General features: G+C 28.4%; 4 protein-coding genes and 1 long non-coding RNA gene across 6 annotated transcripts in view; 2 read left to right on the top strand and 3 right to left on the bottom strand.

The window, feature by feature from the left end:
• Positions 1-4,596: 4,596 nt before the first annotated feature.
• LOC111618531 lies at positions 4,597-7,365 on the bottom strand. Its single transcript, XM_023360082.1, has 2 exons — positions 7,135-7,365; positions 4,597-5,666 (listed from the first exon to the last, which is right to left on the bottom strand). The coding sequence occupies exons 1-2, from the start codon at positions 7,312-7,314 to the stop codon at positions 4,866-4,868; spliced, it is 981 nt and encodes a 326-aa protein (XP_023215850.1). The 5' UTR covers positions 7,315-7,365; the 3' UTR covers positions 4,597-4,865.
• Positions 7,366-18,110: 10,745 nt separating this feature from the next.
• Positions 18,111-46,536, bottom strand: LOC111618867 (DENN domain-containing protein 1B-like). Its single transcript, XM_023360485.1, has 12 exons — positions 46,456-46,536; positions 46,332-46,385; positions 46,122-46,183; positions 44,741-44,839; positions 44,418-44,468; positions 33,789-33,834; positions 31,232-31,333; positions 25,400-25,627; positions 21,924-22,064; positions 21,414-21,452; positions 19,509-19,577; positions 18,111-18,408 (listed from the first exon to the last, which is right to left on the bottom strand). The coding sequence occupies exons 3-12, from the start codon at positions 46,139-46,141 to the stop codon at positions 18,259-18,261; spliced, it is 945 nt and encodes a 314-aa protein (XP_023216253.1). The 5' UTR covers positions 46,142-46,183; positions 46,332-46,385; positions 46,456-46,536; the 3' UTR covers positions 18,111-18,258.
• A 34,230-nt stretch (positions 46,537-80,766) lies between these two features.
• Positions 80,767-87,370, top strand: LOC111618862 (eukaryotic translation initiation factor 4E-like). Its single transcript, XM_023360473.1, has 7 exons — positions 80,767-80,919; positions 81,543-81,685; positions 83,426-83,489; positions 83,558-83,671; positions 84,108-84,247; positions 86,588-86,639; positions 87,166-87,370. The coding sequence occupies exons 1-7, from the start codon at positions 80,899-80,901 to the stop codon at positions 87,223-87,225; spliced, it is 594 nt and encodes a 197-aa protein (XP_023216241.1). The 5' UTR covers positions 80,767-80,898; the 3' UTR covers positions 87,226-87,370.
• Positions 87,371-95,133: 7,763 nt separating this feature from the next.
• On the bottom strand, positions 95,134-117,139 carry LOC111618854 (52 kDa repressor of the inhibitor of the protein kinase-like). The gene is made up of 7 exons (XM_023360460.1): positions 116,834-117,139; positions 110,467-110,577; positions 107,633-107,892; positions 103,365-103,469; positions 102,543-102,663; positions 99,880-100,108; positions 95,134-95,210 (listed from the first exon to the last, which is right to left on the bottom strand). Exons 1-6 carry the CDS (start codon positions 117,016-117,018, stop codon positions 99,916-99,918), a joined length of 975 nt encoding a protein of 324 aa, XP_023216228.1. The 5' UTR covers positions 117,019-117,139; the 3' UTR covers positions 95,134-95,210; positions 99,880-99,915.
• An 8,668-nt stretch (positions 117,140-125,807) lies between these two features.
• Positions 125,808-137,381, top strand: part of LOC111618843 — a 15,495-nt gene continuing 3,921 nt past the window's right edge. Inside the window, exons 1-2 of one of the 2 annotated variants that reach the window (XR_002755648.1) lie at positions 125,808-126,108; positions 133,620-133,828. This is a non-coding gene — a long non-coding RNA (uncharacterized LOC111618843). Of the gene's footprint in view, positions 126,109-133,590; positions 133,829-137,381 lie in introns of both variants that reach the window. The other variant, XR_002755646.1, reaches the window with a different exon arrangement.

The raw sequence follows: 137,381 nt of genomic DNA, 5'->3' as shown, positions 1-137,381 counted from the left end.
AGTGTAACAGTGCAACGTATGTCTGTGTATAATGAACTACCAGCGTTCATAACATGTTTGCAACACTAGTACAGTTGCCAGATGCGTGAAAACAGAGTAACACATGCTTAAAGCGGCGTAGGCTAAGGCAAAACTCAAGTTATAACTAGGGTAGTCAGTAATGTTGTTGATCATATCCGTATTTCGAATTTTTATTGGAATATTCTATTTTTTTCCTAGACAGTTTAATTGATCCTCTTTGGTATTAATCGACCCCCTTTCGACACTCGTGTATTAATCGACCTCTGGAGAACTCTTATCGACCCCAAGGGGTCGATATCGACCACTTTGGGGACCCCTACTTTAGAGTAAAATATGTTATCGGTGATGATTTTAGTAATAAAATAAATTATATATAAAAGGATCTAATTCTTCAGGAATGATTTACTTCCATTATTCGGGATTCTACTCCCATATTATACATCACTACAATACATTTACACACAAAGGATTAAATTCTACACTTGGTTATGTCGTTCGGATTTCCAAGTAGAGGATAGTGGAGTGGGGCCACCCCCTAAAATATTATTAAAATGCATTGGAGTTAGGCATGTCCTAAAGGTTTCCACCTTTTACCTTAACTGGAAGTGGATGAAATTTGAGTTGCGTTGGTTGAGACCACTATACAAAGCAAGTTAAATAAGGCGTTTAAAAATATGAAAACTCACTTTATTTTTCATGTTATGATTACGGCTATTCAATATTTAACTTGTGAAAATATAATTTTCGCCCATACAACCCGGTACTTCATCGTTAAACCCTGTCCTCCATTGTTATGTCTTGAAGCTAGGTCGTTACTCATGAGATCACAGGAATAAAGACACTGTTTATTATATAACTGTTGTACAGTATATGAAAAGTTTTATAAAATATTCTTAATATATTCTAAATATAAAAAATAATATTGTATAAAGTGATAAGTCTATTTTTTACTTAAGGCATAATTTAAAATATAAATTACAACTTTCTAAATAATAATAATAATAATAATAAAAATTTCAGCAAAATCTAAACATTTCATTTTAATATTTTGAAGGTATTTCTCTCTAAATTGAATAATTAAAATAAAATGTAATTTCATATAAAATAATCAATTCGTGNAAATCCCAAACTATTGTACACATCTGGAATTAAAAAAAAATTTAATAGCCCAGGAGAATGTCAAATTCATATATTTATCATACCGTGACAGACAGACGGACATTTTTTTTTATAATTTTACACTTATGTGATTATTAAATGCAATTAAAATATAGAAATCTGGTATTTATTAAGTATCACTTGTCAAAAATATTCTATTTACGAGTTTGTTGACCGGTCATACGATAGCGAGTAAGAGACTTATTTGCCATCACGTTGAACACTGACCCATATCTATAAAAAGAATTAATTCTTCCATTAAGAAGAAAACAGACATTTTCCTGTAAAAGTATCGTTTACCAGATACGTTGAAATTATACAATGACGTTGACATAGAAAAAAAAAATTGTGTCATCCTCGTGAAAAAAATTCATTAATCATAATTCGAGATAACTTATCTTGCTTTGTATTTAAAGAGTATTAACATATTTTAATTAATCTTAATATAATTAGCCTTATATTATACACCTTTTGTTAAATCTTATCTATTTTTTTATATTGCAGATAAGGCTTGGTAATGCTTGCGCTTTGTTATTCTTATAATTGTGATCAGATACGTAAAGAAACATATCAGGCTATATGCCTGATATAGGCTTATATATATATATATAAGCCTATTAGATGTGTGTGTATATATATATATATATATCCATCTAATATGCTTCTCATATACAAGCTTGATGTCACAGTGTAGTCCCAAATCGCAATGTTTATAAAGATATAGATGTAACTGCCCCATAACACTAATTGATGTTGTTGGCTGGAAACTTGCCTAGCCATTTTTGCTTCTCCTATTTACCCAGTGTATTTCCTATTCTTATACATGTGCTCTTACATGTTTACAGACACGCTTAATGTGTCTTCTTGTACTTATAAACGTGTATAGTGTACTTTTACATATTCCCCCATTGTTACTGTCCTCCATAACAGTAATTGATATTGTTAGTTGGAAACTTGCCTGGACATTTTTGCTTCTCCTATTTACCCAGTGTATTTCCTATTCTTATACATGTGCCTAATGTGCTTTACATACTCATAGTTTCGCTTAATGTGTCTGTTAACACATAGAACGAATGCTAAAATCACAGTAACTGAGCTCGTATTCTTTTATATCAAACAGAAATCAAAACACATATTTATAAATTAGATTTATGAGATATTTAATTTCCATTTTCTTAACTTTCTACGTCGCCCTCTTTGCTTATTCGTCCATAAACAAACTTCAAACTTGGGTTAGTATAAAGATAACGTTTTTAAATTCTAATCTTTTTGATACATCTGATGTTTACTTAAACGTTTCACTTCCTACACATACACACAACTACAACTATTTAAAAATGTTAAATACAGCGTAATTGCTATTCTTCGGTTACTTAATAAAAAGAAATTGCCCTAAAAATTTATCTTTGAAAAATATAAAGAAATAGAAAAGGCATTGATCTCATTCTCTCCGTTCTGATGAATACAATTTAATTTTTTTTAATCATTAAAAAATATATATAGAAATTGACAAAAGGATAACAAAGAAAAACAGCAGCATTTTTAGAGATGATATTTCAGCAAAATCTAAACATTTCATTTTAATATTTTGAAGGTATTTCTCTCTAAATTGAATAATTAAAATAAAATGTAATTTCATATAAAATAATCAATTCGTGGGTATGTAAATTCAAAATTCAATAAGAGAAAGCGTAGTAGGATACAAAAATCCAATGATCCGTAAAAGGTTAAGTAGTATTTTAAAACGAGGTGTTGTGTAGTATAACAAACTCTCAACCGATTGTATTCTAAATACAGGTATGAAAGCCGAAAGATGTAATGACATCAAATAAAATGACATTCAATCGAGTTTGTATCATTTTCCTTATACTGTAAATATTTCCTCGTAATTATAGGAGAGAGAGGAAATGGGTTATGTGGTCAGAACGTTAAACTATATTTAAAATTAGGAACCAGAACGAATAGCAGAGTTTTCATTTTTTTTTTAAATAATAACTTTTGATTTTGATAGTTCTAAAATATGTTTTTAAAAAAATATAAGTTTATAATTTTGATAAACATCTTAAGTAGGATTTTTTTAAAGAAATTGTACGGAAAAGAATCATTAAAACAATATTTAGGGGATGAATATGGCATTGTTCTAGTGAAATCTCACATTTCTGATAAATTTTTTTGGGTTTATTTAACTTTCTAATAAAAATTTATGGTTAATTTTGGAAATAGGTCACCTTTAAAAGGAAATGCCAGCCTTTCTAAATAATTACTTTTCAACTTGAAAATCATCAGCTTAACAATTAAACATTTTACAAAAATACTTTTTTTCTTGAAAAATATCAAAAATTAAAAACTTTCCTCAAAATAAATGTTGAAACATGTTCGCGTTAAGGCCAAAAACATAAATTTTCTTCCCTAGATTAATACACATTTCAAGTAAAGACAAATAAATAATGTATTGGTGTCCATTTTTAATATAATTTCCAATTTAATGAAATGAATATCGGCATAATTCTTTACTATATTACAGAAATAAAAATGGAATTTCAATATACAAATTATCATCATTTTATTTTGAACATTCGAATCTTATTAACTACAAAAGACATAACATATTTTAAATGCAACTATACAAAATGTAAACATTCCAATATGATACTTGATGTTTCCAGTATGCGGCTAATATTTAAAAAAAAAAAAAAAAACCAAAACATTGTAACTTTATATATACACTTCTATGAAAATTACATACTCACAGTTCTTTTCATAATACTACTTTACATAAACTTTGACAGGTCTTGGAAATAGGTAGCTAATAGTTATACCAAGGTAGCAAATTTTAAACTGCACCCGTAATTTAAGATATTCATAATAATAATATAGAGTAAAAGCTGCTTTGCGGTTGCACTGTAAAAAAAAAAAAAATAGTTCAAGCATTAAACTTCCAATATTAAAAATACATTCTTGAAATATTACATCCTACAAGCAACCAGCAAAATATTAATTCATAAATATCGAGTGTTTTTATAAATACTTATTATAAAAATTTGTTGTACAAGTACTTTAAAGTATTTTCACAATTATCGTATGAATTCTACACGAGACAAATTACAAAATTGCATGTCATACTAAAGGAAAAACAAAAAAAAAAAAATTGTGAAAGTACTTCCTTGTATAAACAAAATTGTACTAGTGTCTCATTTTGTGACAATATTTACAAAAAGCCTTTAAAAAGCATTCCAAAAATAGCAAATTTTTCAATCAATATTTATATAAGGCACTATATTGAATTAAATTTTGGCATTTCAAAATATTTTAACTTTTTGAAATTTCTGTAAGTGCAATTAATTTTAATAAACTGTATTCAGAATATCTAAGCGATTATTATAAAAAAAATTTTTTTTTAACATTTACAATAATCCTTAAATTTGATTTTTTTTTTAATGGTGATATCTTAATAAAATAAATCAACAATTATACAATTATAATGTCGACTTTCATCTTTGATGAATAATTTTAACAATATGTAAAATGATTTTCTATGGTTCCTATAATACACAAATATCCTTAAAGTTCTTTCTGCTGGGCAAAAGCAAACTCCTAATTTTTGAGTCACTTTCCAAAAAAAAACTGGATTACATAAGACAAATTTTCAGCAAATTTCTTTCATTAAAATATTCTAATTTTTATGATTATTGAAAGGTTTCCCATGATTTCATTTGTAAACGTTTACTATTTTCCGAAAAACTATTATCTTTCCAATTAACTAATGAATCGAACAGATCTTGTTTCCCGTCTACACTTGACGATTTACTTAATTGTGAATACTGTAATGGAGGAGGAGGAGGAGATGAAAATGAAGAAGCTGTTGATAAAACTGCAGGTGATGAAGCTTTTCTTGACAATGGAAGGTTTTTTGGAGGAAATGAAGTTTTACTGTAAATATGAGAATTTGATTCCCTGGCATTTTCATGGAATGTATATATTGGAGAAGTGGACTTTGTTGAAGAAGTACTCAAATTTTCAGTTTTTTGAAAATGAGTTGCATTTACTTTGTTGTCCTTCAACCATTTGTCGGATGTTATAAATGGATTTGATTTTAATGAAGAATTAGTTTTTGGTGCAATGTTATTGCCTAAGTCAGATGATTTCCTGGGAGGTACACATGGTGCATAGTAAATTGGATTTGTCTGCTGTAATTTTTCTGTATTTGAATCTTGACTAGATATATTGTTGAATGCATCCTGTAATTCAATTAAGGTATCGTTTATAGTTTTGTGATTCTCATTAGGGAAAACACTATCTTCTTCAACAGAATCCAATTTTATCAATGGAGACTGACAACTATTTTGATTAGACATTTGTGAAGCACCATCCGAAGCAGTTCTGCGTTTGTTTCTAGGAGGAGGTCTTGGTGCAGGTGGAGGAAGACTAGAAATTCTCTTGCTATTCATTGAAGAGATATTCAATGTTGAAGCCTTCTTTTGATTTACCTGTAAAGATATTTTGATTATAAATACAATATCATTGTATAGTTATATATTCTCAATAATATATTTATATAAGAACATGATAAAAAATATAATATAATAGCTATATTAGACAAGAATAGAAACCATATGCTCTTCATCAGGGGTCCCCAAACTTTTTTGACTGTCAACCCCCTTCAAGAATTCCACAATTTTTTATCTATCCCCTCTTCATTTGCTAATGCACTTTAAATAAATAAATCTGGTATGAATCAATATTTATCCACACACCATTTCATAGAAAAAAAATCTACTTAAAATATTCAAATTTACAACATCCTACTCTGTCATATATATAATTCATCAAACTAATAATTTTAAATAAACCATTTTTCAATCGACCCTACTAATTTTCAACTCCTAAGAGTCAATATTGATTTCTTTGGGGGCATTTGCTTTAAATAGTAGATGATAACATAATTCATAATGATATGTCCTGATAAATTTGATTTCATTATATCTTGTGATTATATATAATATTTTTACTGAAACAGAATGAAGATTTTTTTATACAAGTTATCAATGCACAACAAGTATATGTTTTCAGATTATAATTTAATAAAAAAATCTGAAAACACATACTTGTGCATTGAAAATTTGTATAAAAAATACACAGATATATGAGCTTAGTCAAAATAGTAAACAGATGAAGAGCCAGCTGTGATAAAATCATGATGATCTAAATCTAATTAAAATCTTGTAATAAGAAATTATCTTATTGAAGACAGAATCCCCAAACTGCACACTATTTGAGTTAGCTGATACTTTTATTGAAATGGAATACTTTTGAGTTTATAATAATGTTGATCAAGAACAAACAACAAATCCAATTCTGTAAGTTTTCTAATTTGTAACACAAATACATATAATTCTCCAAATAATTATCAATTTTAAATTGTTGACATCAATAGTAAGTATCACTTCAGTTTTACAATGCAGAAATCTTTATAAAACTTAGTTTTATAATATTTCTGTACAATTATGATGTTTCTTATTACACTGCTCTTCTCAGAAAAATACTATTAAAAAAGTATTTCTCTGCATCCTACAGATCTATCAATACTATAACTTACAAGATTTTCATTTGTAATTAAATGAAAAGTATAAGATTTCAGTGCACAGGTAACATTTTGAGCATAACATTTCCATTAATAAAGCAAAAATTTTCAGAGATACAACAAAAATTTTTCTCATTATTTTCACATGGAGTAAGCATATTTGTATACAAATGCACCATGTTAATAGTAAATATAATTTTATTGAATTAGTGCCTATATAAGCATAAAATCTTTATGCCATTACATTAATTTTTAAACAGGCTTTATATTAAAAGACCATATTCTACAAACATACCTATTTTCTATATTGAATTTAACAATTATTTTAAATTATTAAAACTGATATAAATAATTATTAGGAAACTTTTCCTTACCAACTCATCATTAAGAGATTTATTTGCAGGAAGAGTTTTGCCTGGTGAAGTTTTTAACAAAGAACCAGAATAATTAAATATCACATCGTGTAAATCACTCATGAGATCAGTATCAACTATAGGAGAAGGAAAAGTGGGTCCATCCACATCAGATAATGATCCATCCGAACTATTTCTCATAAGACTTTCTCTTTGAAGTATTTCATATTGCCTGGAATTATACAAATTATTGTAATAATACTTATTATGAAAGAAATTAATCCCTTATTTAATATTTAAATATGTTATATTGCATATCATTATACTACAGAAATTTTATTAAATTATGAAAGTAACCCAAAAGTTATGCAACAAATTTTATTTTCATTCATAGCATAATCTCCTTTCAAATCTATAAATATCTACATCATCAAGATGTGAAAACTTGTATGCCTCTATGGTATCACTCTGCAGTTCTTGGTCATGTCCATTTTTTCACTTCAGAAAAGACCTCCTTCTCAACCTCAAATTTCTAGCCACAAACTGCAGAAAACATTTAGACAATATGTATGACTTCATGTTGTCAGACAACATAAATGCATTTTTGTGAGAACAAATACATTTGGAAGGTTTCTTCAGTTTCTTTTATTGCTCTCTGTTTAGAATGCATGTCATTTATACATACATTTTGAAAGATCACTACTTCAGTGTTATTTAATAATGCAATTATGCATATGAACATGAAAGACTTGAAAGTTGCGGCATGCAAATGGTTACTTTTAAAAATTAAATTTACCCTAGGAACTAATGCTGAATTGCTCTCTGGATATGATTCATACTACATATTGGGTGTTATAACTTACATTTCACAGATGTTAAAAAAGATATTTTCTATTATTTGCTAAAAAAATATTAGTAGTTAAATATTCAATTAACTTCAATTTTGGAAAATGTTTAATACTTAGAAATTAATACCATACACTTTTACTAATCTGAACCTGTACTATCCAAACTTCATTTAATCAAAATCAATTTTGTCATTTTTTCACTAAATATTTCAGCCAAAAACAAATATAAATTAATCCAGCTAATCGAAACTTCTCACTAATCTGAAACAACAATTAGTTCAAATTAACAAGAATGCTTTTCTACATATTAATTAAGAAATATGCATACTACAGTTTAAATAGTTCAGAACTGCACTTGAATATGAGAGAGGAAAACCAACAGAAATGCTTTTATTTCAAAAACAGAATATTGTTTTTCAAATAAAAGCATTCAAATAAAGAATTATTGACAGAACAGAAGTGATTGTTTTGAATGTTAACAAAGACTTTTAGCATGATTAAATGGCAAGTGTGCAAAAACTTAGCTACTATTTTTTATTTCTGTTTCTTAAACATTAACATGTTATCATCAAGAACTGAAATTCTTTACAACTGAAGTTTTGATATAAAAATTACATATACTAACTCATAAATTTACTAATTCAGTGCAGTCCTATGAATAAGATAGTTTTACAAATATCAAATCATCAGATGGTTTAAAACTTCTTTGAGGCTTCTATATGTGTCCTCTTTTATATGATCCAATTCAGTATTAATTTGTAAAGTGATATAAACTGTAGGAAAAAGTACATAATTTGAAATTGAAAGTTCATATTTATTCAATCTTTTATTGGCATACAAGTTCTATTCACAGATATTTAAATGTTTGCCAGTACTTATTTATTTATTGTTGCTTTAATATGGATTAAATTTAAATATTTTCTACTGTAATGCTCAGCAATATATCATCCATAGGTCTATTGCCATTTTTACTGTTTTGTAGATTTTAATTCATTAAGTAAATTTGATGGATTATTTTAAACAAGTGAATNTGTTACTATATTATAAATATAACTGCTAAATTCATAAATCAAAGTTTATTTATAAGAATTAGAATACAGTTACAGTCGACTTCTGAAGAATTGATTCTGGGAATTCTCCATTACAGGAATAATATATTTTTAAACTCTCATTAAAACTCCATCTCCTGTTCTTTAATCTCTTTATTATACAAATATATAGTCTATTGACTAAAAGTTTGGCTATCATCTTGAGTAAAAATTGAAATAATAGGCCTCAATTCGAAAATGTTTCAAATTTTTACTAAATTTCTGAAGTTTCCTGGCGAATACGAAAGAATTGACAATTCTAGTTATAGAGAACAAATGGAAATTTGTATTCTTTGTCTTCGATTGCATTGATTACAATGGGTTTATAATGGAAAAGATGAGGAAATCCAAGCAAAATTTGGTATAATACATTCAAAGATAACGTCCGAAATAATTATATTAAATGGAAAGGTGTAAATCCTGTTGCAGAAAGATCGTAGGAGATCGAAAACTCTTGCTTCCCAATGCGTATAGTAGCACAGGTTGAATCTAACTACAATAGAACACAGGATCGGAATTACACAAGCTACAGAGCTTAGGATTTCAAGCTACGAGAACACAGTTTAGGCGTCATTCTTTTAAATTTATTTGGTGGAAGAAGAGCATCTTAATGGGGTTATGTTAGTAATTAATTACTTCATTATATATTATTATGCAGTAAATGATGTAATTATACTACACCTATCAATAGTACAGTATATGATTTAAGTGATTCAAAAGCTCGGGTATTAATTTAAGGGCTGGTAAAGGTGGGCCAATGAACATTTTTTATCAGTGTCGGGAGCATGTCCTTATCCTGATAAGTGATATTTAATTCAGGACACGCAACAAACACATCACTCTACCGAATACAGCTGTCGTCTACCCACCCTGTGTGCAGCTATGGGTTTCGAAGTGTTGACCTGTATACAGAGCACTGTCGAACTGTCTCAAAGACCCGATATAATAGTGTCAGCTGCACCGAAAATACCGTTCTCATATGCCCAACATAACAGATGAGAAGTGGTTCCTACATTTAAACTTTATTGTATATCGATATAATACAGGGTTTACACACACTGCTACACTATACAACAAAGTCTATTTGGTTTAATCTATAACAAACAGGATCCGCTTATTGCTGATGTACAGCACAATTAACAAGGTTTACTTATTACCAGAGCTGGGAATTTTCCTTGGATCCAATGAAATATTTGAATTTCTTTTTTTTATATATTTATACACATTCACTTTCACTATAGAAAGGGGCATGTTTTTATTATAATATATATATAGGAAATATTAAAAGGAAATTTTTTACATTGTGGGTATGATCTTTTCTTTAAATTTAGTGTAATCATTAGTTCACTGACTGACACAAATATCATACAGCAACTGTCAACTTGTTAAAATTTAATATAAAATAAACTACAGCAGGATAATAATAATATGTAATTAATCGCTTTGATCCCCACGAATTACTACTATCATTTTCTTGTCCCCTCTAATAATGGTTAACGGTTTTGTGTATTATCCTGTCAGGAAATTGATCCTGAATACAATTATCCTGCCTTGATTTAGGAAGAAGACATCTTGAATATGAAACCAGACAGATGAAATTATCATTTCATTATATTATATTGAATGTGTTGAGCTTCTTATCTATTTATATTCATATAAAAAAAACTGTAAAATGATAAGAATTACGTTCTCGGTCAGCTACCTTCAATCAAAAAACAAGAAATTTTTCCTATTTCCTGACTAAAAAGTATTTAACCAATACGAAAGGAAGATAGAAATGTTTCTATTATAAATTTTCTTTCTTTTTTTTTTTTGTAGTTTTATCAATGATAGATTATTACAATTCTATTTATTATTATCCTAACTTAAAAATTACTGTTTAATGTTATTATGAATACAATAAAAGTCGACTGAACTTTATTAAATTTTAAATTTAATTTGAAATAAAAGTGAAAATAATATGCAAATTTCATTAAGGAAGTTTAAAAATATACCTTGTATTATTTTTTCATACAGGTAAGATTTCTGTTATATATAAACAGCGATTTCCTTAAAGGATTTACTATTGAATTTGGTTGCTTGTAATATTCTTACGTTATTATTTTATTAATTNAGTATCAATTGAATTTCAGCAGTACAGTAAACTCATGGTTTTACAACCTGATTAGTTCCTATAAAAACTATCATTAAGCGAGTCATTATAAATCAAACTGTAATGTCTGAAAGAATAAACTTTGGAATAACTAATGTACATAAAAGGGAAAAAATTATTTAAACATTGCATTTCATGCAATCATAATAGATAATTTATATCAGCTGTAAAAGCAATGATTGAAAAGTAAGTGGTCACAGAGCAGGATCTATGTAAATTATAGTATAAGTAAATTCCATTTTGAAAACTAAATCTTCAAGCTTAAATATATTCAATTATACTTACAAAGGGACAAGCTTGATGATTCTCTTTAGTAAGCTATGAAGCTTTTTAAATACTTCAGCATCTTCACTTGTGATGAAAGGTTTTTCAACTGCATTCTTGCCTTAAAATATATCAAAGATATTTGAATTTTATTTTATTTTTAAAATACATACATACATAACAAATAATGGCATAATAAAATTTAATAATTTTATGAATTTTTGTATTTAATGTAATTTCAGATAATTATTAATTAAATGTTATGTTTCATTTCTTATTTTTTTTAAATACTAATTACATAATAAAGATTCATATAATAATCATCAAATTTCCAAATACCTGTAATATCAAATCTATGTAACTTACTTTCATACTTGTTAGCCATTCTTTATATTGTGTTTTTAATCTACTACTAGCTTTTCCTTCATATGCTGTAAGTTCAAATTCAAATTCATCAGTAAAGCAACCTTTACCAGTATTTAACATATGCAATCTGCTCTCTATAAACTAGTAAAAGAAATATAAAAATGTTTAAATATTACAATAATATTTTTTGTAATATAATAATAAAACAATACATATATTAATTCCTTACAAATTAACAAAAATAAAAAAAATTTTCTTTGCAATTCTTATTATANCTGTTAATGTTATTGGGTAGATTTTATAAAATATGGAAACTATAAATTCTTTTGTTGGGTTGTTATGCAGTATGTTATCGCTTAACATTAAAAACGCAAAATAGACTTAATGTTTTTGTTAAATACTTAATCTGGGGGTCGATAAGAAGGCAAAAATATTCTATAAAGGGTCGACGGGATAAAAAGTTTGGGGACCCCTACTCTAAAGTCTTGCAGATGCCATCGAGTTTGAATCCTGGTCAAGTATACAAGTTTAAACAGATCTGGAGAGCTCTCAGAAATTACGTCAATCTCCCTGGAATTGTGATGTAATTTTTACTACATTATTCTTTTATATGTATATACACAATTGATTACCTAAAAGTTGACTGAAGGTAGGCTTTAAGACATTTTACAATTTCTTATTTCTTCCTGTAAATATTGAGAATTTTACTATGATAGAAAATGAATATAAAAGTATGTTGTGTTTCGAAATAGTGTCATAAAATTAAGCTATTTTTGAATGTATATCTCCATTAAATGTTCATTTCTTTACCACTATATCTCCACATATATATATATATATTATATATAAAATTTATATAAAAACATGGTGCAAATCTGAGGATAGAGTATAATATAAATGATGTTTTATCATCAATTTGCACCATACTTTTCTGTACAGTACAATATTCTATACTTTTATATGGTATATTTGAAAATATATTTCATTATATGACAATTAAAAACAAGCAAAAATTCCAATTACTACATAAAACATGGAGTCTTCTATTGTATGGCGATTGTATATGACTTAAAAAGAGAACTAGAAAAGTCATCTTATCATAATTAATTCAACTTAACCGCTATTAAAATAAATTTATTATAACAAAAATACTACTGCTTTATAAAAAAAGAGCAGGAGGGACATTTGCCCCTCATCGTGGGGTACCTTGTGATACTTTACGGGCTCCGAATCCTTTGTACTCAAGTAATTTATATCCATTGCTTCCTTATCGACTGTAACACATATATAAATTATGGAAGAACCAGGTCAATAAGATGGAGTGTAATACGAGTCATTAAATAGTTCGTGAGGTACCTTTAGTAAATGAATAACTAGAATTAGCAACATTCATTCTACTTTTGCCTTGACAGTGAATGATATTTTCTTTTCTTACAATTAATCAATTTTTTTATATTCGTAAATATTTTATAAAAATGTTATTTATGATTTAAAGACGTTAAATTTCATAAAATTCTTCAAAAATTTCAATAAAATCGAGTAGTAAAATATCATTTAAATTGATCATTTTTATATTTAGTAAATAAAAAAAAAAGTAGTAGTTAATATAATGTTAAATATATGTAAAAAGAAACTGCAATTAATTATTTTAATATAAAAATTAATTTCTGCTTACGTCATATAAAAATAATAATAATATTTAACATTACAGTTGACCCCCCTCTAACACTTGATAATTCCGTTTTATATGAATTCCATGTTGTACGAGTCACTTAGATTTTACAAATACGTGAGCCGTTCACAGCCCGGCACACGTATTTGTAAAATCTAAGTGACTCGTACAACATGGAATTCATATAAAACGGAATTATCAAGTGTTAGAGGGGGGTCAACTGTAATGTTAAATATTATTATTATTTTTATATGACGTAAGCAGAAATTAATTTTTATATTAAAATAATTAATTGCAGTTTCTTTTTACATATATTTAACATTATATTAACTACTACTTTTTTTTTTATTTACTAAATATAAAAATGATCAATTTAAATGATATTTTACTACTCGATTTTATTGAAATTTTTGAAGAATTTTATGAAATTTAACGTCTTTAAATCATAAATAACATTTTTATAAAATATTTACGAATATAAAAAAATTGATTAATTGTAAGAAAAGAAAATATCATTCACTGTCAAGGCAAAAGTAGAATGAATGTTGCTAATTCTAGTTATTCATTTACTAAAGGTACCTCACGAACTATTTAATGACTCGTATTACACTCCATCTTATTGACCTGGTTCTTCCATAATTTATATATGTGTTACAGTCGATAAGGAAGCAATGGATATAAATTACTTGAGTACAAAGGATTCGGAGCCCGTAAAGTATCACAAGGTACCCCACGATGAGGGGCAAATGTCCCTCCTGCTCTTTTTTTATAAAGCAGTAGTATTTTTGTTATAATAAATTTATTTTAATAGCGGTTAAGTTGAATTAATTATGATAAGATGACTTTTCTAGTTCTCTTTTTAAGTCATATACAATCGCCATACAATAGAAGACTCCATGTTTTATGTAGTAATTGGAATTTTTGCTTGTTTTTAATTGTCATATAATGAAATATATTTTCAAATATACCATATAAAAGTATAGAATATTGTACTGTACAGAAAAGTATGGTGCAAATTGATGATAAAACATCATTTATATTATACTCTATCCTCAGATTTGCACCATGTTTTTNATATGCAATCTGCTCTCTATAAACTAGTAAAAGAAATATAAAAATGTTTAAATATTACAAGAATATTTTTTGTAATATAATAATAAAACAATACATATATTAATTCCTTACAAATTAACAAAAATAAAAAAAATTTTCTTTGCAATTCTTATTATAGTTAGATCAATTCATTTTAGTTAATTATTATTTTACAAATGATTAAATCAATAAAAATTTTCTGAACAATAAAATATAACATTACATAAACCTTTAAAGCATTCAATTTACTTTAATTAATTACAATACAAAAATTTAACTTCATAAACTGAATAAAGTATGACATAAATTAATGACAATTATTTAAGAGATTACTTAATTTTATACTTTTAATGAAAATATAAGAAATGTTTAAGGTAGTTTAAATTATAATTTTATTAATGTTGTTAACTGTACGGGGTGTGGCGTAAAGAGTGGATATTCCATTACCTGCAGACATCACGACTGTTCAGAAAATTAAACATCGTGTTTAGTAAAAGTGTCATAGTTTTCGAGTTATTGGACATTTTCTATTTAAGGACAAAGTGTACAAAAAGCCCATGACCTCAACCGAGCAGCTTCGGGAGCGAATCGAAAGGGCTGCACAAAAAATCAGTGAAGCAGGTACTGCGGGAAAAATTAAGCGATCATTTATTAGAAGATGTAGGGCATGTGTCAGAGCCCATGGTGGTTACTTTGAACACTTATTGTAAATTTACAATAATAAATGTAGTAACCCAACTGATCATTTTGTTTTATTCTGTCATTTTAATTAGATTCATTGGATTTCCGATTAATTATTTAGGAGCCCAATTCATTCATGAGATTTTAAAAATTTTTCTTGATCTTTCTCGGTAGGAATATTCATTGAATTGAAAGCTACAAATGCCATTTATGCTATTTTAAATCTCAGTACAATAGGCAAATTATTAGTTAGTTTGTCATGCAGGTTACAGTACTTTTTTTTACACTGAAAAAAAAAATGAAACAAAAATTTTGAATTATTTTTTGTTCTAAAAAAACCAATTCTATGACACTAAAATGGCAGTTTACGTTTGATAGAACATGTATCCAATACTAATATTCAAAAACAGACTGGAAAAAAATCCTTGATTTGTGACCATGACATTGAAAAATGTGAACGAAGGAGTCCATTTTCCAAAAAAATAGAAAATGTCCAATAACTCGAAAACTATGATACTTTTACTAAACATAATGTTTAATTTTCTGAACAGTCATGATGTCCCCTATCCGCAGGTAATGGATTAGCCACTCTTTACACCACACCCTATATGTTGTTATGTCTCAAATCTTTGACACATTAACTACATAACTTTATTAAGAATATAAATGCATTTTAATATGATTTTGTGAGATTCTGAAGAGATATTGATACTTTAATAAAATTTNGTTACCTAAAAGACCAAATTACAATTAAATACATTTTTTAAACATTTTAATTAAAAATGTAGTTATATAAATATCATTACATAAATGTTTTTATTTTAATAATTCTCTGATTATTAACTAACTGAATGAATTTATATAGAACTAGAAATTTTTGATATTACATTAACTACATTTAAATTGAGTTAAAGTACAAAAAGTTAAACTAAATTTTCTTTTGCTGATCTTGAAATCTCTCATAAATAATAATATATTTGTACATACAATTTACAAAAAATATCTAGGTACATTAAATAAATTAAATTAAAAATATTATGTTAACGATATAAAAAGTAAATCAAATACATTTGAATGAAATATCTGACTCCTTTTCTAATCATACTAATAAACAGGGCCAGGATTTATGCTACAACATGTTTTTCTTACTAATGTGTAGGAAAGTCAGACTTCAATATTTGACTGTGCTATTGATTTCTGAAGCAAATTACACTAATTTTATAATACATTTTTTCCACATTTTTTCACGTTTGCCATACAGTATTTCTCCGTGTTTTTCATTATTTCTAGCATGTCAACTGCATTAGGGTGACTGCTTATCAGTTATTAATTGTTAGACAGATTTAAAAAGTTAACCTAAATTCAAATAATTAGAGTTTGAGATTAGGCTAACTTTTTAAATCTGTTAATTTAAGTATTCCTTCACATCTGAATTTTTAACAGTTTAATGATTATTATACATTCATTTACTTAGGTCAAGGTCTTTTCAAAATTTTTTATATATATAGCAGCTGTCATACTTTTTTTATAATGCACAGTTTAGGCAGTTTATTTGGTGCCCTTTTAGTTTGAATATAATGCCAAATGATTCCTTTTCATGTAAGTTAATCCAAATTTAATTTAAAAAATTTGACTTCAAGCCTGGATAGTCCACTTCTTGCCAATTTCAAAGTTGAAAATATCATCATTTGATAGAGCAAAGCCTGATTTACTTATCAAAAATTTTCAGGATTTTTACCAAAACTTGCTTCTCTTCACTTTAAAAGGGGTGCAGGGATAGTCTGTGTCACTCTGTATATGGAGTAGATTTAACTATCAATTTATCTATCAATGGAGATTTAAAATTAAATAAAATACAATTTCTGATAATTTGTCAGTCCTTACATTTTTTTATTAAAATCTTTTATGTATTTATTTAAACTTTAATTCAGTAAATTTTCACAAAAATATAGAATAGTGTGAGAAACACTCAGAATTAGAAAGTGATAGTAATATTGATGTTTTTATATGTATTATTATTTATTCTGCCAGAAGTTTTCAGTATTATTGCACCAAAATTTTACCATTAGTTTAAAATAAATTAAGTAAAATTCAAATTATACAGTCTCAAAATAATTATAATAATAATAATCTAAACATTATTAAAATTAATTGGTATATAGTACAACAGAACTATATGCAAAGGATCAATGTGTAGTGATTGTTGTTGAATGCGAAAGGAGAAAAACCAGTGGACATTACTCGCAGAATGTGAAAGTGTATGCTGATTCATCTACAGCCTGTCTGTTTTCAACCACACTGGATGTGGATGGCCTCCCTAATCAACTCGCATCTTGCATTGTTTTGTGACCACCATGGAACTTTAAGCATCATTCTACAATGATGGTTTTGGACACACATGAATCACCATACATTTTCACCATTCTGCAATGAATGTCCACCAGTTTTTCTCCTTCTGCAGCCAAAAAAAAAAAAATCACCACACATTGATCCTGTTTGTCCACATTTGGTAACAATGCTTCCATCAATTTGTGTTTGTTGTATTCTACACATAATGCTGAAGTCAATGAATTTTTGTAATATATAAATTAGACCTTCCTTACTGATAGATTACGTCCATCAGAACAAAATATTTTAAAATTCAAATAAATCTGTCTTAGCTAAAAGATTAAAAAATATATATAGAAATTGACAAAAGGATAACAAAGAAAAACAGCAGCATTTTTAGAGATGATATTGTAATAAGCTTCAGAAAATAATCTTTTAAGCTTTTATGCATTTTGCCCACATTAAATAATAATAGATAGTAGTAGTATATGATGATGGAACATGCAAAGAATGACAATCTAACAACTAGATGGAAAAATAAAATATTGAAAAGTGCATATGTAAAATGAATGCAAAATACAAGATAGAAAGGAAAGCATATTTTTTCAAAAGTGGAATAGAGGGAGAATGGTTGTAAAACTAGCAACAGTAGCTTCAGAGACATTCATAAATAAAAACATTCAATACTAAAATTAACTGTAAAAAGCTTACCTTCTGACTTGATTTATGAGAAAATGAAGGACTTGAGGGGGCACTTCTTGGTTGTGAGTGATGATACAAATTTGGCATATCATTGTGTGTTAACTATTTTAAAAATAATTATAATTATATTTTTTATCCAGAAATTAACAAAATATACAATTTAACATTAAGAAATTTGTACAATATAAAATTAAAAAAATTCAATACAATAAGTAAAAATATCTACTGTAGAACATTAATTATTATAAATAAATTTAATAAATATTTTTAAAATGATAAAATTACATATTAATCACAGTGTAATTTCCCATCTTTCATTAAAAATATATATTGATTTTGTATCAATTAAAACATATTTTAAGCTAATTTGACATATCTACACAAAAAAGTCTTAGCATGCTCTTCCATAATCCTGTACGTAATACCTAAAACTGAAATCCAGACAGATGAAATACATTTTTCATCACAGAGATAAAACATATCTCTTATACAATGATAATTCTTTAACATATTTTATTACATCACCAGATTTTTTCAAAATATTCGTTATTATTAAAATGATGTAAATCTTCAAAGTATAGAACATTAATTAATTTCAAATTTGATGTACTTCTGTTTATTGGAGTGTATTTTTCCTAACTTATCATAACAATCACAAATGAATTAAAATGACTGTTTTCTCGTGATTTATGATTTTTTCATAATATTTAAATGATGAGAAATTTTTATTAAATTTTTAAGTTGGTAATCTCATTCTTAATGGTATTGAAACCAACTGAAGAAGAATGAGTAATACATGCAAAATTCATGACGGAATAAATACATAGGAATAAAATAAAATGAAAAAACAGTCACTTTATGTCATTTGTGGCCATTATAATATAATAAGTTTGGGAAAATGCACTCTAACAGCTGGATGTACATCAACGTTATTAAAACTGAACAAGAAGCAAATTATACTACAGAATTTCAAATCTGTTTCTCAATCTAAATAATTTATGACATTATTATCCATATTTTAACAAAATAATAAACACTTATAGCACTTCAGTATTTTCAACAGAAAAAGAAAATGCAACAAAAACTTTTAAACTGTAAATTTCATGCATTCAAGTATAGTATGCAAAAAGTTACGCAGCTTTAAATATTTTAATAAATATTTTATGAGAATTTATAATAATAAAATAATAGTATATTTTAACCTTTTGATGCTGAATATCTTGAAACCTGGACCTGATATCCTTATATGCTCTTTTACTTGTGTCTCTCACCTACAATACAGAAAACATTTTTTTAGCATTAAAATAAGAAAAAAAAACTATAGTTTATTTTCTAATAATAAATTATTTACAGTAGAAACAACCATGCAAATAATTTCTCAAAGAAAAAACAAAAAATAACCACCACTGACAAACAACATTCCTATTAAATTACTGTTTACCTAAATTCTCTCAGTGCACATTCAGTCATATTTTGTTATATATATTCTGATTGTTAACAAGGACTGAAAAAATTTTATGATAATACTATCAATCATTAGATGAAATNATTTACTGATTTTCTTTAAATGAAGTTGTTTAAAGTTTTTATTAATGATTATTTTGTTTTAAATAATAATTTTTATTTTAAGTGTTAAAAAAAATTGATAATATTTTCATATGATATGTTTTTATGATTAATGTGTTCTAATTATTGTTATAGAAAGAAGGTGGTGCTTTTCTGAAATCTATGAAAGTTAAGGTTAGTAGTGTTTGGTTTTATATTTAAAAAAATTTCTTGTATTTAATTTTTATAGTTTTTTCTCTCAATTATGACCATCAGTTAAAACTTTTTCTAGTATATATAATTTGATTTTTTCAAATATATTTCTATTAAAAATACTTTTTCTCCTCTATTAATTATTATTAATACAGTATAGTGATTTTTTTTACTGTAGATATCATGTTTTAAAAAATTATTTATAAAATTTACGACACTCGTTCAGTAACTGATTTCCAAAATTTTAAAAAGTAACATGAGAAATGTATCTTATTTAAAATATATGAAAAATATATCTTCACAAATCCTATTTTTGATCACCTGATAAAAAAGGATTTATGAAGAGTTTTGAAAAGTTTCAGATATTATCTCTTGAGCTTATAGTAAACAAATGTTCAAGATTTAGGTGTATTTTGCAATATGTAGCAGGACAGTAACAAGCACAAACAAAATCTTCTTGCAAATTATCTTTTTCATTTTAATTACTAGGTATTTAATAAATGGTAAATAGTTAAAATGCTATGAACAAAAGAGTAATGAAATAATAATAATAAGCTCTGGTATTTTTGAAACTGTCCAGTAATTTTTAGTAATTTGAACACAAATCAATTATTGTATTTATTCAGACACTTGGCAAATCTCATCATTAAATTTTATTCAGTTGATTCAACTGAATAAAATTTAATGATGAGATTTGCCAAGTGTCTGAATAAATACAATAATTGATTTGTGTTCAAATTACTAAAAATTACTGGACAGTTTCAAAAATACCAGAGCTTATTATTATTATTTCATTACTCTTTTGTTCATAGCATTTTAACTATTTACCATTTATTAAATATCTAGTAATTAAAATGAAAAAGATAATTTGCAAGAAGATTTTGTTTGTGCTTGTTACTGTCCTGCTACATATTGCAAAATACACCTAAATCTTGAACATTTGTTTACTATAAGCTCAAGAGATAATATCTGAAACTTTTCAAAACTCTTCATAAATCCTTTTTTATCAGGTGATCAAAAATAGGATTTGTGAAGATATATTTTTCATATATTTTAAATAAGATACATTTCTCATGTTACTTTTTAAAATTTTGGAAATCAGTTACTGAACGAGTGTCGTAAATTTTATAAATAATTTTTTAAAACATGATATCTACAGTAAAAAAAATCACTATACTGTATTAATAATAATTAATAGAGGAGAAAAAGTATTTTTAATAGAAATATATTTGAAAAAATCAAATTATATATACTAGAAAAAGTTTTAACTGATGGTCATAATTGAGAGAAAAAACTATAAAAATTAAATACAAGAAATTTTTTTAAATATAAAACCAAACACTACTAACCTTAACTTTCATAGATTTCAGAAAAGCACCACCTTCTTTCTATAACAATAATTAGAACACATTAATCATAAAAACATATCATATGAAAATATTATCAATTTTTTTTAACACTTAAAATAAAAATTATTATTTAAAACAAAATAATCATTAATAAAAACTTTAAACAACTTCATTTAAAGAAAATCAGTAAATAAAACTATTACTAATTTTCTCTCTTTCCTCAAAATAAAATGTGACATCAACAAAAGTTTATAAATTATAAGCTTATAAATAACCGCATTGATAATTCTAGATTAAAAAGTATAATAATTTGACAACAAAAAAACAAATAATGGCATAATAAAATTTAATAATTTTATGAATTTTTGTATTTAATGTAATTTCAGATAATTATTAATTAAATGTTATGTTTCATTTCTTATTTTTTTTAAATACTAATTACATAATAAAGATTCATATAATAATCATCAAATTTCCAAATACCTGTAATATCAAATCTATGTAACTTACTTTCATACTTGTTAGCCATTCTTTATATTGTGTTTTTAATCTACTACTAGCTTTTCCTTCATATGCTGTAAGTTCAAATTCAAATTCATCAGTAAAGCAACCTTTACCAGTATTTAACATATGCAATCTGCTCTCTATAAACTAGTAAAAGAAATATAAAAATGTTTAAATATTACAAGAATATTTTTTGTAATATAATAATAAAACAATACATATATTAATTCCTTACAAATTAACAAAAATAAAAAAAATTTTCTTTGCAATTCTTATTATAGTTAGATCAATTCATTTTAGTTAATTATTATTTTACAAATGATTAAATCAATAAAAATTTTCTGAACAATAAAATATAACATTACATAAACTTTTAAAGCATTCAATTTACTTTAATTAATTACAATACAAAAATTTAACTTCATAAACTGAATAAAGTATGACATAAATTAATGACAATTATTTAAGAGATTACTTAATTTTATACTTTTAATGAAAATATAAGAAATGTTTAAGGTAGTTTAAATTATAATTTTATTAATGTTGTTAACTGTACGGGGTGTGGCGTAAAGAGTGGATATTCCATTACCTGCAGACATCACGACTGTTCAGAAAATTAAACATCGTGTTTAGTAAAAGTGTCATAGTTTTCGAGTTATTGGACATTTTCTATTTAAGGACAAAGTGTACAAAAAGCCCATGACCTCAACCGAGCAGCTTCGGGAGCGAATCGAAAGGGCTGCACAAAAAATCAGTGAAGCAGGTACTGCGGGAAAAATTAAGCGATCATTTATTAGAAGATGTAGGGCATGTGTCAGAGCCCATGGTGGTTACTTTGAACACTTATTGTAAATTTACAATAATAAATGTAGTAACCCAACTGATCATTTTGTTTTATTCTGTCATTTTAATTAGATTCATTAGATTTCCGATTAATTATTTAGGAGCCCAATTCATTCATGAGATTTTAAAAATTTTTCTTGATCTTTCTCGGTAGGAATATTCATTGAATTGAAAGCTACAAATGCCATTTATGCTATTTTAAATCTCAGTACAATAGGCAAATTATTAGTTAGTTTGTCATGCAGGTTACAGTACTTTTTTTTACACTGAAAAAAAAAATGAAACAAAAATTTTGAATTATTTTTTGTTCTAAAAAAACCAATTCTATGACACTAAAATGGCAGTTTACGTTTGATAGAACATGTATCCAATACTAATATTCAAAAACAGACTGGAAAAAAATCCTTGATTTGTGACCATGACATTGAAAAATGTGAACGAAGGAGTCCATTTTCCAAAAAAATAGAAAATGTCCAATAACTCGAAAACTATGATACTTTTACTAAACACAATGTTTAATTTTCTGAACAGTCATGATGTCCCCTATCCGCAGGTAATGGATTAGCCACTCTTTACACCACACCCTATATGTTGTTATGTCTCAAATCTTTGACACATTAACTACATAACTTTATTAAGAATATAAATGCATTTTAATATGATTTTGTGAGATTCTGAAGAGATATTGATACTTTAATAAAATTTTTTAAAAGATTTCAATAATAATTTGATAATTTTTGTAAAATTTAAAAAATTGAAGAGAATAAGGAACAAATATTTCCTTTTTGAAAGTTAGTTCCTGAGAGAGATCTTTATCTCTCTTATGACTAAATAGTTGACTAACCAAAATAATCATCTTGACATCCCGTCAGATGGTCCAAATTTTTAATCTCCATTGGAGGAGAATTTTAGTATAAATAGGCAATTCACGCCAAACGCAGGGTGCATACGAAGAATGCCATATGTAATAGGCACATATTAAAGTAAATGCCATAATTTATTTATTTTTGCTCATATACGTCTCCATATTATCGAATGGATATAGTTGAAAGAAGATACTTTGTATCCTATAGAGTTATTTTAATATAATCATTATTGTAAACTTTCTCTCATATAAATGATAAGATATAGCTAGAGATAATGTCCATATCTTCTTATATGTAGTTAGATTTATTTCATTAAATGTTTACTTATTATTGTTAATCCGTCTCCTCTTTTTATTTCACATCCTATCAACTTACCCCTGGGTCTCCCCACTCACTAAATTTGAAGCCCTCCTTTATTACAGATATCTTATAATTTTTTAAACACACGATAGGGCGCAAGTTTCATCCCTATCTGGCGTCAGGTCCTGACGTTGAACGGGATCTCACGATCTTTGATCTCAACCTAGAATTAAGCCATCCTAAGACTCAGTGCCGACTAAGTGGTATATATAGATATCATATACCCCGGTTCCTCACAATTTCTTGTAAATGTAAAACCAGTGTAAAATGGCAGAAAATAAACAATGATAAAAATTTGTTAAAATTATTGAAAATATTTTTAAAATTTATAAGAAAATAAGATATGTATTACAAACTTGATAAAACAAAAATAACCAGATACAATACAAATGAGAAAAATTTTTTTATAATTATAACCTCTGATATTGAGGATCAAATAATCAAGGCATTTAAGACATCAGCCTGCCATTCTGGGAACATAGAATTGAATCTGGGCAAGCAACTCTCCAAAAATTTTCTAGTGGCAATCAGTCGTAGATATGTAAAACCCCAGCCCTCATCACCTAGCCACCCATACTTTGGGCCTGGCTGAACCCACAATGGGCATGGAAAAAACTTTTTTAGTGCCCACAGGCAGAAAGAGTAAAAAATTAAAATTAAAAAAAATTCTGATATTGGATCATTTTGAAAATTAATGGGTCTTATCATACAAACGTGATGAATCTTTGTCACCAAAATAATTTTCGTTTGTTAAGTCATTAATTTTTTAAAGTGAATCTAAATAACTGCTCATTGACAGATATACAAATAGTAAAATAATATAAAAACATTTCATTTTAAAAATTTCATCACATTTTTTTCTCAAAAACTATAATTTAATACACTTTAAAAGATACATTAGATATATAAAGAGCTCTGTTCAATTTTATTTAACTTAGCTAACAAATGAAAAACAGTAACTGAATATTGAATATTTAAATAGAAGAAAGAATGTTGAATTTAGATTTATTTATTTGACTAAATTTCAACATTGAATGCTATAAACCATCATGATTAATCAAACATTAAAGCTAATCAGAGGAGATCAAAGGTCAAGCCCACTTTTTACACATCTGTTTAAACAAATAAGCATTGTTTCATTATTACCGGAAAGGAAAAAAATAAAAAAAGGCATAAACTATTAAATTGTACAATGATTATAAAAATTATACTGTAGTAGGAAATTAGTACAGAAATGACATAGTTTTAAAGAAAATAGATGTTTTCTAGCAGTGTAGAAGAAATGACCATTGATAAACTTTGGCACAACTGACAAAGCACTTGCATCGCTGATGTAATAACTATTTTATTCTATTGTATGATAAATCTAATTACAAAAACAGTTAGATTTACTTCCAAATAAGTAATACTTACTTGTTGAAATATCTGTAATTCCAACATTTTTTGAAGAAATGGCTGAATTGGTGCAGGCCGTGACTGAACAAATGCAGTTGGATTAAAACTAATTTTTTCACCCTGACGTAGTCTTAATGCACTCCAATAGCCACCTATCAATTGTACTAGAGCTCGAAGAAATGCTCTTGGAATACCATCTCCCAAAATTGTGTTTGGATTTTTCAATGTCCTTTTTAAAGGTGTTACCTGTAAATGTTAATTAAATTATTTCAATATCAATTTATTTTTATTTATATATTCATAACTATAAAAAAAATTAAATAAAATATTAATAATGAAAAGAAAAATTTATTAGATTAAGCTGTTATTTTTATTTTATTAAAAATTGCCAGTTTAATTTCAATATCTTTAGATTAAAAAAATGAGATAACATTGTTATATTCATGAAAAAATATAAATCATAATAATAATAATAATGCCATAGATAAATATATAAAATTAACTAGATGAATGTTGGCTGTCTGGGTCTAAGCATTACATATAACAAGAATAATAAGCAAAAATTCAAATTTTAATAAAACAGTTCATAATTCAATACAAATTTTAAGAAATTTTCTTGTTCTTTAAACTGTTCCATTTTTTTTGATTGCACTGATCCTTTTCACCACATTAAAAGATAGTACAATTATTATGTCTCACAGTTTTCTTAAAGTAACATATACTAGTCCAGGAGCAGTTTTTTTCTTCCTTATATGAACTACAGCTTTATCAAGTGTTAACCTGAGCCTGTGAATTGTTAAAGTATGCACAATTGTCAGTGGAAACTGTCAACATGGGCACTTACAATCACCATCTTTTCATCGGGATATGATTGGCAAAATGGGAAAAGCATCCTCATATAGATAGGGACCAGTATATCCATCAAATTTTACTATACTACAAATAGTTAATAAAGGTGGTCTTCTGTCTTTATCACATATAATGTCAATTACAGAACCAAGAGCACCATTAACTAAACCATTGTCAGTACAGTAGTTTTTACTTAGCATTACTCTGCAACAAATCATTAAGCAAAGAGTTGAAGACCTTGAGCTTGCTATCTGCAATGCTGTTATTATATTTCGTTGTTAACAACAGAAATAACTCAGTTTATATACATTTTACTTTATTATTTCTAATTTCTTCTCCACTGTAACAACCATTTTCTTTCTTTTAAACATCATTTTCACAGTGTTTACTTCATGAAAGATTAAAGGTGACGGAAACTCAGATAAACAATAGTAGCTGTGAGTGTTGAGTGAATAATAAATCTCAAGGCTGCAAATGATAAAGTTACTTACACATTGACTGCCATTAGATATGTAACATTTTTATTCAACAGAAAAGTAGCAATTTCTTTTAATTGAAAATCTTAAAAGATTACAAGAGATTCAACAAGTAAACTCAAAGAACTTTCACAAATTGCATAACAATGAACGTCATATACAGATTCACAAAAAACAAGACTATTCTTACAAACTGCAATGATACACTCAGGCAAGAATGTGCCTAAGAATTCTTTGATTGTTTGCATTTACAGTTATTCCATGCATCTATCTTTCATACTTCTGAGATAGGGATTATGCTTTATAATCCAGATTAATGTGATCCAGATAAATGGGGTTCCACTGTGTTTTCAAATTATCATGTTACACACTGTTTAAGTACTTTGAATTAGAAACTTCTTTGCTTAATTCTCAGATTATTTATGAATAATTTCACTTTGAAAGATTTAACTTTAATTCTTTCTCAAATGTAAGAATATATGACTAATAGTATTTAGGAAAAAAGATAAATAATAATGAAACTTATTCAATATCTAATAAAACCACAGTCAATATAATCTGTCTCTGAGACCAAAAGTCATCAATTCCATATTAACTTTATTCGTTTTTAACAAATTATTATAATTTGATTATAAAATGAATTAAAACAATGCTAAACCAACTAACATATGAAACTATCATTTTATAAGACAGGAAAGTCTTTAATGAGTTATCAAGAAATAATAATTTTGAGCATTTACCACACATGAATATATGTTTGTTGGAATCACTACTAGTCTGATTTGAATCCATTTACATTTTTTTTTTACGGTTACAAAATAACCATTTAATAATATACATNTATAAAATTATGAGAGAAATTAAATAACTGTTCAATCTTAGTGTGAATCCTACAAACAAATAATGAACTAAATCAATTATGATATATAATAAAAATTTTTTTTATTTCATACGTTTTAACTACTTCTTAATAAAGAATCTGAAATAGTAGCTCCCTGAACAAATGAAATCTATTCAGAAATTAGTTTAAATAAAAATAAGATTTAAAAAATTAACAGTGAAGACATGTGAGGCCTCATCCTCCTCTTTGAGAGGAAGAGCCAACATTTCTATGGATGATTTAAGATGGTGTTTGTACGTTTTGTTAATGTTGTTTCTGTTTCTTTTTTTTTTTTTTGGAATAATTTTAGTTCTGTCTGTATCAATGTATAACTCCAAATGTGACTACTAGAACAGCATATGTATTGCTTGCTTTAAATGTGTGTTTTGCAGTCAACTGTGTTGTTGGTACTGAGTTTTAACTGTTATAATCATTTATTAGTCTCTGTTTGAATTTTTGCCTGTTCTGTGAATTGGGACTGTTGAATCCAAAATATCTGAAGACATCACGCTCATCCACGAATTCAATAATGTCTTCATTTTCAAGGGAAAGGTCTCCCACTTCAGAATTCCTTTTTCAATGTAAATGTTTTGCATTTTTCTAGGCCAAACTCTATTTGAATGTCAGTGGAATAAGTGTGTGTAACATCTATTAGGTAATTTAGTTGTGCTTGTTGGATTCATCTTATTTCACCCATGTACCATGATAGATGAGCTTATTATTAGTAATTCAAACACAAATCAACTATTGTATTTATTCAGACACTTGGCAAATCTCATCATTAAATTTTATTCAGTTGATTCAACTGAATAAAATTTAATGATGAGATTTGCCAAGTGTCTGAATAAATACAATAATTGATTTATGTTCGAATTAGTAGATATCTTAACACTGATAAGATTAATGTGATGATTAAATATATTTAATTATTATGAACATAGATTTTTTAGCAAAGTTACACAAAAACTTATTAAACTATCAACATCTTAAAAAATTAGTGCAAATGAAACAAAAACTTATAAAACTAATAAATTAAAAAANGATTTGCCAAGTGTCTGAATAAATACAATAATTGATTTGTGTTCAAATTACTAAAAATTACTGGACAGTTTCAAAAATACCAGAGCTTATTATTATTATTTCATTACTCTTTTGTTCATAGCATTTTAACTATTTACCATTTATTAAATATCTAGTAATTAAAATGAAAAAGATAATTTGCAAGAAGATTTTGTTTGTGCTTGTTACTGTCCTGCTACATATTGCAAAATACACCTAAATCTTGAACATTTGTTTACTATAAGCTCAAGAGATAATATCTGAAACTTTTCAAAACTCTTCATAAATCCTTTTTTATCAGGTGATCAAAAATAGGATTTGTGAAGATATATTTTTCATATATTTTAAATAAGATACATTTCTCATGTTACTTTTTAAAATTTTGGAAATCAGTTACNAAAACAATGCTAAACCAACTAACATATGAAACTATCATTTTATAAGACAGGAAAGTCTTTAATGAGTTATCAAGAAATAATAATTTTGAGCATTTACCACACATGAATATATGTTTGTTGGAATCACTACTAGTCTGATTTGAATCCATTTACATTTTTTTTTTACGGTTACAAAATAACCATTTAATAATATACATAAAGTTATTATTTTGACTGTAAAACACATAAAAATAGTCTTATCGCCTTCTGGAAATAAAAAATAAAATTTCTTTCATTTAAATAAATAATCGTTAAAAATTAAACTAATTATTCAACCATTACTACTTAATTAATTTAGTAAGAAAAATAAATTTTATAACTGTTATAAGAATTTTATTTGCAAAACATCTTATGCGTGCTAATTTTATTATAAAAATAAACAAAAATTTAAATTAGTACTACATTTTCAAAAAACATCTCTCTTCTCTTTAATATTCCAAACCAATCCAAATCATAACTTTATTTTTAGTTTCATAAAAGAATATTTATTTTATTATACTAATAACTGTATTTCTGTAAATAATTGTAATTCTTCTCAAAAATTAATCATAGTACATTTATAATAAAGTCATAATATAATAAAACATACTATAATAAATTTTTGAAGGGTATTGAATATCTCAAATAATCCAGTGCCAAGCAAACGTACTTGTCAAACTTACTGTTTGTTTCCTATTACATGTTTACTATCTTTGATCAAAATAATAATAATATTGAATAGTTATTTATATTTAACAAAAAGAAAGATGTAATTTAAGTCTACCGAAATTTAATTTTGATTTTTGAAAAACATATAAATTGTATTGATATATTTTAATTAAAAATTTGCAGTGAAAGTTCAATCAGAAAGGATAAAATAGTAAACAGTCATATTAATATTCATTATTCAATGAAAATTACTAATCATTATTTAAATAGTTATATATACATACATAAACACACATATTGTTTGTCTATTTATTACATTGAAATATTTATTCTGTATATATTGATAGCAAGAGTACATGTATTCTTAATATTTTTGTATAGTTTTCTAAATTAGTCAAAACAAAATAATTAAGAATTGAAATATATGAATATATAAAATATATATTCATATATCGGTCTCCTCTAATAAGAAATAAATAGACTACATTAATGTATGTAGTTAGTAACAAAAAATGCTAAAATGAATATCAAAACTTTCGAAATTCCTAAATGGCATTTAGCTGTTCTTTTCATTTTTTCTAAATAAAAATTAAATTGTAAATTATTGCTACAGTAGAACCTCGATTATCCAGACTAATTGGGGATGAAGGTAGTCCGGATAAGGAAAAATTTGAATAATCAAAACAAATACTTTAATTTGTCTTTTAATGATAATACAACACGTTTTCTTTTCGATGACATATTGGTAATATTAAAAGTAAATACTGTATTTAAATCGTGATAAAATTTTCAAGAAACAAACGTTTGTATTGAATTTGGACTACTACTGACCAACGCTAACAGACTACCTATTGTTTAAAAGGCCCTCTGGTGGCGCAAGAAGACGGATTTTATAAAATAAAAAGCAGTTGAAACTGCATTTTTATGAATAAAAATTTGACAAACTATTTATCGTTTTATGATGAGTAAAATTTTTTCGTCGTGTTTGCAGCTTTTAAGTAACGCATAAACCTTTGAAACGCGAGGCTCTTCGGACCATGAGGCATAGATGGTGGTCCACGTTGCCCATGCCTTACGCCGCCCTTGGTCATAGAAATGATGTAATTTGAAAATAATTTATTTATAAATACGTATGTCAAGTTATATTTTTATTACAACGCAAAATATATTTAAGAGTTTATGGCCACTGTGCCAAGTGAGACGTTGAAACAAAAAAAGTTATGTATTCCATCACGTACATAAACAGTGTCGTAATTCGCCAAGTGCAAATCAGCAAATTCGTAAAATTTTTGTTTATTTTGAACAATCCGGATAATTGAAAATCCGGATAATCGAGGTTCTACTGTATTTTGAAATTTTCCATTCATTAATTGCCAAATAAAACATGAAAAACTTTCAATATTCATATCTCATTACATCTCATATTTATTAACAATATTGAAATATCTTGTTATCTATGGCTTATCATTTCATCATTTAAAATGCACTTCTTAAAACTTACAACTTCTGATGGCAAAGAATCCAAGTCATGAAAAGGTGTTTCTATTTTATTGGTATCAACATCAAATAACACTATTTCACCCAATTCAATGCGTTTAACTCGCTGTAAAAAATTCAACCATATAAAAATTTATACGTATATAATAATGTAAATATTCTAAAATCAATAATAATATAGAAACTATAGTGGAATTTAAAACATTATTAATTTTATTAGTAATAAAATATATAACAACAAATTATTACTGTTATAATTTTTTATATATACTAAAAGCTAATAATAAAAAAATATGAAGAAATAGAAGTTAGTAAGGATTATGTGAGAATCTAAGGCCAATACTTTTTGTCTAAATTGAGGTAAAGTTTAATAATTTAACAAAAGACCACTTTTTTGGTCATGAGTCATTGAAATTTTCTTCCATTTTTGAAGAAAGTTCCTGAGGAAAGATGTTGACTTTGATATCAACTCAACAAGGAAGATACTTGTTGCTTTTCTCCTCAGGTGACCCAAATTATCCGATGATTGGACAATTAAAATGAAATAAATAGGGCCAAACACAAACCACCCAGAGCTGGAAAATTGAAATTGAAAGAAACAAGAAAGTTTGCATCCAGAACAAAAAAGTATCCAACCAAAAATGCAGGAAACTGCAGCCAGCTCCCACCAAAACTTACGAAGAATATCTGAAAAGAATGAATGGTATTATGTTGACTTAAAATTGTAAATTCTCTCTCTCATTTGTTAGGTTCAAATAATTAATTAACTGGTTCAATAGCTGCAGAAATAGAATTTAGTCTAATAATAGAATTTAAGAAATATATGTAACTTTCATTTATATTTTTGTTATCAATTGTCTTTTATTAATAAAGTCATTGTTGTGGTCTAATAATGCAGTCTTGTTTTATGGTGTAACTCCATTGTCTTATCCACAATGAAAATAGTTCTTACTACAAGGAAATTTTGAAAGATTTATTCAATCTTTCAAAAAAATAAAAATAAAGATAAATGGCAATCAAAAATGTGTGACATGATCAAGTGGAGCACCAGAAATTTACAGATTATCTAATGATAAATACGAGGGTCATTCTAAAAGAAAAGAATGTTTTGATCTGATGAGCCGCACAGTTCTCCCACCACCCCCCACTGCCACACCTTGGACCTTCCCATTTTTTGTGCCAGTCTGATGCTAATAGTGAGCTGCAATGATCGTTTACTGTTTATAGTGTGACTTTGAAATCTGTGACAAAATTAAAGATCCCACCAATTGTGAGGTTTGTAGTGTAATACGCTTTTTGAATGCAAAAAAGTTTGTCCTATCAAAATTTACAGACAGATAACCGAGGTTTATGGTAATGTGATGAATGGAAGCTTTAGTTCGAAAATGGTGCATCATATTTAATGGCGGGTGAATGAATATTCATGATGAAGAACACTCAGGGCAACGTTCAGTTGTGACTGACAAACTCAAATCAAAACTTGAGGAAAAAATTCAACAGGATAGACATTTCACTATAGATGGACTCAGTTTGTTCTTTCCTGAAATTTCAAAAACAGTTCTTTATGGCATTGCCAGTGGCGATTTGGGCTACAGAAAAGGTGCCAGGTGTTCAACTTTTGATAGATGAACACAAACAAAATTGAATGGGAGCTGCACTGACTTTTCTCAGTCAGTACAACAAGGATGGTGAGGAGTTTTTGAAGCACATTGTTACTGGTGATGAGACCTGAATTTTGCATAAAACTCCAAAACAAAGCCCTAGTCAATGGAATGGCATCATTCCAGATCCCCAACAAGACCAAAAAAAGCCAAACAAATTCTGAGAACCAAAAAGGTTATGGCTACAGTGTTTTGGGATCAAAAGGCGTCCTACTCATCGACTACATGCCTAGAGGAAAAACCATAAATGCAGCAGCCTATTGTCAGACCCTTCACTGACTACACCACTCCATTCAAAACAAACGGTGGGATTGTTGTCCAAAGGCATTGTGCTTCTTCGGGATAACACACATTCACATGCTGCTGCATTGACGAAGAACTTACTTCAGCAGTTTAAGTGGGAAGTTTTTGAACATCCTCCTTACAGCGCTGACTTGGCTTCGAGTGATTACCATCTTTACCCAAAATTGAAGGAATTTTTGGCCAGGAATCACTATGGAAGTGACAACAAACTGAAAGAGGCCATTAATGACTGGTTCAAGAAGTTGGTGGTAACTGAGTGTGCAGAAGGCATAGAAAATCTGGTGATACATTATGACAAATGTTTAAATTTGTATGGCAACTATGTAGAAAAATAGCTAAGGTATCATATGTGTTGTAAAATAAGTTTTGTTTCATTATCTTAAATAAAAATATCTAGAGAAACAAACGTTCTTTACTTTTAGAATGACCCTCGTATTTAATACTCAAATAATCTCTAATGTAAAACATAAATCATATATTAAAATACTTAAAGAAAAATGTTGTATTTTTAAAATTTCAAATTTTGATTTTTGATAAATGGAAATTATAATTATTATTCAAAAATATTTATTAATACGAAAAATTCAGTATACATACCATTAATGTAGATGATGGGACACCAATAAGAAATGGCATTGGAGCACTAAAAAAATATATTTATTAATTTTTCAATCAATTAATGATAATCAAATTGAAAGTAACTAATATAAATGTTAAATATAAAATCACTATTGAGATGTATAAATTTTACTCATCCAAAATTATTTACATCTATTATTTTTGATATGCAGACATACTAATTTTGTGAATATGTGTGTAAATTAAATTTATAATTAATTACAATTAAATGCACGAATAAATATGTAATACAAATAATAATAAACTATAAAAATTAAACCAATAAATTAGTTAATAAAAATTTTAAATGCTTTTAAGATTTACATTATGGTCTATAAGAAATACTAAAACAAATAATACTAAATCAAATAAAATATATATAGATGAATGCTCTATTTATTGAAAAATCATAAGCTAACGACAAATGTATTTATCTATAACAATGAATAAAAGGAAAATAACAGGAAATAAACAGACTAAATAGCATGCTATACAAATCATGAAATAGAGTAAGAAACATTTGCAAGTTAAAATCTTGAATGATGAAAGCATCAAATGAATATGTGATAAAAAATCAATGAAAAATAAAGTTCATTGATTGTAATAATCAATCAATAGCGCCTTTTGTAAAAATATGTGTAAAGAAAAATTTTATTGAATAATAAATAAATAATAATAATGGATGTCTAATGTATAAGAAATATAATTCACAGAATATTAGTAAACTGAAGATCAGTTTTAATGAAAAAGTTGTGTAAGCTGCACATCATGATATGTAAAGAAATTTTATAATTAGATAATACTGTATATAAATGTAGTAATAATTTGTATTTTAGCCAACAGAAGAGGAATTAAAATCTGAAATTCATATTGGCAAACAAATATATAAAGCATACAGCATTGAATAAAGTGATGTGTCAAGAGAACTTAAATCATCACCCCATTGTGAAATAAAAGTGATATTATCTATAATAATAATAATAAAAAAATCAGCAATTAAACAGAGACAATATTGTTATTTAAAAAACTTTGAGAAGCATTTATATTCCATTGCAATTATGAAATTATTAATTAACAGTAAACAAGATATTAATGAATATGTGAGGATCCGAATTCGGATGTGTTTATATCATCTCATCATAATATCACATTGTAGTTCTACCTTCATTCCACGGTGTCATAAGATCACAGTACAGCTATACTTTTGTTTAATAACTGTCAACTTTTACAACTGGGAGCTAAACATCTGCTAAGTTCTCAGGCGTAATAACGACGCTTTCTCAGCACCTTTCGACCTAATAGCGCGATTTTAACAATTCAACATTAGACACGACAACAAAGTGAGTCAGTCGTCACCAGTTCCTCGTTCGGACCACTCCCGTTATCCCTGTGCCTCGCCTTTGGATATTTCTTCGCCTTTGGATATTTCTTCGCCTTTGGATATTTCTTCGCCTTTGGATATTTCTTTGCCCTTGGATATTTCTTCGCCTTTGGATATTTCTACGCCTAAGAACTGTGTCTTCTGTATTCTGAGTCCGGAACTGTCTTCTTTTGGGATTTCATACAAGGTAAATATCGACACGCGAACTTCTGTAAACTCTCTCTCTCAAAACGGGAAGAAACGTAATATCTTAATATCTTAATATCTAAATACTATTATATACTAAAGCGAGCAATGTATCTAATAGCAGCCCTAATGTATATCCTATCGTTAACCATTAAACAGTTGTTACGTTAAAAAAGCGTCTGAGTAAATCACTTCCGGTGCGCTGTCTCTCCTTCTATCTCGACTCTGATCGCTCCGTTACGCGACCGCTCGCGTGACCTAAATAACGCGGCTTCCGTGTCCGCCGAGACGCGGTGGTGTCATCCTGACAGGGCACCAAAGAGGTGCCGACCCTTCGGTCACAGTGGTGTCAGAGCGGGATCCGATTTACTTATAAAATAACTAGATAAGGGGAAAAGATGGAAACCCCGGGAGAAGGACCATCGCGCGGAGCAGAAGGACAAGCGCGTGGAGAGACAGCCGGAAGTTCCGCTGGGGGCGGACTAGGCGGATTAGGGGCCCTCGTTCCTTTGATACCCTCCTTTGCAGGAGAAACTGAGGGACTTAAGGTAACAGATTATTTAGCAGCCATAGAGGAGATAGCTAAACTGACTAATTGGACTAAAGGTCAATGTTTAAGCGTGGCGAAATTAAAATTAACAGGGATAGCCCGAGATTATGCATGGAAGGATGAAAAAATGAAAGCAGCGGACACCTACGATGAATTTAAGAAACTTATGATAAAACGATTCGAAAGGGTTCCATACTCATTAAGATTGCAGAAATTCCATGCCTGTGTGCAAGCACGGGATGAAGACGTTCAAACATACGCCGTGCGCTTGCAAACTTTAGCCTCAGAAACTGTTATAGAACATAAAAGTGAGGACCCTGGAGAGGCAGCAATCATAAAACGATGTCAACAAAAAGAAGCAGATGAACGATTGAGGGTACAATTTCTTAGCGGGCTAAATGATCGCTTAAAACGACCGGTAATGTCGAAGGAACCGGACACATTTGATAAGGCAGTACGCGTTGCTATCAGTGAAGAAACTATCGACCAATTAACAGGAAGAACCCGAGGGATGGTCCGAACTATAAACAATCCCAATGATAATAAGGAAGAAGCTAGTGCTATAAATCAAAATCAATTAGAAGCAACCTTAGAGAAAATCCAGGAACAATTAAAACAATTAGGAACTTCAGAACGTGGTCGAGGAATTCCGCGACGTAACCCCTCATCATTTTGGCGTCCTAGAAATTATCAAGAGTCACGACCACAATATCTATCTCGGGGAAGACTGGGCGACGACTCCCGAAACTCCCGAGGGTCCCGAGATTCAAATATGGGGAGAGCGAGGTTCGAGAATAGAGATCAACGAGAATCTATATATGCTCCTCGATATAACACGGGAAATGTATCTAATATACCTAGAGGCCGAGGAAATGCTCGAATGCGAACAAATCCATCTAACCGACCGGGATATGGGCGAATTAATAAAGTAAATTGGAGGAAATTTAGAAGGGATCCCTTCAGGGACCTGGCTGACCCCCTTCGTTACTCTCGAACCTATAGAGAAAATAATCGGGTTCGTTATCCGATCGTAACGGACACCCCTCCAGAGAGAAGGGAAGTACCTTTTCTATATCAACATCGAGGAAGAATTAAATCATTAAATCAAGATTCAGAACCGAGTTTATTCTGTAAAATTAACGGATATCCGGCTCGATTAGCGATCGATACTGGATCTAAAGTAACACTTTTATCTAAATCATTGGCTCAGAGAGTAGCTCAATTTGAAGGTAACAACAACCGGGGAAGGACACTGTTCCAAAGCGTTACAGGCCATGGAATAAAAACGTACGGAGCGGAAGAATTCCGGTTTGAGATAGGACCTTTATGTTTCTCATATTCTTGTTATATAGTAGATGATCAAATAACTAAACCTTGCGACGGACTTCTTGGGAGAGACATTATTACAGCAGAAGGGCTCATGATTTGTTTAGCAAGGGAAAAATTAATTCTCCCAGAAGGAGAGGAGATCGATTTTCGGAGAAATCCGAAAGCAACGAATTCGAGAATCTTAGCGCAAGTGGGTAGAAAACGAAACCGCAGAGGCACATATATCAATTCTAAACCCTGCATAGTTCCTAATCGATGTAAAATCAACAAACCGCCCAACCCTACTCCTATTTCTTCTACACCCTTATCAGTAGAACAATCGCAAGATGTGGTCTTGTTGGGAGATTGTAATCTTCCTCCGAGAACGGAAATAATCACTATGGCAAAAATTTCTGGGATAAAGGAGAAGGGCAAACTCGGAATTATAGAAGCACAACCACTTAGTCAAGAGGGAGTCATAAGCGCTGACATATTAGCCAAAACCCAAAAGGGAGGACAAGTGCCTGTCCGAATTACTAACCTCTCCACACAGCCTAGGAAGTTAGCAAAGGGAGAATGTGTAGGAACCTTTGTAGAAGCGAGAGAAGACCCTACTCTCTCTCTGAATTCAGGCAATGAATCTTCTACTTCGAAACTCTCTAGAGAGAAATTTAGTCAGTTATTTGACTGGTCTCATATCGGGAAAGACAAGAAACAACCTTTATTAGATCTACTGTATAAATATCATTTCGTTTTTGCAACTCATGATTACGACCTGGGATATTGTCAAGTAGTTGAACATGAAATAAATACTGGAGACGCTTCTCCCATATATCAACCTCCATATCGCATCCCTTATGCCCAAAGAGAACAATTAAATAACATCATCGATGGCTTGTTAGACAATGGAATAATCACCCATTCTAAATCCCCATGGTCAGCTCCCGCATTATTGGTGAAGAAGAAAGAGCCAGGACAATGGCGTCTTGTGATCGACTATAGAAAATTAAATAAAATCACTAAAACAGACCCCTATCCCTTACCTTTAATACAAGAAGCACTTAGTTTGATGGGGCAAGCCAAATACTTTTCAACTATGGACACTATATCAGGATTTTGGCAACTCGCCTTGAGGGATAAGGAGAAGTCAGCATTTTCTACCCCCGATGGGCACTATCATTGGAATCGTATGCCCATGGGCCTTCGAGGAAGTCCTGCCTCTTGGCAGAGGGCGGCAGACTTTATCCTTCATGGGTTAAAAGGAAAAACATGTCTAGTGTACATGGATGATATCTTAACTTTTAGTTCCGATTTCCAAAGTCACTTATCTCGGTTAGAACAAATCTTTCAACGCCTGGCCAGAGCGGGCTTAAAACTAAAACCAAAAAAATGTCATTTCTTACAGAGGCAAATTAAATTCTTAGGGCACGATGTTTCTGACGAAGGAATAAGGCCCGATCCCGATAAAATCAACTGCGTTTTATCTTTCCCTCAACCCACAAACAAACATGATATCAAATCATTTTTAGGATTAACTGGGTATTATCGACGTCATATCAATTCATATGCAGCCATAGCAAAACCTTTAACCGACCTGCTGAAAAATGACGCCCAATTTCAGTGGGGAGATGCACAAGAGAATAGCTTCGGAAGACTTAAGGAGATAATTACTTCAGCTCCACTACTAAAATCTCCAGACTTTTCTAAACCCTTTCTCTTGGCCACTGATGCTTCTAATAACGCTCTAGGAGCCATATTGTCACAAAAAGACGAAAAAGGAGAAATGCCTATAGCCTATGCCAGTCGCATATTACGTAAACCTGAAAAAAATTATAGCACCACCGAAAAAGAATGTTTAGCAGTTGTTTGGGCCACCAAATATTTTAAACCATATCTATATGGAAGAAAATTTACTATTATCACTGATCACCGCCCTTTAAGATGGCTCATCAATAACAAGGACTCTAGTAACAATTCTCGAATCGCCCGCTGGATCATCTTTCTACAAGAATTTGATTTTGAAGTAACCCATAAAGCAGGAACTTGTCATAGAAACGCAGACGCTTTAAGTCGTATACCAATCCGACAAATCGGAGAAATCGAGGAACTTGATCCCATTTATTCAAAAGCTCAAATCCGAGATCTTCAGAAGAAAGATCTAAAATGGAATCCTATAATTCAGAAGCTTGAAACTGATACAGCCCTAGATCCCAACCTGGAGAATCAATTTTTTTTAGATGAGGAAGGAGCTCTATATCATCGACAACCTGTTCTCATGGGAGAACCTTTAGAACAACTAGTTATACCATCGGTCTTAATTCCTTACATCTTACATACATATCATGACACTCCATTTGGAGGTCATTTAGGAGCACAGAAAATGCAACAAAAACTTCGACCATTATTTTTCTGGCAAACTATGAATAAAGATATAAAAACGTATTGTCAAGATTGTCAACGATGCGCCTTACACAAGAGGAAGGATAAACGTCAAGAAGCAGAACTTCAATTATTTCCACCTTTAACACATCTATTTGAACGAACTGCTATGGACATCGTAGGTCCTTTGCCTATCACAACAAACGGAAACAAGTATATATTAGTATTTGTCGATCATTTTAGTCGATACGCAGAAGCTATACCTTTACCTAATATCCATAGTAAAACCATCGCCAAAGCTTTTGTTACAAATATCGTCTTAAGACATTCAACGCCTACTCAACTCCTTACAGATCGAGCGCCGAATTTAATCTCTAAAATGTTTAAAGAAGTATGTGAATTACTCCATATAAAAAGACTCTTAACAACTGCATATCATCCTGCATGTAACGGAATAGTCGAACGATTTAACAAAACCCTTATTGACATCATATCGCATTATGTCGCCAAAGATCAACGAGACTGGGATGAATGGATCCCGTATGCACTCTTTGCTTACAACACAACCATTCATGCATCTACGAATGATAGCCCATTCTTTTTACTATACGGAAGAGACCCCATTTATCCGTTTGATTTGGTTACTCGTCCTACTCGGACTAGATATGATATCGATGATAATTTTGCTGCAGAATTACATCTCCGAATGGCTAATGCACACAAAATAGCACAGGAACACGCCGAACAAGCAGCTAAAGAACGTCAAACACATCACCGCCGTACTCATAAATTATCTACTTATCATGTGGGAGACCGTGTTTTCCTAAACGAAGTCGTTATTTCTCAAGGTCTAAAGAAAAAACTAGCACCGAGATGGTCAGGTCCTTTCCGAATAATAACAGAATTAAGTCCTGTCACATTTATTATCGAAAATATTCACACCAAGAAACAACTCCAAGTTCATGCTAATCGATTAAAACACTGTAGTGCACAATTAGAATTTGAAAGGGAAAAGCCTGAAACTACGACTGTCACGAACCCCCAATCTTTAATATCAGATAATCCAAATATGGTAGATCCATGGGATGAATTTATCCTAACCGAAATGACCCAACAATCGGAAGACCTACCGGAAATAGAAGAGGAATCGGAAGGAGAGGAAGAACCAACAGAAGAGGAAAAACAAATAGAGGTCACTCCACAACAAATCACACGACCGAATGCAGAGGAAGAGCAACCGGAAACAACGCCTCCTTACGCTCTTAGAAGCCGAGGCCCAGTGCCCGACCAGCCTTGGGTAATGCCTCGACCCCAACGGAGTAGTCGTATTCCTCGACGAACTCCACGGTCTTACTCAACCTCTCCCTATGCTCTTAATCATTATTAGTTATCTCCTAGCTAATGAAGTACATAGTCGGAGGAGAGAGAGAAAGGAAGAGAGTTTATAATTTTATTCTAATATCTAATATTATCATATAAATAACTCGTACTCTACAATATTCTCCTTTAACATCTCCTTCCTTTATTCAGAGTTCTACGAAGACAAGACTCTGAACAACCATGTATATACGAATTCTCCAACTCCTCCTCCTGACTTCCACCCTTTATGCTCCTTTTATTCAACCGACTCCAGAAGTTTATAATCTACACAAAGGTGTTGTCTTTGCGCATCAAGGAAATTTTTTCATGACTACTAACTATTGGATCCTCGTTTCGGATATATCTTTCTCTCCCTATGACGAACAATTGCATCTTCTCAAACGACATCTGCAACTCTTAAACACTCTCGTACAGAGACAACTTCGAATCCAAGATCAAGATGACCTCTCTATACCTCGATGGACTCTACCTACGGAAGAACTCACGTTTTTAAAAACTACCTTGGATGAATATGAATCAGAATATGTCGCACTAAAAACCTTAGTAACTCTTAACAACATTACACGAGAGAGACGAGGATTAATTAACGCAGGAGGCAAAATTTTAAAATACTTATTTGGGACAGCTACCTCTGAAGACATCGAAACTTTAAACAACAAATTATCGCAATTATCAGAAACGAATGAAGAATTTATTCACCTCATCCAGTCACAGGCTACTCTACTTAATGATACCTTACGTATTGCCAAAATAAATCGACAACAAATCTATTCTCTAATGAAGAAGCAAACCCTAATTGAAGAAGCAGTAAAGCAACAACAATACTATCTAGTCTTTGAATCGGCAGTACGAGCCACGGAATTCTCCATTCGAGAATTTCGCACTCTAATCCTTGAATTACGTAATGCCATTGAAACCCTAGAACAGGGACGACTCAGCACCTATTTCCTTCCTAAGGAAGTGTTATTAACCACTCTTAAAGAAATCCAACTTCACCTTCCCGAAGGATATTCCTTCTTAGAAACGCCACAAATGGAAACTATGTTTAAATACTACCAATGGACATCTATTACTGCAGTCGCATTACCTCAATTACTTCGTATCTTCGCCAAAATACCTCTTATTACTCCCACGGGATATTTTGATATCTATGAGATCATACGATTACCTGTATATTATCCAACTCTTAGAGCTTCCGTCTATTATAACAACTCATATCCCATTATCGCCTTATCTAGAAATCGTCAATCATATATGTTATTATCTTACTATGACTTAACTCGATGTCAAACAACTCCTATCGCCATATGCTCACCAAATGTTCCTATCTGGCAATCACCACGACAAAGTTGCGAATATTCCTTATATCTTGGAAATGAAAAATCTATTAATCGCCTGTGCCCCAGACGACTAACAGGATCTTACTCACCTAGGTTTCGACGGATTGACAACCAGGGAACATGGGCTTATTCCGTGCCAAATCCCATGAGTCTAACCATTAAATGTCCGTCTACAGGAAAGGAAGAAACTCCAGTAATAATCTCCAAAATAAACAACACCGGTATATTAACACTCCCGGAAGCCTGCATAGGATATCTCCCCGGAATTATTTTAACATCTCATTTCCAGCGGAAAACCGCTATTCAAATCGAAAATATCAGACACTTCCTCATTCCACCTATTGAAAATATCATAAATGAAACCGAACTAGAAATAATTCGCAACCATCTCATCAAAAAGGAACACACAACTTCGCCATCTGAGAAACAACCAGATTCCGACGTTTTACGAGCGGACCAATCTCTACATTCAATGGAACTCGATCTAGACCGACTTCTCTCGGCCCATCACAGTCAACACAGTTACCCTCTGACCTCTACCACTTCACCAATCGTTATCATTTTAAGTTCCATCCTTGCTACATTGGGAGTAGGAGGCATCCTCATAATTATATATAAGGCCCGCCAAGCCTTCCAACCCCGTGTCCGCCGACTTCGTCCCACCATAGAGTTACGTGAGGGTGCTCCTCACACTACGTCACAAACTCCCCTAGTAATTTCTACTTCTCGAGGAGACCGAACTCCTCCCTTAATGTAATCAAATCACCTCCTTCATCAATCTTTAGCATGATCCAAATATCATCACTTTTTGTTTTATTATCATTGTAACCGTTAAATCTCATATTTACCTTGTGTAACTTAAATATCAATAATAAACATTTAGATTTACTCATATGTTTTTGTTATTGTGGTTTATTCTCACCGCGTTATCATAACAAGAGAGAGAGAGTATTTAAAATCTTAACTGTAAACTAAAAATATCAACACACGCTACTGTACGCGATGTATCTAATCTTATGATTTTACGACTCTGTTAATATCTCATTGTCAATTTATAATATCTCTATAACTATATATAACTACTATATAACTTTATTGTAACACTAAAAGAGAGAGAGAGAGTAAGAAAATCAATTATAACTGTTTAACTGAAAATCGATCTTGCCCATTGAGAACAAGCACGATTTTAGAAAGGCCAAGGTGATGTGAGATTCCGAATTCGGATGTGTTTATATCATCTCATCATAATATCACATTGTAGTTCTACCTTCATTCCACGGTGTCATAAGATCACAGTACAGCTATACTTTTGTTTAATAACTGTCAACTTTTACAACTGGGAGCTAAACATCTGCTAAGTTCTCAGGCGTAATAACGACGCTTTCTCAGCACCTTTCGACCTAATAGCGCGATTTTAACAATTCAACATTAGACACGACAACAAAGTGAGTCAGTCGTCACCAGTTCCTCGTTCGGACCACTCCAGTTATCCCTGTGCCTCGCCTTTGGATATTTCTTTGCCCTTGGATATTTCTTCGCCTTTGGATATTTCTACGCCTAAGAACTGTGTCTTCTGTTTTCTGAGTCCGGAACTGTCTTCTTTTGGGATTTCATACAAGGTAAATATCGACACGCGAACTTCTGTAAACTCTCTCTCTCAAAACGGGAAGAAACGTAATATCTTAATATCTTAATATCTAAATACTATTATATACTAAAGCGAGCAATGTATCTAATAGCAGCCCTAATGTATATCCTATCGTTAACCATTAAACAGTTGTTACATTAAAAAAGCGTCTGAGTAAATCCCTTCCGGTGCGTTCTCTCTCCTTCTATCTCGACTCTGATCGCTCCGTTACGCGACCGCTCGCGTGACCAAAATAACGCGGCTTCCGTGTCCGCCGAGACGCGGTGGTGTCATCCTGACAGGGCACCAAAGAGGTGCCGACCCTTCAGTCACAAATATGTCACATGTGAAATTTAATTTTTAATACAAAATATATTATTATTTAACATGGAAATCACTTATCATTAAAAATATTCATCGTATATTAATATAAAATCAATAAATGTACTTTTTATACCTTAAATAATCTAATAGATGATTTGGAAGCACAGGAATGAAAATATGCTGCCTGAAAAATAAATTAAAATTTAAAATCATACACAGTTTAAATCTTCAAAATAAAACTATGAATTATAAAAATACTCAAATACCATAAATTTCAATTTAAAAATAAATTCAAATGGTTTTATTTAAAAGTTTAAAAAAAAAATATTCAAAAACTGCTTGTTAATTTATCTCAGTTTAAATACATTATTCAAGCATTGACATATACCATATTCATCTGAAAGCAAGACATCATATGAAACATTAATTTAGAATAAAAACATAAATGTCACTCACCAATGCATTGGATAAATCAAAGCATTAGCTGCTTGAACACAAGCACTTAGCCGACTGAGTTTTTTTGAAGTAATTAAAATTCTTCTTTCATGAAGCATACTGTAAAAGAATTCCTTTACTTCAACAATTAGAATTGATACCATAGAATTAGAAATAATACCATAAATATATTACTATATTATTATTAATTTGAGTATTATGTTACAAGATAACAACAAAAAGAAAAGTTTATAGAGATTAATCTATGGCATATAAGCTATAAAAAGAATACAACTAGTATAGTTGGAGAAGAGAAATACAGCAAGTCCTCACTTAACATTGTTTCATTATAACAATGTTGAGGAAGGATACAAGTATACTTCATTTTAACAAGTATTTACAATTATTATTGTTGAATTTTTTTATAAACAGTAAAATTGATTCTATGAGGTGGGAAATAAATGCTGGAGATTGCAAATACAATCCAATTAGAATAATATAAACCAAAGTATATCTTGTTTATATCATTTATGCTATGGTAAATTAGTTTCATTATATGCTGTTTCTCTTAACATTGCAGTTTCCAAGAATCTATTGATGACATTTAATGAGAACTTGCTACATATAAAAAGTTGTTAGATTTCCAATTTAAAATAAAAGAATACTCTAACTAATTTTTTATACAGCAGAGCATCATTTATCTGAAACGTCAGTTATCCAAAAGAATTCCAGTTGGCAAATTTAAATTTTCGCTAGTGCTGTGGCACTGCAATCTTTGGCTATGTCTTGGGCTACTCAAATATTTTTTATGTTTGTGTTTTAGCTGGCAGCACTGGCAGTTTTGTGTGGTGTCTTTCTGAGGACTGTGTGTCATGCTGAATCGAACGTTTTTGATACTAGATTAACTTCTAAAGTATTTTTTTTTTGTTTTTATATTTTTCAATATATTTATTTTGTTTGTACAAAATAAAGAAATAATTTTTAACGATACAATAGCCACAATTATTATTTTAAAAAGTTTACGTTAGGCTTAACATTGACGAAAATTCAACGCGAAATGACACGCAACGGAGAAAATTTTCAACATGGGATAGGTTAATATATTTTTTCGTACATAATTAGTCTAATGATTAATTCAGAAATCTCTCCAATTTACAGAGCTATTAAACTTTAGTTAGAATGTTGTAACTAATGACAAATCAAACTTTAAAAAACACACTAATAAAATTAAAAATATGATAATTTATATGTAAAAGTAATAACTAGTAAATTTATCTTTATAAAATTTTATTTCTACTACAATAAATCATTTTAAATAAAATTTACAGTAATTTTTATTTAATTTTAATAAGTTAAAATCAATTTTATTAATTTTTATAATTAACTTAAAGTTTATATTTACCTAGCAAATATTATCATCATATTTTGGACCTCAACAGCATTGTAATATTCTGTCAAATTTCTCTGAAATTAAATTTTTTAAAGTTAGTATTATATTATATTTTAAAATTTATATTTCTTCACTTAAAATTTCACTCATTTAAATTCTTGATGAAATTTTCATAAACTGATTGATTTATATAATTATGTTGATATTTATCTTAATACTCACATTTTCTGGAATACTTGGCAACTTATGATGATCAGGACAGTTACTAATAAATTCCTTTAATAAAAATTTACTTAATTAGATTATGTTAATTTCTTATTTATTTATAAGTAAATAAGAAAATTACAAGTTTTCCATTCTTATGAGTAACATGAAGTTGCAATCCAGGTCCAGGAACTTTAGTTTTGTACAAAACTTCTAAAAATTTCCATAATTCTTCCGGCTAAATATATATACATAAAAATACATATAAATATTTTCAAGTCTTTTTAATAATAATAAATATTACAGAAAAAAATATAACCATTCATAGAAAAGCAAAAGGAAAAAAGAAATACAGATAAAAAAAAATAATTCCTATGAAAACAAGAGTTAAAAAACATTTGAAAATATCTGATAAATCCATTTAAATATTACTTCATATTTATTTCAAAAACTTTTTGAATTTCAAGAAATTATTTTTTTAAAAATGCGATTTCATTCTTTAAATTAATCCCTAATAACTTATTATTGAATATTTTTTTTCAAGTGTTCTTTATTAATAAATTTTTCCAAAAGAATACAAAATGAAATAAAACAGTTTGAAATAAATCTATTTACAATGTATGGAGTTTCATTCATTTTTTCTCTGCAGATATTATTGCACATAAAATAGCAATGAACTAAATGATGAATGAAGTAAGAGTATATAGTTTGAACTATGTCACCATAACAGAATGGAGAAAATGGTATAAAATTGATTAATATAATAAATAGAGATACATAGAAAACTGTCAAATTGTCTTTCTTTAAAGTTCAACACAAAAAAAATGAATAAATGCAATTAATATTTGAACAAAATTCATTTATATTTCAAAACTTTACGATATACAGTCGAGTCTGCATAAGTCAACACCCCAAAAGGAAGTGGAAATGTGTCGAGTTATCTGATACGACAACTAAAACAAAGCTGAAAAGGATAAAAAACTACAAAACTATAATTAGGAAAATACAATAGTGCTTTATACAGTGCATGCAATGTATCTCTCTGACCATCCACCACTAGCACTAAAGTTGGCTTCTACTCCAAGTATTTCAGCGATTTCCGTCACTTTTTGTTTCAGTATCGGCCCTGAAACAGGAAAATTTGATAAATGAATTTGCTTAGCCAACGTACCCGAGCATCTTTGTACGGCAACTTTCTCTGGCATTTTTGAGACAGTCACGATGAAGATCCAAAAAAAAGTTTCTTAATTTCCTCTTTTTTCTTCAGGATTCCCACCAATGTTGTTCTTGGAAGGTTTTTTTGTTTTGCAAATTTGGCTTGCGAAGTTTTCTTACATTCAAATTCAGACACAAATTTGTATTTTTCCTTCAGCATAAATTTTGTTAGCTTTCCGACACTCATTTCTAACAGAAATGTGAAACATGTGCTACAATTAACGCATGACATGAGAAAATGCAAAATCGGATTCTGCCATGATGTTGATATAGATTGTATATTTTCTGTTTGTTTTATGTTATTATTTTATATATAAAAATACATAAAATCTTAAAGCCTCTTTATTAGTATGTATATATTAATAAATAAGTTGACTCCACTCCTGAAAAAAATGAGTTTACACTGCACAGTAAGCTGTGGTGTGAACTCATTTTTTTCAGGAGGGGCTTCAACTTATCAGACATCTAAACGAGTGTGGGACAGCAAAAGTATGTTGAGTTAAATGGTGTCAAGTAAACCAGAGTTTTTAACATTAATGCCTATGTAAGTCAGCCGGGACCACAGAAAACCGACTACTTAACCGACTGTCTCTAGTTATACCTATGACAACTTATGCGGACTCGATTGTATATTAATTGTTTCTTCTTTAATAGATTTTGATAAATAATTTTTATATATTTTCAATTAATATGTCTATTTTATTATCTAACATTATGTTATTTAATTTTTGAAAATATTAGATGTTCGTTTTCTTATTTTATTTTTACACTAAAATGAAAAGTTTCAAAATAAGAATCAAACATCTTCAAACTGAATTACTTTACTATAAATTTCAACAAAATTCTAGTCTATACCACAAATATATTTTTTTACATAATGCTTGTAATAACAATAAATTAAATCTAGATAATAAAATTTGAATAGTACCATTTGAAGTAAGACTATCTGCTTGAATTATTAGGCTATGATTAGTCTAGCTATTATTAACCTAGCCTAATCATAGTCTGATAATTTATCATATCATCTGGCTTTAATCAAATATTAGGTTTATTTAGCTGATGTTTGTATATCAATAAATTTTTTATTTAAAAAATATTTATACAAATAAAAATCACTATCATTTCATTCTCAATGAAATTATTTTAGTCAACTCATTCTCAATTTATCATAAATAATCTTTTAATTATACTTGTTTTTATAAAATAACTATAATCTCAAGTATTCTTAAATGGACAATGGGATGTTAAAATTTTTCCTAAATATTTAATAATAAAACTTTATTTATTTGATAATATAAAATATGTCTAATTTTAATTAAAGTGAAATTATTTCAATTTGAAAATAAGTATTATATTAATACTATGAATTATAATAAGATCTAAAAAAATCAATGTTAATATGTAAACACTTACATCTTGACCAAATGCAATTTCAGCAGCATGATTTAGTAATTTGTAAAATGTCTCATGCCATGGAAGATAACTAAAAAATAAAAGATATATTATATATAAAATTTAAAAAACATATATTTTTAAATATTTACCATAATTTTATTCTCTAAGATAAGTGTTTAATTTAAAAATAAATAAACTAAATACCAAAAAAACAGAAATAAGTCAGATAAAAAAAATTGCTTTAAAGTAAAGATTTTGTTATGCATAAGTTTTACAGTAGTAATATATATATTATCTATTAAAATCATACATTATTTGTACATTTTACAAAGACTGTTTTTGCTGATATGTAAATTATGCAACAAATAAATTGTACCATTCTTCTAATTTTACAATAATTTTAAAACGATATAATTTTTATGTATCAAATACAAATTTTATCTGTAATAATTATTTTGAAGCAAGACACATACAGATGTAATGAATAAAAAATTCATTTAAGATTTTGTAAACGCTATTATCCTATGTGAATTATTTATAACAAGAATTAATTTACTGATAAATATATAAATATATTTTTAATATAAACATGTTAATAAATAAATCACCTGTTTTCAATTAAAATCATTAAAATATATAACAATATATAAACAATTTCATATAAAAATATGTATTAAATGGCACATTGCTTTATACAATACCATATTTAAAGTGATAATGTTAATGAAATTAAATAATGTTCTACATGATTTGAATAAAAATTATTTACCTTTCCTATAGATTTATTATAGTTTTAACAACAACATATACAACACCTAATAACATTTGTAGTACCAATTGATGAGTTTTTTTTTATCAGGCTATATTAAGGCTAATTAATGATCAGTTACAAAGCAAATTGGCTAGAGGTATGACTTAAACTGTCATCTCATTATAAATTTAACAACTAAAAAACATTTATTTTTAATTTAGAATATTCTGGAAGAAAATATTGGCCAAGAGTGGGACTCACTACTTGGATCTCTGTCCAATCTTTACTTGTAAAGCTATTAATTAATTAATTAATTGGCAGCAGTTTAACTGCCTACCTTGAGCCTTATTTCTTTGTATCTGATTATTAATTAGCCTTAATATAGGATAATAAAAAGTATGATAGACCATTTGGTACTATAGTTTTAATATTTACAAATATAACTTATATGATGGCATACAATAAAAAAAAAATACAATATTAGCTTTGAAATTAATCAAAATACAATGAATTCTGGTTAACTGTTAGGATGAATTGAAACTAGCCTTATGACCCAATTAACTGATTGCCTGAATTAATCAAATAACATGCAAAACTGTCTCAAATGTAAACCTGTAAAATTCAAAATTTATTCTGAAAACTAAATAACAAAAACAAATTTTTTTATATTTGTCTGTCTATAAGATAAATTATAGTACATCACTAATTATCTTTTAATCAGTTTTCACTGTTTTATAATAAATAAAAATCTAAAAAATTCTCATCCTTTCTTAATAATCAATAAATAAAAAATTCAAACAAATATTATTTAATATATACCTGAGAATTACAAAACAGGTTGGTGAATTTGCTGCATGTCTGCAAAATCCAAAAGTCCATTTGCTATCAATGCTTGTTAATACAAATGAAAAATGTTGAACAGCATTACTAAAACAAACAACATCATATTTAAAACAAAGAAATATATAACAACAAAACAATATTTATTAATAATATATATCATCAAAAATCATTTTTATCAGTAAAAAACTTTGAATATTAAAACATTTTTCATTCAAAATAAATTTATTTCGCAACATTGTTTTAATATAATTTCTCAAGTTTTTTTTTAAAGAACGCATCTAAAAGAACAAATTCTAAATTATTTTAACAATCGTTATAAAACAGTGCATTAATTTCTTACAAAAGAAAGAATAAATTAATTTAGAATGAAAAATTTCAAAAATACTGTGTATTGCCTGACATAAAATTTCTTTTTATTTATTGCTATTTTAATTTTTCACTAAAAAAACATTTAATTTAAAATATATTATCTAACTACAAAAAAGTTCAGCATAAAAAATTTATTTTTAAATTATAAAACTATTTACTTTATAATATAAGGAATGTGTTAAAATACAAAAATCATTTTTGTATTTTAACACATTTGATAATCATTTCTTTCAAATCCTATGAAGAAAATATGTATGATAATAGCAATCACTAAATATGACAGTACTTCAGTAAATTCAGGTATTACTTCTGTTTTTATTACAGAGGTATTTATTCTGCAGATTAAAACGTGCTTTTAATCAGTACTAAGTATATTGTTTATGGAATAATTTCAGTTGACACAAAATATCTAATATATATAGTACAAAATGCAATTAAATTTGAAAATTTATTTCTCTTTTACACTATAAACAATATGTGAGAGCCCAGGTTAGTGTAAATTCATCAATTTTAATCTTTATTTTTTGTTCAAATTATTTCATTTTACAAATGCAGTAAAGGAACTTTATAAGATTTTTCCAATGATAACACTTCCTCCATGGATGACATAGCTTCTGATAAAAAACTATCCATTGGGGAAATAATAATAATAATAATAAAAATAGCAGATTGGAGCAAACTGCCAACTTTACAAATATAGGCATTAGAGTGGCAGGGACAAGACTCCAAATAAAAAGCAAGAGGATGGATGATGAGTCAGAACTCACTGGCTTGTTTTTTGTGTGTTATCCTCCTCGCTGTCCTCAACTGCCACTCTTCCCAATTTTCGAACTTTCATCAATTTTTCCCACCAGACTTTCACCCCTCCCCTTGACGAACAAGTACCTGAACTTTATCCTTGAAGCAAGACTCATCCAAACCAAATTTTCCCTCCTTGAGACATCAACGATTGTCAACATTAACCATCCAGATATTTATCAACTTACGTACGAAATTGTAAATGCTCTCTCTCACAGTTCCAAGTGCTTTTAGAATTACTCTCTCCCACTAATTCTATTCCCTTTGTAAAATTTTTATAAACTTGAAAATAAATATTTGTTGTTTAATGGTTAATTAAATGCATAATGAAGTGCAATTATTTCTGGCATGCCATTTCTGGACTCCCTCCTCCATCCCAAACTCATTCGTTCCCTCATATGCAACCACTCACATGAACTTATACATACGGACATAACGGTCACAAATATATCACATTTGATATTTCAGTTACACAAATTTTCCTTAATAGAATTCAAAAAATGATAACAAAAAATCATAACTGCTAAAACTAACCTTATATTATATTTCAATTAATTTAAAATAGTATATGTTCAGAAACCTTCAAAAACATCATTTTTTCAAAAAAATATATTCTAATCTTTGTTATTTCTTTTTTGTACATCAAAAATTTTTATGTACAAAAAAGATAATTTTAATAATATAATTTATGTCAAGTTGAAATATCATTTTCGGTAAATGGAGCTTTAAACATTTAAATCGCATCATAACTTCCAAAGTACATAAAAAATTATAAAAATAAATGCATCCAGCATTACATTTCTTATCTATCTTATCTTTGAAATACTTTTGAACTAATGATGCAATTTAAATGTTTAAGATAAAAGTTAATGTTTGATTTTGTTCTCCATTTGAATAAATTATTTTTAAGATTAAGTATCATTTTTATTTATCAATTCACAAAAAGTTCAACTGTTATTTGAGTACAGTCTTTTATCAGAAGCCAGATATGTAAAATAACATGGCTACTGATAAGTGAATCAGAACCGAGATTAAATATATACATTTTTTAAGACATTAATCTTAGTTCTCTTAACAAAAACTAATATTTAAGTAAAAATATTAATATAATAATAATTCTAATAATATTTTACAATCAAGAATAAATAATCTCTTTTGGTTTTGAATGAATATACCAATTAACTTTAATCTAAACTTAATTTGGTAAAATGTATTATAAAATATATAATACACTAGTCAAAGAAAGAAATTCACTTAGTAAAAGAAATAAATTATAAATATTATAGTTGTTCATGTTATCTAGTTAGATAATTCAAATAAACAGTAAAAACATCTGAACTGTTTATCTTAATTTTCTACGTTCAGTCATTAATCTCCATAAAATCAATGCGATAAACTATTCTTAGTAAATATTGCCTAATTTGAAGTGAAATAAATATGGAATTTATGAAAATACACTTAACATTCTGAAAAATATTTTAAAAGATTAAATAAATTGTTTTTAACACAAGGAAAAATTTTTTTCTTATAAAAAAAAAACATTTATCATATCTATTTAATAATAATAAATTAACTATATCTATAAAAATAAGTTTTCCTTTTTAATGCTGATTATAAAAATTACCTTAGTGACATTTGGGACTAACTAAACTATGTATCACTAAATGATCAACATGAGAATATCATTATAATCACAGTCTTCTATTAATCATGTAGNTTTTTGACCATCTATTTGTACTTTTTATTACAGTACATTATTATTAAATAGTAATTTTGTGTAAAAACGCAATCAAAAACATTTTCATAAAAATGTAATTATTCTGCAGATCATGGTAATTGCAGATGTCTTACAGTTTACTTTTGTTAAAAATTTTGTATTAAAAGATTATCGTATGTACCATAAAAATTACAGCTGAAAATAGAAACCATGTATGGAATGTATTGACATGCTTGACTATATAGGAATGCTTTATCTTCAATTTCTGTATTATCTGACTTGGATGTCTGCCACATTTAGCCACATAATTATAAATCCACTGTACTAAAAACTAACAATAGTAAAAAAATAATTCAAAAATAAAATAATCTTCAAAATTTTAAATCTAATTTGTTATAATCTTAAAAAAAAGTGTGTTTTATGTAGTGTTTTATGTAATTTCATAATTACTGTTCTTCCAGCTATATAAGTAAAAATATTTATTACAACTGATTTAAAACAGTTCAATTCATGGAATTGAGTTTTGGTAAAGAAATATTGAAAAATTCTAAAATTATTTTTGTATACAATTAATTAAATGTCAAAAATAAATGGATTAATAAGTTAAGATCTGAATAATTATTCAAAATGAACTCATTATTATTATTAATTCTAAATGTCACATTTGCCAAATAAATTACAAATTCTGTAAATTACTCACTTATTAAATTCACATGGATAAGCAAACTCTGGAACAGATTTTAAAATTTCCTGAAATAAAAAAGTCTGTTATTGTTTTAAAATTATTTTAAAGGTTTTTCCATTTATTTTTGAAACTAATTTAAATTTAATTTCTTTATAATTAAACTAATTTATTACTAAGTTTAATTTAATTGAAATATTTGTTTTAGTTAATTAACACAAGGTACCAACATATCATAACCACAATTACATCATTATGAGCAGATCTGACTTAGTGTTGACTAACATAGGTGAGAAATAGAGAGCAATGCCTCAACACATAATGTAATGATAAATTCTGGAGTCTTAATCAAGTCTTAATCTATTACAGTGATGGACTGTTGGAAGTCTGTCACCATCCATAATGTGATAGAGTATGTGGAAGTAGCATAAGATGACATTTCTCAGGCTATATTAAACAATTGTTGGAGGAAAGCATGGGTGCAGTTTGTTACCAATTTTGAAGGCTTTAAGGGTATCAATGCACAAAATTAAAAACAATGTACAAGCTATCATCAGTTTAGCATGAAGGATTGATGGTGACAGCTTTGATGACATGCAGGAGAAGGATGTTACTGAAATTTTAACTCAACATGCCATTGAGCTTACCAACAAAGAGTTGGATTCCATGACTAAAGAGGATCATAAAAACAGCAATGCCAGTGATGATGACAATGACAAATAGGCTTCTCCAAAAATTCCCCCACTCATCATAGCAAAACTTGAAAAGTGAGATACATTGTTTGATCAAGTTTCCAATGATATCTAACAGTCCAATCCATTGGTGTTATGCAGCCTTAAGTTTAAATGTAAACCATTACTTTTTGCATAAATCAAGGTATTAAAAAAAGTATGATGGATATCATGATAAACAACACTGACTAAGTTCTTTAAGCCAGACTGGAAAGAATAAATCACAATCACAGCAACCTTCAACAAGATAAGGAGAGAAAAAAGTCATACTGAAGATGTTGAGCTGTCCTCACTTTCACCATCATCTTGCCCACAGAAAACAAGAATATCTCTCTTTTAGTGTTTTGGAGGGTATTTAAGATGGACAAGTTTACCATATTACAAACACACTCTTAGTACCATCAATCACATTCAACATAAGATTTAGAATCATAAAGTTTTATTACATTTAGAAATTAAAATGTGTATCAATATGTTTTATGTTCTACTTTATTTATGCTTGCATGTTTGTTAAACTATTGTATTTATGCTATTATTAAATTTTGATGTTAAGATGTGTTTTAATAAAATCAAAGATTTTTAAAAGATATTAAATTTTGGGAAAATGCTTATTTAAAAATAAAAATAATATTAAAAAAAATAATCATTGCTAAATATATAGTAGTAGGTTTTTTGATTAAAATAATTTAAAAAAAGAAACAGTTTGATTTTAGCATTAATTTTAAGCAAAGTATCACACTTTTAACATTAAAAAAAATTTAAATTAACTCTGTGGTTGGATCACAAATCATAAATAACTTGGACATCATGAATTTTTGTTAAACAAGCATAAATATGTATGATATTATGGGAAGTGTTCTTTGCAAGAGTGTTGTGCTCTGAAACAATATGTTTATTACTACAGATAGCAAAAATAAAGTATATATTGAAGAAGGTTAGCAGGAACCTAACTCCATTTTTTCCATAGAATCAATACTTCACTAACTGCAGGGTTTTACAGATAACAAGAAGGACTACATTTAATGAGGATTGATTGTATACTTTAAATTTTCAAGTAAATAATGTGCATGAATAATACACAATCATAATCTAATTATTCATTTTCTAAATATTTTTGGTCATAAACTAATTGAATGTGTTGTACTTCATTAATGCTTAGAAAAACTTATAAGATAAAGTATCAAATGTTAATTTGGGATAGAGTGATAGATCTGCAAATCAAAGCAGCAGTCAAATCAATGAAAGTATATTGGCTCTCCCTACTAAAAAAAGCAAAGGCTGTTGATTATACTAGATAAATGATGGCAAGTTTTCTAGGATGCCAAACGAGTGGTGATAATAGATTATCTGTGACTACTTATGTATCCTTTTTTTATTTATTAAATATTTAAAAAATTGAATTTATATTAAACTCTGCTTTAGCATTGAAATCTTTAACAGAAAAAAAAAACTTTCGAGAATCGACAAATATATCGGCAGCATGGTCCTCTAGCTTAATATAAACCTTAATAATTGAGGGAAGTAGTTACTATGTATCTTAAGCTATGTATTTATGAGTGATGTTCGAAGATGGTAACTATTTGTATTTAGATATTTATGTAATCTTTAGTATTTTATACTGCCATTGCTAAGTTCATAATGATGTCATAAATTGCAACGGATTATAGGCTAGTTCGAAAATATTCGAAAAACTTGTTTGTTGTACTAAGCGTTCGATTTACATTTTGTTATTTTTATTTGCTTTATTTTTCTTGAGAAAGGTCTTTTAACAAGACTGAAAACGTTAGAANCACCCAAATATTAATTAAACATTGAAAAAACACAAAGTTTACAATACTTGGGATTAGAAAAAATCTATTACTCCAAGAAGTCTGCTGTTCTGCAATCTGTTAAAACAAGATTCTACTATAATAATAAAATTAATAAATAAAACTATTAGAGGTATGTAATTGTTACAGAGATACAGATTAAATCTTAAATTTTGATTATTTGTTGTCAAATTAATTACTTAGATTTTTAATTATGTCTCCTCATCATATAATTATCATAAACTTATTTAACTAATCTATTAAAATTAAACTAATAAGATAATGAATAAAAATGAAACAATTTGAATAATTGCCAATATAATAGATGATTCAACCAAAGAATCTGCAGTTTTTTCCCTTTAATAACAGTGGTAGAACAATTTGAACATATAATAAAAACCAATCTTAGGATTACAATTATTATTCTGAATTTATTTTTTATACAAAAAGGAACTGATAACTGAAACCGATAAATATATAAAATAACAATTATTAAATATATAAATGCTCTATTTCAAAATATAGGATAGCTGAAAAAGATCTTTATTATTATACCAGTTCACTATACAAAAACAAAGCAGTCTATTGAAATTCAGTTTGTGACAAAAGAAAAAAATAACTCAAAGTTTTTTAATGCAAATGTTCATAACAGTGCTAGCAGCTTGCAAAATTAAAAATGATATACATTGCACTTTTTCCTGTTTTATAACAGGAAAAAGTGCAATGTTTATTGCGGTTAGCTGAAACACAATCATTATAATTGCGCAAAAAAAAAGTATTGCAGGAAATACAGAAAGACATCACTAAATGTCCATTCAATTTATTATTGGATGAAGAAATTTAGAAATAAGTCTTCAGCACTCAAAAGATTACAATCACTCATTGACACTGGATGAATCTGAAGAACAGGTTCATCTGATTTTATTCAGACTCTTACAGAATGCTTCTCCTGAAAAATTCAAAGGTTTATTGAATTTACACTAATAAAACACTTTTTGAGTTATTTTTCTTTTACCATAAATCACATTTCAATAAACCAATTTTTTGTATTATAAATTTGTATAATAATAAAAATCTTTCTCAAACACCTTAGTATTGTATAAAATCTATACCGTGCAAAAGAAACATGTAAAGCATAATATTTTGTTCTAGATAATATTTGTAAAAAATGTGTATAGCAAAACTTAATCTAAGAGCAAACTACTCATATACTATAATTTAAAACATAATTACTTTTAACTGTTATGTATTTTACTATGAAAAGTTATGTTAATGCTTCTGAACTAAAAATTTATAATTTATAAATTTAATTCTAAGTATTTATAACATTTAAAGTTCTTTAAATTGGGCTCTGATCATTCTCTTTTCTAAACTTTTTAAAAAAATCCTTTTTTGAAAAAGTTTAAATAAGAAAATATGAATAAAAAAATGGCTCTCCAAATAAAACAGTGACATGTATACTATTTGAGAATTGAAGTCAGTAATAGTTTATGAAAAAAATGTTGATTAAATTAATAAATTACAAATCTAACTACTGTTGTTTTAATTGAATTGTTGAAACTTGAAGTATTGTATAAATATAGTTTGTAATGTTACTTTACCCCCTAATAATGCTGTCTGTGGTGGGTGTGTTCAGGAAGTGGTTATGTGGAAAGCACCTGCAGAACGCAACATATATATTCCTAGAACTGAACATTGAGGTCCAGACATATTGTTTACTATACTGTAGTTCAAATGTTTATTACATGGGGGAGAAGAAAGAGCTTTTGAGATGGTCAACATTATACTGTAAAATGTTTTTGTCTTTTCCAGAGTTGTGATCTGCAACTCTGCACTCTATAACAACCACTACTGGTATAAAAGACAAACAAACTATTAATTTCCAATAAACCAGCAAAAATTTGATTAAACTATTTGTTAAACAAATGTTTTCATCTGTTTTCAATGGTCATCTTCAGGTTTTGAAGCAATGGAACATTTCCAAAGAACGCATATTCCAAACATTTTTAAAAAGTTGCACATTGTGAAGATATGCACATGCTCATCAATGTTGCATTAAACAAAATTAAATTAGATTTTAAAGTGGCTTCCAGTTTTTAAAAAAATACTAACTTTATATGATAAAATGAAACCTGACCAAGCTCTATGGCACATCAAAGCACGCCCTCCACGCAGCTGTTAATGAGTCCATTTCTTTAAAATTAATTGCTGCCCCATTTCTAAATGCTTTAAATATTTAAAGTTGTTCAAGATTTAATTAAATCTTAATTCAAGGTTTAATTAAACAAATGTTCCATTGAAAACAGATGAAAACATTTGTTTAACAAACAGTTTAATCAAATTTTTGCTGGTTTATTGGTAATTACATAGTTCGTTTGATTATGATTGTTAGTTCATATCTATTAATTTTTTAACTTAATTATATAAATCTAATATTTTTCTTTATTTATAGAAATTTATCATATTTTTATCATCAGAAATATCAATAATATATCTTTAACCTTCTATATAATATAGCCTATGTATATTAAAGTACTTAAAGCTAAAATTAAAAAAGTTATGCATAATATTACTTTTATATATTAAAACACCTTATAAATTAATCTGAACACTGCCAAATTCAGCTAATATCATTTATTAATTAAATACATTTAAATTATTTTTCAATAATTAAAAAATACTCCATTTAATAGTTTAATTCAATGTAATATTTATAATAATTTAATTCAATGTAATCAAAGAAAGAATATAATACTCACATTCATTGCATGAAGACGGTATGGTAATCTCACAAAAACATTCAAAGACATGTGTTGGATTATCCCTAAATACAATATTAATATTAAAAGTAAATAACTTTTACAATAAAATTTATTTTAGTACTGTAATGTCCCAAATTATACTTTATGAAATGAAAATGATTAATAACATATCAAATAAAAAGTATTATTACAGTTTATGAAGAATTTACACTAACATATTTATTATTAATGACAGTAAATATTTTAAGAAATTTGAAAATGATTAATGAAAATAAGGAAAATAAATAAAACTATTTTTTTCCTTATCTTCATCAATTCATTGATAAGCATAAGCTTATATATACTGTAGTTTTAAACAAACACCATATAGTTTCAATGAAAAATTCAGCTATCTATTTCTGTTGTTGAAAGAAATTATACTATCCAATGTTAGTAAAATATAGAGTAAAGAAAAGCACAGATATATTTCTAAAGCATAAAATATTTAATTTTTAAAATTAATTATAAAAATATTAAAATTATTACAATGTCTTCTTTTATAGCAAATATCTAAGTTTAAATTCTAGTATAAAATATACTTTTGTTATCGCTGTGCATGTAAATTTTTATTAGAATATTAGCATATCATTATTACACTGTAAAAAAGGCAAAGAAATTCCAACTAGATTTTTTACATAAAATGAGAAAACACAATTACCTTTATTCTAGCAATAAAACTAAACTAATTTTTTTCAATTATTTCATAACCTTCTTCAGGTTCTGAAGTATTTTAAAATACTTTGGACCTGAAGAATATTTTAGAATGGCTACTATACTACTCTCTAAACTGGTTATCTATAATATGAAAATTACAGTCATTTTTGTATTTAGTAATCACATCTTCTTATATAAAAGACACATCAATAACATTATAATTATGAAGTACAGGAAGCCAGACATTAGCAAATTCCTCAAGAAGACAAACAATTTCTATGATTTGAAACTAAAACCAGACCAAAACAGTAGTCAAAATGTCTATTTTATAAACATCAACATCATATTAGCTGGAGGTCAAATCCATATAAATATTTATAAGACCAACAACATTCAACTCTATATCTCTATCAACTCACAAGACCCCATCAGATATAAGATATCAGCGTTCAGAACACTAATGAAACATATATATTCCTACTGCTCGACTGTTTATAACAGATGAAATGAGATAAATATATTAAATCTCTAGCTAAGAAGTATAGTTATTTGAACAAAATGGTAAATACGCTCATCAGTAAACATTTCTAGAACATAAATCCTCTACTAGTTGTAGAAAACTGAAGGAAACTGACTATTTACAACTTACTAAGAAAAGATAAGTAAGAATGTATTGGGGGGAAAAAATGAAAATTGGGGTTTATCAAATACAGTGGTGGACAATAGATTTAACATAGTCACAGAATATATTGTATAGATATCTAGACCTCTGGATCTAGACATGTATACAATGTATACATATCTAGAACACAAATATACTGTATTTGTAAAAAATTTTCAATAGTGTTAATGAAGTCCCTGTTTTGTGAAAACACTTGAAGGTCAAGTAAATACTTTTACTAATAAAACAGATACTACATCAACTATAGACATCTACATACATTCAATCATAATTAAAAAGGCTACCTTAATATATCAATATTTCCTAAACAGATAAGTCATAAACTATATTTTGATTCATGTTATATTTTCCATTATTGTTCTGAAAAGGATTTTTCAAATAATGATGCAAACATTTTAATTTTGTTAGAAAATTTATATCCAATATTCAAAATAATAAAAAACTAATCCAAACTAAAGAAAACCAAATATATATTATTGAACATAATAATAATTAAGACAAACCAATTCTTAAGAAAAAGAAATAATCAGTCTGTATAAGTTTAATTTATGTAATAATTCAAGTAAATTATAACAACAAAACATTGAATTAAGAATATAATTAGTGTTCTAAATAAAATCATATAAATATTGAAATACTGAATTTTTATGAGATATCAACAATTGCTTTGCTGTTCAATTTTGCATTTATATAGCATGGAAGCATATAACAAAGAATCCATTTAGCATTAAAAAAAATACATGAAGTGTTAAACTATAGTTAATTATCAATGCACGGTTCATACAAAATGTTAATAAAAAATAAAATTAAAAGAAAATCAAACTTTTAATATTGAAAGCCATTATTACAATAAACCGAATGATAAATGTTCATCCAATGAATCATTTTTTATTAATTGCCAAAATTAGAATAAGACAAAATACATTTTATTTGATAATATAAAAGTAAACAAATCTCTGCCTTTTACCGGTGAGCTCCTTCCAACCAAATAATAAAGTAATCGCAAACATTTTCAAACCGTTATAGCTCTTCTTCAAACAATACAGAACTTCCTATTGGAAGGAGCTCACCGGGAAAAGGCAGAGAGGTACGTGTATTATAAATACTCTGGTGTAGAAATTTCTAATTTGTAAACAAATATATCATAATCATTACTTTGAGTTTTCTTTCAATAATAGCAAAACAATCTCATAATTCAGATAAATAAAAAGAAAGCTTATGTATATGGAAAACTCAATGTATGCACTTTCATTTATTCATTTCAATTTTGAATATACATAATTAATTTCTCTACATATATTTAAAAACATAACATGACATGATTTTCATAACATGAAAAATTTGATCAGAATAATTCTCACATCTTATTCTATATATCAACAATAATTTTAAATAATGTATACTTAACTCCTGTTATTGATATAATAATAATCTACAAGAATGCTTATTTTACATTAAATTAAATTCAGTCAAAAGAACCAAACACTTTCAATTCATTTTATTGAATTTGAATGCAATAATAATAGCAACTTTCTAATAAAATATACTTGAATTAATTTATTAATTAGAAAAAAAGAAAAAAATTATATAGTATATTCTTAACTTATACTATATTTTATTGGACAGTGTATCCTCAATATGATTGCCAATAAAAAATATATATATCAATGTGATATATAATTTAATATTTTTAATATTTAAATTTTAATTAATTATTAATATATTTATGTACACATAAATGCTTGTATTTTAATTTGCAATTATGAGTGTAACATTTTAAGATTATGTCTGAAAAAACATAATACATGAAAATAATTTGACACAAAATACAGTAGAATCTTGTTTTAATGGATCACTCGAGTCAATGAAAATTATCCATTATTCCAAGAATCCGTTATATCATGAACAACAAATTTCCCTCAGAACCAGGAATATCCATTATTTAACCTTCCACATATAAGAAATATCTATACTTGAAATTATTCAGTCTCTTAAAATTACTATTCTTTATTATGTCATACATCAGAACAAAGCTGATAGAAACTACATACACTGTAAGCACAAAAAGAGGGAAATTACATATGTTCGTTAGCACTTCACTGAACTTTGCAACTTACTAAAAAACTCATCTATCTTGGTTTGTTTTGATGCAGTTTTTATGCCTATTGAATTAAACAGCCACTTGATATTTGCAATATTATGTGTAGCCTGTTCATTTATGCTGAAACTCATCAGGAAGGTCTTCATGACTCGAAAAGACTTGATCACCTCACTAAATTTTGGCACTACACTTGGACCAGCATCAGAATGTTCACTAGATGGCTTCTCCTCAATTGTATCAGCCTGCTGATACTTTCCATATAATTCTTCAATTGTACACATCCCAAACATAACAAGTGCATCATCAAACTCTGCAAATTCCTGGAAACACCCAAATATTAATTAAACATTGAAAAAACACAAAGTTTACAATACTTGGGATTAGAAAAAATCTATTACTCCAAGAAGTCTGCTGTTCTGCAATCTGTTAAAACAAGATTCTACTGTATTATTTTTCCTTTATTCATATTTTTGTAGAGTAGTTTTAATATTTTTTATTTTACACCATACAAATATGAACTAAATGTTGAAAAAAAAATACACAAAGTTTATGATAGATATAATGTCTACTGGAGATGGAGCTAAGAAAAATCCATTGTTCTGCAATCTGTTAAAACAAAATTCTACTGTATTATTTTTCCTTTATTCATATTTTTGTAGAGTAGTTTTAATATTTTTTATTTTACACCATACAAATATGGTCATATTTTCAAAAAAATAAAATAATAATAATAATNATTTTGATTATTTGTTGTCAAATTAATTACTTAGATTTTTAATTATGTCTCCTCATCATATAATTATCATAAACTTATTTAACTAATCTATTAAAATTAAACTAATAAGATAATGAATAAAAATGAAACAATTTGAATAATTGCCAATATAATAGATGATTCAACCAAAGAATCTGCAGTTTTTTCCCTTTAATAACAGTGGTAGAACAATTTGAACATATAATAAAAACCAATCTTAGGATTACAATTATTATTCTGAATTTATTTTTTATACAAAAAGGAACTGATAACTGAAACCGATAAATATATAAAATAATAATTAAAAAAAATTAGATATGTTTATAAATAATTATTTAAATATGTTAACTGATATTAAAAATTTACAAATTATAAATCATTTATATTAATATGCAAACATTTTGTTTTGCTTAAAGTTTTTAAAATATACTGTAGTTAATGTATGAAAGAAGGAAAGAAAGACTATTTATCTATCAAAAAATTATTTTCGCTTTTATTCAAATTAATCCTAATTCTTATATGTAAATAAAACCGCAAATATTTTAATAATTTTTCATCGGTAACCTCTTACAAATTTATTAAACTGTCAGCCTTTTTTATTATTGCACAGATAAAACAATACAAGTGAATTTTTACATCACTAACACTAAACAAATTTAAAGTAGAAATTTAAGAAACTGTATAACCACCAAATTATTTTTGGACTTCCAGAAATAGTACAAGACATATAACAAAATTTTTTAATATTTGAATTTATTTTGAACTTATGTCTCATTATTTATGTGCAAACTTCAAAATGTTTTTCAGTGTATTTTAATATTTTTTTCCTCTTTAGAGCATTACTCTTACGGACTCATAATCACATTAATATTTATTAAAAATACTTTTATCTTCACAAAGAGATAATAGAAATATAAACAGCTGTTAAAATTAATCTCCCTTTCTATAAAGTTTGATTAATTCTTTTATTAATAAATACTGGGATTTATTTCTATCTTTAATTCATATAATATTCTAAAAATATTAATTGGTATTCTCTAGTAAATCTAAAAACTTTTAAGAAATTTGTAATATTTAACTATTGCAATATTTATATAAAATATTTGTTAAGAAATATTTATTTAGCTTTGAAAAAAGCAATATTTTGTTTACTTGTGTCATTAGAGCACCATTATATATAGGTAATGCAATCTATGTAAAAGTACTGTATCTTATAGATTTCATTGTAGAGCAAAAAAAAAAAAAAACACATTCTAAACACAGTCAAAATTGCTGACATCGCCAAATGTTTCTAACAACATTTGGCTATAAACACCCTCATATATTTCTCTTATTCATTCTTTAGTCTGTAGAATAAGATTCACTCGAAAATGAAAACTGAGTTTTCTGACTTAAGGTACAATACTTTTTATAGATTAGATTGCATCACCTGTATATATACATATATATAGGGTTACCATAAAAGTTAAAGGCAAAATACAGAGATTAGCATTAAAAGTACTCAGAAAGCAAGGCAAAATAAAGGGAATTTATTCATATTTTTCAATCTAGTAAATGTAGGCATATAATATAAAGTTTCAATTTACACTTTCCTTTGGGGCATAGAATACAATCTATAATATAATATATAAAAATGGACATGTATGTCCCTATATTTCACTTTTCCGCCAAAACTACACATCACACGTGAATGGTGTTTGTATGTGGTGGTAGCCCCAAGTCTCCATTCGTGCATAGGGGTGGTTGCGTCTCGATAGCTATAAGGGTGCGGGAGATATGAGGCTGAAAGTNATGTAACATTTTTATAAACATCCCATCCCCTTGTAAACAATTCCCATTGTAACGATTACTGCACATCTCCATTCATGTTTTTTTTTTACATTTTTGAATAGTTATGCCCGTGCACATACGTAAAACAACAGACTTTTAATATTTAATATAAAAATGCTCAATAATTTTTGTTGTTTGATTTAAAACAAAAAATGTACGTTGAAGAACACACTTTCTATTATACATGCATTAAGAATAAATTGTAAAGTTTCTAAGATTATATTATTGTGAAAAAATATAAGATAATTGAAGTTAACGGTGTTGCTTCTAACGGAGAGCAAGAGAAGTGAACTTTATCACTTTTTTTTAGAACGAATTAATAAAAAGTAAGGGTCAAGGTCGGAATAATAAATCATATGCTTCGTAGAAATGTATAAATTGTAAAGATCTGTACGTTAGTTTATTAGATTCAATGAACGTTACACACACACTACTGTCTATATTTATATATATATGTAGGCTATATCAAATATTATATATACTGTACATGTAGTGTTTGATATGGGATTTCTAAAAGATTGATGTACAGTATTTAAAAATGATAGGAAGAATCTTAGGTCTAAAACTTATGTAAATTCTCATGAATAATGATGATAAAATGTTGATATTCTGGCTATAATTACAATTAATATAAAAATTAATAAGTCTTGGAGAGTACTGTACTTCCTTAAGTATTATTGGAAACTCTCATATTATTCTGATCATCAACTTGCTAAACATTTTAAATTACAGTCTTTTTTTAAATTGAGCTTAAATATTGATTTCATATATCGATTTAATGTTAAACTGCTAAACTCTAGAATTCATTTTTTAATCTTCCATTTAAACTTATGAAAAAATCTTATTATAATAGAGAACTCAGATTTCTGAACTGTGTAACATTATCTGTATTTGTATATGAATAAAAATGGCTCCTTAATTTTCTATTGTATGTAATCTCAAATATAGGTTACCTGGAGATAAAATCGATATGTTTCTATCGTTCTTATTTCTGAGATATTATTATTATTAATTGAATTTTTCCTTTTATTATATTCCCTATTCAAAATGTAAAGCAATAAATTTTAAAAATTATTATAATATATTTATAAAATTACAACACATTTTGAAATAATAAAACATCAATAAACACAAAAACTTGTCATCTGTTATCACTTTATCATCATAAGAAAATCATCATCAAACATTCAATTAATTAATAAATGTCATCTTAATTCAAGACATTTCTCCTGATTATAATTAGTCTAAAGAGAATTTAATGCAGTCGTAATTACAATTAACTTTAAAAAATGATCGTAAAAACCAAACAAGTTCTAAACACAATCAAATAAACAAACTTACCGAATTCTAGATCCCATTTCTCCTTATATAAAATAGATAATGTTTCATTATTTGATTCATTATGTTAGTAAATTCATTTCTTATTTACTGGATGCGACGAAAATTGTGAAAAAAATAAAAAAAAATGAGTTTATTTAAAATTTAAATTTGTATAAAACTCCTATCAAACTAATAGCGGCCATCTTGAAAACGAACTTAACCTCGTTATCAGAGCGATAGATGATGATGATTATGATGATGATGTATCCAGAGCGATCCAAGATGGCAGCGTACAGTACATACTGAACATCGTTTGGTTCTCAAGAATATTTTATAAAATTTATTTTAGAAAAGAATAAACACAATTTATTTTTACAAAATTAAAATGGTGTAATAATATATATTTGTTTTATATGGAAATTGTATTTTTATTTATTTATTTTTTTTTACTATCGAAACGAAATGCTTTTAATATGTCGACGCGGCATTTAAGTTTAAAAAAAAAACAAACAAAAAAATATTCAGAAATGAGTATTTATTATTTAATGTATTCGTTTTTTTTATTATTTTTTAACATTTATATATAAGTATTATCGGTTTTTTTTTTATTATTACTATACTTCTTGCTTCATAAATGAATCGGGATAGAAATTTAAGAACCGGAAGTGATAAAGTTTATTTACGCCTATTCATATTTAATTTTTGTTTTTTTTTTTTAAGGAAATAACATCATCGTCATCATCAATAACCTTGCTCCTTACTCTTCCACCTATGAAAAGATGGAAAATAATGATGAGAACGACGATGACGATGGATGGTAACGGCCATTTTATACAAGTAATAATTGCTATTTTTTATGATTAAGCATACTTAAAAAAAACCATTTTATTCAATAAATTTTCTATAAAACAAATATAATTTTAATAAAATAAATGAATTTAATATATATATATTATTAAAATTTTATAGATTTGTTCTTCATATCAAGTTCAGAAGTAAGTTTTTTTTTGTGTGATTCTTTGTGATTTTGTGATTTTTCAATTCACAAAACAATCACAAACTTCAATTTTATTGAATTATCTGTCTCTTTATTAAGTCTATTAATTTTTCCATTTTATATGAATTCCATGTTGTACGAGTCGTTTAGATTTTACAAATACGTGAGCCATTCACAGCTCGGCACACGTATTCGTAAAATCTAAGTGACTCGTACAACATGGAATTCATATAAAATGGAAAAATCAACAGTGTTATAGGGGGGTCGACTGTATTAGGATGATGTTTTAACATTTTTCAATATTTTTATGAATGAATTTATTGTATATAACTCCTTTATTGTAATCAAATATACATTTTTATAATTACACAAATATAGAATTACATTTAAAACAAGTTTACAATCTTTTCCACAATATGAACATCTTAAAANAGATTAGCTATAATGTAATTATCTTAATCTTCACTATCGTTACTTTTTGCCCAGCGAAGCGGGTCCTTGCAGCTAGATTCTAGATTACTCAGAAAAACAGTCTTTTATATATATAAAAAAACCTATATTACATACAAATAAAAACCCAGTGAAGCGGGTCCTTGCAGCTAGTTTTAAATATAAGAAACTATTTTACCACTTACTCATTAGACAACAATTACTATCTAATTAAAAAAAATCATTATAACGAATGTGTGCATGTTCTCTAAGCATCAGAGCCATCACATTTGTTTATACAATGTTGCCACCTAGCCAACAAATACAATAATAATTATCGAAAATTTAACTCCTTTTGTCAGATTTAAATCTGCGGTTACAATTTAACTATTAACTGCGCAATCAGTCGGAAAATACAAACATTTTGTTTTTTTTTTTTCTAAGTACGGTACAGACACAGCCTTTAAAGTACGGACTGTCCGTACTAAATACAGACTTACGGTAACCTTAATATATATATATTATTAAAATTTTATAGATTTGTTCTTCATATCAAGTTCAGAAGTAAGTTTTTTTTTGTGTGATTCTTTGTGATTTTGTGATTTTTCAATTCACAAAACAATCACAAACTTCAATTTTATTGAATTATCTGTCTCTTTATTAAGTCTATTAATTTTTCCATTTTATATGAATTCCATGTTGTACGAGTCGTTTAGATTTTACAAATACGTGAGCCATTCACAGCTCGGCACACGTATTCGTAAAATCTAAGTGACTCGTACAACATGGAATTCATATAAAATGGAAAAATCAACAGTGTTATAGGGGGGTCGACTGTATTAGGATGATGTTTTAACATTTTTCAATATTTTTATGAATGAATTTATTGTATATAACTCCTTTATTGTAATCAAATATACATTTTTATAATTACACAAATATAGAATTACATTTAAAACAAGTTTACAATCTTTTCCACAATATGAACATCTTAAAAATAAAGTTTTATGTATTGAAAGTTAAACTTATTGGATTTTTCTTTAATGAATTTCTATCAGAATATCTAATTTAAGTAATTAGTTATATTCTGTAATAAATAAACACACTCGAATTTTAAACAATGTTATCTTTCAAATATTGTATGAACCTTCATTATGCAATAATAGGCTGATTTCATTGTTTAGGGTAATTTTGTTGATGTTTTAGATAGTGGGTTAATTTGATAAATATCAAGAATAGATTCAAAATCTGTATTCTAATATTGTTATTAGAGGGAAAAGTTTTTAAATTTAAAATAAAAATGATTATAAAAAGTATTATTATTTGAACAAAAACAAAATATTTTAGTTGTTTTAGAATATCTAAAACACAATTTTGAGCTTTCTGTAAGCTTAAAAAGAAATTATTTGAGTAATCTTGATAACTATAAAGTATTTTTAGTTCTATAAAAAAATTGAATTAAAACATATTATATCATAATTAATTAATGATACAGTATAATTAAATAAAATGGGAAAATACATTTAGGTAATAAATTTCCTTTTATTAAAGGGATTTTATATTTAATTACTGTTAGATAAATAGTATTTTTTTTTATTTTTTTTTCTCTGTTATCTTAAGTCACAGTTCAAATATAAAGATTTGTATTTAATAAACTTTGTACGTTTTATATAATAACAATTTCTATAGACGTTATAAAAGAAACAAATTAATATGGTAATAAACTTACTACATTTTTGAGATGGTTAATTTAAAAAGCGCATTAGGAGCATCATTATCATATTAAAATTTAGTTTATGTTGATTAGTTTAAAATTTGCCATATCTTATTCAATTATTTCATTTGTTTCTCTCAGACGTGAAAATTTTTTATCGTGTTTTCAACTGTTTTTACTGTAAGAAAGATTTTTTTTTTTTAAAGCCTTGACATCATTAAAATTTTATGTCCTTAATTAAAAACAGCTGTCACCTATAATTAATAAAATTTTAGACACGTTAACATTAAAATATGTACAAAAAAACTGTTGTTTTAAACATACAAATGAATACTGTAAGAAATATTTTTTTTTAATGATCTGAGCAAGAATAATACAAAGGTTATTCTTCTTACATCATTTCTATGTGAATTTTAGTCCTTTCTTTGTTTGATGATGTATGAATGCGAGTTGAAATTTTCTAAAACTGCAGCTCCCAGTCTATTGAGATCTATGGACTGCTTCAAAAATTCAAAAATTTTTCAGACTCCAATAAATATATATATATGTATGTATGTATGTATACCCATGCATAAGTTTGTGTGTATGTATATAAACTATATTTTCAAATAAGAAAATTTCGTAGTTCTTTGAATACTGCATTTATAATAAATGCAATATTCAAAGAAAACCATGAAAAAACCTTAAAATGCAGTGATGAAACGAATACTGTTATTTGATATATATTTTTCTTCTGAAGAAGGTCAATAAAAAATGACTAAGTGTTAGAAGAGTAAAAAGTATCACTGTGTTTTAAGGTTTTTTTATGGTGGGGTTAAGAAGATTTAGTTTTATGTTTGAAAAAACTCAACTCTATTTTAGTTTTTATTCTAGTAATGTAGTTTTAGGGTATAAATGCATATTACTAGATACTTTCTGAACATTTTGCAGACTGTCTGTATAAGTGATCTGTGGACCCAGTTTGGAAATACTGCTCTAAAGCATAGATAGAAATTGTTCAATGTTTTGGTACAAGTGATAAAAAAAGAATTGTAATTATTATTTTAAATGAGAATTAATTTGGAGGGAAATATAAATTTTATATTTAGAAGAAATGATAATATTTGATCAACTTATAAATTGTTTTGAAATTAACATATAAAATTTTGATTTTATTTTAATTATATGAAACTGATTATTTTAAATAACATAAGTATGATTTTGCAAAACTGTATTTAAGAGTTTCAATTGATCAAATTGTTTTTTTAGAAAGGAAATGAAAATATAATAATTAGAAGGAACAAGATTTATTGAAATGACAAATATTTGAAATTGTGTAGTTAAACATCCTGAATTTTTTTCTGTTTTTATTATATGAGGTTNTGTTTAGGGTAATTTTGTTGATGTTTTAGATAGTGGGTTAATTTGATAAATATCAAGAATAGATTCAAAATCTGTATTCTAATATTGTTATTAGAGGGAAAAGTTTTTAAATTTAAAATAAAAATGATTATAAAAAGTATTATTATTTGAACAAAAACAAAATATTTTAGTTGTTTTAGAATATCTAAAACACAATTTTGAGCTTTCTGTAAGCTTAAAAAGAAATTATTTGAGTAATCTTGATAACTATAAAGTATTTTTAGTTCTATAAAAAAATTGAATTAAAACATATTATATCATAATTAATTAATGATACAGTATAATTAAATAAAATGGGAAAATACATTTAGGTAATAAATTTCCTTTTATTAAAGGGATTTTATATTTAATTACTGTTAGATAAATAGTATTTTTTTTTATTTTTTTTTCTCTGTTATCTTAAGTCACAGTTCAAATATAAAGATTTGTATTTAATAAACTTTGTACGTTTTATATAATAACAATTTCTATAGACGTTATAAAAGAAACAAATTAATATGGTAATAAACTTACTACATTTTTGAGATGGTTAATTTAAAAAGCGCATTAGGAGCATCATTATCATATTAAAATTTAGTTTATGTTGATTAGTTTAAAATTTGCCATATCTTATTCAATTATTTCATTTGTTTCTCTCAGACGTGAAAATTTTTTATCGTGTTTTCAACTGTTTTTACTGTAAGAAAGATTTTTTTTTTTTAAAGCCTTGACATCATTAAAATTTTATGTCCTTAATTAAAAACAGCTGTCACCTATAATTAATAAAATTTTAGACACGTTAACATTAAAATAATGACTAATAAATTATAAATATTACATTTTAGTTGTTAGAATAATAATATACATTTACAAATCTACGGAGATTATATTTCTCTTTCTAAATTATTCTCATGAAATATTAACAACATCAATTACATCAAAAAATTTGCAGATGGGCCATAGAAACGAGTGCTACGAGAGAACATTTATATGGTGCTAGCTGTGAAATGACCTTTGGATATTGTTTAATTGTACAGATAGACAATTTTATTGCTTCAATAAATCAATCTTAACGAAGTTCAAGTTGTAGAACTACACATTGGATTCTTAAAAAAAAGAATCTTGACTTCTTTTTTTTCCTGCAGTTAATTCTTTAAAATGTCTCATTTGATAATTAAAATCATCAATTAAATTCTATTGTTTGCTAGGCAGTATAAATTGAGAACTTCCTGTCTCTTGTGGCGTTTTATTAACACTAACAGTTCAATTAAAATAGCATAGTATTTATATTATAAAAATTAATTAAAAAAATAGGAAAACAACTCGAATTAATTTTCCATGAAAAATTGATAATTTGAATATGTGTGTGTGTATGTGTGAGAGAGAGTATGTGTTATACTATATTATACGCATTGTGAAAAGGTAAAACTGTTTACAATAAAAATAACACTTGCTTTGACTCATTGATAAATGATTCACTTTGATTTCCTCTGAGTCCTTGTAATAATTCGATGTTTCCTGTAAAACAAGGATATTATAAATTCTAAAAATGTCTCTAGATCGTAAAAATAATTATTAATTGTGATTAAATTTAAAAACATAAAATAGAACTTTATCGATAAGTTCTATTTAGTAATTATAGATTATTAAGTTTTAGTTTCGTTTTAAATAACCAGAGTTTATCTTGATTTGTATAGATTAAAAACAATTACAAACGTCCTTTTCAAAGAGCTTTATTTAATGCAATATTTTATATAAAAGTAACGATTAAAACTATTGAAAACATAAATTTCAATAGAAAATTTACGAAATGATTGCAATGTTTCCTTCGTAATTTTTGCTAAAAAATACTCCTAATTTGTTTTAAAATTACTAACTGGAACGATCCATGTGTCATTAATGATTATTTTTAAAACAATGACGAATAATTCAAAAATTATTTTAAAAAATTATATATTTATTATTAGAAATTTAATATAATAATTTTCATATGTTGTTATATATTTAAAATATTTTAAAACAATATAACAATAAATTATTACTGAAATTCGAACATATATATATATATATACTGTATATAGTTGAATAACTTCAAAATTTATTTTATTTTCTATTAATATAAAATTTCTTTTATTGTATGTGTCACGTAACACAACCGAAGTGTATAATTTATTATTTTTTGGGTATAAATGTTTTCATGCTCTCATATAAAACTTATTTTATTGTTCTATAATTATTAATTTAGTTTAAAAATCAGTTTATCTATTGATTTGATTATTGTGATTAATAGGAAAAAAATTTACATTACAACAACGTGTAGTTGTTAGTAAGATTTTATTTTATTTTTTTTTATCTTAATATATTTTTTTTTTTGTTCAGTATACACAAATTAAAAACTCATTTACGAAACACAAAAACTTGGTTAAAAATCATCTTCCTGTTTACTCATTCTGGACATTTCTATGAAAATACTATGACTAATCATACCTTAACAACGTGATCGACCTTAGGTGATTGACGGCACCATTTTTTATGAAAATGACTAGTTCGTTATCTTGTCCCAATTTCCTTTAGACGAAAGTAGCCTTTACAACTGTGTGTGAAGTTTATATACACTTTAAAACAATATTATAAACTCTAATTTGATTAAAATAGATGTTTAAAATATTTGAATATTTTTAAGATTATAAAATTAAAATCAATCTGTATAAATTTCCTTATTGTTTTCTTTTTACAGTTAAGGAAGTTAAAACAGCTTTACGCTTCAAATGTTATCTTCTTACTTGTTAGTTGAATCTGTATTTTATCTTTTTTTGTTTCTATTTTTAATTTGTTTATTTTGTAAAATTTTCTATGAAAGAGTTGACAAATCCTAAAATTCTGCTATTAAAAAGCTTAAATGTTAATTAAATAAAGATTAGATGAAATGATTCCACATGTTACTCTGTTAAAATTAGAAGATTATAAACGTCATTAATATCTCATTGTAGAGTATTCATTCTTTCTTTATAGCTTAAGACTGTTCCTTTTAATCAATTTTTATGTGAAATTTTTATTTTTGTTGTTTTAGTTTTGACTTTGACTTTTCATCATAAAAAGTCAAAGTCAAACAAATCAAATTAAAAAATAATAATAATAATAAGTTTCTTTGAACTATGAACGTTCAAAGAAACTTATTATTATTATTTTTTTAAATTAAAGTATCTTTATAAAATTAAAAAAAAAAACTATTTTATAAATTATTTTACTCGATATTTTTCTAACATATAAACAAATCTTTTGGGTTTAAGTTTTGCAGTTTTTATTTTAACTACTCTACAGCAATGGTTATGTAATAATGTCAATATTACATAACTATTGCTGTAACTGTTTTATGTGCATTAATACTTATTATCGTACGTCCAAAAATAAATAGTGTTTACGCTATTTTTACTTAGCTTAAATTTTATTCCATTTTCTAAACTTATTTTTTGTTTTCATACCGCAAAATTGTCAATAACACCAGTAAAATGAAAATATAAATTTCAGATTATGATATCTATTTTATCATTGAAAATTTTGTGTTTAGAGTCCTTAAAACTACGTCTTTAATTGTCCCACTTGTCTTATCTTTGTAGTAGAGTCGAGTGACGCATATGAAGGATATTTGAAAACGAATCATGGATTCCTTTTCAAATATTCATGTGGTTATTAGTTGCCGTTCGTAGAATTTAAATAATGATGATCATTTTAATTGAAGCATTTAGCTTCATTTTATTGTAAGTAATTAAAGGAATGTCCATAAATTACGTAACGCTACTTTTATACTTTTCAATTATCATCTCATTCCTCATAACACACCGTAACGCTGTCGCACATATTCACCCCCAAAATTACGTAATGTATATCCTCGCTCGATCCCCTTAATTGTACTAAGGAATAATACATAGCACAGGGTATCGAATGTGACATTTTATTAATTACATGTATGATGTCAAAGACATAAACATTACGGTTCGCTTACTCAACACTTTAGAAACAAAATGAATCATTCTGTTACCAAGGTTCAGACCCAAGCATTATGTAACATTTTTATAAACATCCCATCCCCTTGTAAACAATTCCCATTGTAACGATTACTGCACATCTCCATTCATGTTTTTTTTTTACATTTTTGAATAGTTATGCCCGTGCACATACGTAAAACAACAGACTTTTAATATTTAATATAAAAATGCTCAATAATTTTTGTTGTTTGATTTAAAACAAAAAATGTACGTTGAAGAACACACTTTCTATTATACATGCATTAAGAATAAATTGTAAAGTTTCTAAGATTATATTATTGTGAAAAAATATAAGATAATTGAAGTTAACGGTGTTGCTTCTAACGGAGAGCAAGAGAAGTGAACTTTATCACTTTTTTTTAGAACGAATTAATAAAAAGTAAGGGTCAAGGTCGGAATAATAAATCATATGCTTCGTAGAAATGTATAAATTGTAAAGATCTGTACGTTAGTTTATTAGATTCAATGAACGTTACACACACACTACTGTCTATATTTATATATATATGTAGGCTATATCAAATATTATATATACTGTACATGTAGTGTTTGATATGGGATTTCTAAAAGATTGATGTACAGTATTTAAAAATGATAGGAAGAATCTTAGGTCTAAAACTTATGTAAATTCTCATGAATAATGATGATAAAATGTTGATATTCTGGCTATAATTACAATTAATATAAAAATTAATAAGTCTTGGAGAGTACTGTACTTCCTTAAGTATTATTGGAAACTCTCATATTATTCTGATCATCAACTTGCTAAACATTTTAAATTACAGTCTTTTTTTAAATTGAGCTTAAATATTGATTTCATATATCGATTTAATGTTAAACTGCTAAACTCTAGAATTCATTTTTTAATCTTCCATTTAAACTTATGAAAAAATCTTATTATAATAGAGAACTCAGATTTCTGAACTGTGTAACATTATCTGTATTTGTATATGAATAAAAATGGCTCCTTAATTTTCTATTGTATGTAATCTCAAATATAGGTTACCTGGAGATAAAATCGATATGTTTCTATCGTTCTTATTTCTGAGATATTATTATTATTAATTAAATTTTTTTAATTACAATATTATGATTACCACATTTGTTCTATTTCATTTTTCTGAATAAAATAGGCTACGTCTTTAATAGATTAACCGTATAAATGATATAGTATTTTGCATTGGAAAATTTCTCTGTTATATTCGCGATATAATAGGACAGCTTTATGGTTAAAAAGTAATTTAATTTTCTAAATAGGAAGTGCATTAAATAGCAAAACAAAATCTCTAGGATGCAATACCAGTACTTGTAATGTACCAGTACCAGAATACTCTTTAAAAACATGAATATAAGCCAAAATTTGGGCATGGTTTCTGATTCATTTTTTAAATCCTGTCTTCAGTGTGTTAAGATATGACCGATCTGAGTTTATTTTTATTTATATTATTGTTTTTACGTGCTTAGAATACAAGAAAAGTAACAACATTCACTCCTCACGTTGGCAATCAATATTCAAGGTTATTTGAAGATGAAGTTATGCTAATTTCAACCACGTCGATTTTGATATAAATAGACGATACTTGATTTATTCAAGTAGTTGATAAGCTATTAATACATACAGGATACTAATTTATTACATCTAAAAAACAAGCAACAATTCATAATCAGAACAAACTGATCATTATATACANTTTGCTAAGAAACTTACTTTACTACCTACTTACTAGGTTGTTATATGAAAGTAGTCTATTTAGTCGATGTTAAGAGAGATTTTTGTTAATTTTCAACGTTTATTTGCATAGTTTGTTACATAAAGGTTTTTTCAATTTATGTGAGTTTAAAGAGATCTCAGTGATGTTTAACATGAAGACGGAGTGATTTTAAGTCTGCTTAGCCTAACTCTAAGTCTGATTAGTTAGAGTGACTAAATTAGCTAGGTGTATACCGTAAAATACGTTGATTTTTGTCTAAATTTTGATTTGTTGATTTCTGTAAGATTTTCTTATTTTTTATTAACCCTCAATACCGAAATGATCCCGGGATTGACTAAGTATAATCCCGAAATCCCGGGATTAGAAATAAGGACCGGGATCGAATTCCCTATACATAAGTAATAAAAGTGGCATTGTTCCCTATCTTTTATCCATGCTGGCCACTTCAATTGTAGTGAAACATTAAAAATCTGGACTAATTTGGAATGGATCCCATCCAGATTTCCAGTTTGTGTGGGTTTTTAAATATATATGTGTTAAATCAGCATTTTAAGCATTAAATAAGTTCAAGTAAGTATTTCACAAAGAATGTAGGAATACTTGCAAAGATTCAAAATATAATTTACAGAATTATGTTATGACGTAACTTTTAAGCAGAAATAGCTAATTACTTAATATAGAATCATGTTGTAAATGAATTAATTGTAAATAATTTCTGTTTTGGATAGTAGCGTATTAACGAATTCATAAACTAATCGCTAATTGTATTTATACTCGCAACTTTCTACGATGACTCTTTTTTTTTAATCCTTAAAATTATGGTAGTTGAAAACGTCTTCTAATAAAAAAAATCTAGGAACGAGTTGCGTAACTTTTCCGGTACCAAAATTTTAATTGGTGTGGCGCCATCTGTTATGATATTTTTTTTAAAAACCATTTTTTTATACTATTAATTATTATAAAATGATAAACATTTTAATTTTGAGGGTAGAGATGAGTTTATAAAAAATTGTAAATACTAATAAGTAAAATCGTTACGTCCGACCCCACTTGAGATACGACACATGGACCCCTTCTATCTCCCCATCCTTTTGACATTTAACCGGCAAAATTTAATAGGATCAAGTTCCCTAATACACATACCTCCCTGCAGAATTTCAGAAACTGTCGACAAAAGACACAGGAGTTATCAAGCTTCAAATTGGGTGAACAAAAATGTCCCCCCCACATATCCATCCATACATACATACAGAAAAAAATCACAAATTTTTTGCTGTTCTCGATGTTTCAAGGTGCTTTGAGTCCAAAAATGTAAAAATCTTGAGAGGTTAGCTTATAAATATTTTAGAAATGTTCATGGTCTGAAATTTAAAATATATTCAAATAATATGCCTTTATGGATAAGTAATGAAGTTCCAAATTACATTAAAAATTTTCATGTCATATGGTGATAATTTCCATATAGAAATGGAACTGTAGAAGGCCCACCAGTGACCAAGCGGTCTTCGTACCCTGAACACTGGGAGTTCGGTCGTATGGGTTCGCGCCTCCTCGGACGGGCTGGTCAAGTAGAGTTTTCCGGGTTTTCTCCACGTCTGTGACGCCTAAATAGGGGCCAGTTTCCCTTAAAAGACCTCCCGGAAAGCGTCCCCTAGGCAGATCGCGTTGCCATTACTTAACAAAAACAAACTGTAGGAAAAAAATTTAGATAAACTTGAAATACCATTAATACATCTAGAAGTGGCTTAATGTGTAAAAATGTTAGGAAATAGATGCTTTATGTATAAATATGTACGGTATTTTGTAAGAACCATTTTAAAATCCATTTATTAAAAAAAAGATAGGCCTAATACTGTAAAATGCTTTTATACTGTACATGAAACCAACAATCCTCTAACGTAAATGCGTAAGACATGAGTTGAAGACTTTCGACACATACCAATTCTCTATTCTGTAATTAATATTACTAATGTATTACAAAATTTCCAAGCAAAATAAAAGATCTCTTCCCACTCTCTCTCTCTCTGTGTGTGTGAGCATGCGTGTACAGTACATGTGCATACTTAAACATAAAACATAAAATATTCTTTACTCTTTAAAATCTTAACCATTTAGTCAAATAGCTCCCTACGAGTGGAATCAGAGATGGTCCTGCTAGGTGTGCGGTGCGTGCATGCACGCGGGCTGCCAAATCCCGAGGGTGCCGATACCGGTTAATGTCAAATGCCTCTTTTGTCGCATCACTAGTACAGTTCAGTCGATCCCCCCTATAACACGGTAGATACATTCCGGTTTTTATGAATCCATTTTCTACGAATCCAGCCAATCACAGTATGCAGTTTACGGACTATAGCTGTTTGAAAGGTTTTTTTTCCATAAAATTAATCGATTCTAGACTAATTCGACTCGACATTTCCAAAATACTTATAATTTTTTGGGAATAATCCATATAAACTATGCTATAAACAAAAAATCGTAGGATTACTTACCGAGTGTGCACCGTTCGACTACGCCATTGCTTAAGCTTGTTTTCGTCGTGGAGCGGTGCATCGAATAGCGCTCGCGTGCTTTCTGATAAATTATTATTTCTTTTTTTTGAGAAAAATTCGCTGAACTTTGCAGACATCATTAATATAAATATAAATATAATTTTTATGGACGTTAAATAATAAATGGTTTTTAGTAGGTCCGCTGCTCGTTTAAACTCAACGGTTTGTGCAATATTCGCTATTGGTCTAGATTCGACCAATCCTGTCGCGACACGAGTCGGCAATGACGTTTTACCGAATTATACGAGTTTTTTTTAGCATGTTTGTACGAATACTGTCGCAATTTTTTCGCCGTGATATAGGAATCCGAACTATAGGAACCCGTGTTATAGGGGGATCGACTGTATATCTCAAAGGACGCGACAGGGCTGTTGTAAATTTTAAACGTTTCTCACCATAGCTGTAAAAAAATCTAAATATGTTAAACTTAATAGCCAATTGTTTTCTAATTCGTTTTAGGACCAGGTGTCCAGGGAAATTTCCAAAATTTACAACTTTTCGGTCACTCTCATTGAACCGGAGAAACTTCTGTTTTTTTTTTTCACATGTAGTATAGAAATTTGTAATAAGATACATAATGCGGTTATAATAAAATATTGCGCGATTATTTTCATATAATTAAAAGTAATATGTATTTATTTTTTAGAAAACACAAGGGAAGCGGCGCATCCACCGCTTCCAATGACGGCACACGCCACTGATGGATTGTTTCTTGTGAGAAAGTCCAGTGTCCAGAAAAGAAGTGATGCATGTCAAGTGTTAACTGGTAAGATTGTCATTAGATACATGAGGGATTGTTTAACTGTCGACGCTATTCAAATAAGTTGTGTGTTTTGTTCAAGTTAAAATTTGCTTGTTTAAGAAATTATGGATAATACTTTCGAAGACTGTACTAAAAGATAAGAGTAAATATTATAATGTGTAAGAATTTTTTGTAGTTATATCCACACGTGTTGTCCTCGATTCGTAGCTATATTGTTTACAATTTCACTAGCGCTGCCACAAAATGCGTTGGCAGACGTGGTTGAGAATAGAAATTCAAATTAAAAATTACCGATAAAATAATAGTGTATAAGTAAATTATATTATATAAACTGAATAATAAACGAGTTTATTTCCTTATTTACCGATGCGAAAATTTCGAATTTTATTATCGTTTATGCAATCATTCGAATGACGTTTCACATTTAAATTTGAAAACGTACGGAATTATTCAATTAGAATTTGTCCAATTCGAACAACATCGAAAGAATTTCATTTCTTATTTGAAAATAAAAAGGGAGTAACTGAAAGATTGATTTATTAAAATGTCTATTGAAAAATCACAGGTCTGTTTTCTCTTCCATTTCATTTTTAAAATATTAAAATTTAATTACAGTTTTCCTTCTTAAAAACGAGTGCTTTCAGAATGTCGAAAGCACTCGTTTTTAATTAAATAATATGAAAATAAACAACTTTAACGCCTATAGACAACGTGCTTTATTCTTATTAAATTAGAAATTTAATTATTTTATTGTCATTTTTCATTAAGAAAATCAAGTTTTGAATTTTAGAACAAGCAATTAAAGTTTAAAATAAACTAATAATTTCAATTATTTGTTCTAAACTTTAAATTTATAGCAATATAATATAAAAAAAATATAGGCTACATCAAATATATATGTATATTATACGTTTAACTTATCAGAATGTTTAATAAATTTAACATATTTTGGCCTGTTGAGAAACTCAGTTTAATGGTGTTAATTTACTAAGAATAAATACTTTTAATGAGTTGTAACACCATAAAATCGAGTTTCTTAACTGGTGTAAGCCATCAGAATTTTGAATTTTAACATATTCGCAATGATAGAATTTAACGTTACATTTTGTAGTCTAACTAAATGAGATTTATTTATTTTTCTATAATCAAATTTCGTTCGAATTGATTCTGTTGGATATACTTTTACAGGGAGAAGAGAGATCTGAACTGGTGATCAAACATCCCTTGGAATATAAATGGTGTTTTTGGTATTATAAAAACGATAAATTTAAACTTTGGGAAGAAAATCTGATAAAAATCGCTTCGTTCGATACCGTGGAAGACTTTTGGGCGTAAGTATTTTGTTCTTTTGACAATACGTCAATTTAAACAAATTAAAAGAAATGACAGTAATATATTGGATAATTAATCGTGCATTAATTTCAAGAGTAATTTACTAAACTCAAGAAACAATGAATGAAATGAAATATCATTTTTTGATTGAAATAAATTATATATTTTTTTATTTTAAAAAAATAACATTGAAGACTTAAAATTGAATGATTGAAAAACATACAAATAAAAGTAAAACTTTGATGTCTTCGTGCCTTCTTTACACCTAAACGAACATAATTAATTATTAATTAACATGAGTGGAGTTGACCTGTCTTTTGATATTCTTCTCTGCTTAGAATTCTGTAAGAAGTCGTAGAACAAGTATTGATATTTACTTCGTGATTTTAATTTTCTAAACTTGCAATATTTCTTAAAATGCTTGGGAAGAAATTTGCTTTTATCTTATGTAAATTGTTTGTTGATTCTAATAAAATAGAGTATTGGTTATTCTAAAATTAGTATAATTTACATATCAGTAAATTTAAAGTGTTAATACTCTGCCGTACAGTTACATACAGTCGACCCCCTATAACACTGTTGAATATTTCGTTTAATATGAATTCCATGTTGTACGAGTCACTTAGATTTTACAAATTCGTGTGCTGGGATGTGAACGGCTCACGTATTTGTAAAATCTAAGTGACTCGTACAACATGAAATTTATATAAAACGGAATAATCAACAGTGTTATAGGGGGGGTCGACTGTATTTCACCCAGATCGTTTATTGAAAATCTTAATTTTTTAGATTTCTTTCTCCATTAGGGAAATGCATTGTCTTTTTACAAAATTAATACATTGTAATTTTTATAACGTATTTAATTAATTATTATATATATTAAATGATGTAACGAGGTATCGTCGCATTAGTTTCACGGAGTTCTACGTATACTTTGGTCAAAAATGTACGTAAAATGTAAAAACTACGTATACTTTGATCTTAACCATCGTATATAAAAAAGTAACTCTATATCTTCCAGTATTAAACGAATTTATATTGATTAACATATGGCCAATTCTATGTAGTTGTAACACCGTAGTGGATTTGCATTATAAGTTACAATATTCTAGGTACTACTTTCGAAAAGCACATCGAAGTTTCTTACAAATGGATGAATAGTGGAGATAAAACACATGAAAGCATTGTTAAATGAATAATCTGAATGGCTAAACGTTTGCTTTTAAAAATGTATTGTTCTCGGTTACAGATAGATTTTTGTTCACTACTATTTAAATTAATGAATTAAAAACCATAAAAAGCAACACAATTCACGTATTATTTTAAAAAGGAGAATATTACAGTTTTACATGGTTTCATGTACGTCTTTTCTAACAACTGACCCTAAACTTTTTTCAATTCTAAAATATAAAAAATGTTTTTATTACAAATCTTTCCAGAATATTTCTTAGTGTATTTCACTTAAAAACTGTATAAAGATTTGTATGATTTATATTTTTAAAGTGTTCGCCATAAAGTGCTTTGCAAAATGTGCTAATATTTACGAGCAGACGTAGACATATTAAACCTCTAATAACAACTAAAATGGTAAACAAGTTATAAAATTAGCATAAAAAATATATGAATATTTGCTTATTTTAATCATAAGTTAGTTTTTTACAGTTTCATAAATATAGACACCCTATAATAATATAAATTTTGTTTAAAATAAATAACATTAAATGATATATTTTTTTCAGTCTTTATAATCATATCGAACGACCCAGTAAATTATCAACGGGATGCGATTATGCTGTTTTTAAAGTAAGTAAAGTGGTAAAAAAATATTTGTAAGTGACGATGCAAGTGTTTGATGTCGATTATTATCTTAGGAAGGAATTAAGCCAATGTGGGAAGACGAAAAAAATCAAGCAGGAGGAAGATGGGTCGTTAACGTAGCGAAACATTTGAGGACCACCGATTTAGATAATTATTGGTTAGAAACTGTAAGTAATTTATATCTTAACTACTACAATACTACTATAGTTAATAGATTAGGAGGATCATCGTGGCCAGATGAAGATCAGAAGAAGTTAGACTTCAGCCTGCTGTTCTGAAAGGGGGTGGTCCGTCGGGATATGTCGGGCCCCGTTCCTCACCACTCGGCCTCCCTATTGTGGGCCTGGCCGAATCCATAATGGGCTCGCAAAAAGATGTCCTCTTAGTGCCCACAGGGCGGAGAGAGAGTTAAAAAAAACCTAAATCCTTAACGTAATTGTATTGCTTTAAGATACAAAACCCTAGAATTTTGTATAAGCTTAAATATTTATCCATTTAATTCTCTCTGTTTTATAAAGAGGTTTTTTTGAAATCTTTTATTTTATTAAACTCATCTTAGTAAAACCAGAAATTCTAAATGTTAATATAAAAATTGTTTTCCAGTTATTGTGTATGATTGGAGAAATGTTCGATGATTACAATGATGAAATATGTGGAGTAGTTGTACAGATTAGAGCAAGAGTGGATAGAATTGGATTATGGACTTCCAATATCGAAAACAAGGAAAAAATTATCAGAATTGGGTAAGTCATCTTAAGTGTTTTATAATAACTTTCTTAAAATTCCGATTACACGTTTCACTCTTTTATTTGACTATAACATCGAACATCAATTAATAAAATATCAAAAATTTCCTATATAATGAAATTTTAATTCCATTTTTACATGAATTTTCAGATTTTACTCACAGATAGGCATAGTTTAGTTTTTATTCTGAATATCATTCATGATGAGTAATATCTGTAATTTATTTATAAATGATTTTTATACAAATTACTTATCACTTATTTATTGACGAGACTATGTCTGGTCTCTAAAATTGCACTACTGTCAACGGCTGCACACCTTGTGTATGAAGGAGTACCGTACATGTCAGGAGTTGAAATTTGGCACAGAGTATTTGGTGGGCAAATCATGCGCACATAAAATAAACCAGACTTGTAAGTAGTCAGGGGACCGAGAACCTGGTCAAAAGAAAATACGAAATGCTGAGACTGTGTCTACAAATAGGCGCGAGTGCGAGATTCGCGCTCTCCGAGACATAGTCTGGTCCCAAGAATGGCTTTGCCGTTTTACTTGTTTATAACACTAATATTTGACGATTTGTACTTAATTTTATTACTTTCAGCTCTTGATATTATAGTTTATTGGTCGTGAAAATCTATATTTTCGTCAAACTGGAATTGGAATAGAGAGGTTGCGGCTGACGTTTTCATCGCGAAAATCATCGCGAAAACGTGTACTTCGGACGTTCAGCGCTAATGTAAAAATATATGTAGTCATGAAAATTCCATGTACAAATGTACTTGTTTAAGTAATTATAATTCTTAAGTTATAATTCTGCTTTGGACATATATCGACTGCAATGTGTAGTTTAAAGTTCAACGTGGAAATGTTCAACGTCTAGCGCATTCTAGTGACCAATATCCGTTATTTTGGAGTGAAATTTTTTACTAGTAGAACATCGGTTGAAATACAGTCTGTATAAGCCTACTATAAGTTGCATCGACCAGTTATAGTCGTTTAAACACAGTTCTTAATTAAACACGAGAATACTGCTTAAACGTTTCGTTGTCACCGTCGTTGTTCTATGCACTTTAACCGAAGTGGAAGAACGAATCTCAAATGATGTCGAAGTATCCATCCATAAATTGGGATAGAAAGTCAAGTCCAGTTAAGTCGTAGCCGGGTGAAAGGTCAATTCCGGGTGGTGTGTCACATTCGGTGGAAAGTCGAAATCTGCGTAAGGCCTCGTCAGAAGAAGCAAAACAAACTTTTCCACCAAGGCCTTTTACGCTCGACGGATTCTTCCACAACTTCTTCGGACTTTTTTCTGTCAAGTCCTGTCTCCACCGTCCTTTCCGGAACTTCGGGATATCGCCACTGCAGATAACGGACGAGAGACGAGGCGCTGTCGTCCGGAGTTACGACCACCAGCCGTTTGACGTAGGGTGTATGCCACTTCTCCGCATCTTTCGGAAGCACCCGTATCACACCAGACCAAGACCAGGCGCCATCCTGGGGCTCGGCATGGCCCGAAGTGTGCCACTTCAATTCTCTATTCTACAAAGGAAAATGAGCGAATGTTGTGAAAACAGAACTCGCATAGCGAGAATAAGAGATTTAAAACAGGCTATTTATTAATTTTTATTTTGTTTTAACAATTTCATTGGAAAATTAATAATGAAAAGATCCCATTCCTCTGAATGAAACCGATGAATTCCTATCGAAAACCACAGCCGCTAATTGTGATATTTTGCTTATCAAAGTTAAAAAGTATCTAAATCTAGAAAGATGTAGTGTAAATTTACTTATACAATTGCTGCAAATGAATCAAAACTCGAAAAAGCACTCGCAATCAATAATCGCACGAGTCAACAATAGATCCTCTCTGAACAACGAGAAAATTTTATTCGTGCGTAGCGACTCAATTTAATGTTAAAAAATTTTGGATTTCTTGATCTCTGTAAAGAGCGGGATTTCGACACATCATTACGCGAGCCTTTTACTCGTCAGAAAAATTTTAATACTGCAAACCGTTTTATTTTTTCATTCTCTAATTTTTTATGCCTTTACCGCTTATAATCATTACCATTAGTTTGCCAGTGTATGAAGGATCCGCATTTGGTTTAGGGTCAGAAATATCAGGTATTTTTCATGGGTGATTTAATCGGGTTAATAAAAGAAATAGAGCTCTTCTTTAATTTAGTTATTGATTTCATTTCGTTTATAACGCTTTGTATATATTTCTTTCATTTTTCTAAATACAATATGTAAAATTCATCATGAATTCTTATTATTAGTATTATCACCGTCATTTTATTTGAATCCAATCGTCATAAGTTTATTACTTTTTTTTTCAGAAGGAAGCTGAAAGAAACGTTGTACAATCGTCGAAGTATTATAGGATATGAGGTAAGTTCGATATAAAACAGAATTTCATTGGTTATAACGGGTTAATTAAACGAACCTAACCGGTTGTAAAGTAACAGTAATATCCAGTATGGAACAGCGATAACTACAGTAGAAAGTCGAGTATCCGACTTGGTGGAATCAAGTCTTTACGATATACAAAGCTTTGGATAATCCTGAAATTTGTTTGATGTACTCAAAACACAATGGCATTTAAAATTTCATAAAAACCATTTCGGATAATCGAGTTTCTACTGAATATATAATATAAAATACCGTTTCGATAAAGGACACGTATTTCTGATAAATGGTTCTTATCGTCGTAGCGAAATTTGGCCACCCGTTATTAGTATTTTATTCTTAATACTAATTTACAGTTATTTCTTCCAGTTGATTTGATTGGCACTATAACTACAATGCACATTGCAATTCTAACAATATTCTGTTCAATGTAGTGCCGCAAAACTATTTTTGTGAATAATATAAATACGTCTAAAAGACAAAATAACTAATTATACTACAATTACAGGCTCATGTTGATACTTGGACCAAGAAAGGATCTATGGCAAAATACCGATATGAAGTTTAATATTAGAGTGAAATGTTTCAAGAAAAAAAATATATTTATTTAAGTTATTTTTAATTTGTTCTTTCTAATTTTACCACAAATAAAATATATTTTTTAAGGAATGTAATAACTATATAAGAAATATAAAGTTTACCTAAATATTTATTGCAATTTGCGCAAGTCACAGCAGTACAATTGTCATGTTTGTGTGAACAAAATTTTCATTTTGCAAGTTTACCGGCTTTGAGGATGGTACTAGGAATGTGTGTATCTTCACCTTGAATATTTTTTTTTTTTTATAATTGTTACCGCGGAATGAACAAGCAATTACTTTTTTCTAGATTCGACATATGGAATTAGCAAAGATTTGCCCAGATCTTCTAAATATATCCTTTTTCCATATAAAATATTTTCGTCCATAGCACGAAATCATTGTTAGCACTAGTGTCAAGTAGAAACTAATGATTGGCCAATGATTAGTTCAATATGGTCCAATAACGTGATCCAATATATCGACTTTTCCTTTCGTAGTGTTGTAGTCAAGAATATGAAATTATAGTCCAGTTATTTAGAGAATGTAAACAAATATAACACCTTCAAACCTAGAACGGTGTATATTTCACTTCACTTCACTTCGAGAAAGATCATAGGTCAAAAAACCTTCCATGATCTTCCTCGGGTTTAAACTTCTAGAATGAAATTTTCTGGTTTCTAATACTGTATTTTAAATGGAATGCTCTCAAGAATATCAGCTAAATTTAAATTCGACCACCGACCAATCGAATGTGACTATTCTCTATTTATTTAATTAAAGGTCATAAGTATATACCTGTACACACAGGGATGAACAAGTATTTTCTGGTGATTTACAATAATGAAACAAATTAGGAGCTGCTATATCGAGGTTTGACTATGTATGGCTTTTAAAACTTTTACCTTAACAAAGCCCACCAGTGGCCAAGTGGTCTTTGTACCCTGAACACTGGGAGTTCGGTCGTGTGTACCCCGAGCACACCAGTGGCCAAGCGGTCTTCGTACCCTGAACACTGGGAGTTCGGTCGTGGGTTCGCGCCTCGCTCGGACGGGCTGGCCACGTGGAGTTTTCCGGGTTTTCTTCACGTCTTTAACGCCTAAATAGAGGCCAGTTTCCCTTAAAAAGACCTCCCGGAAGTCATCCCCCTAGGCAGATCGCCCAAGTGTTGCATTGCCATAACTAAACAAACAATTTACCTTAATGAATTTTTAATGTAAATATCTTTCAACAAAAATAAATTTTAATATTTCTCTATAATTTTTATTTCGGAAATCACACATACACACACACACACACATTACGGTCTTAATAAAATTATTTAATAAGTCAGATGCAAAAATACAACTGAAACATTATATATAAGATCTCAAATTTTTGAAAATTAAATCCTAGGGATCGTCCTTAAATTACCTAATAGCCTACTACTTTGATACTTTTCAATACATTCCTCCCATGTAACGATTACCTGCATAGCCACCCATATCTGTGTTAGGTAATTTATGGACAGTCCCATACTTATACAAAATCTATTATTCTAATTACTTTTCAATTAATTATAATAAACAAAAATAAACAAATAAAAACAAAAAACCTTTCTACTGAAATTTATGGAAAATATAAACAGTATATACAGTACATAAAACAATATATATCTTAAAGTGTTGTAAAATATATTTTCAAATCATTCTGTGAAAATACTTACATGATATATGGTAAAGTTAATTGATAGTGATCGGCTTAAAAATTTATTTTGCAGTTGACATCTTTCTAAGATAAATAGGAAGAAATTTCCTACGTTACAGTAAAATTAATGAGAAAGATGATGTAATATAAAAATTCAGATGTTGCATGATTTTATTTTAGGGCCATCTAAGTCTGTAAAAACAAAGATCAGTAATATTTTATAAATTATGCTAGGCATAGTGTTCAATATATTGTATATATAAATTATTGTACGCACACTCCTCAAAAAGTAAAATTGCAACACCACGAAGGAATGCATGTAGCCACATGCAAATGATTACGTTTGCATACACATCGGGTTATATGGTGCCCAATTTTGGGATATAAAATCACCATCAACAGGTGCATTTGTGTCCACCCAAATCATTTCCAACAGGTTGCATGAAGTTGGGCTGAATGCATGGTAACCAGCAACCATGCCATTAACTGCTCAACATGGCTGCAAGCTGGTATGATGTCATCATCACAACTGGATCACTGAACGGCATCTGATATTGTTTACAGATGAACCCCGCTTCTGTCTGTGGAGGAATTATGGCAGGGAATGGGTGTGGCAGTATTCCGGGTAAAGCTATGTGCCAACTCTTTTCTTCAAGCCTCACACTGGACATTATGGTTTGGGAAGGCATCATGTTTGATTAGTGAACAGCCCTAGTGCACATTTCTGGTACACTGATAACAGACTGGTACATTGCATGAATTGTGGAAACTGTGATTTGGCCATTTGATGCAGGGCACACCCAACACAATGTTCCAGCAAGACAATGCTTGACTGCAAGTCTCATGGCAAACTCATCAGCCTGAACAAAATTCACATCCTTCCCTGGCCGGCAGCCTCGCCTTATCTCTATCCCATCACACACCCTTGGGACCTTGTCTAACATGAGGTACAACAGGGACCACATACCATAGACCAGTGTTCTGCAACTGTTGTGCCGTCACAAGGTGTGACATGAACTTTTACATATTCTATTAATTTCAAGTTTTATATAATAATAATAGGTTAGTGGCATTACGTAATTCTATTAATAGTATCATATCATACGTTTTTGAGGGGAATAACATTTTGATGTGCCGTGTTCATGTCAATTCATTGGTGTGCTGCAAGTAGAAAAAGTTGCAGAACACTGCCATAGACGACATGAATACTGCAGTGAACAGATTGACAAGGGATACCTCAGGCAATCGTTAATCGCCTCATGTATGTCTTCCTGTATAGAGCCTGTATAGCTGCTTGTGGGGGGCCATATTCATTACTGAATAAACAGGTATCTGTTGCATATCTCTGTCACCTCTACCAATCCTGCAATGTGCATATGGTTATATGCATTCCTTCATGGTGTTGCAATTTCACTTTTGAGGAATGTATATTGAATATCATACCTAGCATAATTTGCAAAATACTATTGATTTGTTTTTACAGATTTGGATATACATGATGAAAATTTCATCCCTGAGAAACTTCAGTGAAAGTAAAACATTCAACTTAGTAAAGTCATGCAAAGAGTCCCTGCCAATCACACTCAAACAGGAGGCAAGGAAAGAGTCGATAATTTTCAATTATACTACGATATAAAACTTAAATAATAATAAAAGGTGCAAATTTTGTTGAATTATGATAAATTTCTCTATTTTTCAAGAAAGTATATTTAATTTAGTACTTATGAAACCATGCCAGTAATCGTTGTGCAGTATATAGTGTATACTGCACAACGATTACTGGCAACTATATACGATTACTAACCAACTATATAGTGTATTCACTTGGACGCAAGGCAAATCTCGTCATTAATTTTATTTAGTTGCACAAAGTATATTTAAGTTTAAAAAATAGTGCGCGATGTCATCTGTTATAAATTTTTTTAATAAAAATCTCGTAATATTAGTTATTAAAGGCAAAAAGCCTTATTTTGGGGGTAGAAGTGAGATTTTTAAAAACTTGTTAATGAAAATTTTATTTGTTGTTGCGTTGTCTGATCCCTCTCTTGATCTTTAATCTTCAAAATTTAATATCATCTATCTCCCTATATATAAGCTAGAAATAACACTGCCAAGTTACGGAATTTTTGTTCATCCTGTCCTAATATATAATGCAAAACAAACAAATGCAATTTTGTAAGAATTTTTTTACATTTTTGGGATGGAAATGCAAAAAAAGGGGTGGTCAAAATTTGACTGATCACCATACTTTCCTTATATTCTACAACAGCCAGGGAAGTAAAAGTGACTTTTTTGATATTTAGTTCCAGGCTTTTTCTGATATGTCAGGTTCAATGGAAAATAACACTACTTTTCTAGACTTTAAAAACACTTAAGATTTCTTACACTATAAATCAAATTTACCATTGAAATTAATATATATTAGCAAATGGCCAAGAAAGCCACAATATCATATGTACAGTACCAGTACATGGTCTATATCAGTGTTTTTCAACCTGTGGGTCGCGACCCCCAGGGCGGTCGCAAAGCCTTACACGGCAGGTTGCGGGTAAAAGAAAAAGGCAGGTGTTTGTAGGTCCTACACTATAATAAAAAAACCTGCAATCTCAGTGAGAAGGCTGTGCCTGTTTATTTTACAGTACAATTGGTTTTTTGATCGATATTTAGGTCTAAACAGAAAGAAAATTAAATAGTTTTTAAAATCACTGACATAATTTTAATATGGCCTTGGGGGTTGCCAGGATTTTTTTAACTTGTAAAGGGGTCGCTTATTCAAGAAGGTTGAAAAACACTGGTCTATATGAATCAGATGACATGCACAAAAGGATTTGTGGATAAGTATGATAAAATTAATTGGAATGGAAGAATATAGTAGTAGTAACAGAATTGCTACACTCAATTGTTCAGAGTTATGTTTATACATCTATATTCAAAAGATCTTTAGGGAATTTGCTACAGACTCTAGTTTAAATAGCATTAATTAAATTAATTGTAGTAACTACATGTTACATCTACTGAGCAAATTCATATGGTATTGCTATGACAGAATCAATAAAAACGAGAGTTGAAATAAGAAAATTATTTTGTATTCATGTGTTTTATTAAATTTTTTTCACAAATTTTCTGATTATTTTTGTTTGTAAATTATAAATGTGATTCTTAATCTTGATTTATGTGGCCACTTTCTGATGATAAATTCATGCGTGTTCCTCATTTCCTGGAAAATAATTTTTAACGTGTTAATAATAATATAATAGTCAATTTAAAAATTTTAATATTAATGCTTAATTTAAAAGTCAATAATTTCAATTACTGGTATTTTCTGCAATAAAAATGTACAATTTTTATATTAAATTTTAAGTAATAGAGTAAATCCTCACTAATTCAAACTCTGATAATTTGAAATCCTGTTACTTCATAACTGTACTTTTGTCCCAGTTGGGGATATTGAGCTTTGTATATTAAGGAATTTGGTTAGTTTGAAATAAGGCTACTTCAAAATTCGAAGCAAAAATTCTGTCTGAGCTGTATGTTAACTCATTCATTTAGATCAAAGTGTTTCCATGCTATATGAGAACAACAGATCAAGAACTCTAATAAGATCAATATGACTTTGCTTTTACATTAACACATTTTTGGGTGTCATCTTACACAAGAACCCCTTTTTCTCTCATAAAATACATCTGGTTTTTGGGATTGAAAGATTGGGCTGTAAGTAAGTAGCAAATTGAGATATTTGTAGGATTCTAGGCTACTACATTTGGGAGACTTACTACTTTTTGGGACACTTTAAAAATAATTTGGGCTACATTTTGAGGAATTTTCCTTTATTTTTAATAAAAGTATCTAGCAACCTGCAACATGCGAGGATCTCACCAGACAAATGCTGTCTACCTGCAGTTTATTTACATTATTATTATTATTAATTAATGAAAATAGTGTTCTGTATTCATAGCTATATTCTATTCTGTTTGCTTAATAAATTACATCAGTCACATGGCATTTGGCATATTGTACAGAAATATGTAAATCTCGGATAATTCGAAACTTGATATTTCGTCCCTTGAATTTCGAACCAACGAGGATTTCCTGTATTACTATATATTGTATTTTCTCAATTTTAAGTTGCCATTGACTAAGGTTCACACTTATGAGCTTGGAATCAAATTTCAAGAAATTTTTATGGAGGAAAAATTTTAAATAAATCAATTTATTAAACTTAACAAAACTTAATAAATTCTGTGGCGTTTTTCTATTGTTTTTCTAACATGTCCAGCAGCTCTACTTCTGTGCTATTCTGCAAAAAGATTAACTAATTGTTTTAATGCTGCATCATAATCATTGAAATGCACATTTTAAACATTAAAAAAATTTAATATTAATGCTCATTACCAGCAAAAGAACAGAAACAAGATAAGAATAACTGACCTAAATTGTTCTAATGAAATTTGTAAGTTTGCTCTCATTTTTAAGAATTCAGATAACTGATGTTTTGATGACACCTTTCTATCATTTTCTACTCTTTAGAAAAAATAAAGAACCGTTTTAATAAAATAAAAATGGAGATTTCTACGACCAAAGAAATCTTTCATTTTAAAAACTAAAATGATTTTGATAGAGACTAAAACTAGATTCACACTATGCAATTTCCAGGCAATTTTTGTTATTTGACTTGAAATTATACAGAAATCACACAATACATGACAGAATTGAACCAGGAGAACTTTACTGTTTGTCATTTAGATACTGATCTAGCAAGCATTCAAATGTGATTATTAATTTTTGTTCTTTTAGTATAGGTTTGCCATATTTGTTTACAGCATAGAAAATGGGTAAACAATTGAGAGTAACTGATTTGTACAAAGAATAATAATCATTATATCATCGTAAATTAAAGAGCAGTCTAGAAAAAATTTTAGTTAATTTAAAAATAAGTGGAAAAATGTTCAAAAATTTAAGTTATAGTTACATAAAACTTATAATCAATATTGCATAGATAAACTTTTACAGTAGAGCGTCGTTTATCCGAATCAATTGGGGACTGAGGTTGTTCGGATANTTTGTTTAGAATATTTTTATTTTAAATTTACTTATATAATTTATTTAACAATTTATATTTAATTTGTTTTAAATAAGTAAATCTAGTATCTAGTTTGCTTCTATAATCTGCTTTTAGTTTACTTGATCTTTCCGAAGATGTTTTCACTTGATGTAAATAAACTTTCAAGCTCTAAGCAATTTCCAAGCTATTTCTCTAAATCAAAGCTAAACAACTGTTGTAATGAATCTATGTAGTGGAAAAATAACCCAATTAGGGTTTCTCATTTTCCGGTCTTTTGCTTGTCCCGGGATCCTGGGAAATTCCGGGATAGAATTAATTATTTTTAAGNGATATGTCAGGTTCAATGGAAAATAACACTACTTTTCTAGACTTTAAAAACACTTAAGATTTCTTACACTATAAATCAAATTTACCATTGAAATTAATATATATTAGCAAATGGCCAAGAAAGCCACAATATCATATGTACAGTACCAGTACATGGTCTATATCAGTGTTTTTCAACCTGTGGGTCGCGACCCCCAGGGCGGTCGCAAAGCCTTACACGGCAGGTTGCGGGTAAAAGAAAAAGGCAGGTGTTTGTAGGTCCTACACTATAATAAAAAAACCTGCAATCTCAGTGAGAAGGCTGTGCCTGTTTATTTTACAGTACAATTGGTTTTTTGATCGATATTTAGGTCTAAACAGAAAGAAAATTAAATAGTTTTTAAAATCACTGACATAATTTTAATATGGCCTTGGGGGTTGCCAGGATTTTTTTAACTTGTAAAGGGGTCGCTTATTCAAGAAGGTTGAAAAACACTGGTCTATATGAATCAGATGACATGCACAAAAGGATTTGTGGATAAGTATGATAAAATTAATTGGAATGGAAGAATATAGTAGTAGTAACAGAATTGCTACACTCAATTGTTCAGAGTTATGTTTATACATCTATATTCAAAAGATCTTTAGGGAATTTGCTACAGACTCTAGTTTAAATAGCATTAATTAAATTAATTGTAGTAACTACATGTTACATCTACTGAGCAAATTCATATGGTATTGCTATGACAGAATCAATAAAAACGAGAGTTGAAATAAGAAAATTATTTTGTATTCATGTGTTTTATTAAATTTTTTTCACAAATTTTCTGATTATTTTTGTTTGTAAATTATAAATGTGATTCTTAATCTTGATTTATGTGGCCACTTTCTGATGATAAATTCATGCGTGTTCCTCATTTCCTGGAAAATAATTTTTAACGTGTTAATAATAATATAATAGTCAATTTAAAAATTTTAATATTAATGCTTAATTTAAAAGTCAATAATTTCAATTACTGGTATTTTCTGCAATAAAAATGTACAATTTTTATATTAAATTTTAAGTAATAGAGTAAATCCTCACTAATTCAAACTCTGATAATTTGAAATCCTGTTACTTCATAACTGTACTTTTGTCCCAGTTGGGGATATTGAGCTTTGTATATTAAGGAATTTGGTTAGTTTGAAATAAGGCTACTTCAAAATTCGAAGCGAAAATTCTGTCTGAGCTGTATGTTAACTCATTCATTTAGATCAAAGTGTTTCCATGCTATATGAGAACAACAGATCAAGAACTCTAATAAGATCAATATGACTTTGCTTTTACATTAACACATTTTTGGGTGTCATCTTACACAAGAACCCCTTTTTCTCTCATAAAATACATCTGGTTTTTGGGATTGAAAGATTGGGCTGTAAGTAAGTAGCAAATTGAGATATTTGTAGGATTCTAGGCTACTACATTTGGGAGACTTACTACTTTTTGGGACACTTTAAAAATAATTTGGGCTACATTTTGAGGAATTTTCCTTTATTTTTAATAAAAGTATCTAGCAACCTGCAACATGCGAGGATCTCACCAGACAAATGCTGTCTACCTGCAGTTTATTTACATTATTATTATTATTAATTAATGAAAATAGTGTTCTGTATTCATAGCTATATTCTATTCTGTTTGCTTAATAAATTACATCAGTCACATGGCATTTGGCATATTGTACAGAAATATGTAAATCTCGGATAATTCGAAACTTGATATTTCGTCCCTTGAATTTCGAACCAACGAGGATTTCCTGTATTACTATATATTGTATTTTCTCAATTTTAAGTTGCCATTGACTAAGGTTCACACTTATGAGCTTGGAATCAAATTTCAAGAAATTTTTATGGAGGAAAAATTTTAAATAAATCAATTTATTAAACTTAACAAAACTTAATAAATTCTGTGGCGTTTTTCTATTGTTTTTCTAACATGTCCAGCAGCTCTACTTCTGTGCTATTCTGCAAAAAGATTAACTAATTGTTTTAATGCTGCATCATAATCATTGAAATGCACATTTTAAACATTAAAAAAATTTAATATTAATGCTCATTACCAGCAAAAGAACAGAAACAAGATAAGAATAACTGACCTAAATTGTTCTAATGAAATTTGTAAGTTTGCTCTCATCTTTAAGAATTCAGATAACTGATGTTTTGATGACACCTTTCTATCATTTTCTACTCTTTAGAAAAAATAAAGAACCGTTTTAATAAAATAAAAATGGAGATTTCTACGACCAAAGAAATCTTTCATTTTAAAAACTAAAATGATTTTGATAGAGACTAAAACTAGATTCACACTATGCAATTTCCAGGCAATTTTTGTTATTTGACTTGAAATTATACAGAAATCACACAATACATGACAGAATTGAACCAGGAGAACTTTACTGTTTGTCATTTAGATACTGATCTAGCAAGCATTCAAATGTGATTATTAATTTTTGTTCTTTTAGTATAGGTTTGCCATATTTGTTTACAGCATAGAAAATGGGTAAACAATTGAGAGTAACTGATTTGTACAAAGAATAATAATCATTATATCATCGTAAATTAAAGAGCAGTCTAGAAAAAATTTTAGTTAATTTAAAAATAAGTGGAAAAATGTTCAAAAATTTAAGTTATAGTTATAATAAATGTCTGGTTTTAAATTTAGTTTTATCAATAAACCAATTTTTATTCTATTTCTTTCTTCAAGTAAATTGAAATTATAAAAAAAAATTGACAGAAACAAGATGCATATACATTTCTGGTTAATCATCAGATAAAACGTGTACTACGAACAACTTGGAAATGGTTTTATAAAAGTTTATAATTTTAATATTTTGTTTAGAATATTTTTATTTTAAATTTACTTATATAATTTATTTAACAATTTATATTTAATTTGTTTTAAATAAGTAAATCTAGTATCTAGTTTGCTTCTATAATCTGCTTTTAGTTTACTTGATCTTTCCGAAGATGTTTTCACTTGATGTAAATAAACTTTCAAGCTCTAAGCAATTTCCAAGCTATTTCTCTAAATCAAAGCTAAACAACTGTTGTAATGAATCTATGTAGTGGAAAAATAACCCAATTAGGGTTTCTCATTTTCCGGTCTTTTGCTTGTCCCGGGATCCTGGGAAATTCCGGGATAGAATTAATTATTTTTAAGATATGCAAAATATCTTGAAATCAAATGATATATTTATTTTTCATTTTTTAAAGTAATGTAATACGTTTTGCAACCTCCAAAATCATATTAATAATGCTGTGTAAGATATATATTAAAAATTACTTTTGAATTATGTGGAAATTTTCACAGATATAAAAAATTTCATAAAGTTTGCTGGAAACTACATACAACAACAAAAAAATGCTTTGAATTGAGTTGAAAATTTAAAAAAAATGAACTTAGATCAAACTTCTAACTTAGAAGGTATTATAATACAAAATATTATTGTAAATTTTTATAAAGATTTTAAAAAGATGGTCAATACCAATCACTCAATCTGGTTCTTATTTTAATAATGAAAAGTCCTACTACCCAGAATACCCTTTCCGATTCAATTGATGCGAGTGGAATTGTGTTTAATGCATTTAAGAGAAGACAGATATTATGTGTTTTTTACCCGTAGTCTGGAAGATTTCTAGTTCATTTTCGAAATTGTAGTACTTCTTTTGCTCTCAGTATTCTTGATTTTACCTCGGCTGCTTTAATAGAAACACCAAGCTTATAGCCTGATAATTCGGCAGTTCGTTTGTCTTTAATAATCGTGTTTATGAAGAAAAACTTCATACCTACAGACTTTGTACTTGTTTGTATCCTTGCCCAATTTGCACAACCTGGCGTTACACAGTTATTGAAGCTACTGCATGGTTAAAAATTAATACAGCATAAGCACAATTATTCCAGATATTACAAATTCTGACAAGTAAAGAATTTTCAGAGTCCAGCCACAAATAAGCTATCTATTGATTATTGACCATTTATGACATGCCATAATGAGCAAAAATTTAAAAAACTAATAAGTAGGTTTAAGATTAGTAAATAAAAATGTATTCTGATAGTTTATGAGTTAATTATATACTTTTTATTTGCAAAATTTCCTAAACCTTAACACAAAATAAGAAAAAAGTGAATTTTTACGAAATTTGCGGGATTTCCCGGGTTAAAAAAATAACCGGGACCCCGTTTGAGAAACCCTAAACCCAATTCATTACAGCAATCATTTGGTATTGATTAATAGCATTGGACATTGAGATGTTTATACAGTAGAACCTCCATTATCCGGACCTCCATTATCCGGATTTTCGATTATCCGGATTGTCCAAAATAAACAAAAATTTTACGAATTTGCTGATTTGCACTTGGCGAATTACGACACTGTTTATGTACATGATGGAATGCATAACTTTTTTTGTTTCAACAACGTCTCACCCAGCACAGTGGTCGTAAACTCTTAAATATATTTTACGTCGTAATAAAAATATAACTTGACAAACGTATTTATAAATAATTTATATTCAAATTAAATCATTTCTATGACCAAGGGCGGCGTAAGGCATGGACGACGTGGGCCACCGCCTATGCCTCGCGGTCCGAAGGGCCTCGCGTTTCGAAGGTTTATGCATTACTTAAAAGCCGCGAACGCGACGAAAATATTTTACTCGTCATAAAATGATAGTTTGTCAAATTTTTATTCATAAAAATGCAGTTTCAACTGCTTTTTATTTTATAAAATCCTTATTCTTGAGCCGCCAGAGGGCCTTTTAAACAATAGGTAGTCTGTTAGCGTTGGTCAGTAGTAGTACAAATTCAATACGAACGTTTGTTTCTTGAAAATCTGATCACGATTTAAATACAGTATTTACTTTTAATATTACCGATATGTCATCGAAAAGAAAACGTATTGTATTATCATTAAAAGACAAATTAAAGTATTTTTTCGATTATCCGGATTTTTCCTTATCCGGACTACCTTCATCCCCAATTAGTCCGGATAATAGAGGTTCTACTGTACATGTAATTCTCTAAAGCTGAATGTCTTTTAAGTTGACTTTATGTCTTTAAAGCAAGAGTTGGCATGCAAAATATGACATATGAAGCTATTTTTAATAGCACACAGCAGATTCTAGGGCCGCAGCACAGGAAAAAGAAAAACAAACGAAAAATGAAAACTTTTTTATTTTATTCTTAATTAATTTTCTGAAAGTTCCATCAAACATCCACCTATTATTATTGTTACTATTATCTGTCTATCTTATCCACTGTACTGTACAACTCTCAAAATTTCAATTATTATGTTTTGATTCATTAGATATGTGTTCAATATATCCTCAGATGATGCTTCAAATCTTTATAAAATTCATACATTCATAATAGGTAAACAGAAGAATAGTTTATAAGAACATCTTCCAAGATCAATTCATTACTTTTTTAAAGTAAGTAATATGTTTTAATGCATAAAGAAAAATTTTTTCAGCGAGTTATATGTAATTTAAATAAGAAGTATTAATTAATTAATATTAATTAAATTCATTTCCAAAAGATCAAAATATTTGTTACCTTGAAAATTAAAAATTTTTTTTCACAGAAGCCATGTTATAACTGACTATATAATGGTACTAAACTTTCAATTTTAGGTACAGCATCAGTTTTTAGAGCTTTTCCATCATCATTAACGAATTCAGTAGAATCGAAATGGCTTGAACACAAAACAAAGTTGTTATGTAGGTACTCGGGATTTATGTTCATCAGATCTGTTCGACGGCAATGCGTTGCCCACTTTTTACACCTGCAAACAAATTTTTGTTACGTATTTTTTATACAAGCTATAAAATATTTTTTTTTTTCTATTTTTAAACTTTCTAAATAAAAAGCTTGTATATTTTAACTAAAATGAAGAAATCTTATGCTATAATAATTATTCAACATTTACTACAGTAGACCCCCCTATAACACAGTAGATACGTTCCGTGTTATATCAATGTCACTTAGATTTTATAAACAAATGAGACGTTCACAGCCCGGCACCTGTGCAGTTTAGGGGGTACGGCTGTTTGAAAGGTTTTCTTCCATAAAATTAATCAATTCTAGACTAATCTGACTTGAACATTTCCAAAGCATGTATAATTTTTTGGGAATAATCCATATAAAATATGCTATAAACAAAAAATTGTAGGAATACTTACTGAGTGTGCATTGTTCAAAGACGCCATTGCTTAAGCTTGTTTTCATCACAGAGCAGCTATTTGGACAGCAGACATGTTTCCTGATAAGTTATTCTTTCTGCGAAAAATTCACTGAAGTTTGGAGACATCATTAATAGAAATATAATTAGTAACACACCAACCGAATGTCGAAAATCAATCAGGCTATTTTAATGCTAATTACTAAATAAATTACGTAATCAATTTGGCACTAGAGGTAAGCGTTACACCATCTCTTATTAATATTAATAAGAGATGGTGCCTAACGCTTACCTCTAGTGCCAAATTGATTACGTAATTTATTTAGTAATTAGCATTAAAATAGCCCGATTGATTTTCGGCATTCAGTTGGTGTGTTACTATATTGGATATCGGGTTTGGAGATGTTTAGAAATATAATTTTTATGGCCATTGAAAAATAAATGTTTTTTAGTAGGTACGCTGCTCGTTTAAACTCAATGGTTTTTGCAATGTCCACTATCGGTCCAGGTCCTATCGAGACACGAGTTGACCATGACAATCTGGCTCAATCTTTTATTGTGTTATAAGAGCCTCTTTTAGCGTGTTATACGAATTCATCTTATATGAACCTGTGTTATAAGGGGTCTACTGTATAGTATAGTATAGTATAGTATAAGTATTCATATTTCATTCTGAATTTTTAGAACAAGACATTAATTATAGTTTAGCTTTAAACAATAATTACTAATTTTACTCAATACAATAGAATCCACTTACTGTAACTGTGATATTTTTATCAGTCATTTAATATTATCACAATTAGCAAGTCCCAAAACATCACTAATAGCATTAATAATTATTATAAATAAATATTTTAAAGTTATACATTTTTTAATTGTTTTAACAATGATGTTTATCAAATATGCAATTGCAATTTGCAATATTAATGCCACAGCTCAATCTACTATACACTATATTCCAAAGATTGATACAAATAGCTTATTTCAACATTAATATGATTAGAAGTGAATAGCTAAGTACGACGACAATAACAGGATTATCAGTAATAAAATTATTATGAGTGAATTGTATCTGAAGTGCTAAGTGACAAGTAACCCTAGTACCATGCTGAATCAAAACTGTTATTGTAATTATGTGCTTTCATATATGTATCTGTGTTTAAGAGTTCAGACTATATAACATGTGGAAACATATGACAGCTTTTTGTAATGTATTTGTGCTGTTGTTAAGGCCTAATGTTTACAAATTTTCTTGTAGTGTATGTGATATGACACCTGTGCAAGAAAGGACTATAGGTATCGTACAATTAGTACCTTATCCATTCTTCAAAGGCACTTTATTTTGCAAGTGAATGCTCAGAACGTGCCCAAAGTTCTGAGTATTTACTAATTTTTTCAGCTTATGTATTTTGTATGTTGTGAGTAATAAACAGTTATGTCTACAATGTATGTTTTTTTTTTTGTCAATGATTATAATATCTTCTATGTGATTATAGTTTGGCCATAGTATATTATACATGTGTTGTTTTCTAAGACCATCTGAAGTACAGTATGTATTTGTAGTATGATTCATAAGTGTGTAGTAATTTGTGTGGAAGCTTTTGACATATTAGATTTTCTATTTGGTCATGTTGTTGTAAGTAATTTGTGTTAAAAGCTGGCAATCTGATATGGTGTGTTGTATAGTTTCATGCATTGTGCGACATTTCCTACAAGTGCCATCTACTTAAAACTATTACAAGTCGACCCCCCTATAACACTGTTGATAATTCCGTTTTATATGAATTCCATGTTGTACGAGTCACTTAGATTTTACAAATATGTGAGCCATTCACAGCCCAGCACACGTATTTGTAAAATCTAAGTGATTCGTACAACATGGAATTCATATAAAACGGAATTATCAACAGTGTTATAGGGGAGTCGACTGTATTTCACTTCCCGCTTAGAAGTTGAAATGATCATTTTTATTAACTTCTGATTATCTACTAATAAAAATGAATAAATCACACACTTTTTCTATTTTCTAAGAACTTACAATTCAAAATTATTTGGAAATTTAAAAAAATATATTCCTTCTGGTTGCGCTGTGACTTCGTGTTCACAATTGACTGCAGCACACCATTTTTTCTCCACAAATCCTTCCGTATCTTCATTATCTATAAAAAAAATTTTAATACATAAACTTAGAAAATTTGGAATTATGTAATAAATAAAACTGATAAATATTTAAGCATTTATATTTATTATTTACGAAATATTAGATTAGAAGAGGCAGACATCTTTATAGAGATCAAATTTCTTTTAAAAATTTCCAAAAAGAAAAATATTATTTGTTTATAATAATGAATTTAAAAATACTGCACATAAAAATGGTGATGATAAAAACATTCTTATTAGTGATTCATCTTAAAAATGCATAATTATAAAAAATAACTTTATTTTCTCAATAATACTAGATTCAATAAAAATCGACAGAAGAATTTAAATATTGGATCTTATTACAGTGGACCCCCGATATAATGCACATGTCGGGTGGGAAACAACACCCGCGTTATAAGGTGAACCGCGTTATACCAAGCGGTGCAGTGGCGACACAATAAGTATAAAGCTTTATTTGAGCTTATCGCCCGCGCTATAACCGAGTGTGCAGTATAGCAAGCAGCGCCATAACGAAGGTCCACTGTGTTTGGCAATATAAAGAAACTGAAGTAAATTTCGACCATTTTATTCTATACGAATAAAATAAATAGATTTAAATAGTTGTAAAAATTTGAAATAACTATAAGTATTTTCATAAATATATAACAACTTACGCATAACTTTAAAGTATATTTTTTTTATATAAAATTATTTATACCTTCTACAAAAATTAATTTATCTTCATCGTATTCAAATTTATTATTTTTCACAGTACTTTTTATAATTTCTTCTTCTTTAATACTTGGTTTCTCATCTTCACTAGCTAATAAACAGAAATATATTATTGTAAAATAATGTTAGAATAGTTTAATACATACAAATATTTTTTATGAAATATAATATACAGAGTGATTAAAGTCCATGGGCAATTTTAAACTTTTAACAACTTTGGATGTTTATGCTAAAATGCTTTTTTTTTCTTTTTGAAGAAGCAACTGCCAAATACCAAATGCTACCTTTGCAATGTTAAAAAATTATCATCATCCTTGAAATGCAATGTTTAAATCTCTTAGTGAGCATTATCTTTCAGCTAGATAGTGCATTTGCCACTATGTTTTGAATATCCAATGACTTTGAATGACATCTTCCCAGAAAAATATATCGTTACAGCTGCAAACTGCTTAGTCACATCACTCACTTGTTCTGATCCCATTAGACTCATTAAAATTATGCAGGCCTGAGTGCCATTTTCCCTCTGAAAAAGTGAGTTGAAATACAGAAATAGCGAGTAAAAAATGAGTGCAATAGCGACAAAACAAAGTGAAAACATGGAAGCAAAATAGCAGTAAAAAAAGTTTTTTTTAAATTCTGTTATGATTAAATACATTTTAAAAATTTCTGTATATACTGTAATACTGTAAGTAGCCACTCGTTATATCACAGATTCAGATATATCGCACTCTTTTGGTCCTCCAAATTTTAAAAGCACTCGTGTCAATAAATTTTAAATTATCAATTGCCATTGAATTTCTATTCGCAACTAAATACAGTAATTTACTTCTACCATTGTTCTTGAAACTACCACTGAAGGTGAAACAATAAATTTGTCAAGATCTAAATATGCAAAACAGGTGAACATATCAATTGTCATTTGTTTCCTTTTGATATCAAATATTGTTTATTTATTAGTTTTAAGTACCGTCTCCTCATTTACAAGTTTCTGTGAAATTTTGAATTCACTGCATAATGTGTAAGGAAAAGATTTCTTTAATTCTGAACGGAAAGTTTTTATACAGTAGTAACTTTATTTTGCTTTTCAGAGAATTGTGAGATCAGCCGGGGTTCTGGAGTAAGTATACTCTTGTAACACTTAATCGGCACTATTCCGTGAGAATAGTTCTCCGTGTTTCGGATCGAGAGATCCGATCTTATGTCAAGATTCGTTTGACCGGGAGGGCGGTAATATTTAGGAAAAGGGGATTCAAGACTGTGAGGTCTTTATCCCAAATGTCAGGGTCCCGACACCAGTTAATCAATCTTATTATACGCGGATTAACACGCGTATGAGATCTTATTACGATTCAAATTAAGAGCCATATCATATATAAAACAAACAAAGTAAATTTAATGATTCTATAAGTAAAACTAATACAAATATCGAGGAACGAGGGATATAAATACGACAATTAAGATATACGATATAGGCATGGACTTATACTATACCGATGCGCGATCGAGAGAGAGAGCTCACAAAATCGTTATAAAACATACAACCTGTTTTAGTTGTCGTTCGTCTTCTTCTCTGTAGGCAAGGGACACTTTGGAGATAAAGTTCATTTACTTCTTTCCATGGGAGATCAATATGTGCACAAAATCCAAGTATATTTTCTAAGTGCTAACTCTGGAATTATTCTGTATGTGACTCATCTAAGGACGTTGGTCATCAGGAGGAAAATGTATGGAGTTCGGACACTCTCTATGTCTGTCGATGAACTTGCCAAATTCTGACAAATTCCCTCTATAACTGCTGATTTTCGACCAATCATCGGCCAGTAACTCTTTCATGAGAACGGATGAAAGGGGAATGAATGAGGGGTAAACATTTCCCATCTGAGCGGGATTTTAACCAGATAAGGGAAAGTCAGAGAATGTTCTAACTTCTGTGAAAGGAAGTAACATCTGTTATCTGCCTTTTCCCACGTTAAAACATTATTTTTCTCACCAAAAATGAAGTAATATTTGGTGACAATATTTAACATAATTAATAAATTATTAATTTAGACCCAGGGGCCTTACAGATCTCACAGAATTTTTACTCTGTAATTTTATAACTTGATTGTTCTATTATATGTTCCATATTTATTTTTTAAAATTTTCATTTATAATTTTTATTGAAAAACATAAATTACACACAAACTTTTAATAAACAATTTATTGTAAAATATAGTACTGTATAATAAAATCGTAACTGATATTTTGTTTGTATGTCTTTAAATGTCATTGTTAAAGAAGCAATGATAAATGGGTGTTGGTGGTATTGATGTTTACGTAAACATCAATTAATACGAGATAACCAAGTTCAGTATTGAAAAACTAAGCTTATTTTATATCAAAAACACTTGCTGATGAAAGAATAGAGGATAGAGATTGCATAGCATGTATAATCTGTTTAGTATATTTGATAAGCCCAGAATTCGGTTATATTGCACTTTTTCTTTGTCTCCCGACAAGTGCAATATAACAAGGAGCTACTATATTTCCAGTAAACTGTGAATACTTAAAAAGTCTTTGGCATCTGTAAATAATCAGTAATGAAAAATGATGTTCTTCCATTCTGTTGATGTTTGATGTTTTCAGCTTCCTTCTTTTTTGGTTCCTCTTGCTAAAGACTTCGAAGACTAAAGACTAACAAGCATTACGTGTGCCGTACTCCTTGCTGTTAACGAGCCTTCTCCAGTTTTTTTTTGTTTGCTGCTTTTAACAAAACTTGGCCTGTTGCATATATTTCACTTTCTTCTGGTTTAAGCACTCTTTCCGACACTGATGCTCTATCAGGAGGAAGTGCCTGGTGTGAAATTGAAAATTCCAGTTCGACATCAGCATTGCCACGAGAGAGAGTCAATGCTGATTTCACTAATTTGGCTACACTTGAGACATCTATCATGATCAGAAACTGTTTATTTTTTAATGTTTTGAGACGTGTAAATATTGATTTCAAAATAAATTAATAAATCTGAAATAAACAGATTTCAAATAGTATAAGTAAAATAACGTTTTATTAATGATTTCATAAAAAACAAGGAACTTTTTCCTGCAGACGAATAAAAAGCAACATCGTTACAACATTGTTAGCCTTTCAGAAAGTGTGTGAAAATTTTTCCCGCAAGTAATCATGTGTTTTACTTTTTACAACACTTAAAATTTACCAAATAAATTAAAAGGTTCGAGGTGTAAATATAAATTTACATTTTCATTTACTTTTTTAGTCTTAATTAATGCACTTATAATCGGCATAAGAGAAAAGATTAAATAACGGATATTTCACAAATAAAGTAATCACACATTTTATAAAAATAATACTTACTACATGGAATAATTATACTTGTAGTCAATTTAAAACATACATTTAGGAATATATAGATGTGATTAAACGTTAGCAATATGCTAAAGATAAATAAAGTAAAAATATTCTTGTAAACAACAACTCTATAACCCAATTTTTAATTAAAACCAAATGATCTGCTAAATTATTGGGCAATAACAAGAATAATTAAATGGTCAGAAACGAAATAATTTGTCTACAGGTAGGAGGTTATGCCCAAGGTCCTAGAATATATGCAACTTTTAAGAACTAGATTTTGGCTAATAATGACAATATGGCATGAGTACATAACTTTACTCAATATCAGCTTCTGAATTTGTAATGAGACGGATATTTTTAAGTGTATGAAAGACTTTTTACATACGTGAAAGGAATTTTTGTTTCTTATAACCCAACAACACTAAGCGGAAGTTGCAGTTTTGAGTCCCGCTCAGGGCCGAGTATTTTCTTCCAGAAAATTCTAGTCCAATAGTCCGATAATTTGGCTTTAAAATTATTTTTGATTGGTCCCACATCTTAATTAAGCACGTGAAAATGACCAAAAATGTTAGAAAGGTGCGAAAAGTGAGGATACTTCAAAAAAGTGAGTACAAGTGAGAAAAGTAAGTGACTCCGAGGCTTGATTATTTAATTTCAGAACAGAATCACAAATATAATTTGGGAAATCACTAACAAACAACTACAGAATGTGTCACAAAATGGCAGTTATGCTGAAGATTAAAACAGTAGAATTATGATAAAATTTTAAGAATTAATTCTTATAAATACCATTCACAGCAACCTGTCTATCATGTGTACATCCAAATTTATTAAATTTTAAAATAGTATGCAGACTTCTAATCACTCTGTACATCATTCAAATTAACAATAATCACTAAACTTACTTGAAAAAAAATTTTCATTTGAAAGTGGATTTAATTCAGAATTAATTTCAGGTATTCCATCTTTATCATCAATCATATTCTCCATGGTAGTATTTTCAAAAATAGTTGGAATGGCATTATGATGAAGTCTATTTCTTAAACTATTTAAGAACATACGCTCTTCGAAATGATCTTCACAGATTCTATGCACAGTGTATAGGTATTTTCTTTTCACTTTCAACAAATCTTTTCTCTTACAATTTTTTAACCACATTCTACATCTTAAAAAATATATACACAAATTATAAGGCCAATAAAGCTAAAAAAGTAAAATATCTAATTAACAAGACACAAAAATAAGTCAATAGTATTACAGATTAAAATAACAGAAACCTTAAAATCTAGCAATCACAAACCATTTACTGACATTAATGTTTTCGGTCTTACTGAAAGACCTTCTTCGGGTGCTCAAGATAAATTATAAAAGAACATACAGGGTTTGTTCGAAAAGTAATGTCAGTGATTTTACTGTGAAGCGAATACATGCCACAGCACGCTCAGAGTGGTGGGGATCGGTGGAAGGAGGAGACAGGTTACGCATGCATGATCACTCAATTGCCTCCGACCATCTGGAGAGTAAGGACAGGCATTTTTGTAAATCTTGTTTTCGTCTCCCGTGCAAGCCGCAATGTAGCGCTTGATCGAGCAAAGGATTGCATCAAGTTTTGTGTGAAACTCGGCAAGTCCACAGTGGAAACTTTTCCCATGATAAAGATGGCCTTTGGTGATGATTTTTTATCAGAATGCCAAGTCTACTGGTGGCACAAGGCATTTGTTGAAGGAAATGAAGAGGTCAGCAATGAAGCCTGCACTGGAAGGCCATCAACGACCACCACCGATGAAAATGTGATGAGCGTGACTGAACTCAGACTGTCGTTTGAATGCTCGTTTAACGGCACAGACATTAAACATTCCAAAAAGTACCATTTATGAGATTGTGACAAACAATTTGCAGATGAGAAAAGTGTGCGCAAAGCTGGTGCCCAAATGTTAATGGACGACCAAAAATCACACAAAGTTGAAACGTGTCAGGAACTTTGAGACTTGTGTGAAAGTGACCCCCACTTTTTAGACAATGTCATCACAGGTGATGAGTGTTGGGTCTTTGAGTACGACCCCAAAACAAAAAGGCAAAGTACCAAGTGGCACACCTCTGATTCCCCTCGCCCCAAGAAGGCCAGAATGAGCAAGTCAAAGATCAAGACAATGCTCATTGTATTTTTTGACATCAGGGGGCTCATTCACCATGACTTTGTACCACATGGTGTAACCGTCAACACCAAATTCTATGTGGAAGTGCTCAAGAGACTCAAACAAAGGATTCATTGTGTCTGGTCCAACATCACGGACGATTGGAAACTTCACCATGACAACGCACCAGCCCACACTGCAGACCCACTTCTTGGCCGATTCAAAGGTGCCAATGGTTCCCCAGATGCCCTACAGTCCTGACGTGGCTCCCCCCAACTTCTTCTTGTTCCCACACTTGAAACTTCCATGAAAGGACATCATTTTGGGACAGTTGACAAAGTCAAAGAGGCTTGTACCAAGGCTCTAAAGGACATTTTGGAAAAGGCCTACCGTGACATATTTGATGCCTGGAAATCTCGCTGGAAGCAATATATCTACACAGAAGGAGTCTATTTTGAAACTTTTTAATGTATTGTACCAATCGAATCAATAAATGTCTTCAAATCGACTCACTGATATTACTTTTTGGACAAACCCTGTATTTCCTTGATATAAAATAATTCTCTTAACCCCTTCTGAGCTGCGCTCGAGTGTGACTCGAGCAAGTTTTATAGCCTTACGTCGTTAAGGCCACTTTTGAAAAAATTATTTTTTTTGAATTTTTGGAATGTTTTTTAGGTCCCCAAATTTTTTCAGAATTTTTTGCGCACGCGAAAAAATTTTATCGCGATTTTAATGAGCCTTTGATAAGGCTCGATGAAGGCTTAATGTTTTTTTAATGGGAGTTTTTTATCAAAATTAATTTATCATTCTAAAGTTGTAGCGCACCGATTTTCCTTCGGTAAAGTTATTTAAAGCTGCTTTCTGATGTCAAAAACGACTTCCGATAGTTTTTTAATTTTTTTAATTAATAGATTTTATTATATAGAAGTTTAATTAATTAGGGGGGGTCGGAAATCTCAATAAAAATTATAATTTTTTAAAAATATTTAAAAATATACCGCCAGATTGAAGTCACCCTACTTCAAACCCTTGTCCTCCTGCGATGTCTATGAGAATGTCCCGGGAAATCTGACTCCAGCTGTGTTCAAGGTCATCCAGCTGTGTAAACAATAATTTCGCAGAAAGGACAGACAAAAAAACTTAGACTTTGAAGCTTTTTCTTCAAAATTAACGCATTTCTTTCGTTTTTTTTCAGTTTTAAGTATTTTTTATGCTTAATTAAAAATTCTAAAAAAATGGGCGGGTCAAAGGGGGTTAATGTATAAAAGCTCATTTGACTAATGTTGCAAAAGCCAATACCTTTATGCGAATGAGTTGATAGACACAATATGATTTGTCTTTTACAGTTTGTAACGAGCACCTAAAGTAAGTCTTCCAATAAGATTGAAAATGTTAGTGTCAGTAAATAGTTTGATTGCTGGATTTTAAGATTTTTGTTAGTTGAACAATCCAGTTACAGTTAAAAAGTTATAACAGTAAGCATTTATAAGCATTTTCAAAGCAGAAATATAATTTTCATCAGAATATTTATTTATTATGGAAATATAATGTAAGTAATAGGTTTATCTTGGCTCATTTTTACTAATATCTATCACATTTACCTGATTTTATCTCTTGGAAATCTAAAAAATGATTTTTTTGGACAAGTCTTGCGACTGTTGTTGCAGCAGAACAAAGCAGAACAAGTTTCATTTCCAGTATATTTTGAATACCTGAAATTAATATATAGTAATTCAGTTAGAAAGAATTAAAAATGTAAAATGAAGAACTTAATTTATAAAATTATGAATTAGATTTTCATGTAATAATGACTTCATACTTTGAATAATTATTGTCATATTTATTTAATATTTAAAAGTTTTTAAAAGAATTAATTTTGGAAACTATTCTGGATGAATGTTAACATGCTTTTAATATTAATTAGAAAAAAGAAACCTTTCAGTGAAAGATTTAATACATTTATTGCATCAATACTTTAGATCATCTTGGGTTTTCAGTCTAGCCTTGCCGGAAAGGGGGACACATCCTCATTTTGGAGGCAATGTCCCCCTTTCTGATACCACATGGTAACAAAGATAAACTTAAAAATAAGAACTTTTATGCATTCAATTCTAATATACATTTAAAATATGATGTATTGTTAAAAGCATATTTTAATATAATGTATATTTTTTACTGTAATTCATTTTTACTAATATTTCCATTATCCTTCTTAATCTTTTTCTATTTGTCATCCTAATGATAAATCTCCAAAAGAGAAGTTCACAACTGAATGGCTTGGATGCAAAAGGTGATAAGCCACACAAAGAAGAATTAAAATCAATATGTTTGGTAATAAAAAGCCAATTTTAGAAAAATTGGCTTTTTATTATCACTTCAGGATTTTGGTTTTCTTCACATTTATTCTCATCTTGAAAATGTCACAGCATCTTCCTAGATTTTTCTGCTTCATTCTAAATAATCAGAGCTATATCATCCACAAATATTAAACACTGGATAATTTAATCTCTAATTCTGATGCCTTTTTCTACTAAACATTAATGTCTAACTAGAAGAAATGATTCATAAAATGTTTTGGCGACATACCTTACCCCTGTGCTAAATTCTATTTCTTCACTGTAATTTTCTGTTATACCATAGCTCTTTGATGCTTGTATAAATTATAAATCAATTTTCTTTCCAATCAACACATTTAGACCTTAAGATATTAATATATCTTTCCCATTTTTTATATGCTTTTTCAGTCTAGAAGAGGATTATAAGGTATCAAAAGCCTCTTCTAGACTAATAAAGCATACAAGTAACCCATTCCCCTTCTGTATAAATCTTATGCTTCTTTAAAATGAAAATTACATAAACTCTGTTTTATGTACTTTTTATTTTCAAGTAATTTTTACTATTTTCCCATTCTTTAAAGTCACTTATCTCATTCTTCCTCATCATTATTTTTCCATTCAATGCCAACAATTACCTCACAACATAATTACTGTATATAAAAAATGCCATTTATACTTGAATAAAAACAAATACTTCCATTTAAATCTATTAATAGATTGGCTATTATATATGTATGTAAATAACTGACAATTTAATAATGCAAATTATCATTTACGCTTTTAAATTAACATTACGAGTTTAAAATATCATTAATTTTACTTATAAAAAGAATACCAAATAATACAATTAAATGCATTTTAACTTCATACAAAGTTAAATAACCATCTGACCATACGCTTCACAATGATTGGATGAACAGTGATGCAATTGCGTATTAAACATGGTGCCGGCCAGCTGTTTAGCTTTTATTTAAATAATCATTACAATGATAAAATTCTGTTCATTTATTTTTATTTTGTAATAATAAATGGGAATAAATTCAAGGTGTATCTTCCGTTTTAGTATAAATCATGGTTATAAATCTGTGTATACAATTAACAATCCGTGTCTGAAAATAATTTAAAAGTTAGCTGTCTTCAGTCTGGTTTTGAAAAGTTTCACTATTACTATTTTCCCATTCTTTAAAGTCACTTATCTCATTCTTCCCCATCATTATTTCTCTATTACGTCAGCTTCAGCTTCTGGCTACACCGTTAATGAACAACGTGCCATGATTAATTCTCTCTGGATAGAAGTGGCCGAAGAGTAGAAAATCTAAGAAATGGCAAAATAAATGAGATTTTTGTTATTTCTGATCATTTCAATAGAAGTAAAACATCATTAATCGAGTTAATATGCAAGAAAACAAACTGTTATTTCTGTTATCGCTAGCAAATCAGCCAAAGTTTATTCTTGAGTATCAAAAAGAAATTCCAATGCAAAACAGGTTATAAAAAAACCCAAAATGTCTCTTTTAAATAACGTTAGAAACTCGTGAACCAATACGAGAAAGGAGATTCTACTGAAAAATATGGCAATTCAAATTCTTTTTTTGCTCATTTCCTCGGTTTTATAAAAAGAAATTTTCTTTTGCTTTTTGTTAATTTATCCTCGAACTTCATTAAAAACAATCACTATTAAATAATTATGAATAACTTAAAATGTTGATTATTTATGCATGTTATGTTATTGAAAAATTGTTCTTGCCATTGAAAAATGTGTTTTATTGAAAAATTTTTTATTTAATTCTAAAGTCGGAATTCAAAATGGTCCATTTCTACAATTTATTCGAGTTCACTACACCCAACTCCCGATTATCCGTGCTAATTAGTGTACAGAAAACAGGAAAACACGGATAATCGCGTAGAAATTTAAACTTTTCATTTCTATGTATAATTCTTACATTAATTATTGTATTTTAATTTTAGGACTAGTAGGATTTTTTTTCAAATCTGCTGTTTATATCACTAACTTTGCCTACTACAGAATAATATTACAGGTCCAAAGACTCGTGTCACTTCCATTCCTTAGAATTGAGAAAAGAAAAGCTAAATGTTGCTTAAGAAACTGCTGTTTTACAGTAATTCTGATAGTCTGACGACACACGGATAATAGAGTTTTAACACTACAGTTTTATATCAGATGATAAAACTATCATGACTATAATAAAATCTTTTTTCTCCATTTATTCAATATATTAACATATAGATAATTTTTAAACTTTATTAAACAATATGCTGTACTTTGAATCTTCTGGTTATTTAATTAATGTATATACAGCCACCCCCGATTTAGTGGAGGCGGATTAACCGTGGTCGGTAACTGCAGGAACGCAGGTGCAGAAGAGTTGTATTGTTCTCGATAGTGCGTGTCTAGTTGTTAAATTTAATAGACTTGATTTTTTTTTAACTTAATATAATGTACTTTTTACAATTTTCATAGTTGTGTAACATAATTAATGTATGATTAATTGACTGTAGTCATAATTTTCATTTAAAATGATATTACGTAGCTTTTAAATGAGTAAAGTCTTCGTGATTTATCTTGAGATAGGGTATATTTTTCATATTGCACTATGCATCTTATTTTATTTAGTTTCCTTATGACGCAGTGAAACATAGTAGAGTGTCTATTATTGCGTGCACAGATATTTTTAAGTAATTTGCGGACTTATCTTAGAACTTGAAATACTATGGTCTGTGAACCTTCCGTTACCCCGTTAAATCGGGAGTTGATTGTAAAACAACTATTGATTTAAAAATTATTATAAATTGCAATACAGATACAACAGTGATGCAAAACTTTAGGATTAGCATGCCAAAGAAGGTCAGGGGTAGAACTTAATAAAGGCATAACCCTCTAATATGGTGAGTTGGGACCAGATAACTGCAGTAAAGCAAAACAAGGCCTTTGTTTCCAGTTATCAGTGAGGACAAAAGCCAAAGAAACAAGTTTGCACTATCATTTATTATGTGCGCAATAACAATAGGATAAAAACAATCCAGCAACGAGTTGTGTAACTTTTCCGAATGTTATGAGATTTTATTAAAAATATAATTTCTCTATTATTATTCACTAACTTACCCATCATGCATTGCTGCAATCTCAGAAGAAAGGAAATTCAAGCAAACTCGTTATGATAAAATTCAATTTACATTTTATCATTTTTATTGAAACTTATTCTTATTCATTTTCATCGGGAAAACATTTCAAAGTGTTGTTTCAATTCTATTTATTTATTTATTTATTGGAGTGTTTATGGATACACAATATTTTTTGTTTTTTGTCTGGTGCGTGCATGAATAAATCAGAAGGTTTTCCGACGCGTGAGCCGGCCACATATAGTTGTTCATGCGAGAAGCACGGATTCTCCAAATTTAGCCCACACACTTGCAGCGATTGTCAGAAGCGCGATATTCCCCATTTTTATATACAGTAGAACCTCGATTATCCGGACTAATTGGGGATGAAGGTAGTCCGGATAAGGAAAAATCCGGATAATCAAAACAAATACTTTAATTTGTCTTTTAATGATAATACAACACGTTTTCTTTTCGATGACATATCGGTAATATTAAAAGTAAATACTGTATTTAAATTGTGATCAAATTTTCAAGAAACAAACGTTCGTATTACATTTGGACTACTACTAACTAACGCTAACAGACTACCTATTGTTTAAAAGACCCTCTGGTGGCACAAGAAGGCGGATTTTATAAAATAAGAAGCAGTTGAAACTGCATTTTTATGAATAAAAATTTGACAAACTATTTATCGTTTTATGACGAGTAAAATTTTTCCGTCGCGTTCACAGCTTTTAAGTAACGCATAAACCTTCGAGGCGCGAGGCCCTTCGGACCGCCAGGCATAGGCGGTGGCCCACGTCGTCCATGCCTTACGCCGCCCTTGGCCATAGAAATGATGTAATTTGAATATAAATTATTTATAAATACGTATGTCAAGTTATATTTTTATTATTATGTGAAATATANACGAACTTATTTACGGTCTATAACTGTATAAAATCTATCTTTTATATACAGTTTTACGAGCTAAAGTAAAATATAGCACGGAATAATTTATATACATGCTTAAAGAGCGTATAGGCTAGCAACCCGGCTTGGCTTTCTACAAATGATCTTAACAATCATTGTAGTCTATTTATTGCATTGGAGAACTTGTTCGACATTCTTGATACAGCTTACAAATGATTGTTTAACAACTATCGATTATTAAGCAAGAATGTCCTTTCGAGATTGCACATCTGATACAGATTTCTTCTCTTAAATTGACTCATTTATAAACTTCAGATCTACGAATGCTTTTTTTAATGCATGTCACATAATCAATTGTTACTCATAAAACTCTCCCTTTTCTCTATTATCTCTAATAAAACTATACAAAAAGAAGTGGATAAATTAGTAAAATATGTTAAATTTTTTTTTTTAATATAAAAATTATTTTACTGTAAAAAACTTAAAATATTGAAGACATTTCTCGTATTCTTACAAGATGCTTCTTAAAACAAGAGAAGTGTGATTTAAATATATTTATTTGCTTGTAAATTAATAGGGTATCCAGACGTAATGTACTGTTCAATCAATAACCAAAATAGAAGAATTTTATATAGGAAAAAATCTAAAAAAACAGATAAAATTCGTGAATAGAATATTTAAAACAAAGTATACACACAATATACGTAGATAAAAAAAGAAACTAAACAAAGTAATGAATGGTATAGAGTTAGTTTGATTTTAGTTCCAAGAACAATAAATGAAGCAATATATGTATATATATATATTTTTTTTAATTTAATTTTTATTATTTTTTCTTTAAAAAACGTATTTGGAATTCAAACTTTTCAACGCTCTTGCAAAATATCAATTTAAATTCTTTCATGCCTTTTGAATTTTATGGCTGTAAGACTAAATATAAATTTCGTTTGTTTGATTTTTTTTTTAAGTTGGAGGTTACAAATATAAGTCTTTTCTTTGTTCGAAAACTTGTNTTACATATCTAATTGTTTAGGAAATGGCTATATATTTATGATCTTCAAAATTATTTTTCGATGTTCCGTGAAACAATCGCTCTCAATAGATATGTTACTCGGGCTGCTTGTTAAACACACAACATTTTTACTCCTAATGGCATGGTCTACAGCTCTGTTAAGGTCCCAACCATCTCATTCATAGCTACATCTGTACCAAATTTTTCCTGTAATTGACAAAAATCTGAGAGTAGTTTTGTAAATGAATTTCTGTACACCTATTCATTGTAAAACTATTGTACACACACATTTTTGGTTAAAGTCCAGATACGTAGACTGTCATGGCGGCTCATGTCTGATTCCAGCAAACAGTGGGGACGCACGTTCTAACCTAACCTAACCTATTCTAATAATTTGATTGGTAATAATTATGGTAATTTATTAGAATAGGTTAGGTTAGGTTAGAACGTGCGTCCCCACTGTTTGCTGGAATCAGACATGAACCGCCATGACAGTCTACGTATCTGGACTTTAACCACATTTTTTAATTACTTTATTATTATCTGTTTTATTGTCTATTTCTGTATTAAATATTTAAAACTTACCGCTTACGATCATTTCTTTTAGCAAGTTCTTTAAGTTTGTTTAATCTGTATCTGGCCTGTACACGCTCTTTAATTTCTTGTTTATGTTCTTCATAGTACATACTATTGTACAATCTTCTCTTCTCTTTAAGCTTTAATGCGTACTGTCTATTTTGTTCACGTTTTTTACGTATTTTAGAAACCATTTTTTCTTCGTTTCCAGACAGCTTGAAGCTTTAATGAAAAACTAACGCACGAACAAAGAAGTAATCAGCGTACGAAACTACCTTACAATACACGTGGAACATCAACCACCATCTTAAAAACATGTCGACCTCTAGCGTCAACTGTTTCCGCATAAATTTTTTAAAATTAATTTATCAAAATTTTTCTGTTTCTTTATTATTATTATTTTGGGTTTTGTGAGTTATACTCGGTTATTTCACACCGGTGGCTGTGTACTATGCCGGACCAAAGTCAAGGCATAGCAACCAAAACAAAACTAAAANCACTTAGATTTTACAAATACCTGAGCCGTTCACAGCCCGGCACACTTATTTGTAAAATCTACGTGACTCGTACGACATGGAATTCATATAAAACGAAATAATCAACAGTGTTATAGGGGGGTCGACTGTATTGCGTTATTAAAAATATAAAATTTAATAATATATTTAGTTTATTGCGGATTTAAATAAAATTGTTGTTTTATATAATAAAAACGAAAGAAATTAACGGATCGATTAATACTTGATTAAATTTACGATAAATTATTTTAAATACGGGGTGGCCTGAAAGTCAATTAACCACTGTGAAGTCTCAATATCGTGTTTTATTATCATGTTTCATGTTTATTTAAATTTAGTTTATAATTTAGGTTTCAGCGTGCATTTAAACAACACAAACGTGGTTAAACTGACTTTTGGGCCACCCTATATAATACGCTATTTTAATCAATTTTATTTTTATTTACGGTTTCTCATTATGATTTAGTCCATAATCATAATTAAATCAATTTTGTCGTTTAATTTCTCGCCCAAAATAATCTTTTCTTAAAAAAAAATTAATAAAAAATTTGCTATAGTCTATTTATTGAATTTTTAAGAAAGTAATTCATAATTTCAATTAAAATTCGTTAAGTAACACAAGATTTATAAGCTTTAATTTTAGATTTTATATAATTTTAAAGTTATAAACTTAACTAAAAAATTAAATTATTTAAACATATTTTATGAAAATAATAATAATTAATTTTTCTAAATAAATAAATTCTTAATATAATTAAAGCTTATTTTAATTTTTTTTTTAATTATTCAAGTCCATAAATCTACTTCAAGTCGAGCGCCGTAGAAAGTAAATTTTTTTTTTAATTATGCATATAAATCTATTTAAATCACATAATTCTTTTTACATACCAATAAACAATTTTTAAAATTTATTGACAATTTTATTAAGAGCAAAAGTTAAGCTAAGCAATATATATAAGTTATATTTTTTTCTTCTTGTAACTTAACTGATATGTGACTATAAATAACGAAAGCAGAGGAAACTTAAAGGAGAAACCACACCCTTTCAACAAAGAATAAATAAATTTAAAAAATGATATGTATATATATATATATATATATAATATGATCGAATGATTTTTATGGATAAAATTACTACAAGAAACCGAGATACGAAAACGAAATCCATTTTCGGTAAAGATTAACCTGAAGGTATTAAAACAAGGGTCAATGACCAATCACAGTAACCATTGATGAAAGAGAAAAAAGAATTTACCAATCACAGCGATTGGCTAATTATACAATTCTTTGTTTAGTGTAATAATTTTTTTTCTTTTCTTTTTTTTTGGTAAATTTAATTTATTTATAGTCAATTTATAACGAACTGCTTGTATTTAAGGTATTATTTTTAATGTTCTTGATTTTTTTTATCTTGTTTTTTTTTCTATCGATAAATAACGAGTATCGATGTCGAGCTCAATTTTTATTTAAAGTTTTATCAGATTAATTGTGGGTTTATGAAGTTATAAATTGTTCTTTTTCTTTCCTCGTATTGTTTATTACTTTTAAGAAATAATTATAATTAGTTGCCTCTTTTATGTACTGAATAAATTATGTTTGGCTGAGTTATTTAGGGTGATTTTTTTCCTTTTTTTTTTATTTTCTTTTACTAAAATTCGAGTAAGGAATAACTTCTGTACGCTTGAAAACATTTTGTAAAAGAATTATATAGTCAGAAATTCTTCTGAGTAAAATTAAGTTAAACATTATCATCTGTAAAATAATGTTTTTATCGCTGAGCGAAAACAATGGAGTTACAATGTTTAACTTATCTAATGTTTTATGTGGGTCCCCTTAGAAAAATCTACGTAATGATGTGCTAAGATGACTTAATGTTGGGTTTGTGTTTTTTAAAATGTCTTTCCTAAGCAAACTTTACAAAGTTTGACTGTAATTTTGTGATCAAATGATGTCTATATGATTCGTTTTGTGACGTTCCGTGAAGGTGTAAGTAGTCATTGCCATGGATGCTTTTTCGATTGACCCACCCATTTGTCTTAGATAAAAATCTATGCTTGTTTAATGATATGTGATAAAATGGCTGCCTTTGTCCGTAGAAGATGTGAACTTATTCTAAACAAAAAGATCTAAATCGTTTCTACTAAATGGTCCTTCTATGTGGTGGCTTAATTGAAACATTCGGGACATTTTTTCCTCCCCCTTTTCTCCCAGATTAAAATTATTTCACATAATTAAATTTCTCATTTATGAGAAAATTATATTTTAAAATATAATAATGAAGTTGCGTAATTCATTTTTATTTTAATTTTTTCGCTTTTATTCTCTTAACTTAAATAATCTTCTTTGAATTCTGTTCATTCAACTCGAACTATTGAATCTTGACAAAGGATTAAGTGGTTCAAGTTGAATATACATTATAAGCCTATTTATAGCCCATAGGCTTTTAACATCCGCTATATCTTAGGACTGAAATGCTTGAAGGAACATAATTTCATTCAATCTATTCATTCTTTAGAAATTGTCCTTTCGTTAAATTCTCTATTGTTCATCTATCTAAAGTTCTAGTATGCTCAATTGCTGTTTTTGATAGTTGACAACATGAAAATAGGTCAGTTATGGATTATAATTCTGAAATTATCGATTTGTAGCGGTTATACATAAATAAAAACTCGTATAAAAAAAAAAAATAAACAAGTTATTAATATAACAAGAAAGTGAACTTTCTTGTGTAATTTCCTACCATTTTTGTATATCACTTGCGATATTTGCGATAAATTTTTGAAGATTTTAATCGAAATTCTGAAGATGGAAACATTTTATCTTTAAAAAATTTCTAGANAGTGACTGTATTTGTTTGTAGTGAAGGTTAACTATGTCAATCAGGCCACGTCCGCCTTCTTTACGTAGAAGGGTTAATCTTTCTGTGGCGGATTTAGGATGATGTTGTTTATGCTTAGTAAGCGTTGTTCTTGTTTTCCTTTGGATTTGCTCGAGATCTGTGTGAGTCCAATGTATAACTCTTATTATTATTATTATTTTTATTTATTTCATTTTTTATTTCCATCTTGGTATTCATGATTCGTTTGAATAACCAAACTTTATCTAGCGACGTCTCTCCGCCATATTGGAATCTCATTCGTCTTTAGCGACGCGCAATCATGCGTTACTTTCGTACTCGGTGTTAGGAATTAACGTGTATTGATTAGATAATAATCTTAACCATACAAAAACCTTGAATGATTCTTACTATTTATTTAAAAGTTATGAAATAAAACACCATTAACTTTTGTATGTCTAAATTGACAATTAAACGCGTCACAATATATATTTATCATTTCCGTCTACTGATCACAATGAATTAATATATCATTTCTATCTATGGATTGATATTTTTTATTTGTTTTCTTAAGAAAACTCTACAAAATATCATTTCTGTCCGTAATAGATAGAAATGACACAATGAAACGTTTCGGCCTTGATATGATTATGATACAGGCCTACTGCAAAGTGTTTTCGGCCTTGAATCTATCCCTTAGGCCATATTACAGACTATCGTTATGAAATCACAAGAAAGTAATTTTTAAAAAAATACATAATATATCATTTTAAATAATCTGAAAAGAAAATGTAAAAACAATTATCTCTACAAATCGGAATGTAATAAAATAATCTTTTCATTGTTATTTTTTGATTTTATTAACGATTAAACTAGATAAATGTGGGAAAACATATGATAATATAATAATATTTATATATATATATTTTATATTTTGTCTTTATGCTCTAAACGTGCCNTATTCCTTTTTTTTTTTTCTCTTCCCCTAGACTTACTTATCCCTGGGGTGATACTAACCGAAATAGTGATTTTTGTCAATGTCCTATACCACCCTGTCTCAACAACTCCACTATAATTACAGACATTAAAGGTTGAAGAACCATGGCTGATGACTCTAAGAACGTTGTAGGGATATATAATAGATGTAGATACTTGGTTTTGTGTTTAGCTCTGTGTTATAGTAGTGAAAATAGACTTAGCAGACACGGTTGACATCTGATTTAATGTTCGTTCAATTTTAAGCAATTCTCTATTACTGATACGCAATTTAACTGTATAAAATTTATAATTATATGCTCATTAATTTAAGATAGTTGTCAATAAAATACCTGAAGGACAATTCACGTTGCATCTTAAAATTCGATTTTATGTCAGGTGTAGGCCTACACTTACATTTTTAAATTTTGTTTAAAATAAAAATATTAATAAAATGGTGTTTTTATAACTAAAGTAGCATAATTTTAACATTATAGTGAAAAATAATAATTTTTAAAGGAAATATTACATTAAAAAAAAAAATTAAAACTAGACCGAACGGAGAGGAATATTCAACTTTTAACCCGTGACATTTAAATTTTTAAAGAATGTCATCCATAAAAAATCATTAAGAAGAAACAACAATTTTTTTCTTTATGTTTTGGTTTTTTTCAGAATCTTAAAATTCCCCTATGAGTCAAGGTAAAAATGTTATAAGTTGTAAAAGAATGAATGATGTTTCTTCGGTCAACCAATGCCCACATTCTTTAAAATCATACTCATATTTGCTCTGTCATTAGAACAATAAGACATTATCATAATTGTAAGAAGAAGAAAAAGAATAATAATCAAGAGATCTGGTACTGCATTGTCACCAAACTGTACCATTGTAGGTTGGAGTCACGATGAAAATTTAATTTCTATTCGTCATATTTCGCAAAATTTTTAAGATCTATATATATATATAAAATTTGTCCTTATTTTCGTATTTTCCAGCTAAAATATGTTATAAACTGCATATATGATGTGCTGATCCAACCAGTTTTAGGAATCTACAATGCTCCTATTCCTCTAGACAGATATAATGAGATCAGAAACCTTGGGAGTTACTCTGACCTAATTTTCTGTTTGTTTGCTCTTTTTTTTCTTTCTTTCTCTCTCTCTAAATCTTTTTTTTTTATGACGATTATATACAATATTTTAATTAGAATTTACGCCCATAAGGATTAATATCAGATACAACTCAATTTGAATTTAACACGTATGAATGAATCGCTATTATTAGATCATCGGCCACACGATATTCTAAGCTGTGATATTATAAAGAAATGTTATGATAAAATGGTTATTTTTGATTTAATTTTTTTATTTTTGTAGAACGTAGAAAGTGATATGAAGTTAACCCGTTTGTAAGCACGTTTATCTGAAAGAAAGTTGTTGGTAAAATGTATTTATTTTTGACAATGTTACTCGAGAGAAGTGTTGGCCGCATGATCAGTGAATTAGAAACATCCATGAAGCAAAACCCGATGCGGACATTCACCTGTTCTTTAAGATGGTGTATCTGATTATTCAAGATTTTGGTAACAGCCACCGTGATATTTAGTCGATTGTGATAAGCCCTAATTAAGCTATTGAAAAATTATACATTAATGGTTTAATTTATAGCCTATTCTTCTTTATCTTCTATATTTATTATTACTTTTTTNAATAATCTGAAAAGAAAATGTAAAAACAATTATCTCTACAAATCGGAATGTAATAAAATAATCTTTTCATTGTTATTTTTTGATTTTATTAACGATTAAACTAGATAAATGTGGGAAAACATATGATAATATAATAATATTTATATATATATATTTTATATTTTGTCTTTATGCTCTAAACGTGCCTCTTAATCAAGACCATCGTGGATTCGGCTAGGCAAACAATGGATCAGCCGAGTAGTAATGGACGACACCCAACATATTCGGGATTCCGGGTTCGATTGCTGTGGTTCGGGCATGCGAAACAAAGCGAATTCTACTACAAGTGGAATGATATGCCCAAATTCAATTTATCGGTTTTTGTGATGAATTGAAATATGAATTAAATTGATGTAATAAGACAATGCAACACACAGGCGATCTGCTAATGGAGATTCCATGAAAAATTAGCCCTTATTTATGAAAAAACATCCGGAAAATCTCTATCGCCAGCCGTTGATGTGGAGCGAATCCTCGATTAATTTAATTAACTATCAGTTTTCAACGGTATTTATTCAGTCACTGATGAACAGAAGTTGAAATATGGTCCAGCAGTGTTACATATCTAATTGTTTAGGAAATGGCTATATATTTATGATCTTCAAAATTATTTTTCGATGTTCCGTGAAACAATCGCTCTCAATAGATATGTTACTTTAGATTATCCGATCTCTTGACATCATTATTGTTAGCGCCTCAAGCGCCACCGTATTTTTGTCATAAAAAAAAGAAAAAAAAAAATTTGTGAACGAGAGTAGTTCTGTAACGGTCATTTGTAGCAGCCATTTTGTACCAGTGTTTCATTCCGCATTAAACGTTATTTTTTGCAAAACCGCAGTACTTTCATATTTTTACAGTCCATTAAAGATCGACAAACAATTATCAATGATAGATTTAGAGTGAAGCCATTAGTTTCGATGCTTATCTCTTCTATTTTGGAAAGAATTAAAAAATTGATTTCCGTTCAGTTCTTTCTTAGTTTACTATATTGTTCTACTCGTTGCACAGTACTTATATTGTAAAATATAATAAATTATCTTATGAAAAATAATATGTTTTTTAAATTCTGTTTAAAGGATCTTGATTTATAGGTAATGGCACCGAGAAATCCATTCTAAACAGTCAGTGAAGCCTATAGAAATTAGTGTTTCACCTTGATTTATGATGGGAAAATAGAAAAATTTTCAAAATTATTATCTATTGTTCTATCTCGGGAATTGTTTTGTGAGTTATCCCACGTTATATAATGAGCATACAGGTTCTCGATAATAGAATTTCACAGAGAATTGATCGAAAGAAAAGAATTTGCCAGAGGCAGGAGTAAACTTATAATAATTTGGAAGAGCCAGAACGAAATATATGAATTAAAGACGTCGTTACAAGAGCCTAGGAACTGGTAAGTTTGAAAAATATTGAAAGTCTATAAATATAACAATTAGTTGACTGAAAACCACGTCCGAATTTGTTAGATGAGGATCGCATCTCTTGCCGATTGCAGACTTTACTCGCTTAATTTTGTAGTATTCTGCTGCAAAAAATTATGTACATTTTACGTAATGTATAACAATTGTCGGCGATCTTATGTAGGCCTGCTATTCGTTGTTAATACTAGCGTTAGACTTTTTTTATTACAATACAAATAGAAAAGCATGATTGAAGAGTAACATGCCATTAATGAAACATTTGAAGCAACTATTCTCCAGCAGGCTCACTCATTGTTGGCAAAGGAGTCCACCAGTACCCTGAACACTAGGAGTTCGGTCGTGGGTTCGGACGGGCTGGCCACGTGGAGTTTTCCGGGTTTTCTCCACGTCTGTAACGCCTAAATATGGGCCATTTTCCTTTAAAAAAAAGGCAGATCGCCCAAGTGTTGCGTTGCCATACCTTAATCCAACAACATTGTCGGCAAAGCCGAACCCGTCATGGGCTTGATTAAATGGCCCTCTTAATTAATGTCCACAGGGTGGAAAGTAAAGGGAAAATGTAGTATATGGAAGAATAGATGTTAAATAAATTGAGAAAAGTATTAATTGTGTTTATTTCTTATTCCATTCCCCAATTTAGACGAGGAATTTCCAATTCCTAAACGAAAAAAAAAGTAATTTGCATATTGTTTATAGCGATCACGACGCCACACTTGAAAAATATATAAGGACCAAAAATATCATTGTAAAAAAGTAATTTGCATATTTTAGTTTACTGGACAGATTAAATTTTATATGATTTTACTTGAAATTTACAGAAGAAAAGGTTAATGTAAGAAGTGTTAACGGTGATAACGATCAATGGAGTTTGTGATAATGATACTGGGCTTAACTTTAAGATAAGTTGATAACGTTTATTAAAAATTGAAACTAAAAACTAACAAGTTCAAGAATGTTTAATTCTAGGAGTCTAGTATTAGATTTAGGAAGGATTTTGTATGATATAGATCGATACTTTGAAGATTATCAAGATTATATCTATCAAATTAGCGTATCATCTATATTATTGCAATAGTATATACTGTACAATACTTGTAGAGTACAGTATAGTATATTTTATATTTGAAGACAAAGTAGTATTGATGTCATAAACTTGAAGAGGAGAATGTACGGTGCAGAGACTGAAAGTGATGCACTAAGAGAAACCAGATTTTTCAGTTTAGATCTACAAGTGTGCGGTTGTATTAATATGGCATAAGGAACATATCATATAAAATAAAAGAGAAAATAGGTAAGGACAATACCTGACGACCGGACCAGCCGCGGGGCTCGATGTCTTGCTCGGTTGGCCTGCCGAAGAATCGGCTGTCGAAGGCCTCTCGTCCGGGCTAGCTGAATCGTCTCTAGATGGCGAAGATCCCCCGAAACTCGAAAAACCTGTCCCTCTAGCTTCCATTGTTGGCTGCACACCACTAGATCTGCCTTTAGTCTACTACAAACCAGTTCTTTAGCGAAACAGCAAGTGTCCAAGAAGGATGTAGGCCACTTACTCGTTTTGTTTGTAGTCACTCCGGAGATGTATATTCGTCACGATGAGTCCAACGTAATCTTAAACAGTTTATGATTCTATTAAACCCCTAAGCCTACCATCGTAGTTCTCTGTCAGTCGTTCACTGTAAACCCAGGTATGACAAACATGGCCGACAGTATGGAACGTACCATTGGGCCAGGTGTAAGGGGGTGGACGGCCAATGCCCATCACGTTACGTTTGAGAAGGTCGAAGAGGTGAGTGTTTACAAGTTCCCCGTTCGTCTTAGGGATAGCATCAATTATTCCTTTTATTTTTTAAGATTTGCTTTAAAAAGACTAAGATATTAAACTTTTCCAAACGAATTTTTAAATATGTTAATAAAATAAATAGTCTAGATTATTTTTTAACTAAATTTAACGTTTTTTTTAATTATTATAAAATCTTTTTTATGCTAAAAATCTCCTCGGAAATTAATAATAAATCTTTAAAATATTGATAAATAATATCATTTAACGCAAAATTATTGGATTTAATTGTAAGAAAGCAACGAAAGTAAGGAAATTTATAGGTTTTTATACAGTTTTTTCTTAATTAAAATAACAAAAAAACTATACAAAAATCTAAACAATTAACATTCATGCCTACAAGTCAGTGGCAGTGCCTTTTGAATTGCAGCTTCATCTCGATATCTTCACGACCACCCCAGAAACCCCTCAGGCTTTGGATCGATAAATGATGATCAGTAAACGATCCAAGTAAGACAAAATTTTGCAACTTCATCACGACGACATTCTTAATTTAATTATTATCTTTTATCACGACTCTCCCATTTAAAGTAGTAAAGAAAAAAAAAACTATACAATAATTTTAAACACTATCTATAAAGACTGATACATCAATTTAAAGATCAAATTTATAAAACTAAAATACTAAAATTTAAATTAGTTCTAATTTATTTTAAAAAATTTTTAATGAAAGATCGAAGCCATTTTATGTAATAAACTTTTAGTAAAAGAAGCCTATAAAATTTTATTTATTTCTATTTTTTTAAACGTTTTAAATAGGATATAAAATAATAAATTTTAATAAGATAAATCTTCGGTAGAAGAGTAATAAAATACTATTTTTCCCTGATTCCGAATATGGCTTTAGACTCTCTATTCTTCGGGAACAGGATAAAATTGTAAATCTTATCTGACAGTTATGTTCTCCAATTTTACCTGAAGGAATGCTTCTTTTATTTACTTATTATCTAATTTAACAGCGATTGAATACAACACCCACATTCAAAAAAAAATTTCCCCAAAACAAAAAGAACACACAACTTACATAACGTTATTTTAATCCACGAAAATCGTTCTAAACTCCAAAAATGTTAATAAGAATGCCAGAGATACGCTAGGCATTTTACTTAAAATTAAGCTAATATAGGCCTATTATTATTAAAATATGATAAAAAATTAAGTACTGATGAAATGCTTCCGGATGATAATTATAAAATAAAATCGTATTTTCGGGAGCTTTGTGATAAAATAATAATAAAAAAAAAGAAAAGGAGAGCACAAAAATGTCAAAGGTTAAGACCAAGTTCTCGAAGGTGGAGTTTTAATTCCATTTTCACTATTAACCCCTCCCTAACTATTGTTTTGACATATTTTATAGAAGGCGTTGTATTTCTATTGCAAAAGTAGCGAAAAAAATAAATAAAGATAAATTAAGGAATATGCCTGGTATGTGATGAAATCGTGGTTGTAGTTGGATAACTAGGTGAAGGCTAGATGGGCAGAGAACAATGTCTATAAAGTTATTGTGATTGTATGTAACATTGTGTAGTTTATTTAGGACACAACACCTTCTCCCCTCACTATCCAATTGTTCTTTTCAATTGTTCGAATCGATAAACACTCTTTTCTTTGTTCGAAATATGTTTTGGTAATCCGATAAGTCTCTATCAACACAATAAGATTTGTTTGAAAAATCAAAATTTTTTCAAATTTTATGAATATATTAAGTGTTTTTTTTTTTTTTGTTATACACGTTAGAAATTTAAAAGAAAAAAAGGAGCATTTTTGTAGTAATTTCTGTGTCTGAAGTTTAAAATTTCCTCAATATTCCTCTTCCTTAAATGATTATATACTCAATAATTTATTGAGGTAGCCTATAGGATGAGTTACTCTTTATATATTATAATATATTAATTATTCGTTAATTTATTAAATTACCTGTAGGAAAAGTTAGTCTATAAAACGCTCAGTTTTTTTGTAGGAAAATTAGAAAGTAATTTAAATACAAAGTTTTAAAGATATTTTAGTATCAGTTACGTCCTCAGAAAAGTAGTAATTTATTACACTTTCTAAAAATTCCTTACTATCTTAAGCGTATAATCAGTTATTCCGAGGATGTAACTAACTAAAAACGTCGTATTAAACTATTTAAAATAGCTCTAAACAATTTTTAAACTTAAAAATTTTAAATTACTATAATCCAGAAGATGTAGAAGCTAATTAAGTTACCTTAAAGAACATAAAATATTCAGATCTTGCAACCATTTTTATAGCGTATTTTTTTGAGGCATATCAACGTTAATAGACATTGTTAAAATATTATATATAAGATGACAGATTTATGATTTAGATATACATAAAATTTACCTATCCCGGAGCAATATTTATAGAATGCAATTACACTTAACTCAATGCAATTATCTTTTTAAATAAGAGAAAGAACGGAAGAATTGCATGAGTAGAAAGTATCTTCAGAGCTTTTATTCCTTTTTTTTTTTTTCTCTTCCCCTAGACTTACTTATCCCTGGGGTGATACTAACCGAAATAGTGATTTTTGTCAATGTCCTATACCACCCTGTCTCAACAACTCCACTATAATTACAGACATTAAAGGTTGAAGAACCATGGCTGATGACTCTAAGAACGTTGTAGGGATATATAATAGATGTAGATACTTGGTTTTGTGTTTAGCTCTGTGTTATAGTAGTGAAAATAGACTTAGCAGACACGGTTGACATCTGATTTAATGTTCGTTCAATTTTAAGCAATTCTCTATTACTGATACGCAATTTAACTGTATAAAATTTATAATTATATGCTCATTAATTTAAGATAGTTGTCAATAAAATACCTGAAGGACAATTCACGTTGCATCTTAAAATTCGATTTTATGTCAGGTGTAGGCCTACACTTACATTTTTAAATTTTGTTTAAAATAAAAATATTAATAAAATGGTGTTTTTATAACATTACCAAAGAAGGAACAGGAAAAATTGGGATATTTTTGGTATGATTTTTTTTTTCTTATTTGTGGTATTCTATTCTATGCAAATGAGATGAGAGTAACTTATGCAGGAGCAAAGTTGAATAAACTGTTTAAACTTTGGAATTTTAAGTTCTTTTTTTCTTGTTTTTGTTTTTTATTGCATAGAAATCGCGCAGATGAAGAATGAAACTTTTATTCTTTATTAATAATATAAAAATTTAGCCATATTTCCTCATTAGTTCCTTTAATGAAAAGGAAAGCTTTCTATATCAATTCTTCTAGTACAATTGTTTAAACAATAAAATATTAAATTTAAAATATATATATACTGTGCTTTTAATACAGAAATTAATCTAAATTTTTGTACAAAACATAAGAAAAAGTTCTGATAGATATGCAGTACAGTACACTTAAATAAATAAAATATTTCTGTATGCACTATAAAATTATACATATTTGAAGCGATTAACATACAAAACAAAATTCCATACCCACGCACAAAACCTTTAAAGAGTCATAAAGGCATTTCTCCATTTTGTATAGAAAAATTTGAATCCACCAAAAGTAGGAAAAAGGTCATAGAAACATATAAAAACACTTTATTTTATAACTTAAATTCAAGCTAATTCTATTCTAGATGTAATTTTATCTATAATTTATATCAAAAATATTCATTTTTATTGGTTAAAAATGATTAAAAGTTGATGAATTCTCTTCTAAATGTAACTTTTTATCATTTTTATTGGTTAAGAACACACAGTTTTAAACTCTATGTTTAATGAAGGTACGTAAGTATTGTGACGAAGTTAGTGACGTTTGCGTTACTTTCTTTGATCTAAGTTCGATATTAGAAGACGAAACACGTCAACAATGGATAGATAATCGACTTCCATATACGGTTCTTTTCGAAAGGTACCTGTATAAGATAACCCACCTAGCAGGATCATCAGTAAACATACAGGTGACTGACCGTATTTCTGACAAGGGAATTTTCAGGACAAGGTTAAGGTCGAGGCTACGTATGCATGACGTCATTTATACCGAAAACAGGATCTATAATAAAAATTTTTCTGATTAAAATAATAATAAAAAAATATGACAATTTTTGATACTTTGTATGTGACCTGTATCAATGTATGGGTGGTCTTCTATGACATTTACATGCGTTTCTGAGCATTAAAATTGCTTAGAAAGATTTTTTTTAAATTTTTTTCAACAAACTATCCTCCTTATTCACAGTAATATTTGTAATTTAGTGTGTCATTTTAATGTAATGATTAAAAAAAATAAGCATTTTATTTACTTCTAAAGAATTTAGAATAGTAAAAATTATAAAAATGCATTACATTTTTCTTATTTAAATATAATAATTGTTAATTGTAATTATTTTATTTTATTTTCTACTTATTTTAACTCATAATTAACAGGCGTAATTACGAGTGTTTAATTATGATTTAATTAATTTTTCTTTCTTTAAAGTGGTTGTTTTATCAAAATGATAGAAAATGTAAGTAAAATTACATCAAAAATTATCAAATTTAACATTAATTTAAGGAATAAATTAAAATTAGAGAGATTTAGAGGAAAAATTCTACTCGAAATACAACAGCTTTAATACTCTAAAGATGTATTTGGATGAATTCTACTGTACAGCACAGTACAGTACGTATTTAAAGTATAGTAGTATATAGGATAATCTATAGTAGTAGTATATACTACTAAACTTCAAATATAGTAGTACTGTACTGTACTGTACAGTACATCCATGTATTAAACCTTCATATAAACTTATTCACTTGTTTATTGCCCTATAAGCAAGCGATATAAAACTTTCTTTACTTGCTTATATTAACTTATATTTAGTATATATGCAATTTAGAATAGCATACATTTTTATATGCTACTCTAAACATTAAATATGTATGTATTAATACTCTGAACAAGTGATGTAACCTTAACTTGCACATTTATTTGCAAAATATGTAAATACTAAAATAAAAACAAAACAATGTATATCAAAAAATAAGATTTAAATAAATTATAATTAAAATTTCAGTATAAAAATCTCAAATTAACTTAAAAAAAAAACCCTCAAATCTTGCAACTTAACTTTCATCCCATTTCTAATTAAAACAGAAAGCTGAAACTTAGGACAGACATACTAAAACAATGCTGCATTTTAATGATGCCTTACAGGTGGCCCTCCCCACTCCGAAATCCAATAAACATAACCAAATATAGAATTTAATCACGATGTGTGTGCGTGTGTATGCAAATACTGTAACGATATATGTAATAGGGTGGTGTCATTCCCATCTCAATTTCGAAAAAAATTAACTAATAAAATCTTTTCTTAATTTTTAAAATATATTAAAATTGTTTACGTTACAATTCTAAATCGATAATTAACTTCGCATCATTATACAAAATGAAAATAGCATCTAAAATTTTATTATTTTATTAATTAGATTTAAATATTTTATAGTCCTAATCCATTAAGTTAATTAAATCAGTAAAAGTTTTTACAACTCGACCGTCCACAAAGAGAAAAACTCATTTTTAATGATCATCGTCGTGTCTTCTTCTTCTTCTTCTTTTTTCTCTTTTCCATACAATTTCTGGTAGTTGATGCTCGTAATTACTTTCGAATGTTTTCTCTTTGATTCTCATGGGAATCTAAAACAATTTAAGAGGAAAATATAAACTTTTTTACGGTTTTTTTCTTATGCCAATCGCGTAACACGACATTTTAACACTTGGAGATAATTTCGTAAAAGTCACTTTATTTTACATTAATTTTTGAAAATGATTATTATTATTAAGATAATATTTTAATTATATTTTAATTAATTAAATTCTTATGTACCTTTTTTAATTGTAATGATAAACGACGATACCACAGGTAGAATCCATTGCACACTTCAATAATAAAGCATATTTTTTTTTCGCGCGAGCGATTCTAGTGTGCGTGTGATATTTGTTATACGTGTATTTAGTTTAACTTCACTGAATACATGCATCACTTACTTACTATTTGTAGCTGAAATAAGATAGAAATCTGCATATTTAGTTGCTGATATTTATTCATTAAACTCTATCAAACGTTACGTATAAACTGTACTTTTATATACAGAAATTATGTAAATATATACAAAAAATTTTTAATTTTTATGAAAATTTAGAAAGTTTTTAAGCTTAAATTGATAAATAAAAAATTTTAAATTCTAAAGTTTTTTAAATTAAATTAAATTAATATACTTATTTATGACCGAAAAAAATGATAGCATAATTGCTTTCATTTTTCGTTTCTTGAAGTTGTTAAGTAGAAAATTAATTAAAAATCATTTAAAATATATAAATTTATACCTTAATTTAATATAATTTTAATATATTATTCATATAAAATTTTAGTAAATTAGAATTTTCCTACTAAAACATGAGCCAACGTAGCAACGATAAGTTACTGAAATTCATTTTATTATGCATTTCAAATTGAATTTTAATGAAAATTTTCACTTAAATTCATTATTAATCTTATCAAAATAGTTTAAAATATTTAAAAAAAGTGTATTTTGTATAATTTTTTCACTTAATCTTCTCTATTCTTTACCAAAATACGTGCCTTCAACAACTGATTAACAAACCAAACATCACTTAAATATGCGCTATGTATGGAGTAATATTAATATAATCTATCCGACATTTAATTTCAATATTTTTATATTAAAATCACGTTGTATTATTTAAATTATTGTAAAAAAAATTATAATTTTCTTGTTAACTGAATTTCATAAGCATTGTTTATGCATAAGGATATGGTTGATCGCATCGCCTTTGATCACACTTAAAAAACAAAGTAAAACATGAGAATTTGGCAACATATCCTATATAAATTTAAACATCATAAAACATTAATGAATAAATATACTTTTATACGTGTTATATTTTTGATAGTATTAAAATTATTGCAATTTTAATGATATTTTCTGAATAAATTGCGTAATGTTAAGTATATAAATCTTATACACGTGCTAGCACTTTTTATTAAAAAAAATAAATAAATTAGCATTAAAATTGCAAAATATCGATAATTTTAAACTATAACTAAGCATTAAATATAGTTTTATTTATTAAAAATGTAAACATTTTTAGTAAAAACCCAAACTTTTCAACGAAAAACCACAAAATATTTAACATTTTACAGTTGTTTATAAATATAATTTTACATCTTAAACCATGAAAATTTAATTAAATTTTATATAAATCTAAACTTTATAAAATATTTTAACAAAATAAATTCATTTCATAAATTAAAATATAATATTTTTTTTTACTTTTTTTAAAACAAATGTTAACGTTATATTTATAAGCTTAAAAAAAGGTTATATATTTTAAATATTTTAAATATCTNGCTTGAAAATTTAAGAAACTGTTATAAAATTACTTTTTTTTAATTAATTTCTTAGCGTGACTAATGACTTGAATAAACTTTTAGTCATGGTTAATGATTAAGAAGCTTGGAAAACGTGAGAGCAAGTTGCAAACCATTTTGAACAAGGAGAGAATTACTTTAGAAGTTATTTACGTATGAATCCGACATCCTCCAAGTATTTTTATGATCGGTAATAAAAGTTTTCACGAGAACCTTCAACCTCTTTCAAGAGAAAACATCTCAAAATGTTCATCAAAACATTATATCCTAGGGTAAATAAATATATATTGAACTCTCTTTATTAGTTTATTAATCTCTAATTTTAATGTCGTTTTTTTTTAATTAAATGAAATAAAAATTAATTTTTAATTATTATTACTTTTAATTTGATAACAATTCTTTAAAAGAATTAGGTCGATTTAATATTTTATTCGATTTTTATCATTAGACTTAAGGCTAAATGTTTCAGATCGTTAGCTTACTTTAACCCAAATTTTTCTTTATTGTTTAAAATAACTTTTTTTTTATTTTCTTGTAAAATATGTATTTAAAAATATAAAGTTGTATTTACTTTAAATAAGTCGATCTTTTCTATATTTTTAACTTAAAATATTCTAATTTTTATCACTTGTTAGTCGCAATATCGCGCTTCTAAACTCGTCTTTTTACATGCTTATTATACATAGAAAGTATACAAAAATCCTGTTTTAAATTTATTTATAATTAACTTAAATTATTTTTTAAAAAAACTTTAGAATATTTGAAACTATTAAAATATTATAAACTTTATTTTTTCTACATTAAGAGAGCACCTTTGACAGCATAAACTTTTATACTCACAGCTCATATAAAGTTATGGTTTTATTTATTCTTTATATAAATAATTCATTATCTATTTTTAAAACTGTAATTCTATGTTATGCATATTATAGACCTACAAAAAATTTATATGTAAATAAATAATTAATTAAAGTTATAGCCAGAAACATTAGTGTATGCTATAATGCTTAGTAGTGTTATATAGTGTATTTTATAGTGTATTGTGTTGTGTAATACATAATGTTATTTAGCAAATAGTGCGTTTTATATATTATAAAAGACACTATATATATATATATAGTGTATTTTATACATTATATAATGTGTTATATACTATGTAGTGTTTTATAGTGTGTTGTTTAGCATATAGTGTGGCAACATTATCATTTAAAATATAATTTTTGCATGTTTTTACTTTACAAAATCAAAATGAATAATGGAAAATCCTCAAAAGTTTAAAATTTATAAAATGTTTTAATATTTAATAAAAAAAATATTTATATTTATAATACATACGAGACGAATTTTATTTTAACAAATATTTCTTTTATTATTTCATAATTATTTTAACCATTTATGGTTCACCTGTATAATGCTAATATTTATTAAAATATTTCTTCAAAGTGTTGACCTCACTTCTTATTCATGAGGAAAGAAAGATAATTCGAAATTTCAAAATTGTGACTTTTCCAGAAAGATACTTTGATTGGTAATTACAGTACTTCATTAACATACGAATCACGTAACCCACAGACTTTTCTGCATAAATTCCAAAGTTATTCTGATAATAATACTCTTAAAGGTTTAAAAAAAATTAAATTTAGACATTTAACAACATCCTTACACCATACTGTATAATACTATATTAAATTGTTCTTTATTCTTGCATTATTATTTATTCTATAATCGTTATAATAAGTGTTGAAGTGTACTCCACTGTATTGTATAGAAATGCACTGAATTGTTATATTATACGGTATAAAAATGATGCATTTTACTGTATTTCTCATTAACTACTCTGTAGTAACTTATCCACAATACAGTATAACATATCACACTATTTAAATCTTGTTATAACAAGTACTGTACTTCACTGTACTTTACAGAAGTACACTTTATTATTGTATTATACTGTTTAAAAATGACGTATTTTACTGTACTTCTTATTATGTACTCTATAGTAAGTTAACCACAATACAGAATAATATACACACTATATAACTCTTGTTATAATGTGTTGAAGTATACTTCAGTGTACTGTACAGAAGAGCATTTAATTGTTCTATTATTAAGTACTCTACAGTAACTATAATACAGTATAACATTCCACACTGTACTCATACTAAATAAATCTTGTTATAATATAATATACATCAATAAATGGGCGAGAAATTTTTATTTTTCTTAATCGAAATCACGTCTAATTACTAAATATATTATTTTTTTTCATTTTATCTTTGTTTAATGCATATAAATGAGACAAAAACTTTCTCTTTATATAACATTGTTTATGACTCGAGATGACGTATTACGAATGATTTTATCGGTCACGATTCTATCATTTTATAAAGATTAAAACCATGTACCATACATTTAGCCTTAAGCCAATTTGGCAAGAATTTTTCTTTCGAGACATATCTTTGTCCTTGATGACGATCGCCTCTAAACTTTTAAACAGGCAGGAAGTGTTCCAAGTCAAACCTTGACCTTAAGATATAAACCAAAATGTACTTAGTTAAAAAGATAGAAACACTTTTAGTGGTAAAAATTTAATGATCTGGCCGTAAACACTTTTCTCACATTAAAGGATACTTCTATGTTTCGTTAGAGGAATGTTAGTCCAGCTCGACATAAATAAGCGATTAGGTGATGATGGGATGCTTTGTTTTACGGCCATTAGTCTACGCTTTTGCTTATTTTTTTTTCTTTCCTGTTTTCTTATCTCTATAACTTTCCTGGAAAGTGTTCCAGACAGACAAACAGACAGACTTTACCTTATGTAAGCCTACTACGAATTAAATTATAGTACGAGCGCTCGAAGTTTTCTTATATTTAGAGCTCTTCTAACCTCCAAATTATTCAATTTTTACGTATTTTATAAACTTTTTAGCGTATTTAAACGATTTTTATATATTAATTAATCACGTGGAAGTGTAAAATTTTGATTAAAATATAAAGTAAATGATGCGCCTTTTTTCTAAAGTTCAAAGATTGTTTATTATTGTTTTAAACTCTACTTTTAGGGGGAGGAAACTAATTATAAAATTACACGAAATGCAATAAACATGTCCTAAAAATCATTTCACGAAATTCGTATGAAATGTCTCTTGTAAGGTTTTGCCCTGGTTTATCTTCAGAAATCACACCCTATTTCCTGGTGATATTTAACAGTAAAGAGTCACGGATAAAGGATAGAAAATTTTATATAATTTTATCGTCACGAATTAGGCCATCGGACACCCTAACATTTGGTCTGCCTCGATGACGTCACATTGGCCTGTTCGAATACGTCATCAACACGACCTCAATTCAGGATATCGAAAGATTTTTCTCTTAATTTTTTATTTTTATATTTAGCAAGTCGTAAAGATAAAAATAACCTTTTAAAATATTTAATTTTAGTTAAAATATTAAAGAAAATAAATATATTTTTTTAAGGGGAAGAAAATGTAAGTTTACTTATAGAATTACGTGTGTTGTTTATAAATATATATATTTTTTAAAAGTTTATTAATATTTTAAGTTATATTTTTAACTTTAAAATACGTTATTTTAAGAAAAAAAATTGGTCAAATATATTTAATTTAATTTTAAAATTATTTATTTTCTTTTAATACTTGAAGAGGAGAACTTGTGGTTAAATTCTTTATAAAATCGCTACTCGTGAGGATTGTTATAAAGGATTTTAAATTAATGAATAAAAATTATTAATATTTTAATATATCTTTTAATAAATTAAATTAAATTATTACTATTATTTTGTATGTTTAAGGGAAATATAAATTG

Source organism: Centruroides sculpturatus, unplaced genomic scaffold (genome assembly GCF_000671375.1).
Source record: "Centruroides sculpturatus isolate CEXI.00-Female unplaced genomic scaffold, Cexi_2.0 scaffold67, whole genome shotgun sequence".
Taxonomy (NCBI): domain Eukaryota; kingdom Metazoa; phylum Arthropoda; class Arachnida; order Scorpiones; family Buthidae; genus Centruroides; species Centruroides sculpturatus.
This window is presented reverse-complemented; position numbering and strand designations above follow the sequence as displayed.

What these genes read in the sequence shown, in the direction of transcription:
- LOC111618531 (XM_023360082.1), bottom strand. Translation starts at nt 7,314, where the DNA reads ATGAGAAATAGTTCGGATGGATCATTATCTGATGTGGATGGACCCACT. An exon ending in AATCTCTTAATGATGAGTTG is followed by an intron (nt 5,667 to 7,134) that starts GTAAGGAAAAGT and finishes ATATCTTTACAG; the next exon opens with GTAAATCAAAAGAAGGCTTC.
- LOC111618867 (XM_023360485.1), bottom strand. Translation starts at nt 46,141, where the DNA reads ATGATGATAATATTTGCTAG. An exon ending in TGAAATCTATGAAAGTTAAG is followed by an intron (nt 19,578 to 21,413) that starts GTTAGTAGTGTT and finishes TCTGTATTGTAG; the next exon opens with GTGAGAGACACAAGTAAAAG. An exon ending in AAGATATTCAGCATCAAAAG is followed by an intron (nt 18,409 to 19,508) that starts GTTAAAATATAC and finishes TTTTTAAAATAG; the next exon opens with TTAACACACAATGATATGCC.
- LOC111618862 (XM_023360473.1), top strand. Translation starts at nt 80,899, where the DNA reads ATGTCTATTGAAAAATCACAG. An exon ending in ACCGTGGAAGACTTTTGGGC is followed by an intron (nt 81,686 to 83,425) that starts GTAAGTATTTTG and finishes TATTTTTTTCAG; the next exon opens with TCTTTATAATCATATCGAAC. An exon ending in ATAATTATTGGTTAGAAACT is followed by an intron (nt 83,672 to 84,107) that starts GTAAGTAATTTA and finishes ATTGTTTTCCAG; the next exon opens with TTATTGTGTATGATTGGAGA.
- LOC111618854 (XM_023360460.1), bottom strand. Translation starts at nt 117,018, where the DNA reads ATGGTTTCTAAAATACGTAAAAAACGTGAACAAAATAGACAGTACGCA. An exon ending in TTTCCAAGAGATAAAATCAG is followed by an intron (nt 107,893 to 110,466) that starts GTAAATGTGATA and finishes ATATTTTTTAAG; the next exon opens with ATGTAGAATGTGGTTAAAAA. An exon ending in TTTCCAAATAATTTTGAATT is followed by an intron (nt 100,109 to 102,542) that starts GTAAGTTCTTAG and finishes ATTTGTTTGCAG; the next exon opens with GTGTAAAAAGTGGGCAACGC.